Here is a 136,035-nt window from a genome sequence, read left to right as displayed (position 1 = left end):
CTCCATGGGAAAAAGCTGTTGACCATCGCCCAGGGAGGTTTGGAGTCGCCAGCCCTGGATGTGGCACTCAGTGCTCCGGGCTGGGGACAAGCTGGGGGTCACAGGGTGACCTCGGAGCTCTTTTCCAGCCTGGGGGATTCCATGATTCCATGATTCCATGATTCCATGATTCCATCCCGCAGTCCTGCCCTGCCAGGGGCAGACAGCCACACCCGGCGGTGACACCGCAGTGTCCCTGCCTTGTCCCCAGCTCTCGGCGCTGCCTTTGCAGCCAGCTCGGCCATTTCATCTCCACACCCAGCCTGCCTCTGAAACCAAACCGCTGCTCTCCTCCCGCTCCCAGGTACAAAGCAGCACGAGCGCTTTGTAATTTAGTTGAAAGAATGGAGGTATTTTCTTTTTAATCCCCTTAACAGCGCTTTTTTTTTTTTTCTCTCCCTTCTGCAAAGCGCCAAATCTCGCAGATTTTTTTTTTTTTAGATTTTTTTTTTTAATTTTAGAGGAGAAATTAATGCATGGAACAAACCACGGGCAGAGAACAAAGCCGAGGGGGTTTGTTTGTCCCCAGCAAAGGCTGAGGATGACAGACAGACACCCGGCCACCACCAGATTCGCACGGCTTTGTCTCCTGCCTTTGATGCCTCAAATTAAAATGTGCTGGAGGACGGTAATTAAAAAAAAAAAAAAAAAAATCCTGAGAACCACTTGGCTTTTTGCAGTCAGATCCCTCCTGCCTCAAGGTTTAACCCTGTGAAGGATCTCTCTGGGAATGGGTTTTCCCGAGGAGCTGTGCTGCCCCTGGATGCCTGGAGGTGTCCAAGGCCAGGTTGGAGCAGCCTGGGATGGTGGAAAGTGTCCCTGGATGGGATTTGAGGTTCTTCCCAAACCCAAACCATTCCAGGATTCCATGACCAGGGGATGCAGGCATGGACTGAATCCATTTCCAGCAGAATTCCCACTCCCCAGGTCACCCCAAGGGTCACTGAATCCCCTCTGGTTTGTGGGAACAGCAGCTCCAGGTCAGTCCTAAGAGGAAAATCAAATCCCATGACAAAAATGGGAATCAGAAACCAACCACAAAATCCAGGCAGCTCAGAACGAGCCAGGAGGGAGTTTGCCCATCAAAAACTGAGAGAAAAGGGGAATCAAGGCCCAAATCTGTCTTCTGATGCTCCAGCCCAGAGCCTGGGGTGGGAAAATGCCCCAAATCCATCCCGGGGGAGCAGCGAGAGGTTATTTATCAAAGCAAGGCGACCCGACTTGTTTGCATCCATTCCCTATGCCAGGATCAATTCCTAATCAGATCAAACCGTTCCAGCCTTGATCCCAATTCCCAATAAGATCAAACTGCTCCAACCTTGATCCCAATTCTTGATCAGAACAATCTGCTCCAGCCTTGATCCCAAATCCTGGTCAGATCAAACTGCTCCAGCCTTGATCCCAATTCCTGACCAGAACAAACCATTCCAGCCTTGATCCCAATTTCCCATCAGAACAAACTGCTCCAGCCTTGATCCCAATTCCTGACCAGAACAAACTGCTCCAGCCTTGATCCCAATTCCTGACCAGAACAAACTGCTCCAGCCTTGATCCCAATTCCCCATCAGATCAAACTGCTCCCAGGCAGCTCATTGGGATCACTGGGGATCAATAAGATCCAATCCACTCGGAAATCACAGATCCTGGACTCAGCGTGGAACAGAAATCAGATTTTCCCGAATTCCCTGGATTGATCCAGCAGGTCCGGCCGAGAGAAGGGGATGTGGCAGCATCTCCTGGCACCTGGTGGCAGCCCAGAAACAGCCTAATGATCTCCCCTGGGAAGGGTTGGAGTAAACACTCCAAAACTCACACGTTAATTTATGCCGGCTGCTGCCTTTGTGTTCCGGAACAAGCTGCGCCCTTTTCTGTTGGGTTTCTTTTTTGTTTTGTTTAATTGCTCGATGAAAAGTCCCATCAGCGCTGTCAGCAGGAATGATGTCACCAAACAACGGTGCCCACCTGGCACCCGAATGGCACGGCGGGAATCAGAGCCCAGAAAGGGGCAGGGGGAGGCTGGGGGACAAGAGGTGACCCCCAAAAACCTCTCCAGCACAAACCTTGCTTCCCAGCCAGGCTCTTGGCAAAAAAAAAAAGGCTGAAAAAAGATGTAAAGAGAAGAAAAATCTCCTAATAAAATCTCTTAATGAACCCCAAGAAGGACTCTGGGTTTGTTTCTTGCACCACCAGCAGGATGAGGATCCATTAATTCACTGTCTCTTGAGTGGATTCTTCCCCACTCCTGCGGCTGCCTTGCTGCAGGGGAATTTTGGTGCTTCTCGGAACAGGTGGATCCTCCTCACAGCAGCACCAAGAATTGATTTGTCATTACTGGGGAGATAATTAAACTCGGTATCAGGCCCTGATTGCAGCCTGGGATCAGTGCAGCCTGAGCAGATTAGCAGAGACTCTGCCGGGCCTGGATGCTCCCGGGCCAGGAGGGGCTGTGCTGGAGCCTCAGAACAAAAGGGGTTTGTGTGAAAAATTCGGGTGAAATGTCTCAAAATCAGCCCTGAGTGAGGCATGAGTCCCCAGCTGCTCCCTCCTCGTCCCCTGGGTGGGGTTGGGATGATTCCTCCTTGAGCTGAGGATCCACATTCTCCCCCAAAGCTCCAAATCCCGAAGGAGTGACCCAAACCTGGGTCTTGCCCAGCCCTGGCCATTCCATGGGCTCACTCCCAGAATCGTGCTGGTGCTCAGTGTCTGATCCTCCTCTCGTTTATCACAACCTCCCAGCACATCCGAGACCAACTTCCACCCCTCGGCCTCTCCCAAAATCCCTGCGCAGGGCAGGACGGGCTCTGGAGGCAGAAGGGGCTGCTCGGGACAGGCAGAGGGATCAGAGGGATGTGCAGCAATCGGCGCCCGATAGAAACCGCATCCTCCTCCTCCTCCTCCTCCTCCTCCTCCTCCTCTCCTCACCTGTCCCCCGCGGAGCGCCCCGGGCCGCCCGGCGCTAACAAAGATGTTGTTTAGCAGCTTGTCAGAGCTGTAAATTGGCCGAGCAGCGGAGCCGTTTGCATTCTCCACGGGGCCTGAACTGAGAATTAAACAGTGGCAGCAACTGCTGCTGCTGCCTGATGGAGCAAATCAATTCTCCCTCCCTCCTCCTCCTCCTCCCGGCCCGGATTCAGCGCCCGCCGAGGGCAGCGTTTGCCAGACAGTCCTTGAGGATCGGCGCAAAAAGGCAGCGAGAGATCAGGGCAATTAACCTGAAAGGCCCCTGGAGAGCCAGAGAGGAGGAGATCGGGGGGAAAATTCAGGATCCGAGCCCTCCATCTGTCCGCGCGCGGCTTTAATTGATCTGGGAGTCAATCAGAGCAGCGGCGGCTTTTATTCGGCTGCTCCGAGCGCCGTGCGAAGCGAGCAGCGAGAGGGCAGAGCGGCATGCTCCCTCCCGGCTGAGGGGTGACACGGTGACATCGGCCAGGGGACAGCCAGGGCCAGGCGTGCCCCATCCCTGGAAGTGCCCGAGGCCGCCTTGGGGCAACCTGGGCTGGTGGGAGGGGATGGGATGAGATGATCCTTGAGGTTCCTTCCAACCCCACCGTGCCAGGATTCTCCTTCACTCCCTCACCCTCACCGTGCTCAAACCCCACCGATCCCCGGCCAGCCTTTCCCCACCTCCCAGTCCTACTCTCCACCCGTTTTTGGGGCTGCAGCCGCCCCCCGACTCCCCTCAGAGCCCCCAGAAGCACAGTTGGTGTAGCCTGGTGGCCTTAGGCACGGCGACATCTGTTCTGCATGGGCGAGGCAGAGGAGGCGAGCAGTAAACATCATCTTTATTTGAAAAGGGAAGGAAAACATCCAAAGCCTCCGCGCCGCCCTTCCAGAGCCCTCTGGCTCTCTGACTTCCCTTCAGAAGACAATTCTGCTCGCTCAGCCCGCTCCGGGGAGCTGTTTTGTTCTCTGAGTGCTGCGCGCAGAAATCACGGCGCTCCTCAAGAGCTCTCCCCAGCCGGGGATGTTCTGGCAATGCCCAACCTCGGTCATTAACCCGGGCTGCGGCTTTTCCCTGCTCCGGGAGCTCCAGGCAGAGACATTTCCCCTCCTTTCCGGCTCTTCTCAACCCCGGTGTCAGGACCCTGCCCAGCCCAGCGGGATGGAGATGGGTTCGGAGGGATGGGACTGCATCCCCCATCCACAAAAATCCTGCGATAAAAACCCTGAGATAAAAATCCACCTTTATCTCCCCCTGGGCATGGATAAAAATGCAGCTGGACAATGAGTCTCCAGCAATATTTCCTAATTTCAGGGTCTTTCAGTGCATCCCTGGAGCTAGAGAGGGGTGAAAGCTCCTTGTCCACGTGGAGGAGTTGTGCTGCACTTCCCAGATGCAGAGGGGGAGATTTCCAGGGCCAAGGCCAGATGTTCCGGCAGGGAGCAGCTGGCTGCACGTCCTGCCCTGCCCAGATGTTGTGCAGTCCCCTCTGGCACGGTGCCAGACCGAGGGCAGCTGCATCCCCAAATCCCTGATCCGGCTGGGAATCTCCAGATCCACCTTGCACAGGGAGGACCTTTAGGGCTGGGAGTCACCAGGAGATAAAATTTGGTGTGAAATGAGTCATTCCAAGGCTGTTCCCTGTTTTGCCATCACCCACAGCAGCACACGGAGCTTCCAGGTTCACGAGGAAACAGCAGGATCAGAGTCTGTGGTGGGAACAATTCCTTTCCAGAGGAAAGGGAACCAACTCCCCCTCAGCAGTGAGGATAATCCCCAATCCGCAGTGTGATTCCTATCGGGTTAATCCCATCCCTCAGGCTTTTCCATGTGTTATCTCCATCCTCAGAGGGTTTCAAACCCTCCTGGCTTTGCTTCCCATCAGCACGCAGGAGGTTCGGGGGAGGCTGGAAGGGATGGCTGGGTCAGGTCAGGTGTTGGTTTAGCCCCTGGTACAAAATCTGGGATTTGGGAGGAGTTTGGAGCGATGGAAGTTGACGCTGCTTTGACTGGTGGATGTTTCTTGCTCTGGGAACTGGGAATGTCTTGTTTTATCATCCCCAGGGATCAGACAGCATCCAGAAGGGGCAGAGCAGGGCTCTGAGCCCGAACTGGGAGCACTGGGATATCCCCCCTGGCTCCTGGAGGAGAGGCAGGATCAGATCCCTGCGATCCCCGCGGTTGTGCCGAGATCAAAGGAGCAATCCCTGCCTGCTGCCATCCCGGCGGGATCTCAGCTCCCCGGAGCAGCTCGGTGGTGTTCGTTCTGCCCAAACCCCAGCCCAACCCGCTGCCATCCCTCTCCCTGCTTCCCCCATCCTCCAATCGCAGCCACTCCTCATCTCCATCCCAGCCGAGATTCCCAAGGCGGGGAGTCGGAGGCAGAATCGTTTCTTCTGTTGTTGCTACAACATTTGGCACCAATCTTCTCTGTCTTTCAGGTGTTCCAGGGATTGATTTTGCATCAGCTGCCTCTCTCCCGGCTCCGAGGCCCGATAATATCACACGCAGCACGGAGAGCTCCGGCAGCGGCGCTCGGGCTCCGGAGGGAGCTCCATTAGGGCTGGGATAAGTGACAGCTGCTGCCAGCAGCCCTAAAAGCCGAGCCTCAGCCGGATAGAAGTTCTAACAAGACTCAGAGCGATGCAAACATTTCCCTGCGCCGCTCTGAAATGGATGTTTGGCTGTGCGGGGATGGGAAGGGAAGGGAAGAGGCTGGAGATGCTTCAAACACGCTCAGCTCCTCCAGCTCCTGGCTTTCCTCCCGCCTGGATGGGGAGGATTGATTCCCTGAGCAAGGGGAGTTCTTGGATGGGGAGAATTGATTCCCTGAGCAAGGGAAGTTCTTGGAGTGGGAGGATTGATTCCCCAAGGAAGGGAAGCTCTTGGATGAAGAGGATTGATTCCCCACGGAAGGGAATTTCTTGGATGGGGAGGATTGATTCCCCAGGGAAGGGAATTTCTTGGATGGGGAGGATTGATTCCCTGAGCAAGGGAATCTTGCAGTGGGAAGGATTGATTCCCCAGGCGAGGGAATTCTTCGGGCAGCTGCAGTGACAACTCAGTGGAGGTCGGGCTGTGAATATCCGTGTTCTTCCAGCCCTCGGGAATGCCCGGGTGATGCTCCCCAGGGATTCCCAGCCACAGCTCTGGGCAAAAACATCTCCCGGAGAAATCCCAGACTCCCAGCCATGCCCAGCCCAGCCAGCAGCCCGAGCACGTCCCGATCCGAGCCAGGATTCACCGCGTGGATCCAACCCTGGCTGGTAAAGCCTCCCAAATCCCACCATCCTGCAGCAGGACGCGCCGGGATTGAGGGAAAGGCGGGATGCAGAGCCCTGAATCTGGCTGGAGGAGGGATTTTGGCCTCTAAAGCGCATCCTCGCAGCGAGCTGGCAGAATTCCACCCCGGAGCGGAGTGCAGGGGCGGACGGAGCTCATCCCTCCCTGTGCGCGACTGACTCCTGCCATCTAGCGCTGCTCCCGCCCGCCCATCCCGGCGTTCCGCACAGCCCCGAGTCCCAAAAAAACCAGCGACCCTCAGGCCAAGAGCCAGCTCTCCCCAGAGACCCCCGGAAAGGCTCTGCCCGGCGGGGCATGACCCGGGAGGAGCAAAATGCAGGGAAGGGCAGGCGGTAGGGCAGAGGGAGAGGAGATGGAGGTGGCCTGAGGGGTGGAGAACAAGGGCTCTGCTCTGGCCGGCATTGAGGCCACTGTGACCCCCAGAGCCCCTGGGTGACCCTCAGACCCCGCTGGGTGACCCCCAGAGCCCCCGGGTGACCCTCAGACCCCGCTGGGTGACCCTCAGACCCCGCTGGGTGACCCCCAGACCCCCCGGGTGACCCCCAGACCCCGCTGGGTGACCCTCAGACCCCGCTGGGTGACTCCAGACCCCCCGGGTGACCCCCGGCCGGCCTCTTTGATCCAAAGGTTGCCCACACGCCCAGGAAATGCAGGCGCCAGCAGCCTCAGGGAGGTTTTCCCGGGAATGAAAAACCCTCAGATGGGGTTGGGGACAGTGAGGCACAAATGTGGGGTGGGAAAAGCCCCCCCAGATGTTCCGGTGTCCCCCAGCCCCGCTCGGTGCCTTCCCAGGGTGGCAGTGACACACAGCCACAGCTTTGAATTCCTCATTCCCCCCAAAACCCCACAGCCCATCCCTGTGGATAAATCCATCCCTCATCCCTCTCCAAACGATTCCCCAGAACAACAGGGGTGCTGGGGAGCTGAACCCGCTGGGCTGGGGGGTCTCACCCCCCTGAGACCCCCGCGGGACATTCCCACCTCCCCATCCCAGCAGATCCCTTCCCAAGTGCTTTTCCATAAGTGGCACTATTAGGCAAATTTGTTATTGACTGCTCCACATTAGGAAGCTTTTTTTTCCGGACTTTCATATCAACGGGAATAATAAAAATGCACTTTATCTTGCCGGATTTAAGGGTTCATAAAGCTGCTTTTGTGCCCCCCTGGGAATGCGGGGATTAGAGGGGCATTAAACACCTCCAGTGAAAATTCCACTCAGGTGAAAAGGGGGCAATTCAAGGGCAAGGAGTGAGCAGAAGCAAAAATGTGGGTTTAGTTTGTTATCGAAGGAATAAAAGCCTCATTAAAAAAAAAAAAAAAACACCAAAAAACCCACAAAAACTTCTCTCCCGGCAGGAGGAATCCATAATCCCACTGCTTGTGGATTCTGCCCAGGAACTTGTGGAGATAACAGGCGTGAAGGAAAATCAGGATCCCAACGTGCAGGATGGAGAGGGGAGGGAGGAAAAGGCAGGGAAACACCAATCCCTCCTCCCTCCGCAGCAAAACTGCTGTTCACCCAAAGCAGGAGAGAATTCCAGCCAGGAAATATCCACATTTCCAGGCTGGGGACGCAGCTCGGTGCTGCTCCAGGAGGGGTGGCCTCGCCCTGCGGTGACAAACTGCCCCAGCTGTCACCGGCTGTCACCCACAGCCATGGTTTATTTCCCTCCGAAGCCTTGGCTGGCACCGAGATGGTTCTGTGGTTATAAATCACCCCAAAGGCTCGGGAATTGGGGGCAGAAATGTCAGGATGAGACCAAACCTCCGAGGCAGTTTTCCCCTAAGGAATTGCTTCCTGTGGGAAGTGATCAATAAATCCCCGTGGGAAATGATCAGTCAATCCTCGTGGGAAGTGATCAGTCAATCCCCGTGGGAAGTGATCAGTCAATCCCCGTGGGAACTGATCAATAAATCCCCGTGGGAAGTGATCAATCAATCCCTGTGATCAGCACAGAGCCGCTGCCGCTCTGCCGAAATCCCTGTCACTGCAGCTGCTGATCCAATCCCCAATGCCGAGGAGTTATTTGGGATTTAGGGAGCTGCAGGAGCAGAATCCCCAGCTCTGCCCACAAAGTGCTTTAGGATCCTCTGGCACCACCTGAGCCGAGCTGTTAAATTCTGCTTTTCCGTGAATTTCAGCTAAAGGAGTAAATTATTATTATTATTTTCCCCCCATCCAGCATTTCCAGGCCTGGATTTCCTCCCTCATTCCCCCTGCACACCCCCAGCAGGGATCTGCAGCACTTTAATGCTGTTTTTTCCCCTCTCCTTCAGCCAGGAGCCATCGGAGGAGTTTTCCCACAACAAACCCGCTCAGAAATGGGGAGAACATCCCCTAATTAATCCTCGGAGGGCATTAATGGCCTTGGCACGAGCTCGGGGCTCCCGAACAGCTTGAGTTATCCAAGGAGCAGCCAAGAAAGCTCCCCGGGGATGGGCAGAGCTGTTAAACATCCTGTAAATCTGCCGCGGCGACATTCCCTGCTCCTCCCGGGCCGGGCCAGCCTCCCTAGCAGGTGGTTTGTCCCCAAAATATGATGGTTTATTCCCAAAATCCCCATTCTGCTCCCGGCCAGGGGCTGGGGCGCTGTGCTTCTGGACAAGATTTCCCCAAATTTCTCCCAACCTAAAGCCAAGCCCCATTTTGGGAAGCATCCCTGCCTTTGGGTTCCCTGAGCTGGGAATGCTCTGGGATATTTTCCTGACCAAAGGCCTGAGCTCCTCCTTTCCACATCTGCAGCACAGCTGGGCGCTCAGAGCTCTCCAGAGGCTCCTTCCCTCCGAAGCTGTCCCAGCAGGGCTGTGATGTCCCCTGGGTGTGGGGACAGCTCCTCCCCGCCACCCCCGCGACACAAATCCGGAACAACACCCGGCTTAGGCGGTGTGACAATGCCCAGCTCGGGGCTGAGGAGCAGGGAAAGCAGGGACGTGAAAAGCAGCTGGAAAAGCTCCTGCCTGGCTGGCTCTGTGTCACCGCTGGTGGTGACAGCAGCCACGGGCAGAGGAACAATAGGAGCCATCAGGAAATATTCTTTTGCTCCTGCAGGGGCTGAGCGATCCCAGAGGGATTCAAGCAGTTTGGCAAGATTAAAAAGGACTGAATTGAAGGCAGAATTTGCAGGTTTTTCTGAGCCTCCCCTGGATGCAGCTCCCCCCAAACGCGGTCACAGCGGGGTCAGGGCACAGGAAATGGGGGGCAAGGCCCATTTACATCAAATATTCTTATTTTTGCGTCATTTTTTCATTCATCTGCTCCTCAACTGAGTCGTGCTCTGAGAGCTGAGAGCGTAAAGCAAAATCAATCTTCCTTCCTTCCTTCCTTCCTTCCTTCCTTCCTTCCTTCCTTCCTTCCTTCCTTCCTTCCTTCCTTCCTTCCTCCCTGAGGTTTGATCACGCAAAGGGACAGAACAGAAGCTCAGGGAGTCATTCCAGGGGCTTCCCATCCCAAACATCCTCAGCCACCCAAAATATCCACCAGAGAGTCCCCAGAGAGCCCTGGCAGAAGATCCAGAGCTCCTCTCCATCTCTCCTTCCCTCCCCTCTCGAGTCGAGAGCTCCCAGAGCATCGGCAGGGATGGGGAAGGAGCGGGGCAGGAGCACCTGGGCTGCAGCATTCCCATTTTAATAGGAAACCCGTCTCGCTGATAACTTTTTCTCATTATTTCCGCGTTATTGTAATTTCATGCCACCTTCTCCTCGCCGACACCGCTCCTGCCTGCCGCTACACTTGTTCCAGGCTGGGTTTGCCCCCCAGCAATGCTAATGGTGGCTCGGGGAGAGTTTTTATTCATTTTTCTGTCTCACTCGCAGGATTTCATGTGACTTATGTCTCCCCCCGAGCTGCTGCTCCTGCGAGAGCGGCGGGGTTTAGCATTCTGCCTGCACACACCTTCTCCTTCCCCTCTCCAAATGGAAGATCATTTGAACTTGGAATTGCATTAGCATGACATTTTTCTACTAAATTACCCTGGCTGCACTCAGGCTGAAAGGAATCAACCCCCTTTTAACCGGCTGGGGTTAGGGGTGTTCGAACGCCGCAGGGAGGGGGGAGTGAGGGATGCTCGGAGTCCTCATCCCAAATTCCGTCTGGGAGGCTCCAGATCCCAGCCCTGATCCCTGGGCAGGGTGGGTTTGCCTCTGCGGGGTCATCACAGCACCTCCAGCCGTCCTGGGCCACCGCTGATGTTGACATTCCGTTTGCAGTGCCCATCTCTGAGGTGGGACAATGTCCCTGCTCCCGGTTTGGGGTGCTGGATGAGGGATGCAGGATCCTGCTCAGATCCGAGGGGGATTTGGTGTTTTTGGTGTTGTTTTGTCCACAGAATCCCAGAATGGTTTGGGTTGGGAGGGATTTTAAAGCCCTTCCAGTGTCACCCCTGCCCTGGGCAGGGACACCTCCCAGCATCCCAGGTTATCCCAGCCTGGCCTTGGACACTCCAGGGATCCAGGAGCAGCCACAGCTCCTCTGGGAATTCCATCCCATCCCCTCCCCACCCTCTGCCTAAAGAATTCCTCCCCCTCATCCCCCCTAACCCCTCCTCTCCCAGCTCCTCATCCTTGCCGGGGTTTGGTGGCTTTGGCTTTATTTTCTGGAGGCTCCCAGGCAGTACCAACCCGTGCCAGGGATTTCAGGCCTGGAAAAACACCAGAGCCGTGCCAGCACTGCTCCCCCTCCTCATCCCCCCATTCCTGCTCTGACCCCACTGACTCAGCCACTTGCCCACCCCATTTCCCCTCTCAGCTCCAGCAGGATGAATCCCCTCTCAGCCGCGCTGCCATTCCCGGCGCTGCATTTCCATCTGAAGAGGAGCTGAGTCCCCATCAGGCCGGGAGAGCGCGGCCAGTAACTATAGCAATGCATCCATCTCGGCACGGTAATCACCGCCCGGCCCGCCCGGGCTCTACCTGCCCGAGAGCGGCAATCAGCAGCCAGCGGCAAATGGACAAATCCGGAACTCTTCAGCTCCCTGTGCCGCAGGATGCTGAGCCAGGGGTTGCCATGGTTACCCTGACCCGCAGGGGAAGGGAAATTTGGGGCTTTTTACCTGAGGGGAACTGGGGGGATCCAAAATCTCCTCCCTGCTGTGCCTGTGGGGGGTTTGGGGAGAGCTTTGGGTTTATCACCCAGCTAGTGGGGAAGCCAAAAACACCTCAGATTTGTGCTGTGGCCACCAAACCCCTCCAGCCCCGAGCCCTGGGGGGTCCCAGAACGGGGTGGGGGTGGCAGAGCCACAAAGTCCCCACTGACAGAGCAGAGGGACACTAAAGAGGTGTCCCCAGGCAGGAGCAGGAGAGGGAGAGCAGCAGCCGGGGGACACTGCCAGGTCACTGCTCTGGATTGTCCTAGAGAGGGATCAGGGGGTTCTGGAAAGGGGTAATGGAATCTTGGAAAGGGATCGGGCGACTCTGGAGAGGGATTGGGGGATCCTGGAAAGGGATCAGGGGGCTCTGGAAAGGGATAATGGAATTCTGGAAAGGGATCAGGGGGCTCTGGAGAGTGATTGGGGGATCCTGAAAAGGGTAATGGAATCCTGGAAAGGGATCAGAGGATCCTGCAGAAGGATCAGGGGTCCTGGAACAGGATCAGGGGGTTCTGGAAAGGACCTGGCTCTGGGTCCAGGTGACACAAGGAACCTGCAGCAGATCTCAGAGAGCTCCAAAAGCCAAACCTGCCCCAGGGTCAGGGATCTCCCATCCCAGCCAGGCTTCCCTTCCCAGGAGCTGCAGGATTATTTATTCCTGATAACCTCACCGTGTTCACATGCATAGGAATTTTTTTAAAAAATGGCATTTGCTGATTGCGAAATGGAAATCGAGTTACAAACCAGCTCTTAACACAATAATCCAATCACCTGTTCCCTGCTGGAATTTCCTGGGAAACCACGGGATTTTCCCTCTTTGGGGTGTCAGGGACTCCTGGCCCAGGTGACCCAAAATAAAAGTTGTTTTAAGGCCAAGGCAGGAGCATTCCAGGCTCCAGGGATTTCCCTCTCATTTATTTCAGCTTCCCCAGGAAAACCTCCCAACATCAGCGACCCTTTTCCCAAACCATCCCAGGATTATTCCCCACAACATTTCCCCTGGAAAACACCAATTCCTCCCACTCCTGGAGGGGAAACAACCTTCTCCTCTTGTTTCACCAGCCGGAGCCCCTCGGAGCAGAGGATGAGCAGAATTCGGGATGATTCCGCACGGCAGCAGCAGCCTCTGGTGGGCGAGGAGGATCCTGCAGAGCAGCGATGCTGCGGGGAGCCGGGAGAGGATCCGAGCTCATTCCAGCCGGGAAACTCCTGGGTGAGGAAGGGCAGAGCGGGCAGAGCCTCGGCTGCCCCTCCTGCCGGGTGGGCAAGGGAAAATGACATTTAGGAGTGAAAAAGGGCTTATGCAGAGTTAAAAAAAAATTAAAAACCCACTTTTTCGGATTAAAAAAGTGCTTATAGGGAGTAAAAACCACTTCTCCAGATTAAAAAGAAACAAAACAAAACAAAACCAAACACACTAATCAAGAATGAAAACCACTTATCACGAGTAAAAACAATAACAAAAAAACAAAACAAAAAAAACAAACCAACAAAAAAAAAAACCCACACACATTTTCAGATTAAAACAAAACACACACAAACCAAAAGAAAAAAAAAAAAACAAAACCAAAAAGCCACCACTTTTCCAGAGTAAAAAACTGCTTTTCCAGATTAAAAAAACCTTTTTCAGAGTACAAATGCACTTTTCCAAGGGTAGGACAGGAGCAGTCTCCCAGTGCTCCCCTCTGGCATTTTGCCTCAATAAACCCCTCAAGGCCAAACTCATCACCCCTGAGTGCATCAAACCTTTTTCGAGACCCGAATTGAACAGAAGTGACAAAAAGTGACATTTCCAAGTGGCTCCAGCAGGGAAGCCTCACCTGACAGCATCACCCTGCAGTGAGGGATTCAATCAACTCCCCAATCCCGCCCTGCCTGCCCCAAACCTGACAGCAGCTGCTCCCAAACCTGACAGCAGCTGCCCTTATCTCGTCCCCAAACCCTTATCTTGTCCCCAAATCCTTACCTTGTCCCCAAACCCTTATCTTGTCCCCAAACCCTTATCTTGTCCCCAAACCCTTATCTTGTCCCCAATCCCACTTGCTCCTCCCGGATCAGGAATTCCCTCTCAGTTCTCACGCAGATCCTGCCCAGCCTTGGCTCTGCTGCTCTGGGCATCCCCAAAAAGCAGCTCTGAGCCTCCTGAGACTCTGGGCTGGGATTTTGGGGGAAAATGGCTTTTCCTTCTGAGATTTTGGGTGTAAATGGCTTTTCCTTCCAAGATTTTAGCCAAAAATGGCATTTCCTTCTGAGATTTTGGGTGCAAGTGGTTTTTCCTTCTGAGATTTTGGACAAAAATGGCTTTTCCTTCCAATATTTTGGGCAAAAATGACTTTTCCTTCCGAGATTTAGGGCCTGGCTTTGTTTGATAAAGGTGCAGTTGGGACAGGAATTTTGGGAGCTTCCCTGCCTTCCCAGGGCTGGAAATGGGATCTCCTACCTCCCCCGGCCCAGGCTGGGCTTCAATCAACCCGAAACGAGTTTAAAGGGCTCTGGAGAATAAGCAGAGAGGAAAATCTGCTCGAGGTTCTGCTCTGATTTAGTGCGAGCGGCTCAAATCCGTGTTTATGCAGCCCCTGGCTCCATAAATCCCCGAATTACTGCTCCTATTTAGGAGTGATTTAACTTGCTTTAAGGGCTTCGAATTTGCAACAGTGCAGCCAAATGGGTTTTTCACAGCCGGGTGAAGTAAATAAACAAATCCTGGAGTTTCCCCCGAGCAGCTCTGCCCGCCTTGGCTCCCGGTTCTGCCACAGGAAATTCGGGATGCTCCCACTCCGAGCTCTGCTGCGACCCCAAATCATCCCCTTTTAACCCAAATTCCCAATAAAACCTCATTGCCAGAGCTCAGCTCAGCCGGAGCTCCAGGCTGCCTGGCTGAGCAGCGCGAGGATTTCATCCCGCATGGAAAAAATCCTGGAATGGGTTGGGAAAAGCCTGGAAACTCATCCAGTTCCAGCCCAGCGACACCACGCAGGGCCAGGACCCCCGAGGGGGTGGCGCTGGGGACAGCCCAGCTGCCGCTGTCACCGCAAATCCCCGCTTTTCTTGTGGAAATTGGCAGCCGAAAATCAAATTATCCCGGGCTGGCCGAGGCGCAGCTCCACCCTGGGGAGGAAGGATTTGGGAAAGAGGTTTTTATCGCAGGGCTGCAGGGAAGGGATGGGGAACGCGGGGAGATTTGGGGTTTTGTGGAGCCTGGGGAGAGGGAATTACAGCTCGGGAGAACAAAGAGGTCTGGGCAGCGCCAGGGAGCAGTCAGGGTGATTCTGGCCTTTTCTCGAGCTCTTTCACCCCAATTTGCTGCACTCGCAGCCCAGTGGGAACCTCCAGGTGCATTTCTGGCCTTTCCTGAGCCAGGGAGGGTCTGGGATGGGTTTGGGATTGAGGATACAGCTGGGGACAGCAGGGAGAGCCTCTGGCATTGTCCTGCTGATCCCACTGTTCCTCACCCCCAAAAACCTGACAGGGCATGGCGTCACCCCAGAGTGTCCCCACAAACCTGACAGGGCATGGCGTCACCCCAGAGTGTCCCCAGGTGTCCCCAAAAACCTGACAGGGCATGGCGTCACCCTCAAGGTGTCCCCACAAACCTGACAGGGCATGGTGTCACCCCAGAGTGTCCCCAGGTGTCCCTAACAACCTGACAGGGCATGGTGTCACCCCAGGGTGTCCCCAGGTGTCCCCTCAGCCCCATCCTGCCCTGCCCGAGGAGCTCAGCGCCTCCCCCTCCTCCCTCCCTGCACCGCAGGATCCCAAATATCCAAAGGGAAAAGGGGAGAATTGGGAATCTCCACTGTCCCCGAGCGATGCTGGCACTCCTGGGACACTTCCCACCCTCACACCCCTTTGCCCCTTCCCTGGGAATTCCTGGGGAAAATCCAACCAGACTTTTCCCTGATTGTCCCCATTTTGGGGAGCCACGGCAGGGAACCCTGAGGGACCCTCGGTGTGCTCCATCTCCCAACCCAGCACAGGATGATTCCCAGCAGGAGCATCCCGGCTGGATCCCAGGGAAGCTCTGCCCCGGCAGCAGAGCAGTGCAGGAGTCTCTGGCTCTGCTCGGGATGCTGATGGAACCTCATTTCCTCCTCCAGCTCCAGGATGAATTATTCACTCCCCGAGTGCAGCAGCTCTGCTGAATTATTGAGCAGGATTTGGATCCAGAGGCTGCTGAGGCAGAAGGGAAGGGAGCTGAGAGGAGCACTGAACATCCCAGGGGAAGCCAGGCCTTTTCCCCTCTGCCTTTTCCCCCGGAAAGCAGCGGGAGAGCAGCCTGGGGTGAATCCTGGGGTGAATCCTGGGGTGAATCCCGGGCAGGCAGAGTCAGCCGAGCTGCTCCTGCCAGCAGGAATGGTGTTTGCTGCCCGACTGGTTCAGGGCTGGGAGATCAGCATTGCGTGAGGGTGAGTAATGCCGAGGAGGAGCAGGAGGAGGAGGAGGAGGAGAAGGAAAAGGCTGCAGGAGAGAAAACTTCTGCTCCAGAGCCCCTGGATCGGGTCAGCACCGAGGCTGGGATATTTCACCCACGGATATTCCTGTTTCCCACCCAGATGTGACACACAGCTCCAGTTCCCTCCCACAGTTTGGGATCCCAACTCACCTTCCCACCTCCATCCGCCGAAATTCCACCCCTCAGCTCCCTCCCCAGACCCGGAGCAGGGTTTGGAGCACTTTACCTCACAGATAAAACACCCAGGCTCTGTGTTCACCTTCTGTCCCCAATGCCCCAAGGAGCCAAATTCTCCATCTCCTCTCTCAGGCCCTGAGGAGCAGAAACCTCGATTGCTGTCAGAGGAAACGACACCAGGATGGTTCTTCTGGAGGAATTCCTGGCTGGCTTCGATCAGAATCAGACAGGCAAAGCTCCCAGGGGGTGTCCAGATCCCAGAGCCATCCCAAGGACCACCCAGCTCATCCCTGCTCCCACTCCAGATGAAGCTGCTCTGTCAAACCACAGAGCCAGCGCTGCTCTGACGCTCTGGGGATGTGTTTGGGGCTTGTTTCTGTTTCAGCAGCAATCAAAGGAACAGGCAGAGGAGCTGCCCGGGATCTGAGACGTGCTCTCAGCATTAATTTTCATGGGAAAGGCACGGATGAGTCCCAGCAGTGGAAGAGGAAATATCAATCTGCCTTTGAGCTGGGATGGGATTGGATTTTCTCACGACCTTTTGAGGGTTTTTTTTTTTTTTTGCTGCTCAGACTGCTGGGATTGAAAGCAGAGCTGCTTCCCAGGGCTCCAGGAAAGGAGCAGAGTCTGCTCTGAGTGGAATTTGCTTCTCAAGCTGTGGTGGCCACTGGAACCCTGGAAGTGCCCAAGGCCAGACTGGAAGGGCTTGGAGCAACCTGGGATGGTGGAAAGTTTTCCAATTCCACCAGGGGGATGCAATTAGATGATATTTAAGGTCCCTTCCAGCCCAAACCGTTCTGGGGTTATTCTGGTTCAGATTTTACCCAAAATGACAGAGCGAGCACAGAGGAGCTGGCAGGGGTGATGTCCCCATGTCCCTAAACCCTGCCGAGAAGGAAAACTCAGAGCTCGGGGGATTATTGGAATGGATTCTCTCCTTCCTCCACCCTGACTGAAACAGGAATTATCCCAAATAGGAATTATCCCAAACAGGAATTACCCCAAAAACAGGAATTATCCGAAGCAGGAATTATTCCAAACAGGACTTATCCCAAACAGGAATTATCTGAAACAAACAGGAATTATCCCAAACAGGAATTATCCCAAACAGGAATTATCCCAAACAGGAATTATCCGCGGCCCCGGCTGGAAATCCCTTTGTGCAGCACAATGGGGACAACATCGCGGGACATCAGCTGGTGGCAGCGCCTGGCAGGGGCTGAGCTCGTGAATATTCAGCAGCCCTAAGCTGAGCCCATCTGACACCGGACAGCTCCCCAGCACTGCCCACAGACACAGCTCCTCACAGGCTGTGGGATCACAGAATCCAGGGATGGTTGGGTTGGAAGGACCTTCAATCCATCCGGTGCCACCCCTGCCATGGCAGTGACACCTCCACTGTCCCACGCTGCTCCAAGCCCTGTCCAGCCTGGCCTGGGACACTGCCAGGGATCCAGGAGCACCACAGCTGCTCTGGGCAGCCTCTCCCAGGTGTTCCCACAGCGTTTTCCAGCTGTTTTAACCCCAAATCCTCCCCGTGATCTCCCCCATGTCCTCCCAGCTCCAACACGAGTCACTCCAGCAGCTCCCCAGGTCCGTTTGTGACCTTCCTGCCCAGAGGCAATGATCCAACACCGAACATTCCTCCTGTCCTGCTGCACCCCAGCCTCAAATCCCAGCATCTGTTTAAAATTCCCATGGAAAAATAAAGGATAAATCCGTTATCCTGACACCCCCATCCTGCTCCTCCAGCTTCCATCGGAGTTCTCCAGCCCTGCAGAGCCTTTGGAGGGTTTGTTTCCTTTTCCAGCCTTGCCTCACTCCTCCAATCTTCCTTCATGGCTCTGTGGGGGAAAAAGTCATTAAATACACACCTACTTCTTGCTTTTATCGCTGATCTTATTATCTTGTAATTCCTCCCCGAGCAGTAAATGAGTGCGAACCGAGTTCTAACCAATTTCAATGGATTTGTAAATAATCTGGTAGTAGTAAAAAAAAAAGAAAAAAAAATAAAGGGGGGAAAATCCTGTCTTTGTAATTTCTTTATCCTTTATCCTAAAATATAAGGGAGAAGGGGGTTTTATTCCGTGTAGCCATGTAAATCCACTTATGGCTGCGTCCAGGGGGATTGGGGAAGGAGGGGATGAGGAGTGACTCACTGCCCACCACCTGAGCTGCTCCAGAGGTGCCAGATGTGAGCAGGGCCGGGAGCACTGCCCTGCCCCAATTCCCTCCAGGGGAACAAATCACCTCTGCCTCACCCCCTGTTTGCAGCCAAATGACAAAAAGTGGATTATGGGGAATTTTTTTTTTTCCGGTTGGGTTTTGTTGGAGGATTTTTCAAGCTCTGCTAAAAGGTGGGAGATGGGAGTGTTTGCAGGGGATTTTCACGACAGATCAGTCCCACCGTGGGGGAATTCGAGCTCTGTGGATGCTGGGAGGCATTTTTAGGGAAAAACAGAGCCTGGCCCTCACCCCACGCTCCTCAAGAGCCCAAACCTCCCCCAGGATCCTTTCCAAGTCCTCTCCGGGACTCCCTTGCCCTGGGAAAGCTGCCAGGTGAGTCGGGAGGTGAGGCAAGAGCGCCGAGTCAGAGCTGCGGGGGAGGAGAGGCAGACAGGGCGAGTGCTGACATGAGCGGGGTGGGAAAATGGGATGGGATAATGGGAAAATGGGATGGGATAATGGGATGGGAAAATGGGATGGGATAATGGGATGGGATGGGATGGGACGGGACGGGATGGGATGGGATGGGATGGGATGGGATGCGATGGAGCAGCTGGGGAGGGCGAGTTCCAGCCCCAGAGGAGCTTCTTTCTACTTCTCTTTCTCCCTCTCCCTCTTCTTCTCTTCCTCCTCCTTCTCTTCCTCTTCCTCCTTCTCCTTCTCCTTCTCCTTCTCCTTCTCCTTCTCCTTCTCCTTCTCCTTCTCCTTCTCCTTCTCCTCCTCCTCCTCCTCCTCCTCTCTCCCTCTCTTTCTCCTTCTCTTCCTCCTCTTCCTCCCATCACTTCGGAGCTCCCAAAATAGCAAATTCCAGCCGCCTGCTCTCACGGCCCCCGCGGGATTGTGGGAGCGCTGCTCAGCTCGGCACAGACCGCGGGAGCTGCCAGGAAACAACATTAAAAAAGGCAGGGGGTGGATCTCGTCTGCCGAGCGCCATAAATCACAGCCCCGCGCTTCGTGCCGAGCTCCAACCGCGCTGCTCCACCCCCGCAGGACCATTCTCGCTCCGTGTCCAACGCCCCGGCAGCGGGGGAGGAGGGCTGCGGCTCGGGTCACACCTCCTGCCCGTTCCTGGGCTGCTGGCGCTGCTCCCACTGGGGAACAGAGCAGAGAAAATCCGCGTGGCTGTGCCCGGCTGCGCTCCTGAGCCGTGCCGAGGGCTGGAGCTCCATCCGTGGGACACGATCCAACCCCATGGGACACGATCCAATGCCGTGGGACACGATCCCAGTGCCGTGGGACAGGATCCAATGCCGTGGGACAAAATCCAATGCCGTGGGACACGATCCCAGTGCCGTGGGACAAGATCCCAGTGCCGCGGGACACGATCCAGTGCTGCTGGACACGATCCCAACCCCATAGGACACGATCCCAACCCCACGGACACCCACCAGCCCAGTGTGACACTGGTGTCCCTTGTCCCCGAGGCCTGGAGTCCTCTCGTTCTGAGGGTCCTGCTGGACTCACCTCCCTCACTGTGTGCGCAGGGCTGGCTGCACCCAGGAGAGTTTCCCAGGCGGATTTTGGGAAGGGATTGGCTGTGCTCCCCTGCCAGGCACAAACCCCGCTGTGCCAGCTCTTCCCGGGGCTCCATCCCTCCCGATCCCATTCCCTCCCGATCCCATTCCCTCCCGATCCCATCCTTCCCGATCCCATTCCCTCCCGATCCCATTCCCTGCCGGCAGCAGCACACGCGGCGCTCAGGGATCCTCCCTGCCCGCATAGCTGACCCGGCCGCAGCCGCGCAGCTCCGTGCCCGGGACAAGCCCAGATGTGCCGCCAGCTGCCCGGAGAATTCCTGAGCGCTGCGTCAGCCCCGCGCCGCACCGGCAGGGAAACCTGGCGGAGGGAGAGACTGACGAGCAGGTGAGGGGGAAGGAGGCGAAGAGGATCCCCAGGGGCAGATGTGCAGGGAAGGAAGGGATTGGGAACACTACTGCACCTCCAGCTGGTTCCAGGCTGCTGGGGAGCAACGGGGACATCCCGGAGCCGGTGGGTGTCCACCGGGATCCCCCTGCCGCTGGAAAAATCACCTCTGCACGAGCAGGATGGGCCTGGCGTGTGGCTGAACACAACCTGCTCGGGCTGCAGAAATCGGGGCCCTGCCGGTGTTGGTTTAGCAGAGATATTCAGCGTTTTTCCTCAGAGCACCCCTCGCTCTGCTCTCATCCCAGGAGGGGTCAGTTCCCCCAGTCTGCCCCTTTGCCCAGCAGTTCCCAGCGCCACGAGCGCTCGGAGGCGCGGGGAATGTGTCCCGTTTGTGCCACCGGGCGCGGCGGCGGCAGGAGCTCAGCCCGGCCCGGGGACATCGCAGCCTCTGCTCCTCGCCCCGAATCAGGCAGAACAGGAACTTCAGCCCGGACCTTTCCCGGCCAGGCGAGCTCCCCGCTGCTCCCCCGGGCTCTCGGCTCTGTTCCCGCAGAGCTTCCCAGGGCGCCAGACCCAATCGCAGCGCCAGGAGAGTCCAAATCCTGCCGCGTCCCCTTCTCCCTTCTTCAGCATCTGCCCCAGAGCGAGCAGCAAATCTCGGCCTTGCCCGAGCCCGGGGTGCAGAGGAGGGGCCGGGGGGACAGAGGAGGGGCCGGGGGGACAGAGGAGGGGCCGGGGGGACAGAGGAGGGGCCGGGGGGCAGAGGAGGGGCCGGGGGCGCAGAGGAGGGGCCGGGGGCGCAGAGGAGGGGCCGGGGGGCAGAGGAGGGGCCGGGGGGCAGAGGAGGGGCCGGGGGCAGGCACACAAAGCCGGGGGCTGCGCCGGGGCGGGCCCGGTGCGCGGGCGCGGGGTCCAGGCTCCTCCTCCGCCGCCGCGCCGGGGATGCTGCGGCCGGGCCGGCTCCGGGAGCCCCGCGGAGCCCCGCGCCGCGCCGAGGAGCCAGCGGCCACCCGAGGTGGGCACGGACGGGACGCGGGGGACACCGGGGGGCAGTGCCCGGGGAGCTCAGGGCAGGGACACGGAGGGGACGCGCGGGGGAAGCGCTGGCGGCAGCGGGGGACGCTGCCCGGGGAGCTGCGGGGACACAGACGGGACACCGCGGGGACCGAGGGGACCGGCGGGGGCTGAGCTGCTCGGCCGGGGCTCCGCACAGAGCGATCGCTTTGGGGTGACCCCTCGGCCAGGCACAGAGACCCCGGGGATGCCCCGCGCCGCCCATCTGCCTGCCCGGCACCGCGGGGACAGGGCGCGGGGACAGGGGACAAAGGGCCAGGGTCGCCCCGGGCGAGAGGCTGAACTCGCCCCCGCTCCCGGCTCACATCCCCCTGCCCGCTCGGAGCCTCTCCCCCGCGGCTCAGCTCTGGCTTTTCGCTTCCCTCTGAAGTCTGGAAAACTTCTTTTCGCACGGCAGCGAGAAAATTCTGCCTGTTCAGCACCTCGGTGGGGCTGCTTCAGGTTACAGCGCCCGCGCTCCCCGGGAGAGGCAGGGAAGGGAAGCAGCGGATGCCTTTGGCTTGTTGTCATCAGCACGGAGCCATCCCGGGAAAGGGCTGCTGCTCCTGCAGGAATGGTTTGCCGCTGGAGCTGCGCGGGCAGCGGCGGGTGGGTGGAAGGGGAGGAAGGAGCGCGGAGGCTGCGCCTGGCGTGGGCATCCTCTGCGGGAAATGCCAACCGCGCCTGGAGGCGGCATCCCCCGGGCGCCTCTGGAAGGGGGTTGGCCTTTCCTGGGAGCACATCCGTGGCCAGGCGGGTCCGGCGGTGCTGCCCGCGGTCCGTGCCGGGCTCTGCAGCCGGGGGAAGGCGTGGGCGGGAGGGCAGAGCAGCTCCAGCTAGTGCCAGCGCAGCTCCTGGAAAGCCAGGGATTAATCTCGCCTGGGAAAGCAGCGCTGGAGAGCTGCCACGGCCGTGGCAGAAGTCAGCGCCGGGCTGTCACCGCTCGCCCCGGTGACACTCAGAGCTCGGGGACAGATCTGCAGAGCCCCGCGGCTCCGTGGGGGGACGTCCTGGCGCGCGACATTGCCGTCCTTGCTGAGCGCTGTTGGCACCGTGACATCTCCGAGGGGACAGGACACTTGCTGGCTCTGCAGAGAGCACCTCGCTGTTCTCCTGGCTCAGAACATGTGTCCCCTGGGGTGGCAGGAAGGTCCCACAACCAGCAGAGAGCCCGGGATCGTGCGGGACCCCCAGTGCCGATTCCCCCGATGTGCTCCCATGGGTGGCACCTCTGCATCCCTGCCGGGCATCCCTTCCTCCCGGGCAGTTGGCACTTTTTCCTGCTGTCCCTTCTGCCACCACCCCCGGCAGCTCCTTCCAGCCGTGCCGAGCCCTGGGCACCTCCTGGGCTGCTTTCTGTCTCTCTCCTTGCTCACAAGTGGGGTCTGTGACCTCCTGCTCCCTCCCCCGTGTGCCCCGGGGAGCCAGGAGGGACCAGCGCAGCTCCATTTTCCGGAGCAGCTTTGGAGCTCCCCTGGCTGTCCAAATCCCTCCCCAGAGCTCGTTTTCCGCACCAGAGGCTGCAGGAAAAACCTCCTCGTGAGTCTCCACTATCAACGGCGGCTCCAGACACTGATTAACCTCCCCTGGAAAGCTCTGCCAGCGATTCCTGCCTGGCCCAGCCTCCCACGCCAGTCCGGCCACGCTGTGTCACTTACTGTCCCCTCCGTGCGTCCAGCTCACCCCTGCGCCCACAGCCAGCCTTTTGCAGGGGCTGCCGAGCCGCTCCGCCCGGGCCATTAATCACCAGGGCCATTAATCAGCGGGACAAAGGGTTGGAAGTGCAAAATCCCCAACCCCGCAATCAGCGTCGGGGGCAATTAATGGCAGCTGCAAAAGCGCACTCGGGGACACAATCGCGGCTCGGGGGACGCTCGTGGCTGGCCCTCGGAGCCCCCAGCTGTGCCCGTGACCCCTCGCGTGGCAGGCAGGGCTGCTGAATGGGGCCGGAGCCGTTCTCTCCCACCCACCCGTTAGTCAGAGCTCCCTGGCAGGCAGCGCTGCCGGGCGGGGGGAGGCCGAGGGATGCGAGGCTCAGGCAGCAAAATGAGAGCTCCAGAAAAGCCCAGCGGCCCTGCAAAGCCACCGGAGCAGGCGTGGGGAGTTCCAGGGCAGGATTGCCGTGCCCAGGGCGTGCAGGGCAGAAGGGAACCCACGGTGGCAGTGGGAGATGCTCTGCTGCAGAGGCGAGCAGGACCTGTCCAGGGATCTGCCGCTCCTCCCGCACCCCTTGCTGTCTCCTCAGCCCCAAATCCCTCTTTCTCCCCTCCTGGAAAGGCTCTGTCTGCAGCGGGCAGGTCCAGTCATGCTCAGGTGAGGCATCCGCGGCACGCAGAGCAGGGCAGCCGCAGAGCAGCCACACAGCAGCAACAGGCAGCAGGGCAGGGATCTGATCCTTGTCACCCTCCCAAAAACCGCTGACAGGCACAGCCGAGCTACAGGGACCCTCCCCGGGACACCGAGTCACCCGCGGGCACCGGCAGAGCTGAGAGCTTGCGGAGCTGCGTGGCCAAGTGTGAAACCATAGTAGCACCGAGCTATTCCGGGAGCTGCTGCTAGAGCTGCTCCTGGAGCAGCCCAGCCTGCAGAGACAGCGCTGCAGCCCCACAGGGCTCCGTGACAGAGCTGTGGGACCTCAGCCCTGACAGGAAACTCGGAGGGTTTTTCTCCCTGTCCCCCTGACCACCGATTTACGTGTTTATAAACATTTCTGTCTCTTGGGAGGTCTGCAAACCCACCCCCTGCCTGACTGATTTGGTGCTCCTCGTTTGCCAGCTGCCCTCGAGGAGCTGGGGAGGCTGCAGAGGGACAGGGAGCAGCAGGGAAGGAGCGAGGCTGGGAATGGGCAGAGCTCCGTGCAGCGTTTCCATTCGGGATTAGTTAAAAATAGCAGGGAATGCACACAGATTCGGCACGTGGGTCACAAAGGCTTTCCCTGCGCTGCTCCTCTGCTGCTGCTGCGGTTCTGTGCTCGCTGCCTTCCCTGGGAGAAGCTCCCCGAGAGCAGGGAGGCACCAGCAATTCCCAGATTGTCCGTGGGAAGCCCTGAGTGTGGCCATTCCCTGGATTTGGGGAGCCAAATTCCCTGGATTTGGGGGAAGGAGCAGCACGAGCAGTGCTGGGATGTCTTCAGGAGCAAAGGCATGGCTCAGCCTGCAGCTCCTCTCCTTCCCAGCCAGCCTTTCCTCTTCCTCACAGCCAGAACTTTTCCTGCTGGGCCAAAATATTCCCATTTATCCACTCGTGGCAGCACCAGGCCTCAGTGGAAGGCAGCTCCCTCTGAAAGTGCATTTTAAATCATTTACAGGAAACCCTCTGACTTTGGGAGAAGGGAGAATCCTTCCCCAGGCCTGGGAGATGGAGAGGATGCAGCTAGAAGCTTCATTCCCTCCCCCTGGAAAGGAAAATCCTCCCAAGCATCCATGTTGCCATCCACGATGTTCCCCTGGAGTTATCCCAGCTTTCCTGGATGCAGAGCTGTGGGTTTGGCCCCTTGCCCAGGCCAGGATCACCCTGGCAGAGATTCCAGCTCAGGATCCAGGCTGGGAGGAACCTTTGGATCTTTACCTTCCCCTTTTTCCAGCAGCCAGAGCTGTCTGCACAGCCCTGCTCCTCCGAAATCCCAGCGCTTTAGTTTGTGGAACAATTAAGTGACATCTCCATGAGCCACTTAGGGAAGAGCTCCTTTAAAGGTTAATTGAATATTCCCTGCAACTTTGACGTACATTTCTCTGTCGGGAGAATCGCTCTATTTGGCAGCCAGGCATGAAAGGGGTGGATTTCACCACAGGCCAAGTCTGGGAAAGAGAGGAAGAGGAAAATAGGAAGTGAGAACTGAATTTGCCTTTTTTTCCTCCCCTTCTGCTGCTGGTTTGGAGCACTGAGGGAGACAGGCTGGGATGTGACACTCTGGGAAGCAGGAGGGAGCTGGGGTGAGGCGACAGCAGCAGCAGATGCTGCTCACAGTGAGGACTGAGCTTGGCTCCTCATGGCTGTGCACAAGTTGTCTTTTCTCGGCTCTGAGCAGCAGGCAGGGGACAAAAATCCCCAAATTCAGACAAAGCAGGGACTGACTGGTGTCACGGAGAGGGAGGGGCAGCACAGGAGTGAGCACAGCTCTGTGGAGCCAAGCCTGGATCTGACATGGGGTTTAGCTTGAGGAAGATCTTCAGGCTCTACCTGAGAGGTTCTCCCTCTGACAGTCACAGCTTTCCTCGGGCTGGGGACACAATTTTGGGGTTTCAGCTGCTGCCACGGCCTGTTATTCCCTCTCCCATTTCCTAGGCAGCCTCCAGCTTTAGGAAAAAGCCCCAAACCAGCCCCATTTCAGCCCTTGTCCCCCCATTCCCCCAGGGAGCAGAGCAGGGGACAGCAGAGGGTGGCTCTGTGCCCCTCTGTGCCCCTCTGTGCCACTCTGAACCCAACCAGGCTGAGCCAGAGCAGCCCAAATCTGCTTCCTGACCCCCAGACACAGCCAGGAGGTGACAAAAATGGCACTGAGAGGGGCTGAAGGCGCAGAGAGGGGACCCTGCTGGGCACCCAGGGGAGGTGGGCTGGGCGCTGTGGCCACCACCAGCAGGGTGACAATGCCAGGGGGGCAATGCCAGCCCTGCTGCTCCTGGCTGCTTTTCAGCCTCTCAGGAGAGGGGGAGAGACAATAAAAGGCACGGAGATTGCAAACACAGCTCTGTCTCCATGGCAGCCTCAGCGCCGCTTCTAAATTTTGCCTGTACAAGGAGAGGATGCTGCTCCCCTCCGCGCTCCTGGGGGAGTTGTGCAGCACAAAGAGCCTCGGCCCAGCATTTCCTGGTGAGCTGGGGAGGTCGGTGGCTTGTGGAAGGAGCCCTTGGCGCTGCCACCTGCTCCCACCCTGCGGGGAACGGGTTTGCTGTCCCTCGTTGCGGTTTGATCCGTAATTAAGGGGATGGAGACACGTGCGCAGCGGAGAGCTGGGAGGAGAAGTATTTAGGGCTCATCTCAAGTTACACCAAGTTCCTGCTATTTTTAGCTGGACAGACAAAGCCTTTCCATCAAGCAGACCCGGGGGACAGCGCGTGGGACATGTGCGGGACACCCAGGGGACAGCGCGGGGGACACGGGTGGGACATCCAGGGGACAGCACGGAGGACACGGGTGGGACAGCCAGCCCCGGCGGGGTTGGTGCTGCACGGGCAGGAATTCAGGCACAGCATCCCGGAGCTGCCCGAGGCAAAGCAGCCCCTCGGATCCAGGATTTTCAGCTCCCAGCCCGGCAGATTGTGCGGAGCAGGGTCGGGAATAGAAGTGTGACAAGGGGCCTGGCGGCTCCCGAGTGAAAGCCGCGCTCAGCTGTCACCACCCCGGCACCACCTGCCAGCCCCAGACGGCTCCCAAAATATCCCAGCCCGCCGGGGGGGAGGGCAGGAGGGACCTTCCTTCCACACCTGCGGGAATGGCACCTCCTGCAAGGTGTTCCCTTTGTTCCCACAGCATCCCTGGGAGGCCAAAACTGTCCCCAAAAGTGTCGCTTTAGTAGGGATGGTGTTGGTGGTGAGAGGCTGTGGCTGCTCCCCGGGGATCGAGGGTGGAAATTCCCCAGGGTGGAGGTTTTGCCGCTGCCACCCTTCCGGTGTCCCCAAACCTGCAAAAAGACCAAAGCAGGGACCAGCATTTCAGCGCTCCCAATTAGCAGGGCTTTAATTGCCGTCTCAGTCGCTCATTAGTGCGAAAAGCCAGATGCTGGGAGGAATTACAGGAGCTGAAAGGATCTTTCTCTCCGCCCCAGGAATATTTAACGGCGTCTCACACGCGTTCCTTTGTAGCGGGAGCATGACTGATGTGACTCGTGTGGGTGCTGCGTGAATCACTGATGAGCTCCCGAATGCCTGTGACAGCGGGGGGAATGGCACTGGGGAGCTCTGGGTGGCTCTGCCACGTGGGGCTGGGAGCTGGGGGAGTGCGGTGGAGTGCAGAAAAATTTTAGGGTTTAACCTAAAATGGAGGGGAAAGTGTTCAGGTTTTGGGGTCTGGGCATGGCACGGGCAGGGCTGAGGGTTATCGACAGGAATTTGGGTGTCGGGAGAAGGGGAAAGAGCTGGAGAGCAAGCTGAGGTGGTAGAGCAGGGAGGATCGATCAGGCTCTGGGGATTTTCCCACGCTGCTGCATCCAGGAGGAGCATCCGTGGTGAGGAGGCAGCTCTGCTGGGGACAGCCCTGCGGGGTCAGGCAGGGACACAGGATCATCCAGCCCGAGCCCTGGCCCTGCACAGACACCCCAAAATCCCACCCTGTGCGCCCCAAATGTCCAAACACTCCTGGAGCTCTGGCAGCCTCGGGGCTGTGTCGTTCCCTGTCCGGTGCCACCACCCTCTGGGGACAGAGCCTTTCCCGGTCCCATTCCCATCCCAGCCCTCTCCTCATCCCCAGCCTTTCCCCAGGGCTGTGACCCTGCAGGCTCCCCGCGGGACAAACAGCTGTGACCTTCCAGCCAGCAGCAGCAGGGTTTGTGTCACTGCCACGTCCTCTGGGGTGTGACACAGGGGATAATGACAGCTCGCTGCCCTAGCCCTGCTGCTGGGCCTGGCAGCGCTGGCAGGAGAGCAAACAGCAAGTTGTGCAGCTGCGGGAAGTCACGGGGCGCTGCTGACACCGATTTTCTGCGGGTTGAGCAATCGCTCCGGGCAGGGCCAGCAGCCTCTCCCCGGGAGGGAGCGGGGTGGGCTGGAGCGATACCCCAGAGCCTGTCCTGCCGATGTGATTCACTGCTGGCTGCAGAAATCCCTCTCGTTCCGGCGCTGGTTTCCCCGAGCGCAGCTCGGAGCTGTCGCCTCGCTGCCGCCCACGTCCTGCCGGCGGTGACTTCACCCTGCGCTCCCAGCGCGGCCACTTGTTGCCACATCCCGCGCCTCGATCGCTCCTCGGCTGGCCGCAGCCGCTCCAAATCCCCTCCCGAAGCTGAGGCTGAATTCAGCCCTGATTTTTGGCTTTTCCAGCAGGACGAGGGGTGACACAAATGACCCGAGCCACCCTCCCGCGGGAACCAGCGCTGCCCGTGCGGTGCGAATTGACGTTTTTTGGCCTTTTTACCCCATTGAGCAACCGCACCTTCACCTCCAGGCCTGCAGCGGGGTGCCAGCTGTCCGGGGACAGCGGCAGAGCCACGGGCTGTCACCGCCGCGCTGGCACCGAGCCCAGCCAGCCCCTGGCAGAGGCTCCTCTAACGAGCAGCGGGCGGAGGGTGTGAATTCTCTCAGTGTTCATTGACAGAACATGAAGTGTGATGGACTCCCGGGCCATTCGAGTGGCTGGAACGTGTAATTGAGGAGGTTCATTCTTCTCGAGGAGTGTCCCCCCCCGGCTAATGGCAAATCGGGGCGGAACACATGGTGAGCGCTTTGTGCTCGACTCACTGCCGGCCTGCCATCAAAACCACCCCGATGAATGTCCCTGAATGCGCGGGGACAATGGGTGGCAGTGAATGAAAGCCTTGTTGTGGGGCCCCGAGCCGCAATTGAGCACCGCGAGGCAGGCGCCTGGCCGGGCAGGGATGAATTGAGTCCCATTAGCGCCGCGAGAGGCGAGGGGACCTGGAGGGGACCTGGGGGGGAACAAGGTCGCTGTGCTGCTGGGGCTCTGCGAGCAGTGACTGCTGCCGCTGCTGTGGAGAGCGAAAAGAGCAGGGCTTGGAGAGCAAAAGGGGCAGGGTTTGGAGAGCAAAAAGGGCAGGGTTTGGAGAAAAAAGGAGCAGGGTTTGGAGAGGAAAAAGAGCAGGGTTTGGAGAGGAAAAAGAGCAGGGTTTGGAGAGGGAAAACAGCAGGGTTTGGAGAGGGAAAAGAGTAGGGTTTAGAGAGGAAAAGGAGCAGGGTTTGGAGACAAAAGGAGCAGGGTTTGGAGATCCCGGCCCCAGCCGGGCGCAGGGAGAGCAGCAGAGCAGGGCCGATGCTCACACAGCCCAGGGCAGCTCCATCTCCTCAGCCTGTGTCCATCAGCCTCTGGGGGTCCTGGAGGCTCAGCCCGGTTTGGGTTCTGTCCCCAAACCCAACTCGGTGGAATTGCTGCGCTCCAGGCTCTGGATTGAGCCATTCCCTTCCTTAGAGCACAACTCAGATGCTCCAGGTGGCACCTGCGTGGTTTTCACCATGGAAGTGCCCAGCTGTCCCCTCCAGGGCCACATTCCTGGTGTCCCCAAGCCCCACATCACCGACTGGCACAGGGGCACGGCGCTCGAGGGAAAGAGGAAGGAGGCTGAGCCGGGAGCCGAGCTCTTGGCAGCTGCTCTGTGTTATCTGTGCATCTCCCAACAAACACCCAAATGTGTGGGAGCATCTGCACGGAGAGGATGATGAATAATCCAGGAGGGAAAAGGAGTGGGCGAGAGCTCGCGGGGAAGAAGGAAGCTCTGGCGTTCCGAAGGGGGGAAGAACAGGATCAGCAGGGAGCAGAGCAGCACCGCCAGGCCTGGGAGGAAACGAGGGCTGCTGCGAGGGTGACCTGCCTGGGAAGGTGCAGGGAAAGCTGTGCCTAGGAGAGCTCGGCGGGGAAGAGGGAAAAGCTTCCAGGAGATAAGATGAAATTCCTGCAGCCCGCTGGGGAAGGAGGCGATGGGAGAGCAGCTCTCCCACGTGCAGGGTAGGCATGACTGGGATGACGAGATGCCATTCATTTTTTTCCCCGTTTTTCCGCACAAGCCCGAGTGGGTGAATCCACGTGTTTTCCCCTATCCCGCGGGTTCAGCCCACGCTGTTTATCGGGGTTTGTCCCGCAGGACCGCCACGCTGCAGCTGTGGGGTCACACTGGGGGAAATCCACAGGTGCCTCCCAGTGCCCGTTCTGATTCCCTGATCCAGACAGTGTCGCTCACAGACCCTGGAAGTGTCGCAGAGCACAGCCGTCGCTCGGGGAGGGGACACGGGGCTCGTGCTGCTGCCCCCCTGTCCCCTCCCCACCGCGGCGCCGACAAAAGACCCTTGAAAGGCTCATTTGCTGCAGGCGCCGGGCGGGAGGGAAAGGCTCGTGTCCTTTCTGGCTCTCTGTCCTCGCTAATTGCTGAGTGACAGCGCAAACCGCCGCTCGGGGTGATCACACTGAGCGCCCGGAGCCGGGCGGGCAGAGAGCGGGCTCAGCGTGTGGCTCTGGGGACAGCCGGGTGACATCGCGGGACCCACCGAGGGCACCGTGCAGCCCACAGCCCGGCACGGGTCAAACCCCACAGCCCAAATGCAGATCCAGGCTGCCAGAACCCCTCACTGCGGGGCGACTTTTAGGTCGTAGGTTGGACTCGATGATCCCAAAGGATCTTTATTTTCATTTCTGGGATTCTGTGACCCCGTTTGTGCCTCCAGCTGTGCTCCCCCTCTCCAGCTCTGCTCCCCCTCTCCAGCTCTGCTCCCCCTCTCCAGCTCTGCTCCCCCTCTCCAGCTGTGCTCCCCCTCTCCAGCTGTGCTCCCCCTCTCCAGCTGTGCTCCCCCTCTCCAGCTGTGCTCCCCACAGCTGCCCATCGGACACCCCGTTTTCACTCCCTGCACTCCCAGTATCACTTATATTTATTTTTTTGCCCCTTTTACACTTCACAAAATGCCTCCACCTCTTTCCAAGTGTTGATTTCTAAGAGGGAAGGAGAATAAAAACGCGCCCAACCCTCTCGGGGTGCGTGGGAGGGCTGGGGTTGGTGGAAACGCCTCCTGCCAAGAGGCTGGAAAGTCCCAGCTCTGCCTCCCCACATTCCCCCATCTCCTCCAGGCACCCCAAAATCCCAGGGCACATCCAGCCGAGGGGACAGCGAGGGTGACAAAACCAAAGCCGTTCATCAGCGGTGCCATATCAGCAGCATCCCGGCCGCCGCTCTTTCTTCCTCCTCCTAATCTCCCAAAAATGGATTTGGGGATTAACGCGGATCGCCTGCCGTGCCAGGAGTTTCCTTTGACACTCAATCAATCCTGGTCCTCGGGGCACGGAAAGGGAAACGAATAAAGCAGAGGGATGAGCGCGGGTGGTGCTGCCCTGGGTGGGAGCAGAGAGAGGGAGGCAGGAACGGGAAAAGAGGAGTGGGAAAAGAGAGGAGTGGGAAATGAGAGGAATGGGAAAAGGGAGGAATGGGAAAAATGGAATGGGAAAAGAAGAATGGGAAAAGAGAGGGATGGGAAAAGGGATGAATGGGAAAAAAGAGGAGTAGGGAAAGAGAGGAGTGGGAAAAGAAGAAAGGGAAAAGAGAGGAGTGACTCTGGGGTTGAGGATGGGGCAGCGAGGATGCTCTGGCACGGCGTTCCCACACTCTCTCCTCCACCCAACCCTCTCCCATCCCCACTTTTAACCCCAAATTCCAGCTTGGACCATGGAACTCGGCCTGGGGTAGCTCTGGAGAGGAGCTGGATCATCCAGCGCTGCCGCTGGGAGCTCCGAGCTGTTCCGTTCCCTCTCTCCTCATTCCGGGCAAACAGCATTCAGCTCATTTCGATGACGAGCCTTCCCCCTTCTCCCACCTCGCCGCTAATTACCGAGATGGATGTGCTTTTCCATTAGAGCCGAGTGTCACAGAGGCCACCAGGAGCTGGGGTTTTATTTTATTTATATTTTTTCCCCCACAACAAAGCGAAGGAGCCCCGAGCCCCACATGCCTCTGATCGCTAATCACAGCACTCAGGCACACGGGGCCTCTTGTCCTCTCGAGTGCTGCACAGCCATTAGCGGTAATTAAACCTCGCCGCGTCCCTTTCCAGGCAGCTCGAGAGGAGCGATGGGAATTGGAGAGGAAAAGGGATGCGGGAGAGGTTGTGGCTGCGGCTCCCAGTGGTGAGGAGCAGGGATCCATCCGGGAGCGGGGGCTCCTTGAGATCACACCTGTTAGACACTAAAAATTGCTACAAATCCCTTTTCCTCCTCTCGGCATTTTCAGAGGTTTCTGTAGAGAACCTTCCTGGCTTTATCCAGGATGTTCCCAGCCATTGGCTCCAGACCTGAGTGTTCAGTGCCCGACCACCCTCGGAGGGAAAAACCTTTCCTTGATATCCAACCTAATCCAACCTTTATATCCAACCTGACATCCAACCTAATCCAACCTGATATCCAACCTGATATCCAACCCACATCCATCCCTCCAGCCGTTCCCGGGCTCCTCTCCCTGTCACAGACCAGAGCTGTCCCTCGGGAGGAGCTGCAGCCCCCAGTAAGGTCCCCCTCAATGTCTCTTCTCAATGCCACCCTCACACCCCCAACCCCGCCTGTCCTCACGCCGTGTCCCCGTGTCCCCAGGCTCGCCGCTCCCGGCCGCGCCCAGGGCTCTGCTATGACCTGGCCCCGCCGTCCAGCCCCGAGTCGGCGCCGGGGGCAGCATGGGCAGCGTCAGCAGCCTCATCTCCGGCCACAGCTTCCACAGCAAGCACTGCCGCGCCTCCCAGTACAAGCTGCGCAAATCCTCGCACCTCAAGAAGCTCAACCGCTACTCGGACGGGCTGCTCCGCTTCGGCTTCTCGCAGGACTCCGGCCACAAGTCCGGCTCCAAGAGCAGCAAGAATGAGGACTTCTTTTACATCAAGGTCAGCCAGAAGGCGCACGGCTCTCACCGGCCGGACTACACCGCGCTGGCCGGCGGGGAGCTGGCCGTGCCGGCCGGGAGCAGCTCGCTGGATTTCGGGACCCCCACGCCGCAGAAGTTGATGCCTTTCCCCAGCCAGCTGGAAGTGGTGAGTAGGAGAAGTGGCCCCGGGCGTGGGGGGATGTCCCTGCTGTCCTCAAAGGGTCTGCAGGTCTCACCACGGGGCTGTCCTGGTCGTGGTCACGGGGAAGAGCAGGGAATGCAGTTTGTGCTGGGGAGGGGAGAACAGGGGCAGCTCTGGGCCAGCCTCTGCTTTTGGGAATTCGGGTCAGCAACATGACCCGAAGGATTTGGATCCTTCGATTTCCGAATCCAGCGGAGGCAGTTTAGCCCAGCAGCATCCTCCCGAGCCCTCGGGGCACACCCCAGCTGTCCCACCCCGGGGCTGGGAGGACACACGAGGACTTTGGGTCGCCGCTGATTGCTGTGCTCTTCCCTCCAGGGCGGGGAGAAGCCTCTCCCTCGTCCCACGGCCTTCAAGCCGGTGCTGCCGCGCTCCGGGGCCATCCTGCACCCATCCCCCGAGAGCGGGGCAGCCCTGCCGCAGCCGCTGCACCCCCCGGAGAAAGCCAAGGAGCAGGAGCTGCGGCCGCTGCCCTGCTCGGGGGGTCTGTCCGACTCCGGCCGCAACTCCATGTCCAGCCTGCCCACGCACAGCACCAGCAGCAGCTACCAGCTGGAGCCCCTGGTGACGCCCATGGGTCCCATCAGCCGCTTCGGGGGCTCTGCCCACAACATCCTGCAGTGTGCCATCATCCAGGACAGCAACATGATGAGCCTCAAGGCCATGTCCTTCTCCGACGGGGGCAACAAGATCCTGAACCCCGGCAAAGCCCCCCACCACCGCCCCGCCGCCGAGAAAGCCGCCTGCGTGCGCTCGCCCATCGCCACGGACGAGTCCACCATCCAGGAGCTGGAGCAGAAGCTGCTGGAGAGGGAGGGGGAGCTGCAGGAGCTGCAGTCGAGCTTCGAGGAGAAGGAGATCAGCTCCTGCCAGGCCTACGAGGAGAAGCAGCGGCGCTGCAAGGAGGAGCTGGAGGGGCTGAAGCAGAAATGCAACAGCAAACTCAAGCAGACCTCGCAGAAAACGCAGCGGACGCAGCAGGTGCTGCACCTGCAGGTGTTCCAGCTGCAGCAGGAGAAGCAGCAGCTCCGGGAGGAGCTGGAGAAACTCATGAAGGAGCAGAACCTGCTGGAGACCAAGCTGAGGTCCTACGAGAAGGAGAAGACCAGCTTTGCTCCGGCGCTGGAGGAAACACAGTGGGAGGTAAGGGGGAAAAGGGGCTCAGAGCAGAGGGACTGTGGAGGGTGGGAGCTCCAAACCCCACAGGCCTTCCTCATCTCCATTCCTGCATCCAGCAGGAGTGTCCTAGGCTGTAGGAAATGGATCTGAAGTCCCAGGAGAGCCCCAGGCTGTCCCACAAGCACTCTAATTGAGGTTCTCACTGCCCCTCTTAACCCTTCCCCTCATCCGAGGAAACAACCACTGCATAAAACCCCTCAGTCATTAAAATAACTCGGCTTTCCCAGCCTCCAGCACTGGCTTTTGCAGCTGCCTGCCCCACAGGAGCAGTAAAGCTGCCTTTCCACGAGGAAATAGGAACTACTTGGACTTGCCATGGCCGTTGGTTAGGGAGCAGTAAAACCTTCCACTCTCTGCTTAAGCTTAATTTACTCACTCCTTGGTACTGCTGAGCAAAGAGATGGTTTAAGTGTGGGAAATTCCAATGCTTAATAATAAATATTCCTAATATTAATTATAAATACCAATTAGAATTAAATAATTAATAAAAATAAATTAAATTCAGGGTCTCCACACTGAGTCCCAGGGTGCCCTGGGCTTTGTCCAAGGTCCAGCCCTAACTCAGGTGCTCTTCCCCCCCAAGGTGTGCCAGAAATCGGGGGAGATCTCCCTGCTGAAGCAGCAGCTGAAGGAGTCGCAGACAGAGCTCACCAGCAAGACCACGGAGATCCTGAGCCTGAAGGTGCAGCTGAAGGAGGTGAGGCTGAAGATGGAGGGGCTGGAGATGAAGGCGCAGGAGCTGGAGGTGTCGCTGCGCACCAAGGCCATGGAGCTGGAGGTGTGCGAGAACGAGCTGCAGCGCAAGAAGAACGAGTCGGAGCTGCTGCGGGAGAAGGTGAACCTGCTGGAGCAGGAGATCCTGGAGCTGCGCTCCGAGCTCTCCGTGCTGCGGGAGCAGCTCGGCCAGGCGCGGGAGGCTCCCCGGCCGGGAGGGGACGATGCCCAGGCGCTGCAGGGGCAGCTGGAGAGGCTGCGCGCCGAGCTGAAGGCAGAGCGCGACAACAACGAGCAGATGAGCTGCAGCTTCCAGCACGAGCGGCAGACGTGGAAGGAGGAGAAGGAGAAGGTGATCCACTACCAGAAGCAGCTGCAGCAGAGCTACCTGCACATGTACAAGAGGAACCAGAGCCTGGAGAAGATGCTGCAGCAGCTGGCGGCGGGAGAGGACGGCAAGGAGCCCATCGAGCTGGACATCCCCGGCGCCGACGTCCCCTACGAGGACATCATCGCCACCGAGATCTGAGCCGGCCCTGCTGGCCCCTCCTCGCAGCCCAGGGAGACCCTCAGCCCCCTGGACAGCCGAGCTGAGCCGTGTCCCCCCTGTCCCCTCCTCGCAGCCCAGGGAGACGCTCGGGCCCTGGGCAGCCGAGCTGAGCCGTGTCCCCCTGTCCCTCTGTCCCTGTCGTGTTCCAGAGGTGACCAATGGTGATGTGCCCGCAGCTCCCCCGCCCCGGCACCGCCCCGGCACTGCCCCCTCTGCCCCCGAGGAGCTGCCAGCGGGGCGGGCAGGGATCAGGACTCCAGGGAATTCTCTGCCGTGCCAGCGCCCAGGGGATGCTCTGCTCCAGGCTCACGGGAACCCGGCCTGGCACAGCTCCGGGGATGGCACAGCCCGGTCCTGCCCCGGGACAGCAATCAGCCCCAGATCCCGGCAGGAAGCTCCCACCCTCTTCACCCTTCCTCCCTCAGTGCCAATCCCGGTGGGAGCTCAGAGCCACCTCCTGCCACTGTCACACGCACCTCTCCCACCCCGAGGGGCTCAGGAAGGACCCCACGTGCCCCCCCGGGTTCAGCCCACCCCCAAATCACCTCTCACTCCCAGCACAGCCCCCTGCACTGCACTCACACCCCTCCCTCTGCCCGGGGCAGCCTGGCCCTCCCTGCTCCCAGGACAAGGACTCTGTCCCTTTTCCCAGAATTCACAGAATTCTGTGAGAACCCAAGAATTCACAGAAATGTCCCAGCCACAGTCTGACCAAGGAATGGGGTTTGTGTTCACCCCACAGCCCCTCACACTCGCTGGGACTGTCCCTCCCGGGACCCCCGGCTGCCTTATCTCCCCCTGTGCCCTTATCCCGTGGGATCCAGCCAAGGGAAGCTGGTTAGAAACCCCAAACCAACCACTTTCACCTTAATTCCTACCCCAGCTCTTAAAATTTCCTCCTGCCACCATCAAGTGGCTCCGTGGATAATGAGGTGGCACTGCTGGTGACCCTCGTGTCCCCATGGCCGGGGAGGGCACCAGCAGGGTCCAGTTTGTGGGGTGGGGGCTCCAGCCAGGACCCCCTGTGCCAGTGCAATGATGTTTTTGCTGCAATTGTTTACCCACCGCCCCGTTCCAGGGCTCTGGGGGATCTTGCACAATCCCAACGCCGCCAATTCGGCCAAGGGCTCCGAGCTGTGCAAAATTCCGCGTCCCTCGCGCCCTTCCAGCCTGGAAAGGTGACACACAGAAACCAGTCTGTGCCTTCTGCGCCCGGCCCTGAGCACCCCAAACCACTGCCCCAGTTCTCCCAGCCGGGGCTGGCACTTCCCAGCCAGTCCTGGCACTTCCCAGCCAGCCCTGGCACTTCCCAGCCAGTCCTGGCACTTCCCAGCCAGTCCCGGCGCCGGCACAGCCGATGCTCACCCCTGGCCCGCTGGAAAAAGCCAACCTCAGACTCCTGCGGTTCTAAGTCGGGGCCACCTCGGGTCAAGGCTTCGCCCAGACCTGCCGAAGGATGTTTTGGAAAACTGAAGGATCGGGCTGGCGAGGCCAGAAGGGATTCTGCGCATCCCCCAAGGCACAGCCCTGCACCGAGGGCTCTGCACCGGAGCCTTCCCGAGCCAACCCCGCTGCCGAGGGGAGCAGAGCCCTTCCCCACGCCCCAGCCCGGCAGTTCCCTGCTCCTGCTCCCGCTGGCCTCGGTGGCACCGTCCCTGTCCCCAGCCCTGTGTCCCCTCAGCCCCCCAGCTGTATGATGTGATCTCCAGAGGCCTCGCCGTGCTGCCTTTGCACAATGCGCTGTGTGTGCCGTCTGCATTCCAGGTGTGTCGCTCCAGGTGGCAGCTGTGGCCATCCCGGCCCCAGCCTGTACAGAGAATTATTTTTCTGCAGGTTATTTTTTTGTTTCGGTTTTTTTTTTTTTTGGATGTTCTTTCTGGTGACTGATGTAAACTACTGGTAATTTTATGTTTTTATTTATAAATAAATTTTTTAAAACTTCCCCAGCCTCTCTGGGTGCTTGGCAGTGTCCCCAGGGTTCTCCCTGCCCGAGCCACCCCCGTTTATCACAGCCCACCAGGGTCCCCTCTGGGGACACCCAGCCACCTGGCCCTGCTGGGAGCTCAGCGTTATCTGCGCTCTGCAGCTGGGATAACCCCAGCATGGAAAAGCAGCGCCTGGCGGATCAGGGAGAGAGGGATAATCCATCTGGCTTTGCTCCCAGGCTGAGCCCAGCAGCTTCACCCTCCTGCTCTGCAGGTGAGCCTGACTTCCACCCTGAGCCCTTCCCGCCAGCCCTGGGGAGATCCAGGGAAAACAACTCCCGAGGGAGAGATGCAGAGTGGCTGCTTGAACAAACCCAAGGTCGTATTTTGACTATTTCAGCCGTTTTGCTCCAAACCGAATCAATTCCAAAAAAACAGTGTGGGGGGAGGCAAAGGGGGAAGTTGGGGAGCAGAAAATGGGGAAAACACTCCAATGGCAGGAAGCACTGCTCATCCTGCCCCATCGGCTGCTCCTGCAGGCTCTCAGCCCCTCACAGCACCCCAAAGGGCACCTGCTGGTGCTTTCCAGGGAAATCCTGGCTCTGCTCCTGCTGCCCAGCGAGTGAGGGAAGTTTATTTTTAGAGCCTTTGGGACTGCTGAGGAGGAAAGGGACAGACGATCCCTGCCAGGGCTCTGTGTCCCGATCCTCCTGTGACAGTCCCCCAGCCCGGCTGGGGATCCCTGCCCTGCTCCAGCTGCCGCCTGGCGCAGGATTGTCGGACTAATCATCGCATGCAAATCAGCCCCAAGACGGAGCAAAGCTAATTTGCATCTCCTTTACACGCCGCGGTGCCACCCAGCAGTGTCTGGCTGTGTGTGGGGGCAGAGCCAGACCGAAAACCCAAATCCTCCTCCGCGGTGAGCGCGGCGCTGCCGGGGCAGAGCTGGGGAGGCTCGGAGGCTTTTGATGTGCAAATCAGGCTCGGCAGCTCTGCCCACCAGCCCGGCCTGGCTCTGCCTCGCATCTGCCAGCCCCGGGGCTCCGAGGGACACAGCGAGGGGACAGCTGGCGTGTGCCGGTGGCAGGGACCGGCTGCTGTCCCCGGCGAGGGGCTGAGCCCCCGGGCGGTGCTCGTTACTCATTATGGGATGAAAAAACTGAATTCAAACTGAACGCGGCATGGAAACGGCCGGCGGCGGCAGCTGGGAGAGCAGCTCGGCCCTTTGAGGTGGAACCTGCTGTCCCCACTGTCCCCGCGGCGGGACAGAGCCGGGCCAGGAGCTGGCACAGCACTGCCAGGGGACACGGGGACAGCCCCAAAGCCAGCCCTGAGCCCCCTTTGTTCATCCCACAGCACTGAACCTCCCGGGGGAAATGCCAGCCTGGCCGGGAGCTCTGCAGAGGGGAACCAAAGCTGGCTTTGTCACTGCTGGGTTTGTCATTCCTGTTCTCCAGGCTCTGTCCTCACCTGGGCACCCAGCTGGGGTGACAGCAACGGGGAAGGGTGTGGCTGCACCCCCCGACTGAACTCCCCAACCCAGTGCTGATCATACCCAAAATCCAAAGCAAACTGAGGCCCAAAGCTCATTTTCGAGGAGTTTAAGGTTTCTGTCCCTGCAGAGGGAGGTGGGGACTGAGGTATCACATTCCCTGCACATTCCTGCAAAGCCTTTCCCCATGACTGCCCCTCAGGCTGGGGCTGAAGGTCACTCCCTCCTCCTCCTCCTCCTCCTCAGCCACCAGCTCTGGGGACAATGTGGGGGTGGCTCCAGTGACCCTCAGTGTCCCAGGAACATCCCAGCCCCTGCTGAACACCCAAAGTGATTTTCAGCCCCAAAATCACCAAAGCTCCCATTTGTTCAACACCTTCCATATTTAATTTATTTAGAGATTCTCTACATTAAAGTATTTTCATGCCAACGCTTCCGCCCTCCCATCCCAACCTCAGGAAAAAGAGTTTTGACACAGCTGCGGGTGGAATGCACTGGAATAGAGTTGCTGCTGCAGCCACAGAGAACACAGAGAACAAACCAGAGAACTGCACATGGGAGACGTCAGGAAAGCTGGAATTAGCACATTCCAGTCATGTTAGCACCTTCCCAGACGGGCACTGAAGGCGTGCAGGGAGGTGCAACATGCTCTGGTGAGCCAGAGCGGAGCTCAGACTACAGGAAAGCCTGGAAAAAGCATGGAATTCTGCCAGCAGCAGGGCCTGGAGCCTCGGCTGAACCCGCTGGAAAAGGAACAGCACAGAATTGCCCAGCCGAGATTGCAGTGTTTGGGAATGCTGAGCTCAGGGCGAAGGCAAACCTGTGCCTGGAGTGCAAACCACAACAGCTCCAGCCAGGGCACAGGCCCAGCACACCTCGAGCAGGTTCAAAATATCCTCTCTCATGTTCAAAGCTGCTTTTTTTCCTCTTTTTAGCTCCTGTTTAAAAGCTGAGCTCCCAGCAGCACACCTGGGCCAGGGTTGAGGTTGGTTTTCACCTCTCAGGAGCAGCACAAAGCCCTGAAGTGCCAACAGCCAAGGGGACACTTCTGAACTCAGACTGAGCTGCAGGTTCTGTCTGGCGTTTCCAGGATTCAAACAAAAAAAGGGTGAAGGAGGGAATTTACTCTGCAAACTTCAATTAAAAACCTGTAATTCAGTGATTAAACTTTATCCTGCTGCTTTGAGGTAGCACCTCACTGGCCTTGTCCTCTGAAAGGACAGGGACTTTTCCCCCTTTGCTGGTGGGAAAAACCCCAGTGTCACCTCCCTGTCCCTCAGCTCACACAAAGCTTTCAGAATCTGAAGCCCTGGTTAAAAACCTGTGTTTTTCACAAAGGAATGTTGTCCTGCAAGTCACACTTGCTCCTTCATGTTTTCTAACCCACGGTTTGAACGTGAAGATTTGCAATTTCTGGTCATGCTCAGCCATCCCCTTGAAATATCTCCAAAAGGCTCACTTCCAACCCCAAACCTCGTGGTGGCTATTGCACATTTTTAAGCGCTGGCCTAAACATCCTCCTGAAGATCCAGGCTTTGGGAGAAGGGATATTTTCCACACTGCTCTCAGTGGCCACGGGAACACTGGCACAAGTGTCACCTACTGCTGGTTGGAGCTGGAAGGGCGACAGGGAAACACCAACACATGGAAAAGGAAACCAAACCAGCAGCTCACGGAGCAGGGGCAGAGGGAGCTGTGCTAGTGCTTTGCATCCCGAGGGTAGAACTCGGCCAGGGTGCTCTGGGGGATTCTCTTGAGCATCTCCTTGGGGAAGATCCTGAGCAGCTGCCAGCCGATGTCCAGGGTCTCGAACACGGTGCGGTTCTCGTAGGGCCCTGAAGGGACAAACAGAGGGGACATGGGGCAGGAATGTGACAGACAGCCCTGGGAACGAGCCCTGCCCTGCTGGGAGGTGCTGGCATGCTTACCCTGAGCAATGAAGTTCTTCTCAAACTTCTGCAGGAACTCCAGGTACAGGAGATCGTCCGAGGTCAGAGCTTCCTCGCCCACCACGGCCTTCATGGCCTGCACGTCCTTGCCGATGGCATAGCAGGCATACTGCGGGGGGGACAGAGCTCTTGTCCAGCCCAGGGGTCAGGGATGGCCTTGAACATCACCCAACCCCACCCTGCCATGGGCACAGACACCTCCTGCTGGCCCAGGTTATCCCAGCCTGGCTTGGACACTGCCAGGGATCCAGGGGCAGCACAGCTCCTCTGGGAATTCCATCCCAGCCAGGAATTCCTTCCCAAATCCCATCCACCCCTGCCCTGTGGCAGTGTGTCCCCATTCCCTGTGTCCTGTCCCTCCATGCCTTGTCCCCAGTCTCTCTCCAGCTCTCCTGGAGCTCCTTTAGGTCTCCATGGAGTTTCTCTTCTCCAGTGAACACCCCCAGCTCAGCTCCACAGCAAAGCTGTTCCATCCTCTGATCATCCACAATTCCTGTTCAAACTCTAGAGGTCTCACTGAACACTCAGTCAAGGCTCTAAAGCAGCCTCAGGAATGTTCTGGATCCTGGCTGATCCAGGCTGGAAACCAACAGGGTGTTGGAAACAATCCCCCATTTCCAGAGGAGTTTTTTACCCACCAGCTGGTTGGACACATCTGCGTGGTCCTTCCTGGTCATCCCCTCGCCGATGGCCGACTTCATCAGCCGGGACAGGGAGGGCAGCACGTTGATGGGGGGATAGATCTGGGAAAAACACCCAGGAGTTAACATCAATCCTGAAAAATTACAGCAACCCTGAGCACGTGGGGAGCAGTGTGGCACACACCTGCCTGTTGTGCAGCTGCCTGTCCACGTAGATCTGTCCCTCGGTGATGTATCCAGTCAAGTCAGGGATAGGATGAGTAATGTCTGTGGGAAAAAATGGTTTTCAGCCCTTTTATATCCATTCTAGCACTGAGCTGCAGCTTTTCGTTACCAGGTAACTTCGTCACTTCTTCCCTCTACAGATCTCAAGTGCTCTTGGATCAGAGCTATGAGCACCAAGCCTGAAGCCCCAAAGGGCAAAGCATTTTGATTTGCAGAGCAGCCAGGGAAGGCTGCCAAAACCTGCAGAATGCAGGAAACTCAAAGGCCACAGACCCTGCTGTGTGCCCCAGAGCAGGCAGGGTGCTCAGTGGAGCCTCTCCAAGTGCTCCTGATGACAGGGAAGGCAAACTGACCATCGTTGGGCATGGTGAGGATGGGGATCTGGGTGATGGAGCCATTCCTGCCCTCCACTCGCCCTGCACGCTCGTAGATGGTGGCCAGGTCAGTGTACATGTAGCCAGGGAAGCCACGGCGGCCAGGCACCTCCTCCCGAGCTGCTGACACCTGGGAGAGCCAGAAAACATTCCAAACGAGTCAGATCCCTCCCAGGGAGCTGCTGTCTCCCCAGGTTTTGTGCACCTGAAGCACCTCTTCCTGCAAAGTGCAGCCACACAAACCCCTCTCAGATATTTGTCAGCACAGCCATGTGTGACAGGACAGGAGAAATCCAGAGTTATGCTATCAAACTGCTGATTCTTGGAATTGTGGAGTGGTTTGGTTGGAAGAGAAATTAAATACCATGCAGTGCCACCCCTGCCATGGCAGGGACACCTTCCATTATCCCAGGTTGCTCCAAACCCTGTCCAACCTGGCCTGGGACACTTCCAGGGGTGGAACTGCCACCAGTCACATCAATCCCAGCCAAGCAAGGATGAACTCAAACCCTCACTGGCTGTTTCCAAACATTCCACTGAATATTTATGACAACAGCTTGAGCAGAAGCTTCGCTTCTCACTTTACACCACCACCCCTCCCTGCCAACACTCAGCCTGTTAATAAACAAAATAATTAACACGTTAATGGCCACACACCTCTCGGAGAGCCTCAGCATAGGAGCTCATGTCTGTCAGGATGACCAGCACGTGTTTCTCACACTGGTAAGCCAGGAACTCTGCCGTGGTCAGGGCCAGGCGGGGCGTGATGATGCGCTCGATGCTGCAACACAGCCCTGCTGTCAGGAGAGCTGCCAGGGACACTTGGGAGCCACAGCGAGCTTCCAGCGTGCCACAGGCACCCCCTGCAGCCCCAGCACTGCCCCTGCAATGCAATTGTTCCTCCCAGCCTTTTCCCCTCACTCACGTGGGATCGTTGGCCAGGTTGAGGAAGAGGCACACGTTGTCCATGGAGCCATTCTCCTCAAAGTCTGACTTGAAGAAGCGAGCAGTTTCCATGTTCACCTACAGCACAGCACCGAGGAGTCAGTTCCAGGTTGAACTTGGCACATTTTGCATCCTCTGAAGGGTTGATCACCTCATTAATAACCCACAGCAAAGCTCTCCAGCTGGAAGGCTCCTCTGCATTCCCAGAGTGAGCAACTTCTAGAATTCCAGGCTGGAGATCAACTTTAAGATTCTTTATCCTTGCCAGACACACTTTGTTAGAACCATGAGATGGCTTGGGTGGAAAGGGACATTAAAGCCCATCCAGTGCCACCCCTGCCATGGGCAGGGACACCTCCACTGTCCCAGGGTGCTCCAAGCTCTGTCCAACCCTGGATACTCCCAGGGATGTGGCAGCTACAGCTTCTCTGGGCAACCTGTGCCAACAGGTTCCAGCAGTTCTGGCCTTTGGGATTTTCAGCCACTCTTTAATTCCATGCACAGAAAACCTGCTCAGACTTCAGCCACTCTCCTCCAGCCCCTTTCCCCCCAGCCCTCTGGACTCACCCCCATAGCAGCAAAGACGATGGCAAAGTTCTCCTCACTGTAATCCATCACATCTTTGGATTTCTTCACCAAGCCAGCTTGGCGACAGATCTGGGCTGCAATCTGGGGAAGGAATGTTTGTACAGAGTTTGTGTTTGATGCTGCTCCTCAGCCCAGAGACCCCAGAGAAACACGAGGCTTGGGGCAGCTCTGAGGCCTCACCTCGTTGTGGGGCAGCCCAGCAGCTGAGAAGATGGGGATTTTCTGGCCCCTGGCAATGCTGTTCATGCCATCTATGGCTGAAATCCCAGTCTGGATCATCTCCTCGGGATAGATCCGACACTGGGGGTTGATTGGCTGGCCTGTGGGATTTTTTGAGAGAACACAATGTTATTCCATCATTGAAGCCAAACATACACTTAAAACTAAGATGAAGCTCCTCCTAAGTCAGATCTTGTGCTCCAAACCAAATGTATGAATTCAGAAATCAGAACACACCAGGGTTGACTTTACTCCCCACAGAAGTGGATTAAGAACAAACCCATAATGTCCAGGAAATCTTCAGCCAAGACAATGGGGCCTCTGTCGATGGGTTTTCCTGATCCATTGAACACTCTGCCTATAGGAAACAACAATAAAAATGTGAATTACCATGAAGATCAGCTAACTTGGGATAAATCTGCTCATTCCTCCCATCCACACGTGAATCCTTACCAAGCATATCCTCCGAGACTGGAGTTCGCAGGATGTCCCCAGTGAACTCACAGGAGGTTTTCTTGGCATCAATCCCTGAAGTGCCTTCAAATACCTGCAAATAGACAGAAAAAAATAAACAAGGGAATCCATCAAGAATCCCCTGCAAAGGAACCCATGGGGATGCAAATAAAAATGTCACTGTGCACTGCTAGAAATCCTCTCAAATTACTGATCCCACTTGCACTTGGAATAAGGAGGAGATTAATTGTTTTCATTTAAAAAGAACAGATCTCCAGACAGGTTTGATTTGGCTCAGAGCACATCCTGATTAATAAAAGATGGAAAAAAAGAGACTCCTGCTCATACCTGAACCACAGCCTTGGAGCCACTGACTTCCAGCACCTGCCCACTCCTCCTGGTGCCATCGGGCAGCGTCAGGTGAACGATCTCAGCGTACCTGGGGAACTGCAGCCAGCAAAGAAACAACTCAGTTCTAGGAATAATTTTATTATCAGAACAAAACTCATTCCAAAGATATTAAGTTTCTCAGGCTGTAGCCATTTTTACAGGAATAGACAATATCTGCAGGGTTGGAGCTGCAGAAGGAGCTGTCAGAATCACTTCCAAACACTCCAGAAGTCCCAAATAGTGACAGAAAGCCCCAGTGCAGCATCTGACAAGAAGAAAAACCTGCAGCAGTTGTTTGGCCTCAAGAGCAGCTTGAAAAGAAGCCAGAAGTGTCCACAGCTTCCTTTTCCAGAGCACTGATTTGGAAAGGTCAGGAACAAAGCGAACAGGTAAATTCCAGCTTGGAATTTGAACAAGATTCCAGTCTGATAAAACTCACAAACATTGTTTCCTTTCTTTTCCCAGCAGCCTCAAGAATTCTCTCTTTCCTCCAGGACGTGGCCAGCCCTCCCCAGCCTCAGAGCAATTCCCACATTCCCATTCATCCCAGCAGTTAGAAATGCTTTAAAATTGCTCTGAATTTCCCAACAGTCTGGATTTTACATTTTCCCACCTTTTCCTGTAAACTCTCCCTCAAAAAGCGTCACTAATAGCTGGTAATGAATTAAATGATAAATTAACATTTACCTTAACTTGATCCAGGATAACCAGGGGACCATTCACACCCGACACAGTTTTGTAAGCTGCAAAAAACCACAAGGCACAAGTCAGGCACTTCCTCAGGAAAACCCTACATCCAGTTTTTCCATTTCATTCCTATCACCAGGCTCAGGTGTGTGGATCTGGGTCTCTGTTTCTGTTTATTATCAACTCCCCAAGAAGGATTAGGGGCAGAATTGGGTGTCCAGAGTTCTTATTCCAGCAGGGAATCATCAGAGCCACCCCAGCCTGGCAGCTCCCCAGCTGTTGTCTACACTGTCAACAGCTCTGTGTTTTCACTGCAATAAAACAGTTTCAGTTGTTGCAATGTAACATCTTAATGGGCAATAATCAAACTGCATCAGCCCTGGGATCAGGGGAGCTGGGATTAAACTCGAAATTCTCAGTTTTACTCCTAAAATCCTGGTAAACCCCCTGAGACAGAGCACTGTCCCTTGATTACTCCTAATCAGAAGATCAGCTGGGCTGTTCCTGCACCCTGAGCAGGGAGAATCACCCAGGAATTATCAGGAGGAGGACTCTGCTCAGACCCCGAGGGCTCACAGCCCACAAGCCACGGAAAACATGACCCTGAGTGAAGCATTTCATCCCATGACTGCCTCATGAGCTCTTCTTCCTCAATCAGCCTCTCACTCCCAGCTCTGTCCACGAGAAAACACCTCCTTGGCACCAATCAGCTCCAATTCCCCAGGAGAGCAGCTCAGCAGCCACTCAGAATTCCCCTTTCCACAAAGATCAACCAGTTCCATGACAAACCAAACACAACTGGAACATTTTCCATGCCCAGCTCGATGCCAGCTCAGGCAAAAGCAGAATCTAGATGGAAAAACCTGGGTTGAGGATGGAGTCACCTTGGCTGCAGCCCTGGCAGAAGCCTGTGCTCCAGAGGAGAGATTTAAGGCTGGAATTGCAATGATCCATTTGGCTTCCAAACCTGACTGGTATTTCCAAAGGATCCATCGCCCAGCAGCTCCTGGGCAGCACCATGCAGCTCCTGGTGCTATTTACGGCACAGGTAAAGCTATTTTATGTAACTGCTGCCACAGAAAACCCCTTCACACAACCCCCATTTCTCCCCCTGCGCTGCAATAAAGGGATTTTCACCAAGCTCTCGCATTTCCCCTTTTCCACCCGATTTCTCAATTCCTGTTACAGGCACAGCCTCCATCCCACCCCCACCAGCTGCAGCTCCTGCACAAACAGCAGGCTCGCAGGAGGGACAGCGCTGTGCCGAGTCACACGGGCAGGCTGGGGGTTAATGAAGGTGGTTAATGAACAGCCCGGCCCGGCCCGGCCCCTCACTGCTCTGAGGGGTGACCGAGCCCGGGGCTGCCGCGCCTGCCCCGACCCGGCCTGTGCGCGGCCCCCGGGCCGGACCCAGCCCTCCCGCAGCCCCCCGCGCCCCCCGCACTCACTGAGGCGCGGCTGGGACAGGAAGTCGCGGGTCAGAGCCGCCGCCTGCTCGCGCGGCCCGCCGGGCCCGGCGCCGTTCATCGCCCCGCGCAGCGCCCGCACCGCCGCCATGTTGGACCGGCTGGGAGCGCGCCCGCTGCGCATGCGCCGTTATAGCGGAGGGGAGGGACACGCCCACTGAGCACTGACCACGCCCACAACACGGAGACCACGCCCGCCGCAGGGAGGGGCGGGGCTGGAGCTGTCCGTGGTGCTGGGAGAGGGAGGGGAATGGGAATGGGAAATAATGGGAAATAATGGGAAATAATGGGAAATAATGGGAAATAATGGGAAATAATGGGGAATGGGAATGGGAATGGGAAATAATGGGGAATGGGAAATAATGGGAAATGGGAATGGGAAATAATGGGAAATGGGAATGGGAAATGGGAAATAATGGGAAATAATGGGGAATAATGGGAAATAATGGGAAATAATGGGGAATGGGAAATAATGGGAAATAATGGGGAATGGGAAATGGGAAATAATGGGAAATAATGGGAAATAATGGGAAATAATGGGAAATAATGGGAAATAATGGGAAATAATGGGAAATAATGGGAAAGGGGAAATGGGGAATGGGAATGGGAAATAATGGAAAATGGGAAATAATGGGAAATAATGGGGAATGGGAAATGGGAAATAATGGGAAATAATGGGAAATAATGGGGAATGGGAATGGGAAATAATGGGAAATAATGGGAAATAATGGGGAATGAGAAATGGGAAATGGGGAATGGGAAATAATGGGAAATAATGGGGAATGGGAAATAATGGGAAATAATGGGGAATGGGAAATAATGGGAAATAATGGGGAATGGGAAATAATGGGAAATAATGGGGAATGGGAAATAATGGGAAATAATGGGGAATGGGAAAGGGATATGGGAAATAATGGGAAATAATGTGGAATGGGAAAGGGATATGGGAAATAATGGGAAATAATGGGAAATAATGGGAAAGGGATATGGGAAATAATGGGAAAGGGATATGGGAAATGGGAAATGGGAAATGGAAATGGGAACTGGGAAATGGAAAGGGGAAAGGGGATAGGAGAAAGGGGAAAGGGGAAAGGGGAAAGGGGAAAAGGGAATGGGAAAAGGGAAGGGGAAAGGGGAAGAGGGAGAGGGAGATGAAGATGAAGACAAAGGAAAAGAGGTTAATGGCAAAGGAAGAAAAAGAAGCAAAAGGGAGAAGAGGGAAAAGGAAAAGGGAAAAGGGAAAGGGAAAAGGGAAAAGGGAAAAGGGAAGGGGAAGAGGGAGATGAAGATGAAGGAAAAAGGGTTAATGGCAAAGAATAAGAAAAATGACAAGTCAAAAGAGGGAGAGTATGAGGGAAGAGGGAAAGGGAAAAGGGAAAGATGAAAGAGGAAGGGGAAAATAAGGGAAAGGAAAGGAGAAAAAGAAAAGTATAGAGAAAAAGGCATGAATAAAAATAATAAGAGACAGAAAAATAAAATAAAAAACAAAAGGAAGAAAAAAGGGGGGGAAAGGGAAAAACAGAGAGAAAGAAGCAGCAGTGAGACAGAATGGATTGAGACCAGGAACCAATATCCTCTCTCCTGCTGGGTCAAAACTGGAAATATTTGGGGAAACTGTGTGCAAAGAGATCTGGGGGATTCTGTGCTCATTTGGGGGAGCAACCAAGCAGAGGTGCTGAGGAAAACACACCTCCCAAGGAGGGAACCAACAGAATAAACCGTTCCAGAGAGAGGATTAAATCAAGAAAAAGAAGGAAAATTTAAAAAGTGAAAATAAAAAGGCAAGAGAGGAAGGTCTCCACAAGCCCCTCGTCAGCTGGAGGAGAATCTGGATCCAGCAGGTGGTGGTGCTGCACTGCTCATCCTCTGCCTCCTCTGCACACACTGCGGGAGCAATTTCCAGGCCTGGCCATTCCATTCTCCACTCATGAAATACATTTAAAGGCTTCAGCTGCTGCTCTAATGCTCACCCGGGGAATTCCCGGGCAGGATGTTCTCATCTGCCGTTATTGGCAGTAGTTTTGGGGGCAGGCAGGAGGCAGACAAATGGCCCCAGCGGCAGATTGATGTGCCAGTGGAGAAAAGGTGAATATGTTGAGGATTTATTCCCTCTCCCTGCAGTAAATCTCTGTGTCCCGAATGAATGATGGTATCGGTTTGGGGTTTAAAAAAGAAATCGTGGAGCCAAGTGTCAAAAGTTTAAGAAAACAGAAATGATGGAAGAAAAGAGATCCTGCTGCAAAGGGCCTTTGCAGAACCTGCAGTGCATGGGGAGAATTCTGCCTGTGAGGAGCCAGCCTGGCTGCTCCAAGGAGTATCTCCTTGTCCCTGGAGGAGGACAGGCAGGAGAGCAGCACTGGAAAGCCATGGGGAGAATCCCGAGGGGAGGAGGCAGCACTGAGGTGGGGAGGAACCACAGCCTGCTGGTACCAACAGCCCCAGAGCTCCCAGAAATGGCCAGGTGCCCAAATCCAGGTGGGAATTCAGGTGCTCAGGGAGGGATCAGCCCTGCTGGAAGCTGAGGATAAACACTCCTGCCCCTCTGCCAGCCCTCAGCCCAGCCCTGCTGACGCACAGAGAGCTCCAGGACACTCGTGTGAGGTTCCAATGAAATCTGCAGGGACGAGGGACACTCCTATCCTCCCCTGATAACAGGGAACCATAAATCCCGGGGAGCAGAGCTCAGCGAGGCAGCAGCAGCAGCTCCACGCTCCCAGATGGGTGCCAGGGTAAGGGAACATCTTCCTCTGCTCCACACACCTCAGAAAGGGGACAGGGAGAGCTTAAAATACATCTTTATTGCCTCTGCTTTCTCTCTCTTAAATTGATTTCTATCGATACTCTTCTCTTGCATTAATTCTGGTATTTGGGTGTTTACTTGGAGGTGGAGGGAGAAACCAGCCCTGTTTTCCAGCTCACAGACTCGTGTGGCACTTGTCTGTGATGACAAAGCGTTTGGAGTGTTTGCTTTTTATAATTAAAACCTGACAACTCTCCTTGCTGGGGATTTCAGGAAACCCCAGGATTATTGGGAGGAGGCAGAGCTTGGACTCAGCTCCGTTAATTTTGCCACGCAGTCTCTGCTGTGCCCAAGAGCTGGGGGAACATTCGTGGCCAATTGGTTGGTTTAATGCTAATTTTGAGGGATATTTCTGGAGTGATGTTTCCTTGGAAGCCTCGATCTCCATCAGATCCGCGAGGCTTTGAAGTGCTGTGCCTCGCCCTGACATTTCAATTTGGGCGAATCAAAAGACACGGAAGGTAAATGAATTTCCTTTGAGGCCCAATTGAATCTCCAAAGAACAAACACGGAATAAAAGATGTCGAGATTACCTCGGATAAGCCGAGGTTGATCTGTGCTCACAGTCTCTGGGAGGACACTTAAACGATGCCTTGAAGCAGGTACAAGATGTCTCAGGGGAGTGGGAACGGTTTGACAACACTCCAGCTGCGAATTTCAAAGCAGGATTGCTGAAAACACGGGATTTGATCGTGGAGTTGGTGCTCCCAGCTCCTGGGGAAAGCTCCCAGCTCCTGGGGAAAGCTCCCAGCTCCTGGGGAAAGCTCCCAGCTCCTGGGGACCTCCTAAGTGACTCCAGAAGTTGCTTTCCCAAGGGAGAAGCCATGACCTGTGGGAGGTTATAACCTGGAATGTTCTCTTGCCAGGTGTTTGGAGACCTTGCCCCCTGAGCCCAGGAGCCTGCAGGACCCCAGTGGTGTCCCCAGTGTGTCCCCAGCGTGTCCCCAGCGTGTCCCCAGCCATGGCCCAGCACTGGCTGGCCACAGGCAGGTCGTCCCCCAGGCTGGTGCTGGTGGTGGTGTTTGTGGCATTGCTGCTGGACAACATCCTGCTCACTGTCGTGGGTATGGAGCTCTTGGGGCTCTGGGGGTACAGTGTGGGGGTTTTGGGGATGCTCAGGGGTACAATGTGGGGTTTTTTTGGGGATGCTCAGGGGTGCAGTGTAGGGCTGGGTTTTCAGGGCTGGATTTTTGGGGCTGCCTTGGGTGCTCAGCTCCTCCAGGGCTCACACCCCTGGCCAGCACCGCTCAGCTCAGCCGAGTGCCGAGCCAGAAAATGGAGGAAAATCCCTCACTAATCCCTGCCCTGGTTTTTCTGCAGTGCCCATCGTCCCCACCTTCCTCTACACCACCGAGTACGAAGGAGCCAACAGCTCAGCCCAGCCCCAGGCAGCTCCTGCAGCCCTGAGATCTCCTCCTTTCTCCTCCGTGCTCTCCTATTTTGACAACACCACCGTGCCAGTCTGGGGCTTCACCAGCGCCGAGGGGCTGCTGAATGGGACGGGGAGCCCCCCAGGACAGCCCCCCAGCACCTCCCCAAACCCACCCAGGGGCTGCCTGCAGGGTGGGGAGTTCCTGGCCCAGGAAAACGTCCGGGTTGGGCTGCTCTTTGCCTCCAAGGCTCTCGTCCAGCTGCTGATCAACCCCTGGGTGGGTCTGCTGACCAACAGGTAGGTCAGATGTTGGGCTTCCTGCAATTCCAGGCCATTCCTCAGCTCCTGCCTGCTGCTGAAATCACCAGAAGCTGAGGGATTGCATGGAATCACAGGAATTGCAGGGGGGAATAACAAGAGGGAGAATATATCCATCAAAACGGCACGAATTTTACCTTTTCCGAAAGGCTGCACATGGTTTGTGAGTTTATATCCCAGCATAAACCTCACTAATGCTCTCCTCAGGTGCTGGCAGATGCTGTTTAATACCAGCAACAAGGAATAAACAAACACAGCTTCCCAGCCCGTTACGGATAGAATGTGATTTTCAGGTTTCCTTTGTCTCCTGCAGACACTGTGGGCTGTGCTGGGCTGGGCTGGGGAGCAGAGCTGTGCTCCTGGGTGGCTTTGCAGTGTTTTTGGGGGGCACTGGGTGCTCCCAGCCCACCGGCACTTCCCAAGGGGGAGTGAGGAACCCTCCTTGAGATGGTGCTTCATTTTTCCCGTTCCAGGATAGGATACCACATCCCCATGTTCCTGGGCTTCACCATCATGTTCCTCTCCACAGTCAGTGAGTATTGCCCTCCCCTCTGCCCTCCCCACCCTGCACAGCAGAGAGTCCTTTGCTCGCACCATGGAGAGAAAGGACACAGCAGAGCACCCGGGCTCAGGAGAGGGTGACAAGGACGAGCATCTCTCTGCCCCCTCACCCCTCCAGCACCCAAGCTGGTGCCAGCTGGGGCAGGGTTTGACCCCAGCTCTCCCCTCCCTGGGCAGTGTTTGCTTTCTCAGGCACCTACACCCTGCTGTTCATCGCCAGAGCCCTCCAGGGCGTTGGCTCCTCCTTCTCCTCGGTGGCAGGTAAAGGTTTGAGCTACACCTTTACGAGGTTTGATAACCCCTTGTCTTGGTTATCATCCTCCTCCTCCTCCTCGCTGCACCCACGCCCAGCCAGGGAGCAGCCAAACCCCCAAATCCCAGCTGCTTCCAGCCAGGAGCCCCTCCTGGGCCCAGGCTCAGGTGGGCTCTGTCTGTCCCCCAGGCCTGGGCCTGCTGGCCAGCGTGTATCCCAACGACTCGGAGAGGGGCAGTGCCATGGGCATTGCCCTGGGCGGCCTGGCCTTGGGAGTGCTGAGTAAGGATTCCTCATTCCTGATGGGATAAAACCCCAGCAGCTCATTCCTGCAGCTCCCACCTGCCTGGCTGGATGCTCTCCTCCCTCCACCCCTCTGCCCTCTCTGCCTGTGGGACCAACACCTTCCCCAAACTCCCAGCAGGGACGTGGGGACAGCAGCTGCCAGGCTCTGGGGACAGTGGCACTGCCAGGGTGTGACACAGCCCTTCCCTTGCAGTCGGGGCACCCTTTGGGAGCATCATGTATGAATTCGTGGGGAAAGCGTCGCCCTTCCTGGTGCTGGCCTGCCTCGCCCTCTTGGATGGAGGTGAGAAACCAAATTTAATTGTACAAATAAACAAAATGTGGAAAGACTGAAACGTGGGTGTTTCAGGAAGAGTCTGAGAAGGAAGAGGCACATCAGCACTGGTTATTCTGTCAGGGCTAAATCACATGTTTTCTATCTCCAGATGACTGACACAGCAACAGAGCAGGAATTAATCCCTCATTACTTAATAAACTCCCTGATTGCTTTAATGGCTCCAACAGCACATTCAGTAAAGCTCTTTGAACTGTGAATTCTTTGGCAAGACACCCCTGTCTGCAGCCTCCCCGTGCCATGCAGGAATCAGGCTTTCCCAGCAGAAACGGTGCCTTGTTCTCTGTCCCTTTGCTGTGTCACACATGAAGGCCACGGGAGCCTCCTGAGTGCCACAGCAAAGTTCCAGCCAGCAGGAGCTGCGTTTTCAGTGGGAAGCATGGAGCTAATTAAATTACATTCCCAGTTACCATCCTTGTCTGGATGTAAAGCAAGATATCTGTAATGAAGCGTGTAAGAGCTGCTGGAAAATGAAACGTGGGCCTCGTGCATATCAAACTTTCTGGGTTAATCCTTTTCTTTCCCACATCCCATTTCTGTCACACTCCAGCGGCAGCTCCCCAGCTGGCAGCCTGATGGGAGCATTTGCACTTTTGACTGCTCCAGGGGCTGAAAAAACCCTCTCAACACGCTCCAGGCAGTTTTGCTGCTCCCTCCAACCACAGCTCCTGCATGCTGGGGTTGTGCTGCAGGGATGGGGCAGGCTGAGGGCCAGGAGAGGTGGATGGCAGGGATGCTGGGTGTGGAAATGAGCCATCAGCAGTGTTCTGTCCCCAGCTCTGCAGCTGTGCATCCTGCAGCCCTCCAGGATCTCCCCAGAGGTGAGCACAGCCTAGGGTGAGGGAGGTGGGCACTGCCCGGGGCTGGGGGCTGTACCACACCGGCTGAAGGCACACCCAGCCCCCAGCCCACGTCACCCCTTCACAGAGCACCAAAGCCACCCCGGTGTCCACCCTGCTGCGAGACCCCTACATCCTGGTGGCTGCAGGTAAAGGTGGACATTTGTCCATTTGCAGGTAAAAATTCCCTCGTGCCTGCTTGAAACAGCAGCCAAAAGGGCTAAAACGGAGCTTTTCTCCCTTTTCTCCCCACCAGGAGCTCTCTGCTTCTCCAACATGGGGGTGGCCATGCTGGAGCCCACCCTGCCCATCTGGATGCTGCAGACCATGTGCTCCCCGCAGTGGCAGCTCGGTAGGTCCTGTGCTTTGCAGCCTCTTCCCCCGAGCTTCAGGGGGTTTAGAATCCCAGAATCACTCAGAAAAATCCTCCCAGACCATCCTGAGTCCAACCTGTGACCATCCCAACCTTGTCACCAGCCCCGGGCACTGAGTGCCACGTCTGGCATTCCTTGGACACTTCCAGGGACTGAGGAATGGCCCTGCTTGGGCACAGCAGGAGGGATTGAATCATCTTTTATATCATTCCGAAACAAAAAAAGGAAACATCTGCCCTCATGCCCATGGAGTGAGCGATCCCAGGGCTCCAATTCCAGCCGGAAATGGCCTCAGTGGTGGCTGCACCATGTGCTATTGAAAAAATTGCATGGAATCAGGCTCCCCAGCCGAGCAATAACGGGGCAGGGAGGCTGTGGGGTGCCCTGGGAGCCCATCTTCTGCAGGGCACATAATGGGCTCGTGCTGGGCTGCAATTGTGGAGGCCAGATGGGCTCTGCAGAGGCAGCTCCGAGGGAAACAAGGCCATTTCCAGCATCCCAGGCAGGGCAGGATGGGCTGTGCTGATTGCCAGCTGCCCGGGAAATGGGATGTGGAGATAACAGCGCCTGAGCTCACTGCAGAAATAACAAGTAATGGTTATCAAAGCCAATTGGCACAGGAATGACCCAGGGGGTGCCCCAGGCTGCACTTAGATCCCAAATTGGATTGCAGGCTGGGAGCAGGGGGGCTGGAATTGCTCCTGATCGAGTTATCCTCTGGGCAGCAGCAGCAGCCAGCCGCTAAAAGCTTTGGATGCTTCTCTGGAGCAAGGGTGGGTGAGGGGAAAGCTGCAGCCAGGGGGTCTGGTGAGGGACAAGGGACAGAACCCAGGGGAAAAGCACTCTGGGCTGCCCTGCCAGCACTGAACCCCATAAGTTTTGGGGTGACTCGACAGAAGAAAATACCGAATATATTCCCTAAGATGTTCCCTGAGAGATTTCAGAGCTGCTTGGATTCAGAGTTCCACTCCAACCCACGCATCTCACAAGCTGTTCTGGACTCAAGAGGCTCCTCTTTTTGTCTCCTTCTCCCATAATTCTGGGCAAAACAACCCAGAAGAGCTTAGCTAAACCTGCAGGATTAACCATGTTCTGTAGCTGTTAGAGAGAGGAGAGGAAATTAAACACAAATCAGTGTGTTCTGTTCCAGTAAGGAAGCTTTCCCAGGGAAATGGAGCTGATCACTTTTATTTATTGTCAGCAGGAGAGGATATGAAAAATAAACAACCAGTAAAGCAGCAGGGAGAGCAAATATTTAATTGTGAGCTACGTAATGATCCCCCAGCTTTTTACTTAAGCAGTTGTTTTATTCCTCTTTATTGAGTAAGGGAAAAGCAGAAGGCAGAGGTGGGAAGGGGGAAGAGGGAGAAACTGTGGCAGGAGGATGTTCACGTGAATTGTGGTTCGTGTATTCTCCAAAGGAGGCAGTTAGGGAATGAAAATTGGTGCAAATCTCCTGTGGTTTCTCAGGCACGAGACATTTTTTAATCCCTTCTCTCTCCCAGGGATGGCATTCCTGCCTGCCAGCATATCCTACCTCATTGGCACCAACCTCTTTGGGATTCTGGCTAACAGGATGGGGAGGTAAGTGGGATATTAAAGATATTAAAGATTAATTCTGGCCCAGCCCAGCCCGAATTCCAGCACGTTCTGCTCGAGGCTGAGAACTCCTGCCCTGTGCTCCCACTGCAGGTGGCTGTGCTCCATGATTGGAATGGCTGTGGTGGGAATCAGCCTCCTGTGTGTGAGTAGCACAGGGGAATGTGAGGTGTCTCTGCAGGAGAATCCACAGGGATTTCCATGGCCCTGGCACAGCAGATGCTCAGGGGTTGCACATCTGGATGGGTTTTGCAGAACTGGGAAAGGTCTCTGGATCTTTGGGGTTGTTCAGCCTGGAAAAGGCTGCGGAGTGACTGAATTGTTGCTGTCCAGGACCTCAAGGGAGCCTGCAGGGAAGAAATTCCTGCCTGGGAGGGTGGGGAGGGACTGGGATGGAATTCCCAGAGCAGCTGTGGCTGCCCCATGACCCCTGGAAGTGTCCAAGGCCAGCTGGATGGGGCTTGGAGCAGCCTGGGATGGTGAAAGGTGTCCCTGCCACGGCAGGGCGGGTTGGAACAACCTTAACAACCTTCCAACCCAACCATGTCTCACCTTCCCACCTCCCACAGCCCTCCTGGCCTCACATCTCCTCTCCCTCCCCTCCCAGGTCCCTCTGGCCACCACCATCTCCGGGCTGATCGGCCCCAACGCCGGGCTGGGCTTTGCCATAGGTAAGCTGGGCTGCTCCCGGGCAGCTCCCCTGGCCAGCAGGGCCTGAGGATCCCTCCTTGCCCCGGGCAGGAATGGTGGATTCCTCCATGATGCCCATCATGGCTTACCTGGTGGACCTGCGCCACACCTCCGCCTACGGCACCGTGTACGCCATCGCCGACGTGGCCTTCTGCATGGGCTTTGCCATCGGTAGGACAGCTCTGCTCACGGGCTAGCTGCTCGGGGTGTATCTCATTGTGCTCCCTGGTGTAGCTGCTCAGGGTGGATCTCACCCTGCTCCCGGGTGTATCTCACCCTGCTCCCTGGTGTAGCTGCTCAGGGTGTATCTCACCCTGCTCCCTGGTGTATATCTCACCCTGTTCCCTGGTGTTCTGTCCCTTTTTCCCGCTGGGATTTGCAGGTCCCTCCACGGGCGGGGCGATTGTTCGAGCTCTGGGGTTCCCCACGCTGATGGTGATCGTTGGGGTGCTGAACGTCGCTTACTCCCCGCTCTGCTGGCTCCTGCGCAGCCCCCCGGCCGCCGAGGAGAAGATGGTCAGTCAGGGGTGCTCTCCTGGAGTTTCATATCCCGGGGATTTGGGGGAATTAAGAGTGAATTCGCCAGGGATTCCATCTTCCTTGTTGGGGTTTATTCTGCCCTCTGAAAGGGACAGAAAACTCAGATAAAAGCAAAGTTTAGAGGGTCATTCTCTGAGCTCACAGCTTGTATTCCCTGGGGAAAGGTCCGCTTTGGCTTTTTCCAAAGTGATAATTCTCCTGTTAGCCACTCAAATTACTCATTATTTTTACTAAAGCTGATTCCTGCTCTCCTCCCCAGGCCATCCTGAGGCAGGAGTGCTCCATGCAGCCCAACAGCTCCAGCCCAAGGGGAGCGCTGCGGGAATTCCCTCTCACCCGGGAGAGAGGGGAGGCAGAAAACACGGAATAGGCAGGGCAGGGAGTGTGTGCCCTGCTCTGGAGCTGTCATTCTGGTTATGGAACACAAATGTGTGAGCAGCCACAGCCAACGCAGCCGGCCCAGACTTGTGGGCATAGCTGGAATCTCCAAACTCTTCTCCTGACGGTTCTTCTTTCTCCAACCATCAGGATTTGGAGGCACCATCCCTTCAGTGAGGCCACTCCCTTGCTGTGGGGTTTAGCAAAGGAACCAGCTGGCAATAAAGATGTCACTGTAATGTCACTGTCACTGTAATGTCACTGCAATGTCTCTGAGGACACTAAAACCAGTTTGTTTCTGTCTTGGTGTGGTTTGATGTGCTGTGCTATTTCTGTGCTGCTCGTGTGTCCTTCCCCACATACATTAAATTAGTTTATTCGTCTGAAGAACTCTGAGAAACTGAGGTGGGACTAAGGTTTAGCCTCAGCCGACAAAGCCAACCAGGCCACAGTGATTTCTGTATTTCAGGGGAGCAGCCGGGGGCTGGGAAGCTCTGAGGGAACAGTTTGGCAGAGAGTGCGCAGTTTCTCCAGAGTGCGGGGTTAACCCGGCCGTCCTTAACACACAGCTCAGAGCCCCTCAGTGCCTCTTTGCGGGTTTGTTTAATCCCGGGGTTTGTTTAATCCGGTGGTTTGCCTCCCCGCCGCCCTGAGGGACACAGCACAGCCGCCATGACAGCCCGTCCGCCTCCCGCCGCTCTCGCGAGACTCCGCTCGCCCCGCCCTTTCCGGCAATGGCGGCGCCCTGACCCGCGCGGCCGGCAGCACCGTCAGTCACCGCTGTCACTGTCCCTGTCCCCGCTGCTGTCCCCGTCACCGCCACCGCTGTCCCCGCCGTCACCGCCACCATGCACTCCGACGATGTGAGTCCGACCGTTCTCTCGGCCCCGTGTCAAGAGCTCGCCCCGCCGCTGGGCCCGGCCGTGTCCGTCCCACGTGGCCGAGAGTCCCCTGTCCCGTGTCCCCTGTCCCCTGTCCCCAGCCCGGGGGCGCAGATGGACCGGGGGGTGTAAATGGGGATTTGGCAGCAGCAGACGCGCTGTGGCTGCGCTTCCTGGGGCACGGCGCTCTCCCTGCCCGGGAACCCCCAGGAGACCCCAGTGTTCGTGGGGTGATCCCGGTGGAGCCGCCCCGGGGGCTGCAGGGCCGTGCGAGGGAATGTCACTGTGTGTCACCCGCTCTTTGTCCTGCAGGTGGTGTGGAGCATGCTGGGGAACAAGCAGTTCTGCTCCTACAAGATGACGTGAGTTTTGGGGGGACAGGCTGGGCTGAGCCGGGGGGATCCAGCGGGGACAGGAACGGGAGGGACACACTGGGTCCCCTGAACCCCACAGCGTCCCCTGTGCCACCGTGCCACACGGGGGTCTCAGAGGATGGAGGGGGCTCTGGGCTCTCCCTGCCTGCCCCTCATTGATTCCCTTCCCCTCTTTTCCAGCACCAAAACGCAGAACTTCTGCCGCAACGAGTACAACCTGACGGGGCTGTGCAACCGCTCCTCCTGCCCGCTGGCCAACAGCCAGTACGCCACTGTCCGCGAGGAGAAAGGTGTGAGCAGGGAGGAATTCCTCCTTGGAAAGGGTGGTCAGGCTGCCCAGGGAGGTTTGGGGTCCCCATCCCTGGGAAGGGTGGGTGTGGCACTCAGAGGGAGTTGTTCCCTGTTCCAGGTCGCTGCTATCTGTACATGAAGACCATCGAGCGGGCAGCGTTCCCCCGGCGCCTCTGGGAGCGGGTGAGCTCGGGACACTGCTGGGACAGTGGCTCTGGTGTCCTCAGGACAGGAGCACACAGCCTCAGGCTGTGCCAGGGGAGGGGCAGGCTGGACATCAGGAGGAGTTTCTCCATGGAAAGGGTGGTCAGGCATTGGAACTGCCCAGGGAGGTTTGCAGTCCCCATCCCTGGAGGTGTCCGAGGAAGGACTGGAGGTGACACTCAGTGCTCTGGGCTGGGGACAAGGTGGGGATCAGGCACAGGGGTTTGTTTTGCCTGCACCCCCTTGGAGGGCTTTTCCTGCATGATTTGTGACTCTGGGAGTGATGCAGCCCCTCCCAAAGGTCCCTGCTTTGTGTCACCCAGCCGTTCCCCTGTCCCCCCAGGTGCTGCTGAGCAAGAACTACGAGAAGGCTCTGGAGGAGATCGATGAGAACCTCATCTACTGGCCTCGCTTCATCCGGCACAAGTGCAAGCAGAGGTTCACCAAGATCACGCAGTACCTGATCCGCATCCGCAAGCTCACCCTCAAGAGACAGTAAGGGACACGGCAGTGACCATGGCACTGACCACTGGGGGCTTGAGGAGCCACTGCCCATCTGCTGAGCTGCTGGGCCATGGAGCTGGGCATTCCTGAGGGGTTAGAGGTGGATCTGGGTGCAGTGGATGAGCTGCAGGGAGCCTGAGTGTAGAAATGCACTTAGGGAATGTCCTGAGCTGGGAGGGACCCACCAGGATCATGGATCCCAACCCTGGCCCTGCACAGACACCCCAAAACCCACCCTGGGCATCCCTGGCAGCATTGTCCAAACACTGCCAGAGCTCTGTGGGTGTGCCCATTCCCTGGGGAGCCTCTGGGGGAAGAATCTTTCCCTAAAACCCATCCCAACCGCCCAGCACAGCTCCAGCCATTCCCTGGATCCTGTCCCTGTCACAGGGAGCAGAGATTGGAGCTGCCCTTGGGGAGGAGCTGCTCCAAGTGCCCTCAGCTGCCCCTCCAGACCCTTCCATATCCTCGGGATGCTCTCTAAGAGCTTCAGATCTTCTCCTGAGGCACCCAAAGTGCCCCCAGGACACAGCACATGGGATGCTGAGGCTGTGCAGCTCCCCAGTGCCTGTTGCTCCCTGCAGGAGGAAGCTCGTTCCGCTGCGCAGGAAGATCGAGAGGCGCGAGAACAGGCGCGAGGTAAGGCTGTCCCTCCGTGTCACCTCCTGCCCCTGCTCCTGTCCCTGCTGCCCTCAGCCTCACCCAGCTGCTCTCTGCCCCCTAGGAGAAAGCCCTGATCGCTGCCCAGCTGGACAATGCCATCGAGAAGGAGTTGCTGGAGAGGCTGAAGCAGGACACGGTGAGGAGCACGCCGAGCTCCCAGGGAGCCCCAGAACACGAGGGCTGCCCTGATCTGGGCAGGAGTGTGGGGTCACAACTGGGGAAGGACTGATCCACACCTTCACCTCGGTCTGGTGCTGCCCCATGCAGCCTCTCAGTGTCCCCCAAAGTCCATCTCCCACCTGTGGCTCATGGAAATCCCAATTTTCCTTGCAGTATGGAGACATTTACAACTTCCCCATCCACGCCTTTGACAAGGCTCTCCAGCAACAAGACGCAGAGAGCGAGAGCGAGTCGGATGCAGAGAGGGAAGAAGAGGATGATGAGGTAAAGCTTTCAGCTATAGCTCCATCAGCCCTGCCCTGGTGCTGGGTGAGAACTCAGGGGAGCTCAGAAAAAGCTTCTGTGTGCAAGTGGAGGGCTTGGTGGCTCTTGCAGCACAAGCCATGGCCCTGCTGTGCTCAGTCCCTGCCTCTGTTCCTTGCAGGATGTGGACAAAAGGGAGTTTGTGGAAGCAGAGGACAGCGAGCTCAGCGACTTTGAGGTAGGTGAAGCACTCAGGTGAGGCTGAGCTGTTGGACAGGCAGGTCCACCCTTGGCTGTCTGAAATCAGTCATGGGAGAGAGCAGTGCACTCAGACTGCAGTGTCTCCCCTGCAGCCCAGCTCCTGGGATCCACAGTCCAGGATTGTGGAATGGGATCACACATGAGGTGATTTGGGGGAAAGAGGAGGTTTAGTTACACAGCAAGCTCTGACATCACTCTGGTTACTCAATTCTTCCTCAGGACATGGATAAGTTGGAGACAAGCAGTGAAGAGGAGCAGGAAGAGGAGGAAGAAGTAGAGAAGAAAGCCTCCCACTCCAAATCCAAAGGGAAAACCCCCCTGAAGGGCCCAGCCAGGAGAAAACGTCCCTACATCGAAATCGAGTACGAAGAGGAAACAGAGCCAAGCACCAAAACAAAAGCAGCCTGAACCTTCCCTGATCCCATTTTGTAGTGACTGACAGAACTCCAGACCTGTCACCAGGATCTGACTCCAGAATCTCTCATCCACCTCTGTCCAGGACCCTCAGGAACTCCTGGTTTTACACTCTACACATTTTCTCCAAGAGCAGCAGGGTTTCTGTGGGACCCCAGGATTTTGCAGTGTGTTTGTACCACTGCAGGAAGCACAGCTCCCAGGAAGATCTCCCACCTTCTCTACAACCACAGAAAGCTCAGCCCAGACTCTGCTCCAGCAGCCTGGGGAGCTCTGCTGCTTCCTGCCAAGGCTGGAGAAGCCCCACAGGGCCCAGGGAGCACTTGGATGTGTCTGGGGGAGGTGTGGGGCTCGCAGGTGGGACAAGAACAACAGAACTTCAAATAAATGTAACAACTTTACTGTACAAAAGGAGGTGAGCAGTGTCAGGCACCTCAGGTGCTCTCCTGCACCTTCCTGAGGCATTCCCGCACCCGATTCTCCTCACAGCTGCTCTGCACCCCTTCCAGCAGCACCTGGAGGGAGAAAAGCAGCATTCCCAGAGCCTGGGCACTCGGGGTCTGGTGTTACCCACCTGCCCCAGCTCTGTGGTGGAGCAAAGCACAGACTGATACCCATCAGTAGGTATCGAGTCACTTATCAATTATTGATGCTGGGGAGGGGAAATGGAAAATCCTGCTGGGCTGAGAAGGGAGAGGGAACTGTCACCCACCCCGAGTCCCTGGCTCACCTTCACCTGGCCCTGGGAGCAGTGATCCAGCAGGATGAGGCACTGGGTGGCCCTGTGCAGCAGGGCAGCTCTGACGGGCTCTGGCGTTGGGCTCTGGTCAGTGTGCACATCCCAGAGCAGCCTCAGCAGGGCCTTGAGGAGCACGGGGAGCCTGCAGGGCATCCTGCAAGGGAAACATCCCAAACCCAGATCAAAGTGAGCACCCAGCTTAATTTTGGGGGCAGGTTTTCAGCCAAGCAGTAATGGCAGGGATTGTTCCCTGGGACAGATTGTCCCTAGGACTTGAGGGTCTTTTCCTCCAGAAACAGCAACTTTGGGACTTAAACTGAACACACTCAGGATAGGAATGAAACATCCATTTCAGGACAGCTTTCCTGTGTGCAGCTCCCCCAGAGAGGTACCTGGGCCAGGCATGCTCTATGGTGCACTGCAGTGTCTCCAGGATTCCCAGTCTGGCTTCTTCCTTGGGGCCATCAGATACTTCCAGGTAGCCCAGGATGACTCTCTCCAGCCTCTTCAGGTGCCTCACGATGAGGATGCCGAGACTGGGGGGACAAACACACCCTGAGGAGGGAGGATACCCTCGGATACCAAGGCCACCTCTGTCCCCACAAACACCTCTCTGCTCCCACCTGCTCAGGAGGGTGGGCAGGGTCCCCAGGTACAGCTGTCACCTGCTCAGGAGGGTGGGCAGGGTCCCCATGTCCCCCTGTCCCCTCTCTCTCACCTGCTGACGAAGGCAGGCAGAGTCCCTGCGTAGACCCTGCGCAGAGCCAGCCGATGTTCAGCCTCCATGTGGGTCAGCACCAGCTGCAGCACCTGGTCCCAGGGGGATGTGGCTCTGCCGTGGCCCTGGTGGCGCTGGCATCGCTCCAGGATGGGCAGCAGGTCCAGCAGGCACAGCAGCACGGCCTGGTTTGGGGACAGATGGAAATCTGGGCAGTCCTGCTCGTGTTCTCAACAAAACCCAGGAAATCCCAGCTCTGTGACAGCCCAGGCTGCTGCTGCTCACCCCAGAGTTACTGAGTCACTCTGTCTCAGGCAGGGGCTGGGGACAGCCTGACTGCACTGACAACAGGCTCTGACAACACCCCAAAGCAGAGTTAAACCCAAGCCCAGCCATCCTACCTGGATGAGAGTGGCCTCCCGTGAGTAGAGGTGGTTGTAGAGGGCGTGGAACACCACCTGGGCCCTGTTGAACTGGCACAGATCTGCGCCTGGCTGCAACAACAGACAGCAGGGCGTTACTGCTGGGAGCACATTCACTGAAACCTAGGGAAAACACATCCTGCCCAGAACTTGTGACACCCCCAGCATGAGGAGCTGCTGCAAATGCAGGTTGAACCCTGCCATGCAGGAAGAGAAGTTAGGAATCCTAACAGGAGTCTGACCCAGCTGAGGAATGGCTGGAGCTGTGTCAGGGCAGGGTTGGGCTGGAGATGAGGAAAAGGTTCTCCCACAAGAGGGTGGTGGGCACTGAACAGGGAATGAGCACAGTGCCGAGGCTGCCAGAGCTCCAGGAGGGTTTGGGCAACACTCAGGGATGCCCAGGGTGGGATTGCTGGGCTGTCTGTGCAGGGCCAGGGCCTGGACTGTGATCCTTGAGGGTCCCTTCCCACTCGGACACTGTGACTGACCCTTCCTTCACACAACCCACGCCGAGCCCTGCCCTCCCTCACCACGTTGAGCACGATGTGGTGCAGGCAGCGCACGCCCAGCACTTTGTTCTCCTCCTGGAAGTCATCGGAGAGGAGCAGCGCGGGCGGCAGGACTCGCTCCAGGTGGGGACACAGCCAGGGCCGGCTGACGCGGAACAGAGTCCAGGAGAACACGTGCTTGGAGGCAGGGTTACACTTCCAGGTGTCTCTGCAGCGACAAACACAGCTCAGGGAGCGCTGCGACTGAGAGTCCTCCGTTCCTGTGCACTTGAGACTCTCAGCTGGCAGCAAACTCTGCCAGTCATCCCCCAACACCTTCCACTGCTGGGCATTTGTACAGCTCCTGGCCCCACATTGATCATCCCTTGAGCCTGAGCTCTGTTTCCCAGAGGTTTCCAGTATTTCCTACACAGAGACCCTCCAAACACACCCGGCTGCCCTTCCCACTCACTTGGTTAATTCCTGCTTCAGCAGCGCCAGCACTGCTCCAAACCTTCCTTCCTCATCCCCCTCCTTTCCCCGCAGGAACTCCTCCACGGAGCCGCAGTTTGCCGCCTGCACCAGCCGCTCCAGCAGCTCCTGAGCCACCGCCCGAGTCCTCGCCGTGCTCCAGGGCCTCTGCTCCGCGTGTGTGACAGCCACGATGTACCCGTGTGCCACCACCCTCCGCAGCGCGGCCTCCACCGCCGCCTTCCCCAGCGAGTCCTGCCCCTTGGCCGCTTCCAGCTTCTCGAGCAGCAGCAGGAACGTGCTGCCGACCTGCTCCGCTCGCTCCGCCGCGGCGTTCAGCGCTGTGTGCTGCCCGGGGGGCTCTGCCCCGTCCTGCTCCCGGCGCGGCGGAGCCGCCAAGCCGCCCAGGGCCGCAGCCAGCGCTGCCAGCGCCGCGGGGCTGGCCGAGCCCAGCAGCCAGCGCGGATCCGCCGCCCGCAGCAGCGCGCCCAGCTCCCGCAGCGCTCCGGGCCGCTCGGCCAGCGCCAGCCGCGCCTGCAGCAGCGCCTGCTCGGCCGAGGGGGCGGCGGGCGGCTCGGGCTGCGCGGGACTGCGCTCCGGGCTGCGGGCAGCCATGGTGACACAGCCGGGGGGAACTAAACCGCGCTAGAGACACATGGCTGGCGGCAGCAGCGCCGGGCGGGCAGCGGGGACAGCCGGGACAGCCCCGGGACCCCGAGAGAGCCCCGAGCAGCCCTGAGACCCCCGACAGACCCCGAGAGAGCCCCGAGCAGCGCCGGGATCCCTGACAGACCCCCGAACAGCCCCGCTCCTGTCCCCGCACCGCCGCCTCCCGCACCACGCGCGCCAACTGTCGCAAACCACCGCTGTGCCGTAAAGCTGATGGAAAAGGGGCGTGGCGCTGTGTGAATAAATTACCATAGCTAATTAAAGACCGTTTTGAGGGAAAGAGCGACCGTGCGGGGCGGAGAGAGCGAAACCCGGGGTGGGAGAGCGCAGAGCACTGGTGCGGAGCGGGCTGGAACGGGAGCAGGACAGCTGGATGGGGACGGTGGTGTCGCCGTGACCTCAGAGCAGTGACAGTGCCACCGGTGCCGGCGCGGCGGTGAACTGCCCGATCCTTCCGGTTCATGGAAATGATGATTGGGAGTGGCACGCGGCTGCGTGACGTGTGCGCCCTGCGTTACGACATGGCACAGTCCCGTCTGACCGCCGGGGGGTCCTGACGTCACAACGACGTCATTTTCTTCTATATGTACAAGAATAGCGGAAATTAGTATATAGGACAAAGCGTGGGGTCTGTGTGGTGGCGAGTGAGGTCATCCCCATGGCTACTGCGGTGCCTGGTGGTCGCTCCAGTAATGTCACTGCCACGTCACCTCTCTTCTGTGTCGACAATCAGTGCAAAGGGGCAAATTTGGGGTGTGTGCGCAGCTCCTGCGCTGTGTGTGACAGTGATGTCACTGCTGGTGTGGCAGTGATGTCACTGCTGATGTCGCGTTCTCTCGGAGGTGTCGACAATCAGGGGAAATGGTCAAGCTGGTGGTGTCCACCCTGCCGTGGGCACAGCTTGGGGGGTCCTGGCCCTGCAGGGGGGTCAGTTTGGGGTTATTTTGGGCAGTTCGGGTGATTTGTCACCACATTAAAGGGTCACGGGCAGCACTGTCCCCTCCTCGGGCACCTGGGGGTCTCAGCATCCCCCTGGCCTTTCTCGGGACCCCCTGACCCACCCCCGCCACAGCCACAGCTCACTCGGGCTAAGAAATCATCCGTTTAATCAATTTTTTACACAAAACTGTACAACCCCTCTGCCCCATGGGGATCCGGAGGGGCTCAGGTACAAAAATAACTCTGTGCAGCGAAGGGGGACAGAAGGGCAGAACCCCAACCCGCGCCCGGGGCTCAGCGTCCCGCGGGAACCCCAAACCCCAAAGCAGCCACGGCCTGCGGGGAGAAATCCCAACCGGGACACCCCGAGTCCTTCCAGAGGGACCCCGGGCTGCGGGGTGGGCGCTGCCGGGCGGGCGGAGCGGCGGTCCCGCGGCGGATCCCGGCGGATCCCGGTGGATCCCGCAGGACGAGGAGCGCGGCTGCCTCACACCAGCTCATCCAGCAGGGTCCCGATGCCGGCGCGGGGCTGTCCCGGCCCCGCCATGGCTTTGTTGCACATGGGGCACACGCAGCGCACCTCCAGCCACTTCACCAGGCACCTGCGGGAATGCGGGAATGCGGGAATGCGGGAATGCCGATCCCCGCCGGGAACTCGCCGCTCCCGCCCCGCTCCGCCAGCCCCACTCACTTTCTGTGGAAGGCGTGCTGGCACGGCAGCACCCCCAGCTCCTCCTTCACCCGAAAATCCTCCAGGCAGACGGCGCAGGTCTGCTGTGGGAGGTGACACGGCGGCTGAGGGCGGGTGTGAACGTGTGGCACCCGCCGGGAATGGCACGGCTCGGGAAATCCCGGGGATTTCCAGCCGGGAGTTCAGCCCAGCTCCCGAACCACCCGAGGAGGGCTTTCAGTCCCCAAACCACCCGAGGAGGGGTTTCAGTCCCCAAACCACCCCCAGGAGGAGTTTCTCTCCCCATCCACCGCCGTGCGGTGCCCACACATCCCCACATCGCGTCCCCAGCCTGTCGTGGCTCCTCTCCCGAGCACGGCGGATGTGTCCCGAGGGTTATCCCGGTTAATCCCAGCTCCATCCCGAGCCAGAGCTCACCCCGTGCACGTTCAGCCGCCGGGCATCGCCCTTCAGAACCACCTGAGGACAGAAGGAGGGGAGGATTGAACTCCGGGAAGGATTACGCCCCGAGAGGAGCTGAAGGGAGGCAGGGGTGGGCTGAGCCCGGGGGGTTCCGGGCAGGGTGTCCTGTCCGAGCGCTCTGGAATGAGCAGCCCCGCTGTCCCCGCCGTGTCCCCACCTCCTGCTCGTCCCAAACCAGCCAGGCTCGTGCAGAACAACCCCCGGCTTTACCTCCTTGTACCCGAAGCGCTCGCTCTGCGCCTGGTGCCGCAGCTTGCTGGGGACAGGGAGAGAAAGGCACCGTCAGTTTGGCACCCAAAACTACCCGGGAGGCACCTGAAACCCCTCCCGCCCGGGATTTGGGATCAGCGGCTCCGTGTGTGCAGCCGGGAATGGGCAGCGGGGACGGCGAGGGGTGGCAGCGGCGATTGTTTGCTTTAGGAAGTCGTTCGCCGGGCAGGAAGAGCTGCATTTCCAGCGCTCGGCTCCCGGCCCCGCCGTGACCTTGGCCGGGGAAAAGCGGCCTGCACTGACCCCCGGGCATGGCGAGGAGGGAACGGAGCTTCTCCTCCAAGCCCGACCCCAAAATGCGCTCCCGCCGCCCCAAAAATGTCTGAGGGGCGCAGGGGACATCGGCGGGGCCGGGACATCGCGCAGGAGCAGCAGCTGCTGCTATTTTTGGGGTTAAAAATAGCGCTCCGGGGCATGGAAAGGCACATCCTCCCTCTCCCCACCGCGCTGCTCCTTCCCTGCCCGACACAATGCGGCCTCGCGTGTTCCCTGGAAAACAGGAGCCCCTTCCTGCGCTTCCTGCCCTGCTCCGGGGAGTTCTGTCCCCGTTTTCTGCGACAAAACAACGGGAAGCTGGGAGCGCCCAGGGACGCCGAGCCGCCGCCGCAGCCCCCGGCTCACCTGATGAAGTAGCAGCAGAAGAGGAGGCTGAGCACGAAGATGAAGATGCCGGTGCCGAAAATGACCATGTAGATGTTGAGGGGCAGGTCCTGCAAGGTGATGGGCGGCATCGTGCAGGGCTTACTGGGGTAACTCAGCCCCAGGCTGCAGGAGCACCCTGGGGAGAGAGAAACTCAGTGGGAAAAGGGGAAAAAGAGGTGAAGGAGAGCGCGGTGAGAGCAGAGAGAGGCAGCGCTGCCTCTGTCCCCTCCGGAGTTTGCCGAGCGGGCACAAAGCAGCGCTAAGACATTGTCCTGTGTCCGGTGAGTGGAGAAGTCCCCGGGAAGAGCAGCAGCCCCTCCGAGCAGCTCAGTGTGGCACCGGCAGCTGCATCTCCGCAGGCAGCAGCCCAGCGGCACAGACACCCGGCAGCTCCGGGGGAACAGGAGGCCTCGTGCTCTCATCCCCAGGGGGACACTTGGAGGCTGCGAGGGGATTTAGGGAAGGACAGAGCTGAACACCAGCTCGGAAAACAGGAACAGTTGGCGTCTGTCATTGTCCCGGGAGGAGCAAGTGGTGCTTTGTCGGGAGAAGCGCTGGGATTGCTCGGCACCAGCTGGCCCAGTCCCTTGTCCCAGCAAAGCCACGCGTGCCACCCTAGGGCCACCACGGGGGAAACGTGGGTGTTACACGGGGCTGGTGACAGCACAGCCACCCCGGGAGGGTCCCACACAGCCCCAGCCCCCGGACACTGCTCAGAGCTGCTGCAAAGTCAGGCTCTGGCAAGGAATAAACCCCATTTTGTGTCTGGGAGCGACTCTGACCCCCCTGGAGCTGGGGCTTTGATTTCTGCTCAGCCCTCACTTGAAAGGAGAGGAGCCCCCAGCCCCGTCTGTGCCCCACGGAGCAGCTCCCCAGCCCCTTCCTGCCGCCCAGCACCCTGCTCCTCATCAAACAGCTCCTCCAGGAGCACTGCTGGCTTTAATTACAGCCTGTGCTGCTGGAGAGGCTGCAGTTTGCTCTGCACCACGGAGAGCAGGGACAGGGCAGCAGAGCCCCTGCACCACTGGAGAGCCAGGGCTGGTCTGTGTGGTGTGACAGGGGACAGGGGACAGCTGTCCAGCCAGGACGGACGGTGGCACCTCTGGGTGGGACACCTAATTGCAGCCATTCCCAGGGATCTGCTCTGCTGGCCAGGCTGAATTCACAGCTCCCACCAGTGCCACGGCCAAGCCACCGTGGCCAGGAGCCACCTGGCCCTGGGGACAGCGGTTTGGTGCTGTGCAGATGCACCAGGGGAGAGCCTGGGCTGCAGGAAATGGGGTTTTCCTGCCCCACTTGCTCCGTGGCTCTTGTAATCTCCGGAGACAATCTGTCATCCACCTCAGGCACAGTGGGAAAGGGAGGATTTGTTTGTCAGGTCCTCCTGCTCCTGAGACCACCAGGTGCAGGAAAAGACAATAGGAAAGGTTCATTATTTTTTGCCATTTCCTGGCTGGAAATGATTGAGAAATGCTCCAAAAAAAAAACCACCAAACCAAAACAAAACATGTACAGCTCTGAAAAAAAACCTACTGAGCAAGGCATGAGGTAATGCTGGAGCACCTGGTGGTGAGACACAGGCTGGAGAGCCTCAGAATATCCCTCTGTGCTCGTCTAAGGGGATCAAAAACCCCAAAAAACACCCCCAAAAAACACCCCAGTCATCCCTTCTCCCCTCTCCTCCCACAGCCTCCCCGCTCTGTCCCATCCCGTGGGACACAAATCCTGTCCCTGACCCCATTTGGGACTCACCGGCTCAGCCAGGGGCATTCCTGCTCAATGGCCCTTCAGGGGCTCCGGGCTGGGAGGTGCAGCTCCAGGGAAATTCCCTTTGCAGCTCCGGGAGAGGCCATGGGATGTGAGGAGGACCTGGAGCAGGACCTGCCCAGCTCAGCCCCCTGGCCCTCCCAGCCCTCCCTGGGCTGCTTTTGATTAACCCCCCTGCCTGACAGAGGCTTTTGTATTTTTAGTTCAAGGGGAACGGATCCAATCCGGGCTGAACCGACGTGAAATGAGGACCTGATGGGCACCAAAGCGAAACGAGCCCTTCCAGCAGCTCCAGCCTCCCAGTTTTGCAGCACAACCAGAACCCCCGAAGGCTGGAGGGATTGTTTAACTGGAAAATGAGGAAAGAGGGATCTGTGGGCATCTGGGAAAGTGCCCAGAGCCACACGGTGCCTCCCGGGACTCCTGCATGAGGGATGCTCAGAGGAAGCTGCTTCCTTTTGCCAGCAAAGCGTTTTTCATGCAAACTCCCAAAGCTCCTCTTTAAGGAGAAGAAGCCCAGGTTCAACCAGGATTCTTCCTCCTTCTCCTCCTCCTCCTCCTGCTCCTCCCCACAGGGATTTAACCAAAATCCCCCTGTGAGCTGTGGGAGGACACAGAGCACTGAGCTGCCCTGCAGGGTGACCCCAGCCCTGTCCCCACACCAAACCCCACAGCCAACCCCTCCTCAAACCCCTCGTGCCCCAGCAAAGCCCTTCAGCCCCACATTCTGATGGATTTCATGGTATTTCCAGTCAGGGCAAACCAAATTTTCCATCCCCACCGTGCAGGGTTTTTGCTGAGCAGAGCTTCTCCCTCACCCCAATTCTTGTTCAATAAAACAAATGGAAAACTCAGCAGGTCATTAAATAAAACCATTCTTTCTCCTCCCACACAAAAGCTGTGGCTTTGCACCAGAAATCCGAATGCAGCTCCCATATCAGCTTTGCTGGGATGCTGGAAAGGATTCCTTACAAAAAGCCAAGTCCTGCACGGGGATGAGGAGATGACCTCCAAATAAAGTCCCCTGGTGTCTGCAGAGTCCTGAGCTCCAGGTGAGCAACAGGAGGGAAAGCCAGGCTGTGAAGGAGGAGCTGGAATGCCAAGGCAGCAGCTCAGCCTCTGTCACGATATTCTGAATAAACCCATTTAGGCTAAAAAGGGATTTTTCCACCAGCAGCCCCAGCCCTGTAAAAGCCCTTAGCAGCACCGGGCTCTGCTGATTGATCAAATATTTGTGAGCCTGGGGCTCGAAGCCAAGGTGCACAGGTCGGGTGCCCAGGGCTGGTCCCCTCAGCCCACACCTCGGCCTGGGAACAAGGCTGGGCTCTGTCCTGCTGTCCCCAAAGCCTCGGCAGGCTGGCGAGAGCTGGGGCTGCTTGGGAAGCAAAAGTCTCTCTTATTCAGGAGGTTTGCTGAGCGCAGCCAAGCCTGGAGCTGCTGTGGAGCATTTCCCTGCCACATGTGTGGGACAACTGCCTGGTGGCTCCGTGTCCCCCACGTCGCCCCGAGCACACGAGGGATGTGTTACAGCAGAGGAAGCCGCTGCTTGCATTATATTTAGCTTCAAAGGCTGTAACCCTCTCGTAAATTAAACCAGCCCAGCCTTTGTTGCTGGGGCAGGGCTTTGATGGTGGAATTCCCAGCGCAGCTTCTCAACTCCTCAGTCACAAAAATAACCCACTTCTCATCTGAACCGAGCCCCCCGCACATGTGCGAGCTCAGCTCCACGTTCCTCAGAGCTCCTCACGGCGAGCACGGGCCTGAGGACAGGGGCCTCGGCGGGGGGCTCCGAAAAACGGGTTTGTTCCACTTTGGCGGCACATGAAACAGGGTGCGAGTTTGGCTTTTTTTGGTGCGAGCAGCCAAAGCGTGGCCAATGCATTTCGGCGGGCGCTTTATCCCCGAGAGCCGAGCAGGACGCGCCGCTCCGGGGGCAGAACGGGGGAACCGGCGGTACCTGGAGCCCGGGAGCGGCGCTGGGAGCGCAGGGAGCGCGGGGGCACCGAGCGCACGGAGCGGCCGGGGATGCTCGGGAGATGCTCGGGGGATTCTCGGGGGATGCCCCGCTCCCCCCGCTGTCCCCCCCAGGTCAATCCCCCCTTCCCGGGAAGCAGAGAGGGGACACCCCGTCCCCACGCACCCGCCCGCTCGCCGCGCTCACCGTGGCACCACTGGAACGGGGGCATCGGGCGGCTCCGCGGGGCCGCGGCTGCTCCGCCGGGCCATGGCCGTGCCCGCAAACCCCGCCCCGGCCCCGCAGCCCCCCCGGACCGCCCCCGGACCGTCCCCGCCCCGCCGGGGCTGGGACAGGGCGAGGTGGCCCCGGCGGCCGCAATTCCGGCAGTCCCTGCCCCGCGCATCCCGCCGTGTGTCGCAGTCCGAGGAGGCTGTGCTGCCCCTGGATCCCTGGAAGTGTCCAGAGCCAGGCTGGACAGGGCTTGGAGCAACCTGGGACAGTGAGAGGTGTCCCTGCCATGGCAGGGGTGGCACTGGATGGGCTTTAAGGTCCCTCCAACCCAAACAGGATTGTGGTTCCCAGGGCAGGCGGATGGTGCTGTGGCACGGCTGTGCCCCACGGAGCTGTCCCTGCCCCACGGAGCGGTCCCTGCCCCACGGAGCTGTCCCTGCCCCACGGAGCTGTCCCTGCCCCACGGAGCTGTCTCTGCCCAGCCCCAGGCTCCTCTCCCCCCGTTTCCACGATCCCAGCACAGCTGCAGCCCAGCGCCGCTCGGGGCCTCCGGAAGCGCAGGAAGAATGGAGCTATAATGGGAACGGGAGGACAATGAGGGCTGGCAGTCTGTGGGGCTGGGGCCACCCGGGCCACCAGGACACCCTGCCCGGCCTTGGCCACTCTCTGGGCTCAGCCCACCCAGCCCTACTGCTCCTGGGGGTGTTGGTCACACCCTGGGTGGTCACTCGGCATTTTGGGACACTGACACGGCCGCCTGGTGCTGGACAGTGACCCTGAGACTGCCAGACCAGCTCTGCTTCCCAGCAGGAGTTCCACTTTGTCCCCACGGCTGGGAAGAAGAGTGGGGAATCCCAGCACAGGCACCGGGTGGGCTCAGGTTTGACCCCAGGACTGAGAACTTGAGGGGACTCAGCTCCATCTTGACCCCGAGCACTCGGGTGACACTCTGTCCCCAGCTGCTGTGACAGATCCCAGCCGGAGCTGTCCCAAAGCACACGAGGAGTGTCCAGGCTGTTCCTTAGCGCTGCCTTTATTTTCACAGGGTGACACGAGGCACGGAGAACACCCAAACACTAGGACAGGATTTGCCTGAGCCCACACACCAGACCTGACTGACATCACCAGAAACACAGGGACACACGACAAGGGACACACAGAGCTGCAGTGTCCTGGCAGGGAGGGACACGACTGGCAGGACAAATGCCAGCTGGGAGGACAAAGCCTTGGGCCGAGTCCCTCTGGAGGCGTGTTGGAGCGAGCAGGCTGGGAAGGAGGCCATGGCCAGGCCTCCCTGGGCGGCAGAACTGCAGGTGGAGGGCCTGGGCTGGACCACGGGAATGGCTCGGAGCTCTGGGGACCCCCTGAGCCGCGGGGGCTGCGGGTGACCCATGGGCACAGCCCGAGCTGGGCGGGCACGGGGCAGGGAGGGCAGAGCTCGCCCAGCCCTCAGGAGCTCCTCTTGAGCCGCAGGGCGTTGTCCAGAGCCACCAGCTGGCGCAGGAAGCCGCGGTTGGGGATGATCCCGCGGTGGTCCTTGACCGTCTTTATGGCTTCGACCAGGGGCATGTGGTGGCGGATCATGAGGTAGGCGAGGACCAAGGTGGCCGACCTGCTCACCCCGACGGCACAGTGCACGAGGATCCTCCCTGCAGGACACAGCGGCTGGGTCACGGCAGAGCCAAAAAAACCCCAATTCCAGATGTGCTGAGCTCCTGGCTGGGCTGTGGAGCACCGGGAGGGGGTACGCAGGTGGGCAGCTCCTGGCGGGGCTGTGAGGCACCGAGGTCACCCTCATGGCAAAGGGGGTCAGAGTGTTGAGATATCCCAGAAACAGCTCAGGACACAAAGTGGGGCTGTGACCTCAGGGAACAGGGCTCTCATCCAGCCTGTTCCCTCTGGGGAGGAGGTCATACCATGCAGGGGACACCATTGGGGTGATCTCATCCAGGGGACAGCATCGGGGTGATCCCATGAGGAGATACCATTGAGGTGATCCCATGAGGAGATACCACCGCGGTGATGCCATGCAGGGAACACCATCCCAGGCTAGAAACACCTTTGCTCCCCAGGATCCTTCACAACAGAACACCTTTGCTCCCCACCTTCCCAGGGCAGTTCCCCCCACCCTCTCTCCCTCTCCCCTCCCACAACCCTTCCCTGGACACCTTCATTGAGGGCCTGGTGGATGAAGTCTGCGGCGGGGTAGAAGTAGGGGCTCATGTCGAAGGAGGGGGAGTCGTGGGCCTCGATGCCCAGGTAGCGGATGCCAGTGCCCTCGTAGTACTCGGCGCCGCCGCGCCAGCGGCAGTGCGAGGCGTTCAGCACGTGGGTGATGCGCAGCTGCAGCAGCTCGCGCCGGTTGGACGCGATGTCTCTGCGGGGACAAGAGGGGACGCCTCAGAGCAGGAAAAGTGTCCCAGGGCAGTGGAAATGGTGTCCTGGGGCAATGTTTCTGGCTGAGCGAGCTGGCTGCAAAAATCCGACAGGTTCTTGGGATTCTTGGATTTTACGGCAATCTCACAGCCCTGACTCCGTGCACACCTCACCCCTGCCCAGCAGAGCTCTGACCTCCCTGCACAGCCCTGCTCACCTCCTTCCTCCTCCATCCCAGTGCTCCACACCCAGCACATCCTGCTCTCCCTCCCCATGTCCCCAGAATCAGTCCCTGTCCCCGTGGCACACTTACTGGTCGCCCAGGTAGAGGCCTGGCCACACCTCGTCGGCGTGGTTGCAGGCAGTCTTGCCCGTGTACAGGAGCCTCTCCAGCTCGAAGACGCTGAGGATGGGGTGGCTGCCGCGCTCGTCCCGCGGGGCGCGGCTCGGGGACCTGCTGCTGTTCCTGTAGAACCTGGACAGGAACGCCATGGGAGCTGCCCAGACCCACAAGGCATACCTGTGAGGGCGTGGAGGCCGGACAGGGGCCTGGGGGTCACTTCTGCTGCTGCTGCCACCCACGGTCCTGTCGGGAAGCAGGGGACAGGCTGTTAGGAGCAATGGCCCTAGCGGGGCACTGAGGGGCTGGGGTGTGCAGGGAAGGGAATGGAGCTGGGAAGGGGCTGGAGAGCTCCTGAGGGAGCTGGGAAAGGAGCTCAGCCTGGAGAAAAGGAGATCAGGGGGAGATTGTGGCTCTGCAGAGCTCCTGACAGGAGGGGACAGCTGGGGGATCAGGCTGTGCTCCAGGGAACAGGGACAGGAGGAGAGGGAACAGCCTCAGGCTGGGCCAGGGGAGGCTCAGGGTGGACAGCAGCAGGAATTTCCTCATGGAAAGGGTGGTCAGGGATTGGAACTGCCCAGGGAGGTTTGGAGTCACCATCCCTGGAGGTGTCCAAGGATTCCTGGACATGGCACTGAGTGCTCTGGGCTGGGGACAAGGTGGGGATCAGTCACAGCTTGCACTCGATGACCTTGGAGGGCTTTTCCAGCCTCAGGGATTCAGTGAGGATCTCTCACTCCATCCCTGCTGTAGGAACAGCAGCCCAGAGCAGCCAGGCCTCACCTCACTGATGTCAGGTCAGCTTCCTGCTGCTTCCCAGCTGAGCTGAGCATTCCCTACATCCCTTCCAAGACAGAAAACTGCTGTGGAGAAGTTCCTGCTGCCAGGGCTGGGGAGGCAGCCAGGACCCCGAGTCTCCACAGGCTGAGCTTTCGCTCCAGCCCCACGACTTTGGGCTGAGGCCACCTTGGCAGGAGCTGCTGTGCACAGGACCACCTCCCGCGGCTCTGCTGCCAGGGGACGGTGCCAGCTCGGGGCTGGCGCTGCCAACCTGCACTGGCAGGCGAGGAACGGCGGCCAGGTCTGGGCAAGGCACCAGGACTGGGGAGGAAAAAACCCCAAACAGGTGGAGGATTCCATATGGCACCAGGCAGCCTGGCCAGGGCCCAGCCTCCTCCAAAACCCTGCCGGGAGGGAGGGGCAGCATTAACCCCTCGGTGGGCACAGTCCTGCAGCTGCACGGAGCAGCCAGGGCTGCTTCGGGCTGGGAAGGGTTAACCGCAGGGCATGAGAAAGCTCGTTTTGCTCAGCAGCTCTGCTCCCAAACCCGCCGATCATTCGCTGCTTGTCGCACGTCTGCGAGGAGCCTCCCGCGGGCAGCCTGACCCAGCGGTTCCAGATGTTGCCAGAGAGGCCTTTTCGCGCTGCTTTGCTGCTGCCCCTCCCTCGGGAGGAGAAATTCTCTTTCTCCCCTCGCTGCTGCTGCCCCGGAGGTGCCCTGGAGCTTCCTCTGCCCTGCCAGCCGTGCCCGGGTGGGGCTGGGGGAGGCACACCCCTCGGGCTGTCCCTCCGCAGGGACATTTCCCGGAGGGACAGCCAGCGGAGCAGAAGGAAGGAGCCTCCAGCCATTTCTTGGCAGCGCAGAGGAAAACATGGCAGGGAGAGAGCCAGGGCTGTGCCTCGGACAGCCCAGAGCCTGCCTGGCACCCCGGGCTGCCGCACCGGCCAGCCCAGCCCTGTCCGGAGTGTCACCCCTGGCCCCAGCACAGCTCCAGGTCCCACCGCGGCTCATCCTCCCTGCTCCGATCCCATCTGGGCTCCTCCAGGCTGGGAACTGGGGCTTGGCAAAGCCCCGCCGGGCACGGCCGAGGGCTGTGGCCCTGAAACCTTGTGTGCCCTTGGCCGCAGCGCAGCCACACCGCCCAGCCCGGGCAGCGCAGCAGCAGCACGGCTGGGAAGCGGCTGGATCGCGGCTGGGAGCAGAGCAATTCCAGCTCCTCATTGCCACAGCTGGCTGGAAAAACAACATCCCCACCCAGGCCCAGAGCATCCCACCCCCAGCGCAGCCCCCGGGGGCTCGGAGAGAGGCTCTGCCCCACAGCCAGAGCTGGGAACAGCCCCGGAGGGACCCCGGGGAGCTCTTGGGGAGCCGAGCTGGGGAATCGCTGGGTGCTCCCCCTGCCCTGTGCCCTGCTGGGAGGGAGGGAGGGAGTGAGGGAGGGGATGTTCTGTGGGGCGCGGGGAGCATCCTGAGGGGTGCGGGGAGCGGTGAGGGATGCAGGAACGACCCCGTGGGGTGCGGGAATGGCCCTGAGGGGTGCCGGAGGGAGCCGAGCGGACGCTCCGTGGCTCAGAGCCCCCGGGCAGGGTTCGCCCACCCCCGAGCGTACCTTGGCGAGGGCCGGGAATCGGCGCCGGGAGCGGGGCAGGAGCGGAGCACGATCAGCTCCAGTCGGCCATGTCTCGCTGCTGCCGCCGCCGCTGGAGAGAGGCTGATGTAGGAACATCTATTTTAAGGCATGACATGTCCAGAGGCAGGGTTGTTTGTGCCCGGCTGTGCGCGGCGGGGCGCGGGAGGACCGAGGGACACGGGGGTGGCACGCACGGACACACAGCGCGGCGACGGCGACAGCAGCAGCATCCCCAAATCTGCCAGCCCAGCTCGCCTCCTCCTCCTCCCTCCCGGAGCCACAGGCGCGCAGGGAGAGAAGGAAAACTGCCAAAGTGGTGCTGAGGACATGATGATTCCTTCATTCCTTCCCCTCAGCCGGCTCCAGGCGATGTTTCTTTGTATTTTTTTTTATTTTTTTACGGCTGACCTCGTCCCCCTCTCCCTTGCCAGAGGCCCTTTGCAGATCCGGGGATTGATGAGATTCTCTTCATGTGCAAAGAAATTAAACCCCGGATTTGTGTGGGGGATATCAAATCAGAGAATGGCTTGGCGTGGAAAGGACTTTAAAGATCATCTCGTTCCATGGGCAGGGAAATAATCATGACAAAGTGTTTACAAATTCCTGTCGAAGTCAGGGAATATTTTTTTTTCCCAGGGGAAAAAAAAATTAAAAAAAAAGAGAGGGAACTCACGATGGAAGCTTTTTTGTTTTGACAGCTTCTAAACGCCACCATTCATTTCACAAGTGCTGCAATGTTTCAGTTAAACATTTTCCAGGCAGAATATGCTCCCTTTCCCTTTGAAGTGTTGGATTCCCGGCGAAAAGTTTGACTCAGATCAGAAAGTGGGAGTGTGGTGGGAAAAACAACCTGAGGAAGAATGGAAACGAGCTGTTCCAGGCTGAATGACACATCCCAGGATTTATGGCGTGCCCTCCCCTCTCCTGTGCCATCAAATCCCAGGGAATTCTCCTGGTTTGGTGGCAGCCGAACCTGTGTTTATCCCGGGATACAATCCCAGGATTGTCCCAGAAGGATTGAACAGGGATGTCATGGTTTGGAGCTGCTTCTCCATCCTCACTAACCCATCGGGATTTCATGGCTCTGGGATGCTCTAGCTTGGAAAAAGCCTGTCCTGCACCCTGGAAAACAGGGTGGATTTCACTTATCTTGAGCAAAACTGAGCTTTTTACTTCTGCCTGGCCGCACTCCTCCAGCAAACAAGCACTGAAGGGAAATTTTGGGCTTTTTGAGCTCTGTCAGACACTTTTTATGTGGACAGCAGCAGCCCTGTCCCTCCCCTGTGCCAGGGAATTACATTCCCAGGGGTGTGGAAAATGTGCTTCTGAACAGAAGTGCCTACAAGCCCCAGCACAAAAGGTTAAATCTGAATTTTAAAAAAACGACACGAAATAGAATTAGGTGGATAAATGCTTTGGCAGAGCGTTGCCTGCAGGGAACTCGCTGGTCATTTAAACAGAGGATTAGCAGTTGTTGTGTTTTTGTTCCAATAATAATGCTGGAACTGCTCTGAAAAGCAGCCAGAAGTCCCCAGCAAAGCCAGGGAGTGCTCCTTAGATAATGAAATTTCTGGTGCTCCGAGATGCATCGAGGAAAAGTGTCACCGATTTATCTGCTCGCAGGGGACATTCCTCAGACACAACCCGGACCTCTGTCGCTGTTTTCCACGGACAGCAGAGCTGAGCTGCTCCCTGCGGGATTTATCGGCTCGGAGAAGCTCCTGGAGCTGCTGCCCTTGGAGTCACGAGGCTGCTGAGAGCCTGGAGCTGCGCCAGGCTGGGGGACAGACACCCTGGGCTGTCACTGTCACTGTCACCGTCACTGTCACCGCGCCCCGGTCCCCACTCACCCTGAAGGGCCTGGGGAGCAAAATCCACGCTGAGAATGAATCCCCGAGGCACAGGGGGAGGATTGGAAAGGAAACCCCAAATCTGCCTGCTCCTGGCAGCGTTTCCTTCTGAGCTGTTCCCTCTGGGAATCCTCCAGCTGCGGGACAGGACATGGAGAGCTCCTGCCACCTCCTGTCCCTGCCACCTCCTGCCCCTGCCACCTCCTGCCCCTGCCACCCCCTGTCCCTGCCAGCTGTGTCCCCGCCGGTCCCCGAGCCCGCTGAAGGAGACCATCAGCTCCTTGGCACATCTGGATGATTTGGGAGCAGCAGGATTTGCCTTCCCCCGGCCGGGCTGGATGGTTTGGGACAGCCGAGAATTCCCAAATCCCTGCCTGCCCGCTGCCCGCGCTGGTGTCACCGCAGCGGTGGGATGGTGGCACTGGCGGCGGTGACATCCCCGAGCTCAGCCGCTGTCCCCAAGTGCTGTCACAGCTCGGAGCAGCTGCTGTCAGCTCAATTTGCCATGGAATCGCTGGCGGCAGGAGGAGAAGGAATTCTGCTGCTCCCGGCTGGGCTGGCAGAGGGGAGGGAGCGAGGCTGGGGCTGCAGGAGCCCTGGGATTATGGGATAATGGGATATTGGGATGGGATGGGATGGGATAATGGGATGGGATTATGGGATGGGATGGGATAATGGGATGGGATAATGGGATATTGGGATGGGATGGGATGGGATGGGATGGGATGGGATAGGATGGGATGGAAATTCTGCTGGAAAGTTCACGGATCCAACCACTGGAGGCTGCTCTGGTTATACATAAATCACCTCTGCGCTCCGTCAGACTGCAAAACTCAGCACAAGGAAGGGCAGGGCAGGGCAGGGCAGGGGCTGGAGAGCTCCAGAGCTGCCGTTTCCAGGCTTTAAACTCCCCGGGAATGCAAATTCTGAGCTTCAGAGTTCAAAAATCCAACACTTCCCGCAGTAAATACTCGGAAAGGCATCCCCTCCTGGAAGGGGAGAGTCAGGTTGGATATTGGGGAAAATTTATTCAGAGAAAGAGCTGTCAGGCCTTGGAACAGACTGTCCAGGGCAGTGGTGGAATTGCCATCCCTGGAGGTGTCCAAGATGTGTGGATGTGGCACTTGGGGACAGTTCAGTGGTGACGGTTGTTGATTGGACTTGATGACCTTGAAGATCTCTTCCCACTTGAACAGTTCTCTAGATTTTCAATCCTCTCCCAAAAATTATCAGCCTCCCTGTAAGGAAAGTGGCCAAAGGCTGCAAATCCTGGGCGAGGAGGATGTGGAGAAACCCAAACACTCTGTGCTCCTCCAGCAGCTCCAGCCAGGGAGGGAAAACTCGGCTGATAAACAAACCAGAGGGAGAAAAGCAGCTGCTATCAGGGTGGTGAAATGTGCAGTGAGAGGCTGATGGTTGCTGTCGAGCTGTGCTGAGCTCAGCCTGTCACATCTCGTTAGAGCAGAGCTGGTGGCAGCTGGGGCATCACCTGGACTCACCGTGTGTCAGAGCAGAAAACATGGAATTGTGGAATTCCCTGGGCTGGGAGGAACCCACAGGGATCAGTGCTGGCTCTGCAGACACCCCAACAGTGCCACCCCGGAGCCCTGGCAGCTCTGCCCTGTCCCCAAAGCCAGGGTGTCCCAGAGCTGAGCCCTCGTGGCACCTCTGGCTGCAGGAGCTCAGCTTTGATTGCTGCAAATCCAAACCCTCAGGGAAATCTGCTTGGGAGGAGGGAGGATTTCCAGCTATGTCAGGGTGGAAACTGGGGCCAAGGCTCTGGTAGATCCCCACTGATCTCCCTGGGAATGATTTCCTGGGATGATTTCCTGGGATAATTTCCTGGGAATTATTTCCTGGGATGATCTCCCTGGGAATGATTTCCTGGGATGATTTCCCTGGGATGATTTCCTGGGATGATTTCCTGGGAATGATTTCCTGGGATGATCTCCCTGGGAATGATTTCCTGGGATGATTTCCTGGGATTATTTCCCTGGGGATGATTTCCTGGGAATGATTTCTTGGTATGATTTCCTGGGATGATTTCCCTGGGATGATTTCCCCGAGAATGATTTCCTGGGAATGATTTCCTGGGATGATTTCCTGGGAATGATTTCCTGGGATGATTTCTCTGGGATGATTTCCTGGAATGATTTCCTGGGATGATTTCCCCCCTCAGCAGGGCTCTGCCCAGAGCCTGGGGCTGCTCTTCCCCCCTCTCCACCCCCAGTCTGTGGCACTCAGAGCCCTGACAGCTCAGCTCTCATTTCCAGCGCAGCACAAACAGCTTAGGAGCTCAAACACGAAGCCAGACAGAGTTGGGTGCCTAATTCCATTCCATCTCCTCTCTAATTCCCAGCCTGAGGGCTCTGAGGCAGCGCCTGGTTCGATTCGATGGAGGAATTAGCTTCCACTAGCAGCTCTGATGTTCAAGAGGTTCCTCTCAGGCCGTGCTGGCCCTTGATGGGAACAGGACTTGTACTTCCAGCCTGGATTTCCATCTGCTGCCAGCACTGGAACAGCCAACGTGGAAATATTCCTGTGCCAAGGGGAGGAAAAGGAGGAAAACACAGCAGAGCTGATGGTGGAGCTGGGAAAGGGCAGCCCTCATCCTCCTGGAAGGAATAACCTTTCCCCAGCAGGAATGGTCGGAGCAGCAGGAAGAGAGGCTGATTTTCACTTCTGTTTTTCTGCACCAGTGTTAATTTTAGCCAAAAAAAAGGGAAAGGTCACGGAGGACAAAAGACTGGGAGGTGGTAAAAACCAAACCTTCTCCTCCCTCCCTGCAGCCCTGACAGCCTGAGCTGCTTTGCTTAATGGAAACAGGCAGCAAGGAGCAGTTTGGCTTTAATAATTCTAATTATTCCACGGTATTGTGAAATAAATTAGAAATCCAAATGAAATCAGCATCCCATGGCATGGGGAAATGTTCAGTCACAGAGTGCAGGTACCGAAATCCATCCTGAGCTCTGTCTTGCATAGACCAGACAGAAAATAATAGAAATTATGCTCAGAAACAGGAGAGAAAATTAAAGCACCCAGTGAGTGCTGCAAAGTCATGCTGGGAGCTGAAGCAAAGCCAATCCTCGAGCTCAGCCTCCTGCCATGGACTCCTTTTCCCAACTTTTCTGTAACCCAGCAGGATGTTTCCCTATTTCCCATTCTGCTCTTCTCCCCAGGGATCTGCAGCTGGGATCCCCAGAGCTGGAATTTCCTTGGGAATGGGAATTTCCTTTGGGAGCTGGGAAATCCCCAGGGATTGGGCACTCCATAGGCTGGGAAATCCACTTTGCTGAGCAGGGATGGAGCAGGATGGAGCAGGATGGAGCAGGGATGGAGCTGGGATGGAGCAGGATGGAGCAGGATGGAGCAGGATGGAGCAGATCCAGCTCCTCTCCCAGGCAGGGCTGAGCTCCTTGTTCTTTTCCCTCCGTTCTTTCCCCTCAGCTCCCGCCGGCTCTGCCGCTGTCTCCCTGAGCTTCCCAAAAGTGACAGCAGCAATCCATCCCGTGCTCAGGGGGCCTTGGGGATCTCCTGCAGACATCATCCCTGCCATTATCCCCTCTCCAGGAGCCCTGGCTCCTCGCTCCCCCCTTGCCAGGAGCAGGAGGGATGCTGGGCATCGCCCATTAATCATTCGTACGCCCAGAGCTGCAGCTCCCGCCTGCATCCCGATCACTGCTCACCTCCAGCACCATTTGTCAGGGCGGCTCTTACAGGGATTGCTTAATGCTGCTGCTTCCAGGTGCCTTAATGCCCAAGCCTTCCGTGGCCAGGTTTAAATTGAACATTCCAGGGGGAATCCATCCCAGCTCTGCATCTCCTTCCTGGCTGTTTTCCCTCAGGGAAGGGACAGTGAGGGGGAAGCATGGCAGGAGGGGTTTGGTTTGGGGATTGGAGTGGTTGTGGAGGTGAACTGGGAGTTCCAGACAAGGAATCTGTGTGGGAAGGGAGGGATGGGGCCAGAATGTGATGATTTTCTGGTCCATGAGGTGCAGCTCGGGGCTGGCACTGCTGTCCTTCCCGGGGACACACCATGGGCACAGCATTTCCCCTCCAGGGCTGGGTGACAAACCCTGCAGGGTCACACCAGGCTGGGATAAACTCGGCTCTGCTCAGGCTTTGATTTCCAAGCCTCCCTGGGCATTGCCAGCTCCTCAAACTGCCCTTCCCAGCCCCAGAGGGGATTGCTAACAGTGACAAACCTCCAACCCTGGGCCCTGAGCCCTGCAGGGAGGCAGCAGGACCCAGCAGTGTCCTCCCAGAGATGGAGGGAATGTGCAGAATCCAAAAATAACCCTCAGACTGGACCTTGAGCCAGTCCCTTCCTCTGCTGGACTCCTCCCAGCTCCTCCTGATGCTAATTCCATGCTGGCTCTCTGCAGGGAGCCACAGAGTCCAGCCTGGCATCTGGGATCGATGGCCCTTCCTTCTTGTCCTCTTCTGGCACCTCCAGCCACGTGGAATTAATCTCCAGTGTCATCCTGGCTCCTCACACGGGGTCAGGCCTGCTGCTGCTCCCTGGGCAGAGCTGAGCACTCCCTGCCTTGTCATTCCCACCCTGTGCCACCTTATTTCAGCCCAGAAATCAGCAGCCATGGCAGCAGGAGATGGGGACAGACCTTCTGGGCCACCGAGCTCAGCCCTTGAGGCACAACTGCATTCATGGCCTACCAAGTTTTCTCCTCAAACCATTCCTCTCCCACTGCCCTCATGCCAGGAGCATTTCTAACTCCCTAACTCCCCAAGTTTGCTCACCCTGAGGTTGCTCCTGTGCTGACATCGTCCTTTATTCCACCCCAGTTCCACCATTAGCATTGGTAATTGTTAATTAGCAGCCTGGAGAGGCCCCAGAACTGCAGTGGGGAGGCAAAACCCGAGAGCTCTGCTCCGTGGGGTCAGGGTGGGCAAAGGGAAACACGAGGAGGGAAGAAAAGAAACTTCATTCCCTGGTGGGGAGCAGTTCCCAGGCAGCTGCTGGGTGCCCTGGGAGCAGGGAGGGGGACAGGGGACAGGGAGTGACATCCTCTCTGCCTTTCAGGCTGGACCTACATCAAACTCCCTGCTGTCAATGGGAGGGGAATTGAAGCGAGTTTGGTGTAACCCTAATGAATCCTTTACCAGTTACAGTAAATTTATTCTTTTGATTTCCCTTTCTCCTCCAGCCTTGTTTCATGTGGGCTGGGTTGATTTTTTTGGTTTTTTTTTTTTTTTCCCCCCTCTTTTATTCAATGTTCTGGCAGCTTCTCCTTTCTTATTCCTCTCCAATTGGAAAAGCAGTTAAAAAGCTGTGGTTGATTCCAATTAAAGGCTCCCTTTGGGATTACTCAAACACACACCCTCACAAGGACCCCCTTTGATTGTCACCATGGCAACACATTTAAATATCTCGTTCAGGGTGGCCGAGTGAGGAGCTGAAGGGTTTGGAGGAACTCTTTCTTCTGCTGTTTCCTCTCCTCTCAAGCCCCTGGAGCTGCTGGGGTGGAGGAACTGCTCTGGCCAGGCTTTGGCTGAGGCACAGGAAGCATCAGGAATACCTCTGGGTGCTCCTGGAATTCCAGAGGAGGAGGATCAGGCCAAGAATATATGGATTACAATAAGACAGAGTGATGGGAATCACTTAGGGACTGTGGGGAAATGTCGTGGATGAGCCAGGTGGCACTGGGGGACAGAGGGGACAATGGGGACAGGGCGTGGTCACTGGGAACAGCTCATTTTCTCTGAAAAAGGAGAGTGGGAATGAAAAAAAAGCTTAAAAAAATGGCTTTAAATTTTGTTTTCATTCTTCTTTTTGGTTGGGTTTCTTCTCCTTCTCCTTCTTCTCCATAAAAACATGAAGCCAGAGCAACTTGCAGGAGCAAAAGGTGAAGCTGACCTTGTATTCCATCCTTGCTAAATCTGTGACTTCTTAAAAGGAGATCAAGATATTTCTGGATGCTGCTCATAGTTCCTTGGTGGAGACCGTGGGGACTCGAGAAAGATCTCCCATTTGTAAATATTCCATGGCAGTGACTCAGCTGGGATCCAAGCACACACTGCCCCACGGCCTGAGGCAGGCAGTGAATCAGAAACGGCTGTGCTGGAAATGACCAGAAAATAACCCAAATACCTGAGGGCAGGATTGGAGTGTGAGGAGGAGGATGTTGGTGGGGCAGAGGAGGAACAGTGGTGCTTCATCCCAGACCTGCTCAGGGACTCTGCAGAACTCATTTCCATTTCCCTGCTCTGTTCCATGTCATTTCAGCAGCATCGTTAGCAAACCAACCCCCTCCAACCATCAATAGCAATTATAGGGATTTATCACCAATGCCAATCAAGGTGTGCAGGAAAGGCTCATCCTCCTGCTTTAAATGAGCTTTCCCTGCACAACACAAATTAATTGCCTTCAGGAAACCAGCTGCAGGAAAATCAAAGCTTTCCTGGGGCTCTGTGACCTCGGCAGACACCTTGGGGCTGGACTGCCCTTCCCAGATGTTGGGTGGCTCACACAGCTGTCTGCTGCAGGAGGAGACTCTGCCCCTGAGCTGAGAGCCTGAAATGATAATTTCTGGGGTTTGAATGCAGGGAGAGCATCAAACCCAACACTAAGGGATGTAAGAACACCCTGGCCATGCTCAGCCTTTCCCCAAACCTTCCTGGGTGGGAATTCTACCTTTGGAGATGTAAACACTGAGGGTTTTCCTAATTCTGGCCCAAAAGCAGCTGCTGGAGCCTCAGGAGGAGTTTTCAGCTCCTGTTTCACCTTCCCATGCTCTGCCCCTGACTTGGACATCTCCCCACAGTGAATTTCCCAGGTCCTCCCCAGCTAATGGGAGGTATTTATTTCCATTCCTTTGGTGCTTCAGTTTTAAGTACAGCAATAATTCAACGTATCTCATTTTGGGGGAATGAAAGATTGCCCTTATTTTCAGCTCATTTTTGGGTGAGTTTTATTTCCCTCTCTCTCTCTCTTTTATTGAGCTCTGAACATTAATAATCAACCCTCATTAATTCAGTTAATTCTTCAAATCCTCATATTCTTCATGCCCAGCGCTATAAAACCGAGGAGGAGACTAATGAAAGCTGAAGAGATGGTTAGAGTTATTAAAAATCAATTTTTTTATTTGGGAACCTGGAGGGTGTTAATATTCTCCTCTCACATCCTCCTGGTGTCATCCCTCCCTGGGGAACTCTGAGCTCTGCAGGGAGCAGAGGGACACCCCTGGCTCTGCCTGGCCTTTGGGGTGGTGGTGATGGGAAATGTAGGATATTTGGGATGGTGATGATGGGAAATGGAGGATATTTGGGGTGCTGATGATGGGAAATGGAGGATATTTTCCTGGTGCAAGGGCTGGAGAGTGGAGCTGGGCCAGAGAGCAGTCCCAGAGCTGAGTTCCTTCCTGCTTCACAAGCAAGAGAGACGATTTTCAGGTTTTACAACACTTCCCTCCTGCCTTGCTTTCCATCCGGCTTCACTCCCTTTCCTCTGGCAGCTTTTCCAACTCCTGGGTTGGTTTTTTCCACCTTTGCCCATGACAGAACCTTCCTGTTCCCTTCCCGGGGTGAATCCAAGAGTCCCCAGCAAATCCTGGTGGTAAAACACAACCCAAGGGTGAGAGAAGGAGAGGAACCCAGCAGAGCTCAGAGAGTCCCCGTTCTGTCTGTAGGGTGAGGCAGGGGAGGGCTGGACAGTGGGAGGGGAAAGGAGCTGGGAGAGGTGGCTGGGGATGGAGGTGTGGAGTCTGTGGGGTCTGTGGGGTCTGTGGGGTCTGTGGGGTCTGTGGGGTCTGTGGGGTGTGGGGTTTGCTGGGTATCTCAGCCCTGCTGCTCTCCTGCTCCCGGCTGGAGCTCCATGGCAACCAAAGCACTGCCATTCCCTCATTTCGGATGATGCTCCTTCAGTTCCGAGGGGTTTTTTTGTCAAATCCTTCACCAAAGGCACAGGTAAAGCCTTGTCCAGCCCCTTCCTTCCCCTGACTGTGAATAAACCTGGAAAGCCCCTCCTGGAGGGCAGATCCATCATTTCCAGCCCCACTCCTGCGGGATTTCTGGCAGTGACCTTCAGCCCTGTCCCTCCCTGTCCCCTCCTGTCCCTCCCTGTCCCCTCCAGGGGGATTCCCATTGTCATGCCGGCCAGGTTCCTGCAGGATTCACCCTGAAATCTCCTCTTCAAACAGATAATTAAAACGTAATGGTGTTTACATTGCAGATGGAGCCGAGAGAAAAATAATAATAGTAGTAATAATCATAATAAACACGACTTCGCTGCTCAGGGGAGTTTGTCAAATGGCTCCTGGAGAGGCTGGGCACACTTTAATGAGTTTAAGGAAGAGGATTTACACTCAGCAAACTTGTTCAATTGTTCACAGGTGACTGCTGAGGTGAAGCTGCTTTCAGGGGCAGCCAGAGCAGCGACTGCAGCAGGACAAAATAAAAATAAAATAAAATAAAATAAAAAATAAAGAAAGGGCATTAAAATCCCATAACTTTTACAGCAGAGGATCTGCAGGATGGAACTGCAGCGCTGCAGAGTCCAGAAGCGATTCTGAATTAATGGTTTGGCTTCTCCAGGCCGTTCAAGCACACTCATTTCACACAAGATAAATTACAGAGCTCTGCCACCCTGAGCACCTGAGAGAGCTTTGGATAACTGCAGTAGGGTTTGGGGACACAGCTGGGGCACAGAGCCCTGCAGGAGTGGCTGCAGCCACCCCAGCTGGGACAAGGAGTTCCTGTCCCAGCAGAAAGAGGGAAAGGACCAAAGGCAAACCCCTAAAGCAGCCCCATGGGGATGAAGGCTTGTGCTGCACAAATATTCTAAAATGGGGTGTCTGCCGGGCTTTGTGGGACAAAAGGAGCTTCATTCAGCTGGAGGGTCGGGCAGAGGGGAGGTGGCTTCAGGTGTGATCTCAACCCAAAGAAAGAGGCAAATCCATCCTAACACAGCTGAGAAATCCAATAGTTATAACCCTGAATCCTGATTTTCTCCTGCTAGAATTGGCTCAATCCACCCAAACAGCCCATCCTTGGAGCTCAGGGCCTGCCTGCCAGCTGTCCTTTCCTTGGAAAGGCTCAGGAGGCAATGTGCAACATGCAGGACTTTGTTCCCCTCCCCTGCTGTGCTTTTGTCACCCACTTGGGCCACTTCATTACCCTCTTTTCTTTTGGAAACAGCTGACGTGGAATTATTGCCATGATTAGCGCTCTTGTGCAGCTAATTGTAATTACACCTTCTCAGCCCAGTTGTGAGCCTCAATTATTCATCTCTGCCTCATCCCAGTGTTTTCCTTTCTCTGAGTCTCTGGAAGTTGTCTGGGCTGGATGAACACGCTCAGCATCCCAAACTCCTCCGGTTTCTCCACAGGGATTAATTTGAGGCCATAATAATGAATAAAGGCCACATCATGGCGTGGCGTAAATCAGAGCAGCGTCCCTCTTGTCACCACAGCCACGGTGATTTACAGCAGGGGAGCTGTCAGATATTTCACTGAGAAGCTGGTGACATCCCAGGAAATATCTCTGCCTCGGTGAGGGAGTTTCCATGCATCCAGAAATGCATAAATTTCCTTTTTATACCCCCGTCCTCTGATATATTTTTGGAGAAACGAGGCAAATCAGCAGTGCTGTGGCCGTGTTAGGCTGTGGGTTGTGCAGCAGCTCGGGATGGATTTGGAGCCACACAGGGGAGGTTTCTCCTGGCACTGTTCCTGGAAAGGAGCAGCCCCAGCTTTACACCCCAGTGAGTGCAAACAGCACCAGGCTCTGCCTGGACACATCGCTTGGACAGGGAGGATGTTGGAATAAATCCTAATCCAAGCCACAGAGACGAAGCTCAAGAGCCAAAGCCACAAACGGAATGATTTCCAGGGCAAGGTGGTTTTCAGCTCAAAAGCCTGGCAGGGTTTTGCTGGGCTTGCTCCAAACCAGGTGACAACAGATTTATTAATCGCCTTGTGTCCCCCAGGGGCTGGAGAGGAGATTTAATGGAGCTGAGCTGCTCCTGGTGCTGGGGGAATGCAAAATGGCACCGTGGGGGAGCCTGATGGAGAACTGTCAGCCTGGATTCCTCACTCCATCCTTCTCTGGGCTTGCATTCTGGGCCTTCCCAGCCAGAGTGTGTGCAGCTTCCAAAATCCACCCCATTCCCCAAAACTGCAGGAGTGAATGAATGAGTGAATGAATGAATACATGAATGAAGGAAGGGAAAGCTGAACTCCCAGCCTGGAGATCGCTGGTGCATTAATAAAGCCACTCTGAAGGGATTGTCTGAGCTGCTGGAGCCAGCAGGATTGTTAAAGCACCCTGATTTAATTAGGGTGCTGAAAACTCGTGCTGAGGGCAGAAGTGCAGCTCTGAGCTGGAGCAGGAGCTGTGTGCAGAGGGGTCACTGCAGAGGGCATTTCATGGTGATTGAATCCATGCTGGGCTGGCAGGGCAGAGCTGCTGTCCCTGGGCACAGCTCTGGGCACTGCCCGAGGCGTTTCTGCCTGCCCAGCAACTCCTGGAGAGCAGCCTCGGCTTTGGATTGGAAACCTGCTCCTGCACGGAGCTGACAGTGCTGGGCCAGGGGACAGGGACAGCCTGGTGCCACACAGGGACAGGGACAGGGGACAGGGGACAGCCTGGTGCCAGCCCTGCCAGGGACAGGGGACAGGAGCAGGGACAGCCTGGTGCCACCGAAGGACAGGGGACAGGGAGCAGTGCCTGTGTGGCTCCTGTCACAGCTCTGAGCCCCAGCAGCAGCCGGTGGCACCCCAGCCTGTCCCCAGTGCCACCCGCTGTCCCCAGCCTGACGGCAGCACTGCCACCTGAAGCGATTCCTCACGACTGCCCGAGCATCCCACAGGGTTTATCCTCCAGCCCTCAGTGTGGATTTGAGCTGTGACTGCAGGCAAAAACCACCACTGCCCGTGACTGCAGCTGAGAGCTGATGGGAAGCTTTTTTCTTTTTGAAGAAAATCAATTTTCAGACTTCAAAGGCTCCACACCTCAGCTGCTTTCTCCCGGCCCAAAACTCTGCTGCATGTTTTTCCTCAGCTGACTGAAACGATCAGCATGACTGGGACTTACTGCAGCATCTGAAGTGTCATAAATCATCCTCCTGCCCTTTTTCCCAGCGCTGGTACCCAACCTGCATCCTCGGAGATCACAGCAGAAACTCCCTTCGACAATGGCAGCGCTGAAAAGGAAGTGAAAGCAAATTAAATGGAAAGTTAAATGATTCCATTGTTGTCTGGGTGGCTTCCAAATGAACCCATCAAAGTTGGGAGAATTATTTGAATTGATAGCTCCAGATCAACAATGAGATAAATGGGGAGATTAGAAAACTGTTGTTACACTCAGCTGGGGCTGCAGGAAGTTTCCAGCCCTGGCTAATTGCTCCATTTTGCAGTTTTAATTAAGTGCAGCCTCCTGAACGAGCTGTTCCAGACAGAGCCTGTGCTCAGCACATCTCCCAGAGCTCCCTGGATGTGCCTCGAACTCCCCGGAACAGCTCCTGCCCCAGGGATGGACAGTCCGGGTGAATCCATCCCGGCAGAGAACAGGGAAATGATGGATTGGGAGGAATATCCGCAGGGCTGGAGAAGGGAACGGTGTCAGGACCATTCCCAGCCCCTCGGGAGGGGTTTCCAGGCTGGTTCCCACCCTGGTTCTGCTCCCTGCACGGAGTTCCCCGTTTTGTTCTCACCAATTGCACAGAGATCTAAAAACAGATCCCTCCTGCCAGGTGTGCCCTGCCCTGCGGAGCTTGGTGTCATCCCAGTTAAATCTGATTTAAAGCAGGGTGAGAACGGGCTGAGCAGCCCTGCAGGGGCTCTGATGGCGCTGCTCCTGCTCTCACTGACAAATTCCTGGTTTGTCCTGGGATTTGGGAGAGTTTGCCCCACTGTGCCACTGACTTGGTGAATGAAATCTTTAATTTCTGCCCCTCTGTGAATCCCCACCTGACGGCTGAACTGCTGCACCAGCTCCTCCTCACTCCAGGCTGCTCCCTGAGAATTCCTCACCTCAGGATTCTATCTCCCATCCGTGAGAGGAGCTTTGAACCCAGACATTTCAGAGTGATGGACACGTCCCCTCCCCGCAGTTATCTCCCTGTTCCCGTGCAGCTCCGAGGGCGATGGTCAGGCAGAGGACACGGCTGCAGTTAAGGGAGGATGGAATACAGGAACTTCCCGGGAAAAGCTCCAGGGAACGCCGGGAGCAGGGAAGAGGGGCTGAGATGGATGGTCATGGCTGGCACAGCGAGGGAGAAACGCCGCTTGGGGCTGACAGGGAGGGACAAATGGGGACAGCAGAGGGGACAGCGGATCTGGGTGAGTGCAGCTGAGTTTGCCATTCCCTGCACGGCCTGGGCAAACCTCTGGCTCTCGGGGTGAGTGAGGATGGGCAGGGATGAGTCCTGCAGGCAGCTGGCACAGAGGGCATCCTGCTCACTGCTGGGCTCCAGGGAGCCTGAAATTGCACTTGATCCGGGAAAACACAGCAATTCACACATCCTGGAGCTCCAGGTCACCCTGACAGAGTCCCTCTGGGACTGGGCTGATGGGTTATTGTCCCTGCCACTGGATTTTATTGTCCCTGGCGCTCCTTGTCTGCAGGGTGGCACAAGTCCTGCATCACCACCATAACTCAGGACACCTCAGCAAAGTTTTTAACTCTGAATGGCAAATGAAATTAACCCAGAGCAATCAACAGGAGTCCTCTGTGTGTTTATTCATATGGTCACAGATCTTTTTTATGGACATTGTTCACAGCACTGACACACACCCAATAAAATGCCTGAAAACCCCCCAGAGACCAAACCACGACACATCTGCATTTCCTGCCTGTTCCTGCTGCTGGTTTGGGGATGCACTGGGATGCAGGTGGAGCACAGCCCAGCTGAGCTCCTGCTCTGCTCCTGCCCTCCCTCTGCCCCAGCGGTGCTGCTCTGATCCACCCAAATCAGCAGCATCTCCCAAAAATTCAGGTTGCGTTCAGAGCCTTATCCTTAATCCCTCAATTCGAGTGTATTGATAAGGAAATACCAATTAAGATTCCTATTCCCCTGCTGGAGCAGCAGTCAGAGACTAAGGAGATTATGTGATCACTCTCATTTCCCACTCAGGAATGCTAAATAGTTACAACTTTATCTCCTTCCAGCAGCAACGCCGCCGGAGCTCCAGGGGCCTCCTGGCCTATTTGTTGGGATGTCTCCTGACCTTCAGTGCCACCAGCCTGGGTGGCTTTTCTGTGCCTTCAGGAGGGAGATTTCAGTGAGGGGAGCTGGGAGAGCTGAGCAGCAGCCTGGCTGTGCCAGTCCCACAGTGACAGTGGCATGGAGACAGCAGATCCTGCAAAGCCTGGTCATTCCCCTTGGAAAACCTGGTGGGATTTGGAAATCCCGAAGCTCAGGAGCTCCCAGCAGGGCTGGGCAGGGGAAGGGGAGAGCACTGGTTGGTCAGAGCCTCTCCAGCAGCCCAGAAACGCTGGATGAGAACACAGCTCCTGTCCCAACGCCATCTGTCCCTCTGCTGGGACATTTCCCACCTCCTCCATTATCCCACATCCCTGGAGCCCCCGGGGGCTGCAGCAGCTCTGCAGAGCTCCCTTCCCGCCAGGAGCTGCCGCTGCAGCCACAGAGGCACCCGGCGCGTTCCCTGGCACTGCCGGGATGTGACATCCACGGGAAAGGACAGCTCCGGGCTCTGCAGGGTGGGAAAGCTCCAGCTGCAGCTGCTGGAAGGGTTTATCGCAGAGGAAATAACGAGCAGAACAGCTCTGCCTGCAGCACCTCCCAGCCCGGACAGTTCCACCCTGAGCTTCCCCTCGGTCTTGAAGGGGATGGATTAACCTTTTCCAGTTAATTTCTCCAAACTCCAAACTAATTATCTTTTCATTCTTCTCCCATCCCTTCACTGCCGAGGGACAGAAATCAGGACAGGACTCCTGGGCTTTCTAAATCCTGCAATATTTATCACCTGGAGCCTTGTTCCCAGCAGGAACACTCAGCACTGGAGCTTTTGCTCTTGATTAAACCAGTCAGGGACACTGGGACAGCACTGGGAGCATCATCCTGCGGCCAGCCCTGAAGGGAAAAGACCATTCCGTTCAGGAAAAGCCAAACCACTCAGTGAATGTCAGATTTTTTTGTTGTTGCTGTGCTCTTTTCTGAGTAAGGACAACGAGGAGGGAGAAAGCAGCAGGAGGAAGGTGGAAGAAAAGAAGAAGAAACAAGAAAAAGCTTGAATAAACAAGAGTAAGGGAAAGATTTTTAGAAACAAAGGCTGCACAGAGGGATTGGGATTCGGGCCAGCTCCGTCTGCAGCCTTCCAAACCATATGATATATCCAAGGAAAAGGCAGACAGCACATCTGAGCAGAAATTACAGGTGGCTGAATTAATTAGCTCCAAATCCCAACACCCCCAAACATCAGGCGCTGGGATTAAGGACCCTGAGCTAGTTTGCTGCTGAATCCCAAACCGCAGAGATTATTTGGATTCAAATTGGAAGTGTTGCAGATGGGTTTGTTCAGGGAAGGGAAGAGCTGTCTCTTCCTATTCTGCCTTCAGCTACAGTAGAAAGGCATTTTCCCTTTTCCTTTTCCCTTTTCCCTTTTCCCTTTTCCCTTCCCTTTCCTTCTTACAGGACATGAAAATCTCAGCCTTCCCTGCCCTCTCTGATCCCATCCAGAGTTTCCCAGGAGTTTGCTCCCACCTTTGTGTCCCTCCAGCTCACAGGTGGCTCCGCAGGTTGCAGCAGATTTTCCCTGTTTTCGTGAGCCTGGAGCACGGAGCTGTGCCAGGGAATGCTGTGCCAGGGACTGCTGTGCCAGGGAATGCTGTGCCAGGGCCACAGGGATGGTTTGTTTGGGATGGAGCTGCAGCACCACAGTGATGGCACAAACTGCTGGTCACTCACATCCCTGGCAGTCCATGGGAGCTGCTGTTCCCTCCTGGTGACAACCCCGGCAGGACAAACACAGGGCAGTGCCACCCGGAGCTCACCAAATGCCACCCAAGAAATGTCCCCGAGGCAGGAGAAGGTTCCTGGCTCCTCTGGGAAACTTTGCCGAAGAAAAGGAGCCAGAGGAAGAGCTTGGGAAGGAATAAATTCAGAGCGTGGAGCAGGCAGAAAACAGTCCTTTGTTAGTTATCAGCTATTCAAAAATCTCCCCGACTCTGCACTTCCTGCACTTCCCCAGGTGATCAAAGACCTCATTCCACACCAACACGCTCCTATTCTTCCCCTGCCGTGTCCAGGGGAGCAAATCCAATCTGTGCAGCTTTTGTCCACCTCTGCTGCTCTGACTCCCCCTCTCCTCCCTTTGTGCAGCCCGCGGCGTCGCTGCCAGGGCGATCAAATGCATCCTGTTTACGGGCAAAGAAAATCCCACCTCAGCACTCCTGCCGGGCCGGGAGAATGGGGAGGAAAAAGGGACATTTCAAAGCATTTGAGATTGCGAGCTCCGCAGATGAGAAAAGGCGCCGTTCCTCCCCGGACAGAATGGAGGCAATTACCCCGTGAAAGGAAGTGCCATTTCCATCCCTGTCGCCTCTGGAGCCTTTGGGATCCATCAGGGGAGGTCTGGGGGGACCAGAGCCCCCTGTGACAGTTTGGGGTCGCTCTGAGAGAGGGGAACGAGGAAATTGCTTTGCTTTGGATTCATTTCCACGCTGGTTAAATAAGAGACTTTGCCAGCCTCGGGGACTGAGTTTCATCGTCTCCAAAAAAGCCTCCAAACTCTCCTGAGTTCTGAGGATCTGAGTGTCCAGGGCTTGCCAGGTGCACCATTCTCAGTCTGTGCCCACATGGTGACAAGATGGGACAAGATGTCCCCAGAGCCAGGGTCAGGCTGGGGAGATCTAAAGGGTCTTGAGCTCCAGGCACAGTGGGGCTGGAAAGGGACAGATATATCCTAATATTCCGTGGATTTTTCCTCATTTTATATTCTCTCTCTATGAATACACTCAGAGAAGGACCAGCAGCAAAATATTAAAATATTCTGTGGAAAAGCCTTGAGGAGCAAGGAGAGAACAGAGGCTCTTGGCTGGTGATGAGGTGGGGATTGTGGCCCCCATCCTGTCCCAGTTTTCCTGTGCAACCCTGAGGTACTTGGGAAAGTTGATCCTAATTAACTGATCATGGGAATTTATTTAAAACACATTTATCCTCATGGGGGAACAATTTTAATTCCATCTGGAGAAAATGGATTCTTTTGAGAGCAAACAAGTGACCAGGAATTACAAACTTGGTTCCTACCAGACAGGACCTGCCCGTGGGGACTCTCAGCCCATCCTGGCTGTGCAGAAAAATGTCCTTTTTTGGGGGATTTTGCCCTATAACTGGGCCTGACTGTGGGTTTGATGTGTGAGTGTGCAAAACGCCTGTTTTTAATTCCAACAGGTGATCCCTTCACACCAATAATGACCCACAGGAGCCTTGCAGAGGGGCTGGCAGGAGAGCTGTGCTCCTGTCAAGTTTTCACATCACTTTTGCATTCAGGAATTGACTCAGATAATCGTGGGAGATTTGATGAGCTCCTCTGAAGCCTCTTTTGCTGGGGCTCCATTGTTCAGTGTATTTATCACACGCACACCAACACAGCAGTGGAATTCACGGCAGCTTTGTGCTCCAATTTCAGCGTTTTCTGGGTGAGATTCACCTCGCAGGGGGAACAAATTCAAGGTCAATGTCTCACTTAGCTCCGAAGCCACGCTTCTTAAATCCCAAATCAGGCTCTTTGATTCGGGGATCTTGAAAAGGAAAGAATAAAAAGCCAAGCCTGGCTCCCCATGGCTGCTCCCCAGTTTGCTGCTCCCTCAGGGGAGGCAGAGGAACTCTCCAGATGTTCCCAGCCCCAGAAATCATCATCACTGCCTTTAAACACAGCAATGGGAGCATCGCAGAGGCTTTGCTGTGGCTGTGATTTCCTCAGCTCCTCACAACAGATAAACACTGAATTTCCAGCATTATGGATATCAGAGGGAGCTCTGCTCTGCCTGGGCACAGAATGGATCCATCATTGCAGTGCAAACGCCCTGTGGATGGAGCAGAGGGCAGGGATCAGTTGTTCCAGCTAAATGAAACATCTTTCTCCTTAATGGCCTCGGAGTTGTCCCCATCCCTCCCTCCTTGTCCTCCCTGGCTGTGGCATCATCACCGAGGCCTTTGCTTTGGACCTTCAGCTCTGCTTTTGGACACACAGACAATAATCGCCCCTGAAAACAATTTCCCCGTGATTAAAGATCCGCTGCTGCTAAAAATATTGAAAGCAGGAATCAGCCCGAATAATAGACTTGGCAACGTGCAGCAGAGCTGACAGAAACTGCTGGCACTGCGCAGAAAACAAACAGCAGAAGACAAAATAGCATCAGACACTGTGAAGCACAGTGGCTTTTTTTTTTCTTTTCACCCTTTTGCTCATGCCATCTTGCCAAGGTTGTTTGTGCATCCCGGTGTAATTCCAGCTAATTCTTTGATTCAAGGTATTCTCTGCAACCTCCCTGGGATGGCTGCTGCCCTTGTGTCCCCTCGGTGTGCTCTGAGCCACCCTCCTGGTCCTGCATGGGAACCACATCCCGCAGCAGAGCTGTCACGGGTGTCCTGAAGCTTTTATTCCACTTCATTTGCTTCCTCCTTTCCCCAAAATACTCAAAGAAAGCAGTTTCTCCCTCCCTCCCTCCCTCCTGTCCCCCATGGGAGCTCTCTCGAGGTGTGTCCTGCCAGCTCCTCCCGTGTCACTGCTGTCACCTCCTGTGATGACCCAGCCAAGAGTTGTCTCCAGGGCTGAGATTTGAAGGCTCATGGAGAGCCTGACCCAGAGCAGCACCTGGACACCTCCCGAGGGCAGGACATGGAATTCCCCAGGGAATCTGGGGTGCCTGGCAGGATCAGGTTGTGTCCATGCAGGTTTCCCACAGGGATTCATTCATCCCTCACCTGGGCAGTGCTCTGAACCTGCCGCGAGCTTTGCTCTCACCTGTGCAGAGCTGCACCTTCCCCCAGCCCTTCCCACTGCTCCAGGGTCACCTGCCCGGGGCTCAGCCCCTCTGAAGGGCTCTGGCAGCACGTGGGAGAGGCCAGAGCAGAGATCAGGCAGGTTTTTGTGGAATCAGCTCCGTGCTCAGCGTTCCGCTGTCAGAATCAGCAGCTGAAGCGACACAAACGTGGCTCTGTCCTTTCCGCCCCAGGGAGCTGAGCCTGGGCAGGGCAGAGCCTCGGGGCTCCATCACTGTCTCAGAGCCGGGGGAGGGAGCAGAAGGACGAGCAGGAGGTGGAACAGACCCAATCCCACCTCACCAATTCCATCCCTCTGTTCTGGGCATGAGGAAAACACCCCCAGCTGCCCCAGAGGCCACTCGGTGCCACAGCTCAGGAGGCTTTAGCAGAGCTGGGAGCTGCCCAGAGGAGCAGAAGCTGAGGAAACCCTCAGGGGGCTGAGGAGCAGTGATGGAATCGTGTCAGAGCCGGTCGGGGGAGAAGGAATGACAGAGGCCAGGAGAGGTGAGGCAGTGACTCTGCTCAGAGCTCAGGGCGCTGGATGATGGTGGTGCTGAAGGACTGGAATGTTCTGAACGTCAAGGGAACAATTCCCAGGGCTGGATGTGACCCTGACATGCACAGAGGGGTTTGGGGGCTGCAGATCTCTGCAGGTCCTGTGACTCCAAGCACAGAGGATGTTTGGAGTGTGCAAACTCTGGTGTTTGAACCCAAACACAAACACCACAGGAGCAGAGGATTTAGCCAGGTCTGGAGCCAAAAAAAACCCCACAGACACATGAAAACCACGCAGAGAGTCCATCCAGCCCTGTCAGCTGCTCCTCACACCCAGCACACCAAATCAGGGCTGAGAGCTGGGCAGCAGCGCCCTTGGATGGCAGGGAGGGTTTTTTCCAGGGTCAGAGGATAACGACCCCGAAAGTTGAAAGGCTTTGAGCGCAGCGGTGCAGCAGCCCTGCCAAACCTTGCTGTCAGTCTGAAGGCTTGTTAGCAGCACTGCTCTGCTCCATCTCGGTGTGATTAGCGAGCTTCCAGCCTCCCCGACCACGTGAAGGAGCAAGGGCTAACAAGGTTTAGATTCCACCTTCCGCAAATAAAAGCAGCAGCGTTTTCCCTTCATTTTCGTGGCTGTTGGAGGCTTTTTGTTGTGTTTCCTAGGGGGAAAAAATTGGTGTGGTGGGGAATCTCCCTTCCTGAATGCGCTGACAGTAATAAATGAATCCCATTATTTCCACTGGAATTTTTAACATTCACTGGTGTTTGTGCAAACGCTCCCACCTACACGAGGAGTTGGGTCGGGATTAGATCCTTAGCCAAGCGTGAGAAGTGTCTGTGCAGGCAGAGAGAGCAGCTGCAGATAAATCCACAGAAACACAAACCATCACTGCAAACAGAGGAACACAACCAGCCCGGGATGAGCCACGGGGATGTGAGTTCATCCAGCCCCTGGTGCAGAAATCCTGGACACGTGCAGGAGCTCAGGGCGAGAGCTCAGCAGCTCCCATCAGCACAACCCTCACGTCTCCTGGATTTGCACCCCTCTGATGCAGGCACAGCCACGGGGAAAGGTTCAAACCCTTCCCTCCATATCAGCCTGCCGTGCACAGAGCTCGTTTCGCTAATTAAAATGCTCCCGGTCAAACGCATAGCATCAGCATGAATTATTGCCCACGTGCAAAACGAGGGACTGGAGGTGGGAAAATCCACTGGAGCCTGGCTGGGGGTGCTGGCGCTGCCTCCAAAGGCTGAGCCCCGCCAGCTGTGGGGCAGCCAGGGCCGGGGGACTGTGCCAGGACCCTGCAGCGCTGCGGCGGCTCCTCCCCTGCCCAGTTTTCCCATTCCCGTTCCATCATTAACAATCTCCATCCACCAGCGCCGCGCGGCCCGGCAGCGCTCCGCCTGCGCCTCCCGCCATGGCCCCAAGGGGGCGCTGCGCAGTCACCGCAAACTCCGCAAAATCGGGTTTTTGTTGAAGAAAACCTAAAATCAAATCACCCGCAGATAAACTCGGGCCTTGGTTAACTCCAGCAGCCGCAGTTCAGTCTGACACCTGCGTGTGCCATAGCGGTCCTGCTGCTGAGCTGGGGCTGGAGCACTGGGGGCTGCTGGGTGACATTCCCGGGGCTTTGATGTGACATTCCTGGGGCTTTGATGTGACATTCCCGGGGCTGGGGGGTGACATTCCCGGGGCTGGGGGGTGACATTCCCGGCTCCCCGCTTCGGCCGGGTGTGATCACAAATCCCCCGGGAAGGACAGACCCTCCAGAGCCTCCCGAGGTCACAGAAGAACCCCCAGCTCACAAATCCCTTTGCTGTCACTCCACGGAGGGGATTGTCCCAAAATCCCTGAGTGCCCCAAATCCACCCCAAACACCTCCAGCACCCAGCAGCAAAGCACCCGATTCTCCAGCTGGATGAGCATTTAATGCCTCTCCGACCTCCCCAGCTCCTGGGTTGGACTAAATGTCACTCGAGGCGCAGAGCATCAGCAACCAGCGCAGAGCCTCAAATATCAGCAGAGGTCGGGACTGTCAGCGGGATAATGCCAAGCAGGTTTCGGGAGCACAGGTTGCATTTAGCGAATGTTAATGGCTCGTTTCTGCTCCGGAGGTGAAGCCAGGGGCAAAGGTTGAGCTCCTGCTGCCTGCATCCCGCCGGGAGATCGCTCTTGTTCCCAGCCAGGAGGAAAGTCAGGAATTAAAGAGGTCAAAGCTGTGATGTCTGGGTAAAAAAAGTTGAAAAGGACTTGGGAAAACATGAAAAGTGAACCCCCAACACACACTGTGTCTCCTCCTCCAAAAGCAAAAGCTGTTACAGTTTTTAACTCACCAGCTCGTGCTGTGACGCCCACAAGAACTCGCTGACTGCGCCTTTTGCACTCATTTATTTCAGGAGTTTGGCTGCTGAATGAATGAATGGCTGGGTTTGGGGAGGGGAGGAGGGACAAGGACACGGAAGGAGGAGCAGGGAAGTGTCACAGGATAAAAGGGGACTCTACAGTGGAGGGAGAAGAATGGGGGATTTGATGTGTTCAGTGTATTAAAAGAAAAATACAATAAAGCAGAATTGCATTTGAAGGCACTGCAGCTTTGCTTCTGAGGGGATTCATCAGCATTCCCTGACTTTCCCATTGCCAGTGAAAATTCCAGCCTCTCGCACTTGGCCAACAATTTGCAATTGCAGACTTCGAGTAAATCCTACCCCAAAATTAGGGAAACACCTGCAACGGGAAGGCTTTCCATGTACATGAATTTACCCAGTAAGAGCTGCAGATTATTCAGGTTTTCCCCAGAGAAATTCATGGATCTTTTTGCTGAAATAGTCCCAGATGATCCCAACAGGAATTTGTTTTTAATTTGTAAGAACTGACCCATCACAGGGAGCATGGCTGGTCAAAGATGGAAACAGAGATGGAATCTGCTTCCAGGTTTGTTTGCTTTAATTATAGGTGCAGAAAAGGACTATAAAATGGCAGGGAAGCTGATCAGCAGACGGGTTAGCCTAATTATGGATCATTCCCGTATTATTTTCCCACGTTTATTGTCAATCCCATGGGAACAGCTTCCACAAGGCAGAGGTTCCAGCAGGAAAGGTGGAAATTGTTCTTCCCTTTCAGCACCCTGAGCACTGCCCTGATCCCCTGGTGAGGAGCAGAATGGCAAAGCCCTGCTGACCTTTCCATCCCCTCGGTATCAACATTTAATGATTCTCCCATCCCACCTTAACCACCTTTCAGAGCTGCTCATCCCTCCCAGCCCCAAACAGCCCCCCGAGTGCCTGGGGAGGCAAATCCTGCCTCAGCATCCCATAATGAACGTGGAGAGCTCTCTCCAGCCCGGCGCTGGGGGAGATTGATAAAGATTCTGTTCGCTGTTTTCCCCTTATAAGAACTTAATGAGCCCAAATTGGTGGCTCGTAATCAGGATTGGCCTTTTCATCTCCCCAGGTTTTGTTTACAAAAGCTTATTAGAGCAGAGCTCGGTGATGTGCGGGAGAGCTCCGGGATTGCTTAACGACCCGAGCAGGCTGCACAGGGCTGGGAAAACCAACCAGAAACGGTGATTACAGAAACGTTTCTGGATGTAAACAGAGGCTGCTCCTCCCCACTGCTCCCTGAGCCCCTGAGGCTGCTCCTGGATCTGCGAGGAACCTGCTGGGATGGATCCAGGATCTGCTGGGATGGATCCAGGATCTGCTGGGATCCAGGGATCTGCTGGGATGGATCGAGGGATCCACTGGGATCCAGGATCTGCTGGAATCGATTCAGGGTTGCACTGGGATCCAGGGTTCATGGAATTTCAGTGTGGTTTGGGTGGGAAGGGAAGGAAATCATCCCGTGCCACCCCTAGGGACACCTTCCACTGTCCCAGGCTGCTCCAACCTGGCCTTGGACGCTTCCAGGGATGGGGCAGCCACAGCTTGGAGCGAGTGGTGGGGCTGGGAATCACCTCCCTTTACAATGTATTAATTAGGATGATTAATTTGATTAACTCTTTAATCTGCCCCAGGGCGGAGCTGGCTCCAGCTCGCCGTTCATCCCGAGTGTTTGCTGCTCTCAGATCCCTTCCCTGCAGTCAATCAGCACAAGAGCTGCTCCTCCAAAGCGGGAACTCCCCTTTCAGCTGGATGTGAGCTCCGCACAGCTGGAGCCTGCAGGAACATCTGGAGACAGCTCGGAGCACTCTGCCTGGGAGCCGAGCGGGCTGGCGAGCCTCGCCCATCACTCACCCGGACACTCACCTCGCTCCTTGCTCAGGGATTTATTCCCAAACAGCTCCCAGGACTGAATGTTTGTCTCCAGCCTGAATCCCCTCCTCCTGCAGGGAATCGCTGCAGGAACTTCCACTTTCTTCTCAAACTGAGTTTACCTTGCTGAAAACCGACCCTTCCTTGGTTTTATTTATAGGAATGTCCTCGGGAGCTGCAGGTTGGGCTGAGCCTGGTGAGATAAGGAGCTGGGAAAGATGGAGCAGGTTTGGTCTGCTGTGCTGGAGACCAACAGCTCCTGGAGCTGAAAGGGAACAGGGAGAGCGGCTGGGAGTCCTTTAATACCCAGGAGTGCTCGTTCTGTGTGCACTGGGATTGCTGTCCATGCCAGAGGAATCTGTGGGGCTCTGTTCCTCAGGGTGAGGCTGGAGCAGCAATCCCAGCAGGAGCAGCAATGTTGTTCTGCTTGTGACCAAAACTGGCCGAGCAGGGAAAGCAGCAGGAGCCATCCCTGCAAGTGTTCAAGGGCTTGGAGCAACCTGGGATAGCGGGAGGGGTCCTGGATGGGCTTTTCCCAACTCAAACCAGTCTGGGATCATAAATTCTTCCAGTTCAGGCTGCCTTTCAATATTTATGCACCATATTTTATACTTTGCCCTCAGCCAGGGTTCCTGGGCACTGTCCCCATGGCCCCAAAGTGGAGCTGTGCTGCTCCAGTCCCTGGCGTTTTCTGCTGAAAAATCAATGCAATTATTAATGAAACTACAAAATGGCTTCACCCAGTGTTTTTAACCAGTTTTGACTCGAGACTTGTCAAACTTGGCCAAAACAGAGGTGAGAAATGTAAGTCCAGAGGCCTCATGGTTTGTCCTACTTTTGGCCTGAACACGCCCAGGTGAATTGTGAATTGTGGATTTTGTTCCCCTAATCCGCCAGAAATGAGCATTTCCATGGAGTTGTGCTCAGAGTTCCTCCCTTAATTAGGAGCTATCCCCTGTCTAGACAATAAGTAATGAATGTTCTGTTCCTGCTGAAGTTCCCTGCTGGTGCTGAAATGATTCCTTTCATCTCGCAGGTATGAAAGGCTGCAGGGCGACGCTCAGAGCCAGGGCTGGCTTTGAAGCTGCTCTGACTAAAAACCTGAATTCAGGTGGTGCTGGTGGCCACAGCCTGTGCCACTGCTCTGCACATCCTCCTCGGGTTGTTATCCCACTAAACCCACTGAATGCATTTAGAAACCAGCTCTCAATGGGAAATGCCATTTCCAAACAAATGGCGGGTCGGAAATGACATTAGACAGCAATAGTTTAATGTGATAAATGGATTTCAGGAAGGATCCCACTGGATTCCTTGAGAATCCACGGATCAGCACGGACTGGAGATCACTCACCTGTCCCCAAGGTCAAAGTGTCACCAGGATTTTGAGGAACTCAACTGAACCGTGCTTGTTCTTTATGGTTATTAAAGCAAATTGTAAAGAAAAATAAAATTTTCCATGTGACACCTTTCTGTTTTAATTACTGACTTGGAATTGGCAAATCAACCTCTTTTTCCATGACCTCACAGTCAGTGGTCAAGGAGAACTCCAGGACATCCCTTCCTGTGCTCCTGGCTCGTGGAGGAGGTGCCAACCCAAGGCCATTCAGCCACTGGTAGAGGACGCAGAGGCAAGCAAAAAAAAATTATATAGGCAGTCTTGCTAAATTAGTTTACCTAAAATTGTATGTGTGAGTGATTTTAATCAAAATCTAATTTCCCCTCTTTTTAGAGTAACTGAAATGAGATTTTTCTAATTTACTTTTCGCGGTTCAAGTTTCTCATAATTCTTCTGTGGTCGTGACAGCCCCGCGAAAAGCGTCTGCTGCTACAAAGCATTAAAAAAAATTAGATTTTCAAATTGATGTGCTAAATTAAAAATGTTTAATGTTTCTCATCAAAGGCACAGGAGTGTGCACAGGGCCTTTGGTACAGTTAGAGGCACCAGACTTTTTTCATCTGTTTCTTTAATTCACGTTGCAAGGCAACTCTGCTGTGAAAATTAACAAGCTACAAGCAAAAAGTGTTGTAAAATAGTGTCTTCAGAGAAAGTACCTTTTAATTTCTCCCCCTCCCCGTTGCTGCTCTGACCTTAAGGATGTCACAATAAAAACAGATGCTGTGTTCTGTTTCTCACCAGCTTCAGATGGAATTACACCACATTCCTGCAGAGCCTCTGGGCACTTTTAATTCTCTGGGCTTTGCTTGCTAATTCCCGCGGTTTAGGAGATCACGTTATTTCTGTAAATTGACTTAAAATTATTAATGCAGTTAAATCTGGGCTCCTGATTGCAGCAGCTCTCTGGGATGTGGCTCTGAGCTGGGCTGGAGCCTCTGGGGCTGCTGCTGGCTTGGGGCTGTTGTAGGAGTTCCACTTTCTTCTCAAACTGAGTTTACCTTGCTGAAAATCGAACCTTTTTTGGTTTAATTTATAGGAAGATCCTCGGGAGCTGCAGGTTGGGCTGAGCCTGGTGAAATAAGGAGTTGGGAAAGATGGAGCAGGTTTGGTGATGGGTTTGGGTTTGCAGTGGGGTTTGCTGGGCTCAGAGGGGAAAAGGGAGAAGATCCTCGAGGAAATGGAGAAGATCCTTGAGGAAATGGAAAATATAATTGAGGAAATGGAGAAGATCATTGAGTAAATGAAGAAGATCCTCAAGGAAATGGAGAAGGTCCTTGAGGAAATTGAGAAGATAATTCAGGAAATGGAGAATATTGAGTAAATGGAGAAGATCCTCGAGGAAATGGAAAAGGTCCTTGAGGAAATGAGTTTCAGGACTTTCCCCCATAAATCCAGAGCTCCTCTGTTCTCCAGAGCTGTTTCCAGGGAAGTTGACCCAGCCCAAGCAGGGACAGCAGGAAAATGTGCCAGGAAGAGAGGAAGAGGAGGAGGAAGAGAGCAAGCCCAGGATCAATGCCCTCTGTCAAACAAAAACCATGGGGGTCACGTTCAGTGCTGGCAGTTTCAGAATAAGCAATGCTGACATTCAAAACTGCACCTGAAGATAATTTGAAAGGTGTAGAGGCAGAAAATGAATCCCTGTAAAATACTGTCTGGCAAATTAAAAGACATAATTGATTCTATTAGCTAATTTTCAAAAATTAAGTGTTGCTAATTGCCCGAGATGGTGTTTATTTGATGCAGCCACTGTGCCTAACCTGCTGAGCTAAGTTTGCATTGTTGACAGACAAAGTTCTCAATGTTTTCCATTCTCTCTGGCCAGGGTTTGTGTCCAGGAGACAGAAGAGGCACCAGGACATCCCTGGGCTTCCCAATGCAATTCCTGTGTGCAGCTGGATTTGTCTGTGTGCAGAGATGGCAACAGCTTCACACAGCCTGAAACTTCTGGAGAATCCCAAAAGGGGATTAATCTGAGCCAGAGCTGCGTGGTGACACCACAGACATCACAGGTACCCCAAACAAACACCACAGACACCACAGGTACCCCAAACAAACACCACAGACACCACAGACATCACAGATACCCCAAACAAACACCACAGACACCACAAACACCACAAACACCCCAAACAAACACCACAAACACCACAAACACCACAGACACCACAAACAAACACCATAAACAAACACCACAAACATCACAAACACCCCAAACACCACAAACACCCCAAACAAACACCACAAACATCACAAACACCACAGACACCACAGACACCACAAATATCACAAACACCACAAACAAACACCACAGACACCACAAATGCCACAAACAAACACCACAAACATCACAAACACCACAAACACCACAAACACAGCCTGCTCCTGCAGCTCTGAACCTCTCTCTCCAAACCCAGCTCAGGAGCTGCTCTCCAAAGACACTTCACAAACAAAGCTGGGATCAGAGCATTTCAACATTCCATGATTTTCTGTCTTCTGTGCATTGGGAAGAACCAAATTCAGTTTTGCTTTGCACCACCCTGACGTGTTGGTCACATTTCCAATGCCAGGCTCGGAAATACAAAACCCACAAATGGTCTGAGCTTCACCTGGAGCAGGAGGTTTCACTCACCCCAAAACCATAAGGAATTTCTCCACCCATTTTGCTTTATTCCAGCACAGATAATGCTTTCCAAGCTGGATTCATTAATTAATAATACCTCGAGCTGGTTTCATTGAGTGTGAGAGGTAAAGGAAGAAAGGGAAACAAATTCCTGGAGGCTCCACATGGAACTGGATCTGCTCCCGTGGAGAACTTCCCAGGGAAAAGGATTTCCTGCCTGCCTTGGCCACCCAGGAGCTCCCAGAGCCCAGAAACCAATCGCTGACATGTGAGAAGAAGTATGGATTAAGTTTAGAACAGTGTTTAGAGCACCAGGGGATGAATTATCCTAATTGGTGTATTAGTCTCAGTTACACAGAGTAATCACCACAGGCTGCCTCTGTTTTCATTAGAAATTTAATTAAGTTTATCAATGTTTAGCTCCTTTGGCCTTGTTTTCCACCACCTTCCCCAGGCTTTTCCTTGTTTAATCAATATTTTTAGTGAGATGGGAGGGCAATGTTTTTCCAGTGCACCCTGGTTTTCATTTTCCATTTTTTTTCCCTCTTGACACAAATGTGTATGAAGCAGAGGAAGTGAGGAATTCACTCCCACCCCCTGCCACTTCCCTGAGAGAGAACATGGAGGTTTCAAGAGGGAAATCAACACCAGGAATGGGCAATCTGTGGCCCTGGAATGAATTCACCAGGAATGAATTTGTGGCCCTGCTTTGTCTTTGATTTGTCTTTTCATTTGTCTTTTCATTTGTCTTTTTATTTGTCTTTCACACCTCTCCCTGCCCTCAGCTGCTTTAATCTCTGGTTTCATGTGACCTGCTGACGTTAATAACGATGGGGAAGATAATGAAGATCATTTGCTTGGAATGGGATTAAAAACTGCTCAGTTTGATTAAAAGACAGCAAGAGAAGCTCTGTTATCAAACAGGCAGATGGTTCCAAATTACAGCTGCACTGTCGAGGTTAACTTGTACATTCTCAGGAACAATTTGACATCAGGAGCTCAGAGCAGCATTGGGGGATTTTCCATTCCACAACCCCAAAAACAAGTCTAAAGCTGATACAATGCAGGTAAAGCCCCTCTGCCCTCAGACATTCCTTATCTGCACTGCTGGACTCAAATGAAGTTTTCTTTCTCCATTAACACCTGCAGAAGTCACCAAACCCTTCTGCACCACACTCTGGACATTTCTGATCATATTTGTTCAACTTCAAGGCCCTGGAGCCCCCCAAAAAAACATTAAACCCAAGAATCAGAAATTTATGGGCAGTTTGATGCCCCCAAATAAACCATGAAACCCAAAAATCAGAAATTTATGGGCAGTTTGATGCCAGGCAATGATTCCTGGGGTGCTCAGGAGCCAAGCAGCTCCCCCTGAGTGCCAAACCCCAATGTCCAGCCCCTGCTTGGGGTCACTCTGCCACCCCAACACCACAGCTCTTTCTGTCCTTTCCCAATGTTGTGGCAATTTAGCAATCTATTGACTTCAGGATGTTTTCTTTCATAAACACACAGCCTGCTGGATGCATAATTCACCCTCACACATAAACTGGGAGCTGTTTGCTTCAGCAACAGCTATAATTTAAGCCTAACCTCAGCACAAAGCCTTTCTGTGCCATCTCCCTGCAAAGTGTCATTTAGGCTGGGGAGGCAATTCTCCCTCCCTGCCATCCTAATAGAGCAGCTTGTTTGCTAAATCATCACCCCAGAGCTCTGCTTTGTGCAGATCTGGGGGGGTTTCGTCCTCCCCCCGTGTTCTCCTCCTCCCTGCCACACATTAAAGTTGCCAGGCTAAATGAGCACTCTTTGGGAAGCTATTACTGCCATGTAGTTCTCATTTGGAAATGTCACAATAAAGCAATGTTCTTTGATGCCGAGCAGCACAACAGGTTACAGCACGAGGGAAACAGCAAGTGAGATAAAATGATACATTAGAGGGGTCTAGAGGGCAAGAAAATTACACTTTTTACAGCCTGAGGGATTTTTTTTTTTTTTTTTTCCCCTGGCCTGTTTTCTGTGCCCTCTTGGCTCTGGAGGGAAAGCAGAGCACAAAAAGGGAGCCAATGGTGGGAAGTTTTGCTCCTTGCCCAGGTGTGCTGAGCCTTGCTGAGGAGCAGCTGAGGGCAATTAAAAATCAGAGCAGAACAGAGCAGAGCAGCCCCGGTTGGGCACTGAGGGTCACCCCTTGGGCTCTGCCTAAAAACCCTCCCTGAACCCCAAATTTTGGAGATTTGACCCCAGGGAGTGAAGGTGGAGGTGAGGAGGAGCAGGGAGCACCACCAGGATCATCCCAACACAGCCAGGGGGCTGGAGAAGAGCAGCAGAAGGTAGGAGCCTCTTGGAGGAGATTTTGTAACACTGTCCTGGTCAGCAGAGAGTCATGAAGGAGATTTTGGGTGGGGAGAAGGAGTCAGAGGGGTTGGGTGATGGTCATGAAGGAGATTTTGGGTGGGGAGAAGGAGTCAGAGGGGTTGGGTGATGGTCATGAAGGAGATTTGGGTGGGCAGAAGGAGTCAGAGAGGTTGGGTGATGGTCTCTGCTGGTAAAAGAAGTAAGTTGTGACAGAAATAATGGTTTAAAAGCTGGGTCCTGCTTGGGAGCTCCAATGTGTGAGTGTTTGATGGAAATGAGGAATGTTCTCCATGTGGTTTTGGGGTTGGTTTGGCCCTGGAGCTCTTGGGGTGCTCCATGAGCCCAAGAGGCTCTCAGGGATGGCTCTGACTCCAAACCTTTGTTCTCCTCCTGGGGAGGGAAGGAACAATCCCTCCCTGCTCCCCTTCCAGAAGGTTCTGCTGCCTCAGTTTCCATCCCTGAGCAGCTCCCAGCAGCACAGCCTTGCAGGAGGAGTGAGAGGCAGTGAACCCCCAGGAGCAGCCCTGGCAGTCTGCTGTCAACACAAAGGTTGTGCCTCTCAAAGGCTGCAGCTCGGGGCTCTGAGCTCCTCCTCTGCCTGAGCTGACTGCAAGCTTGTTGTGCCAAACACGGCAGGAAGATGCTGCTTTCCCCTGTCCTGGGAATAGCGAGGATTGTAAGAGCTCATTTCTCTATCTGGTATTTCCTGACCTTTCTAGCCTCCTCTGTATGAACAGCAAAGATCAAGCTAGAGCCGTGGAGGAGCTCTCAGACGAGCAGGTTTTTTAGTCGAAAAATCCTGTCACATCTGAGCTTTATCTCCTGCTTTAATGTGGTTCCAACCTCGGCTGTGTCACTTTGATTTTTACCTGTCTCTTTTTGTTTGTTTTGCTCGTCCTAATTGACCCGGAGCCTGTAGCAGCTCTTTAAAGGAGGAAAAAAGGGTTGGAGAATTTCTGAGTTTTGCCACTTCAGCCTGTGAAGAGGTGATTTGGAACAACAAAAGCTGCAGCAGAGTTTACTGGGGAAGGACTTTCCTGGCTGTGGAAATCTGCTGTTCTGATGGGAAGGGAACTCTGCAGTGAGAACCCAAAAGCCCTGAAAGGGAGGGAAGGCCTGAGTGTAGTTTCATGTTATTAACTGATATTTATGGGTTTTATCTGCATGGTTTCCTTTCTGCTGGAAAACCTTCTAAATCCCCGTGGGGCACAGGGAAGAGCCCAGAATGGCTCTGCCAAGGTGTGAGAGCAACAGGAGCTGAGGAATTTCGGAATTTCATTTCTGAGGGTGAGGTTTGCACACCTGGAGTGTGTCTGGTGCTGAAATCAGAGATTAACTTCTCCCTGGATGGCTGACTTTGAGCTGACAGAGTCTGGAGATTGGTTTTAGTTGTTTTTGGGTGTCAGAGGTGCAGCCAGGGGATGTGAAGGCAGCGTTTCCCAAAGCCCAGTGCTAATTACAGCCCAGTGCTAATTGCAGCCCCCCGGGGTTGCTAGGAAACCTTCCCTCTGATGAGTGCCCAGCAGGCAGGCTGGGTGCTGATATCAGAGATGTGCTGAGGGATTTGCTCTGTCCTGCCCATCCTCTCCTGCCTGTGGTTTGTTGGTCTCCATGAAGCTTTGGAGACAATCCTTGCTCTCCTGAGTGTCCTGCAGGTGCCACAAGGCTGGGCAGGACTGTCTTTTGCCACATCTGTTTTGTGAAAAAGGAGGTTGTGCTGACAACTCGCCAATTAAATTGCATCAGTAAATAATTATTGATCCTGCCTGAAACCTGTGGGGGTTTGAACAACCTGTATTTCTTCTGGGGAGCCATAAGGAAAGGGGATTTTTTATTCCCAACAGCAGTGGAGTGTGGCTTGCCTTGCTGGGAGCCAACCAGCTCTGATTGCCCTTGCAGGGTGGGAGGGTGAGGAGCCTTGGCTGTGCTGATCCCGAGCTCCTGGGCAGGAGGGGACAGCATGGGGACAGCTCAGGGACATCTCAGACACTCCTGAGCAGCAGCTGGGTTATTGATGAGCTGACCCTGCTGCCCTGCCTCACAGCACTGCCCTGCCTGCGCTGGGGACAGGGCAGGAATCACATCAATTCCGTGTTCAGCTGGCGCAGTTATCTCCTTGGCTTTGTTTTCGTGTCACTTTGTTAATTACCCGAAGAGCTTTGCTGATGGTTGTCATTACAGGCAATTTTATGCTTTCAGGCGCTGCAGACAAGAACTCTGTAAACAAAAGCTGAAGAGGCTGGGGCTGTTTGTCCCTAGCCTGGTGTGGCACCAGGGCTGTGTCCCTGGGCAGTGAGTCCCCTCGGGGAGGAGGGGACACTGGGACATTGCCAGCAGGTGGCAGAGGGATGGAGATGCTCCAGGAGGTGTTGGAAGCTGATCTGAATCCTGCAGTTCCCTTCTGTGCCTGGAGAACTCTCACTCTGCAGTGACTCAGCCCAGTGCTCAGCACAGCTCTCTGTGTAGCAATAAACACCTCCTGGGTCCTGTTTGCCTCTCCCCTCTGGAAACCATGGCTTTTCTGAGCAACTGACCACAGGAACTCCTTGTTCTGAATCTGTCCTGGGGCATCAAAACTCCCTGCTGGTGCTGTGGGTGAAGCTGCCAGGGGAAATGCAGTTTGGGATTTGCCCTGGGAGGTGCTGGATGTGGATCCCTTCTGTCCCCACAGGGAAATCCTGCCGAGCTCTGCAGCACCCAGGGGGGTTAGCAGCAAATAAAGGGAATTTCTACTCAAACAAACTCGGCAGGATCCATCCCTGGCTCTGAACAGCCCAGGGATGATGAACATGGAAGGCAGGAGAACCCCTAGGCTGGGATCTTTGGGGAAGGGCTGTGCCTGGGCTTTGGGAGCCACAGTCCCACACTCTGTTTTTGTGGAAATCCCCACTGGAATTCTGATTCTCCCCTTGGTTACACCCCACTGCATCAGTCTGAGGGGAAAAATTATTTACAGTCAATTTAAGAGGTTTTCTTAATGCATCCAGAGAGGTGCAAAATAACTTTGGACTAACTAGAAATCAATTCCTGCCTGTCAGGAGATCAAAACTCCACCTGTGCTCTCTGCCTGGCACCACTCAGTGTGTGTGGGGTTTGGGACCTGCTGGTTAGTGACAGTTAGGGGGAATTGGAGGGATTTGGACTGGGATGCTGAGGGGTTTGTGTGATGTCATTGCTCACACAAGGAGGTGACAGGGAGTGTTCTGGGGACAGCAGAGCTCTGAGCACCATGGCAGGGCTCTGCTCTGCCCCAGCCACACAGGTTGTTCACTCCTGGTTTGTTCTCCAAGGAGCTTTGGGGATGAAAAAGGCTCAGCTGCCCAGTCCTGAAACTCAGATCCTGATCACTCCTAAAAGCTCAGATGGATCTGAAATGCTCTGACTTCAATGCTGGAGTGAATTTTGTAATGGTAATTCCTTTTTATTTTAAAAGCCTTTTGTGTGTTAAAGTGGAATAAAACCACTTAAAGTTTCCTTTTTGTTTTTTTCCCTTTTCAAACCCATGCCAATGAGCTTTCTGATGGAAGAGGCTCAGTGCTGTGAACAGAGCATCCCACCAGGTCCACATGGGGGATCTGACATCCTTTCAGCCCCTGACCCAGCTGGAACCACCGAGAGCCTCTTTATTCTGCCTCTAAACAGCTCTCACAGACTCCTTTAGATTGCCACTGAATCACTGCCCTTCAGTGTAGCCCTGATTTGTTCCCAGCTCCCCAAAGGAAAAGCTTCTGGAAGCCCCCTAATTGCCCTGCCAGGCCGGGCCTGAATTCCATTCTTGTTTCATTTGCATTTTGGGTTTTTCTGGGAAACCCAGGCAGGGTTGCTCTGCTGGAGCTGCTGGAACTCCTCTGCCCTCTCCTCCAATCACTCGTGGCACAATGGAAGTGAAATCTCAACTTCATTTTCCTGAAATTGCCCATCACGGTGCAGGACGTGGCCTCTTCACTTTTGTATTTCCTGAGATCACTGAAAAATCTTTTCAGCCACAATTACAGAGAGGAGAAGGTTTTATTTAGCTGGAAATTTAAAGTATTTCATTAAGATTTTAGTTTTGTCTTTATCTCTGCCCAGCATCAAGCACTAATTGCTGACTGTTGGTCATTATGAGTGATTTATCAATGATGATTTTCTCTAAATTTTTTGGGTTTTTTCAGCAGAGTTGGGGTTTTGTTCAGGAGAAGGGAAAAGCCTCACTGAGGAGTTTTGTTTAGCTACACAAAAATATTGTGGATTTCTGTAGCTGGGAGCTGAACTGACATGTTGCCTTGTTCTCCCTGGCCTTGGAAAGGATCCTGCTGGAATCCCAACTCACTGGTGATTGACACTAATTGTTCCCAGGGAATTCCATGGAGAATTCTCGGAGGAGATGGAAGGTGCAGCCAGGAGCAGCCAATCCTGCAGCAGCCACTGCTGGGCCTTTCTCACAAAAGGTCACAGTCATTTCTGGTGACTTTTGATTTTTAATGGTGTTTACTGTTGATAAAAGCATCCCCCAGATGAATTTAATAAAGATGAGTCAATCCTCTGGGGGTTGCTGAGGTGGAAGGATGAGTGTTCCAGGCTGGAGGGGTCTGGCTGATTTCCTCATGCCTTTAAAATCCTTTTTGTGCTCCTCAGCTCCTGCTGGGCCTTGGCAGCTCCAGTGTTGTCCTTGCTTTGGTGGAAACATCTCCTTGTGCCCCTGGAGACCCAAATTCTCTCCTTTTTCTAACAAAATTCTCCTAATGAACTCCTTTTCCTCCAATTTCTAACAATTTCCATTCCCAATTTCAGAGCTGCAGCTCTGCCTGAGGAAGGAGCAGTGGGAAAATTTCCTTTGGCATTATTAAGACCCCACTGACACATAAATTCCCCCATTTTGACCTCTTTTAAGGCTGTTTTCCACCCTGAGGCTGTGTCTCGTGCCCAGCTGAATGGTTCCAATGGCTGATCAATAATTCCAGAGGTGTGAGTGTGCACAGACATCCAGGGAATGGGGGAAAACCTGGATTCCCAGTCCCAGCACTGAAATCAGCCAAACCACCATGATTTACCCAGCCCTGTGTGCAGCCAGACAGACTGAGAGTCATTTGGATAAAAGGAGAAGCACAGTTCGGGCTGAGGTTGGGGAATTCAGATAAATCCAGGGCAGGCTGACCACTGTGCTGGGGCAGAGCAAACCCAGCAATACCAGCAGCTGCCATGATAAATCTGCTGCTCGTTGCTTACAGCTCCAGGCTGACTGAAAATCAACTCCTATTAGCTCCAGATTAGGGCATTGCTGCTCCTGGATTTGATTACTGGGATGGATCTGTTGGAAATCTGCATTTCCACATAGACTGAGCTCTTCTCACAGCCTTCCTGAGCAGGCAGAGGAGCTCAGGGTGGCTGTTTGGCAAGGAAAAGCTGCAGCACAGGCCTGTGATTCTGTGAATTGGGAGGGGAAATGGTTTGGAATGAACCTGCCAGGTGTTGATTTGCAACTGCAGAGTCTTGCTTGGGTTGGATTAACGATTGGCTTTTTAATGGGAAATGAGGCTTGTTAGCTCAGCCCCAGCTCTGGGTGAGTGAGGGGATGTGTGGGACAATTCTGCTGCAGAGGAGGAGAAACTGAGGCACAAATGTGGGTTTTTTAGCCTTTTTTTTAGCCTCTCCAATCTCCCTGTAAGTTTCCATAGCTGGGGATTCCCAAGTTCTGCTCCCTCTCTGGTTCACCTCCCGGGAGATCAGGGATGTCCCAGGGGCAGATGGAGTTTTCCTGCAGCTCTGGCATCAGGCTGGAGGATGTAAAATCCCTCTGTAGGCACGGGGAGGAAAAGCAATTTAATCTGCAGTCCAACAGGCTGCATAATAAAGAGCTACAGGTGCATAACCTGCTCACCCTGAGCGCTGCCTGCTCCCCAGGCTGCACAGCAACAGGGCCTGGCTCTGCTCCCTTGAATTATTGCTGCTCTGACAGACTGCAGGCAATAAACAGGCTCAGGTATATCACATTACATCCACCTCTTGCTACACAGAGTGGGAAATGTTATTTCCCCTCCTGCTATTCCTGGCTCACGCTGGGCTGCTGCAAAATGGCTTTGATTTGATGCTGTTGTCAGCTTGGCCCAGGTCAGGGGAGACTGAAAGTGCTTCCCTTGTGCCAGTTGTTCTGTGATTGATGGGGAGGGTTTGGGGCTGATCTGTGACAGGGAGGGTTTGGGGGCTGATCTGTGACAGGGAGGGTTTGGGGGCTGATCTGTGACAGGGAGGGTTTGGGGGCTGATCTGTGACAGGGAGGGTTTGGGGGCTGATCTGTGACGGGAAGGGTTTGGGGCTGATCTGTAATGGGGAGGGTTTGGGGGCTGATCTCTGATGGGAAGGGTTTGGGGCTGATCTGTGACGGGAAGGGTTTGGGGCTGATCTGTAATGGGGAGGGTTTGGGGCTGATCTCTGATGGGGAGGGTTTGGGGGCTGATCTCTGATGGGGAGGGTTTGGGGGCTGATCTCTGATGGGGAGGGTTTGGGGGCTGATCTCTGGTGGGGAGGGTTTGGGGGCTGATCTCTGGTGGGAAGGGTTTGGGGGCTGATTTTTGGGAAGGGTGTCCATGCTGTCAGAAGCAGCAGTGGGACAGAAATTTGGTGTTCTGCACACTCTCTCTCCCAGCTGGGTCAGTGATGTCAGGAGGGGTTCTGGGGCACAGATTTGGTGCCACTCTGTGTTGTCACAGCTCTGCTCAGCGTTCTGCTGCTTCCGTGGAAACTGAATTCCAAAAAAGTTCCAAAATCAAAGCTCCTGCACTTGGTTTTCCCTTGGGCTGGAGCAGACTCGTGCAATCTCCACATTTCCTGGAGTTTCCCCTCCTCTCCCACCTCTGGAAGGAGCTGTGCTCAGGGCTGGACACAGAGAGCTCTGAGCAGGGCCAATGTCAGTAATTATCCAGCCTGATTCCCCTGGTAATTAGCTGATTTGTGAGCTCAGCCTCAAGTGTGAAGATGCAGCAATGTTTGCCCTGACAGCTTTCCAGGCCACAGAAACCTGTAAGGGCATCCTGCTCACCCTCCTGGCTTGGCCTTTATCACACAGAATGGCTCTGGACAAGGAGGGATATTTATTAGGGCAATTCAGACTGGGTCAGGGAGCAGCTGAATCCTTCTGCCAGGGGACTGGGAGAGAGGAATTGTCACTGCTGGCTGATGAACCCCAAACTGGAGCTCACTGGGGTTTCCTTCCTGGCTCTCCCCTGGTGCAAATGTCATCTTTTTGGCACAGCATCTCTTCTCTCTGGCTGTTTTTCTCCTCAGTTCCAGCACCCTTCACTGCAGGCTCAGCCCCAGGCTGGCTCAGTGTTTTTTATTCAGCTCTGGGCTCAAATGTTCCATCTCCCCTGTGCTTTGAGCCAGGGCTGGAGGTGTCACTGGAATATTTCCTCTGCGGGGCTCAGAGCTGACTGAGGGTTGATTTCTTTGTGCTGCTGGAGCAGCTTTAGCTGCACTCAGGGAGGGTTCCTGGCAGAAACTGGACAGGCGTTTTAGGGGATGAAATGGATGCTGCTGGTTTATTGCAGCTGCATCCCCACAGGCCTGGCTGGGAGGGAAAAGCAGCTCAGACACAGCTCAGGGTTCACTGATGGCTCTGAGCACTTCCCTCCTCCTTTAACCTTCTCCAAGTGCTTGATGGAGAGGAAAAATGTTAAGCCCAGGAGGAAAAAAACCTCCCTGTGCACTCCAAGAGTGTCCACAGCCAGAAGTGGTGATGGCAGGAATTCATCAAGCTGAGGTGGTAATTAAAACTTCCTCCTTGGCAATTGAGCGGCAGCTGTTGAAATTGAAATTATTGCCTCCTGGGGAGAGGGAGCTGGCAGGGTTTGCAGACCAAAGCAATCCTTCTGGGATTCTGAGACAAACCTGCTCCTCCTGAAGGATCCATTGCAGTTCTTCCCTTGCAGCATCTCTAGGACAGCAAACTCCAACTCTCCTCCCAGCTGCTCTCCTGCACTTAATGTTCCAGGAGCAAAAGACACTGAATTTCCAAACTATCATACAGGACTGCATGGAAAATCAGGGGGGTCACACTAAAAAAAATTAGCTGAGTTTCATTTTTTTTTTTCCTGAGAACTTCAAACTCCTGCAGAACTCAAGCTGCTCCATGGTGGGTTGGTGCAGAGCAGGATGAAGTCACTGCAGCCCAGAGCTGTTGCTGCTGCTTCCCACCAGGGCTGCTCAGCTCCCCCTTCCTCTGCCCAGGAATGTTTTCCTGATCCCATTTTCCCTGTAAGAAACACTAATTGAAATTCATGCTCGCATGTCTTATGAACTATGAGTCAGAGGAATAAAAGCACTTAATCACTTAATAAAATTATTGCCTCTCCAAGCATGAAAGGAGGGTGGGGGAAGGGGGAGCTGGAGCTGTTTCATGGCAATTGCTGCAAAAACAACTCTGTCAGCTTCTTGGTGGGATGAGCAGCTCAGGGTCCTGGTTTGTCCTGGTTTGTCCAGGGGGACTGAATGTCCCCAGAGCCACCAGGGTCCCCTTCCTGAGAGGGAAGAGAGCTCTGCTCCCTTGGTCACTTCACCTGCCCCAGGTGACAGCAGGACACACCTGGGTGCTTTCAGCCACTCAGTGGTGGCATCTCCTGAAAATAAACCCCAAATAAACCCCAAATTCCAGCCCAGTTCCTGTTCTGGGTCCTGCAGCCCCTCTGCTCTGAGCCTTTCCCTGTCTGTGTGATGAACACTCCCTGAATTGATTCCTGTCAATTAGAGAGGCTCTGAAGAGCCTCGAGACTCCTCCAGATGAAAAGCCATGGAAAGAAAAAAAAAACACCACAAAACATTAATTATTTATCTCTGGTGTCATTATTGTATTGGGTTTAAATTACTACTTCAAAATCATTTCTCATTACAGTGTGCTGTCATCTCTGCAGACACAAAGAACTTTCCTTCTCTAATATCTGCTGTACATCAGCTACTCGGGATTTATTAGGGAAGAGGCTCCTCTCCCCTCCTCCCATCCCTCCCAGTAGCCAACTGGATTAGTTTGGACTAAATTAAATAGTCTCCAAAAAAAAGCTAAAAAGAAAAGAAGCGAATCGATACAGAATAAGAAATTAAAAATCACTTCATTGAATTTATTTTAATCTGCAAAGTTGTAAAGTGCTTAAACTGCAGATCCCACACTCTGAAGCAATCCAGGGGGATTCCCAGTATGAATTTGGAGTGCAGAGTTTTGTTCTGCACAGGAAATGGAGTTTATTTTGTTCCAGACTGGTTGGGAATGGAGGGGGATTTACACCAGGAGTGTTTGTCCTGTTATTATTTATTATTTCTGGTTTTATTATTATTATTCCTGTTATTTATTTATTATTTCTCCTTTTTCTTAGCTATTTCAGTGTGAACTCTTTAGGATCCCCCAGGTGCTCAGAGGGCCAAACCCCTTTTCAAGGCACAGGAGCATCAATGGTTTTAATTCCTGACCCTTTGGAGATCATTTAGGGGAAGGTTTTGGTTTCACCTGCTGCTCTGTGGGGTCTCTGGGGACACCAGGTGATCTCCAGGCACAGACCTGTGCTTTGGGCCAATCTAGATCTGGGTAATTTGAATTTATCTTTGAAGTGTTGTGATTCCTCAAACCTGTGCTTTGCCTCCAATCTGATTTAACACTCAGGTTTAGTTCAGATAATTCTCAATTCCTCTTCCCAAGCCAGCCTGGACCTGCTGAGGTTCTGCAGGACTCTGAGCTAGGTGTCTGGTACTGAATGAAAAATGTGTCAAGTTTGCTTTGGAAATAATTCCCTAAAACTGGAATTTGTCCTGTGTGTTCTTTGCCCTGCCCTGGCATCCCTAAATCCCCAATTTGTGCTGTTTTTACAGGAAAAACGCCTTAGACCCCAACCTGAGGTTTCTTTCCCCAAACTGCAGCTGGGGAGCCTGAGCTATTTGCATCCTAGTTAAGATGTTTATGGATTTGTGCATAATTTAGAACCAGTTATTTTATATTCAGGGCAATCTTTTTCAACCGTTGAGAATGAATTGCAAAATTTAAAAAAAAAAAGAAAAGAAAACGAAGTAACTTACAAGGGGAAAATAAGTCTGGGTTTGAGTGGGAAAGCAGAAAGTAAATAATGAGGATTATGCCAGAGCCTGGGGATAGAAATGTAATAAAATGCTGAATTGAGACACAAACAAACTGTAGACATAAGTTGGATTGGAGCTCAGATTTGGCCACTTAATATTTATGTGAGAGCAGGCCGATCAAAGCAGCAGAGATGGCTGTTTAGATGTTGCATCTCCGGGTGTCTGGGAAGACAGATATTAGAAAAGTGCCTGTGGAGATGTCTGTCCTTATCAGATGACCTGGGCACAGAAGGAATTTCAAAGCTCTGCAGACAAAGAAACTGTTCTTGCAGCACAGTTGTGGTCTCAGGGTGATTTTGTGGATTCCTCTCAGTGCAGAGAAGGGCAGCAGTGGGGCAGCCCAAAATAATCCCAAGGATTTTGGAGTTTGGTGTCACATTCCAGCTTCTGGTGTCCCCAGGCTGGGGGTTTGATCCTTGGGGACCAAATCCCTCTGCTGCTGTGGGAATTGTCCTTTCCCTGCAGAATGCTTCAGCTGTGGGGTCAAACAGCCCAGGCTGGAGTGGCTTTGGATGTGGCAGATGTGGGACATGGCTGGTCCCTGTCACCCCAGGGTGTACAAACAACCCTGGAGCTGCAGGGCAGGAGAGATGTGACAGAGCTGGGTGATGGCAGTGCTCTGTGCTCACACTGCTGCTGGGGCTTTGGCTTTGTCCCTCCCTGGATGCTCCAGTGCCACCCCTCGGTGCCACCCCTCAGTGCCACCCCTCAGCTGTGCCAAACGTCCCTCTGATTCAGCATCACCTGCTCTGACACAGTCAGAACCCAAAAATCTGTGTTTCCTCTTCTCTCCTCATCACTTGCCTGAGGATGAGGAGTCAGGCTGGAGCCTGGAAAATAAAAAACCTGGTGGAGATTTCAAGGCTGAAGAAAGCAAATGAAATGGGTTTTTTCCTGGGTTTTATGGGCTCTGTTAAATTATGAGAGCGTATTGGAAGCACTGAGTTATTTCACCTCACTGGAAATTCCCTGTGCTCTGGACTTCCTGCATTTAAATGTACATCTGGATAAAATGTGGTCACTGGAAAAGCTGCTCTTCTCCTGTACCTTTGCAGCAGTGTCAGTTTGGCATTGCAAGTCTTTTGCCCTTCACAAGGTTTATTCCCTGCAATGGACAGTGGCAGAGGAGGGAAAATATTTTTATTTTCCCACCAAGCTTCCAAATTTAGGTGCTTTTTTTTGGGTGAAAACTGCAAGCAATTAAATTCCCAGCTTAGCCGTTTCCCAGAAGATCTTGACATGTGTTCCTTAACCATGGGCTTTGAGCCATAAGTAGAACAAATGTGAGGCTAATCCCAATTAACGTGTGCAAACAGAAGCCTTAAAACACCTTAAAAACTCTGCTTAAAATGCCCTTTTCTCCCTCCTCGTGTGCTGCAGCAAAACCAGCCCTGCCTGCTGCTCTGGCTGGCGCTGGGAGCTGTGGAGTTTCACAGAATAAAACCAGCACAAGGCAAGTGGTCAGACACAATTTCTGAGCCGAGGAGAGGCAGCCTGTCAAATTAACAGCAGTGGGACAGGAGACTGGAAAATCAATCAATCCTCCCCAGCCAGCCAGAGATTGCTGGAAGAAACACAGATTTGTGTAAATACATTTTGAGGGGGGTCAGAATTTTTTTTTTTTGCTTCTTCCATGTGTCTGTCTGGTCTCAAGCTGTTCTCCACTCTGAAGAAACATTGATTTTTCCGTTCCGGCTGATTTTTAGCTGAAAGGCCCAGCTTTGCTGGACTTGGCCTCGTGCAAAATTTTCTGCCACAAGCTGTGAGTTTGGGCTGTGAGCAGAGCTTTAATTACCACCAATCCCACGCAGTCTGTAGGTTTGACAGGAATATCTCAGGAGCTGTTTTCCAGGCCATTGCTGCTGATGGTCTCTGCAGCCTGGAATCTCAGCGTTGATAAATAAACAGAGTATTTTAAACCAAAGATTGCTTTCCCCCCCCCAAAATAGTGTTGATTTATCAGTTCTGGAGCTGGGATTGTGCACTGGGAGCTCCAAAACCGCCAGGCTGTGGCTCCCTGGATGGGCTGTCTGGGAGATGAACGAGTGTTGGAGGGAATTTTCTGCGATGGGAGAAGCAAATGCAGGGCTAAAAATAGGTCGTTGTGAAGGCTGAGGGGACAAGGAGTGACAAGAGGCTGCCAGGGAGGTGAATTCTGATGGAGCAGCAACAGCTGAGTGACAAAAGTGCCTGGGGAGTGCTTTGCACAGTCCTGCCCAGCCTGCTGAGTGCTAAACACCAGCAGTGATTGGGCTGAATTGGTCCCTGGAGAGGCTCTAATGAGAGGCAATGGGGACTGGATTTTGGAAGCAATTAGCCTGAAAAGTCTCCAGTTTCTTTTCCTGAGCTCAGCAGTGAGGGAGAGGAGTTCAGCTGGTAATGGGCTGGGTGATGCTGCTGCTGCCAGGGGATCGCTGGGATCTCAAATGGCCTTTTGAAAGCCTCACATTCAAATCAGGTTTTAAAAGCCTGAGATTCAAGGGTGGAAGGGGAGAGGAAAGGTTTCTCAGCTTGTGGTACATTGGAATAAGGGAGTTTTGGGGGAAAGGAGGTGCCCTGGGTGCTCATCCCAAAGTGTTTTTTGGTAAAAGAGAGTTTGAGGTCCCTTCTCACAAAAATTATTATAACCCAGCTGCTGGAGAGTTGTCCTTTGAGATCAGACCTTCCAAATTAGCAAGAAAAGCTGAGCAGTGTTTGGGAATTTTGGACAGACTCATTCAGAAAAACTGCAGAAACTTTTTGGGAAATGTCTCGTTTCAGCAAAGCTCCAGCTTTTTGCTGTTCATGGTTTGGAAGGTGAATTTCCATCAGGCTTGCAGCAGCCTGGACCCCAAGCTGCTGGAGCAGAGCTGTGTGCAGGGATTTGAGCAGCTGAACATGAGATAATTCAGACTTCCCTTGCTGGCTGTCCTTCCATTGCTTTTAGCAGAACAACTCACTTTTTACTTGTAGGGAAAATCTTGAAAACGTGAATTAATTGTGCCTTTAAACCGAAATGAGGAGGAAGATTGACAAAAAGCACTGGTGGAGTTTTGCCTGTTGTCACAGAGCTGTTTCTCCTCGTGGCCTGTCCTGGTCTCAGCTTTCCCATCTGTTCAGTGGTGCCTATAATTAGCCTGTCTTTCACAACTTTTCAGAGTTTGGCACTCCTCAGCCTTGCCTTGCTGTATTTCCATTCCTGGGGAATAAATGTGAGAACAAAACAAATTACCAGCCATCCGAATTCCTGAGCCTTTCCTCCTCCTGAGCTTTTTCCTTTTCCTCTCTCCCACCTTTCAAGCTGGGGGGTCTCAGCAGTGACATTGCAGTGACATTGGGTGGCCCAGGGACATTTCAGTGCAGGATCTCCTGCTCAGAGCTGTGTTTGCCATGGTTACACCTGGCAAACACACGAGTAATTCTCAGAGGGAGCTGAGGGAGGATTTCTGGCCTCAGCTCTGGTTCTGCAGTGCTTTGGGGCTCAGGAGCCAATGTGGAATGAGTTGTTCCTTCCTGGGGTCAGATGGAGAGGGACTGAGAGTCTTGGAAGGACCTTGTGTGAGGAGTTTGTTGGGATCAGCAGCAGAAATGCATCCTAGAAAATTGCAATTAGCTGCTCTGCTGCCAGCAGCTCAACCAGCAGGGCTGGAAGTGCAGATGGAGATGATCCCAAACCCCCCTGACCCTGCATGGCCAGGCCTGGGACTGATTTTAGCATTTCTCCATCCCTTTTCTATTATTGCAGTAGGAGAACTGCTTGCTCACCCTCTGAAGGTGCTTTCAGAACCTTTTGTGTTCGTTTGTGCCTTTGCAAAGTGGGAATCAGCTCCACAAATTGGATTTATTTTTTGGCAGCTGCACAGCCCTGCACTGCTGTGGGATTTTGTACAACTCAGAGATAAACTCTCACTTAGATCCATGTACAATGGAACCAGATACGAATCGATTTCCTTTTGCTATTTCTGTGTTCAGAGGAGAATCTGTGGAGATGCAGCATTAATTCACCGTGCAGAAAGTGGCATAAATAGTGTGGCATTGGGAACATCCATTTAATTACCCAGCTCTCATCTGCAGGGTGGGAAGGGCTGCGTCCTGTCCTGATTACTGGAACCACTCTGAATTATAGGAAATAATAAAGCCAAAAAAAAAAAAAAAAATCCAACTGTGGCAAGGCTTATCTTTGGAGGCAGAATAAATGCTTGGGCAGGAGATCTGCAGGCAGTGCTGTTGCAGGGTTTGAGGAGTTCCAGCCTCCCCCAGTCGTGGCTGGGGCTCAGAGCAGCTCTGGTTTCCCAGCCTGGTGTTGCAGACACCCTGGGGAAAGCACAGCTCAGCCTGGTTTTGGGGTTTGCCTTGCTCAGTTCTTCCCCAAATCCTTTGCTCTGGAGGTGACAGAGCCACCAGTCCCCAGAGGATGTGTCCTGGATAACCCCAGCCATCCCCACCCCACAAACCCAGCAGCTGCCCTGCTCTGAGGAGACTCCTAAAAACCAGGGAAAATCAGAGATTCCCCTTGCTGTTGCTCCCCTGCCCTGCAGAGCTCATTGCTCAGCTGCCCCGAGGTCGGCAGTGGTAAATCAGCACCTCAGACACCTCACAGAGTCTCTCTTTACCTGCAGAGATTCATCTCCCCCAGGCTGCTCTCCAGTGATGCAGGGAGTGTCAGCCTGGCTGGAGCCACAGCCTGGCCAGCACTGACCCTGTCGTCTGCAGGGACAATCTACAGCCTGCTGCAGGGACAGGCTCGGGGCTGTGAAACCCTGCTGAAGGTGGAATTACAGAGCTGAGCTCCCTCCCAGCCCCAGAGCTGCATTTCCCAGCTATTCCTGCAAATGAGGGGAAGTATTCAGTGTGCTGCTGGTGTTTCTGTCCTTTAGAATTGTTTTATTTATTTTTGTTTTCAGGTGAAGCCTCAGGTCTCAAAATGAAACCACATGTGGAGTCAGGGGGGATGGAAGAATTCCTTCATCTGGCAAAGCAATAAGGGCAAAAATTAATAGAATAAGCTCAAGAGATGCAAATTAGGTGTGATGGGGTGGTTGGTTGCCAGTGGAATGACACTTGAAACACCTCCCAGGTGCTGTGCCATATCCTTTGGGAGCTTCTGAATGATCCCAGAGCTCTTCCCACCAGGCATTTTCACAATTCCCTGGCAGGGGAGAGCAGTGGAGAATTCCCTTTGGAGATGTGAAATCCCAAAAAGCCTGGACATCACCTTGGCCAGGAGGCCCTGTTTGTGCTGGGGTGGGACAAGGTGACCTCAGCCCTTCGAGCTGCAGGTCCAGCTCCCCAGGGAGCACTGGATAATCCCAAAATCCAGCACGGGTTTGGGCCAGCAGTGCCCTCCTTCCCCCAAACCCTGGGCCAGGCCAGCTGCTGTCACCTGCGTGTGACACCGAGCAGCAGCACAGAGCTGGTGGCTGCAGCTGTGCAGCCTGTGAGGTGTCAGTCAGTCGGCTTAAAAAGAGTAAAAGAGTCCTCAGAGAGACTCTTTTTATCCCAAACTTATCTGATCTGACAGTCGCACACTCCAAAATTGAATTAATAAATCATTCCCAGCTCTGGTTGGAATAGTTAATCCGTGTTTTGTGCCCCAGCAGAGAGGAAAATGGCCCTGCTTCCCTGCCTTTATGACATATTGGGCCTAAATAGAATTAATGATGAGCCTTTCTAACTGTATTTGCTGTGGGGAAGAGCTGTTTCTAAGGCGATGGGAAGGGAGGAGGGCAGGAGGAGCTCTGAATGGATTATTCCAAATATTGGGTTCCAGTGCTGTGCAGCTGTTGCACCTCTGGCTGGGGCAGTGCCATGGGACAGGAGCGAGAGCATGGCACAAAATTCAGTGGAAAATCCATGTGAATTCCTGGTGGGTTCACACTCCAGCTTGCTTGCACAAAACACAGACTTTGGCTGCATAAAATGCTGGGAAAATCTGAAAAGAAATGATGCCTTTAGAGGGATCAGAGTTCTGCTGGGGGGAGAGCTGTGCAGAAATTCCAGATCCCACTGGTCAGGGGAGATTCAGAGCTCTGTTCACATCCTGCCTTGCTGCTCCCAGATCAGCCTGGCCCTGGAATCATCAGGAGATTCTGCTCTGGAAAACAGGGAGAAATGTGAGGGAAATTACTCTGTCCCTGCCCTGGCTCTCCCAAAGATAAGGATTTGTTCCTGTAATTGTCTGGGTGGTTTTGGCCATGCAGAGATGGCAGAGCAGAGGACAGTGGGGATAATTAAACAGCTGAAGATGGAAGTAAACAGATAAATCAGATTTTCCTCACGTTGCTGTAGAAGTTAATTATTGGAACATTAAGTGTGTTAGGCAGAATTAAACCAAATGGTGAATTAAGCTTCTGCCATGGAATGGTGGAAAATCCGCTCTTTTAGTTGACACCAAGATATTTCCTTTGGCTTCCAAATTTGGGGGGAAAAGGGATTTTTTGGCACTGGGATGTTGGAAGCAGAGATGAGCTCTGAGGCAGGCAGGGAGCACAGCAGGGCAGGAAGGGCTGCAGTTGTGGGATGAGGAATTTTGGCCAAACTGGAGCTGGAACAGTGTGCCAGGAGAGGGAGGATTGCTCTGTCAGGTGTGAGGCACAGCGTGCTGAGAACACTCCAGCCTCTCCCTAATTGTGCCTTTCAGTCCGCGGTGTCTCTGCAAATACAAATTGCAGGCAGGCAGCCTGATGGATCTGAACCTTTTGTGGTGTTTGGATTCATTAGTGTCTCTAATTACTGGAAATAAAGCAGGTTTCACATTTTCAGGACGCTGCTCTCTCCGAGCTGCAGCGAGGGAAGGCAGAGAGCTGAAGATAAGTTGGTGCATAAAGAGATCCTGACTCCTCATTAACCTTTCTGCTGCTTTGCATGAAAGCCAAATAAATCCTGATTTCGGGGAAAACAGCCCCGTTCACCTGAGAGGGAAACCTGCCCTGCAAATGCTGCTGCATTCCCACAGAAGTTTGGCAGTGAAATGCACTTTAAAGAGCAGAAATCAGCCCTTGGCTGCATCCCCCAGGGTTTGGCCCCTTCCATTTGCAGCCCTGCGTGAGGAGGGATGGAGCACAGAGCTCTGAATGGCCCCAGTGGGTCCCCGAGCTGAAATGGCCTCAAATTGGTCCCAGGAATTCTCTCTGCAATTTGGTTCTTAACAGGGTAAAAGCATAAATGGGTAGAAAGGCTGGAAAAGGGGTTTTTATGTAGATAAAAATAACGATTTTTGAAGCAAGCTGTCTGTTTCATTGTGGTCCACATTTTTTAGGTAGGATTAATGAAATCTTCAACCAGTGCTCCTCTCCTTATGAACTCATCCTTCAGTGATTCATTCAGCCTTTATTAGACCTGAAAGAAAGTTATTGTCAAATTAATTCATCCCTTAGATGTTATTTGGAATCAATTTATGCTCTCCAGAAGTCAGACCCTGAGAAACTGCAGAGTTCCTCAGGATTTGTGTCTCAACATCTGCCAGCAGCTGTGGAAGGGCAGAGCTGTTTATTTAGGGCCAAAGAAATCCACCAGGAGTGAACTGGGTTGGATGTTTTGCTGTGTCCCAATGGATTAATTGAGGTTTTTCCCTCCTCAGCAGTGGTGAGCTCGATGGGTAACTCTGCCTTTTCCAGCTCCCCAAACCAGAGCAGCTGAATTGGGAGTGAATTCTGGAGCTCACCTGGGTGTGATCTGTAAATGGAGGAAAAACCAGAAATGGTTTTGCCCCAAATTACACTGAGATCTGCAAGCTGCAGCTCTCATCTGCCCAGGAGCCCAGCCTGAGAAAAGATTCCATTTTACACGAGTTTGTCTTTCTCTTCCCCCATCCTTGCCTGACATTTTGTTGTCTGAATTCTTCTCTTCTTTCTCTAGGAAATCATTCTCCCCATCTGCCTCTGTCACTGCAGACAACAGGAGCTGAGAAATGTCAGATTTGGATTTTGCTTACATGGAGGCAAATTCATTAATTCCTTTTTTCTTCCTCCAAGAGTGAGGAGAAATCCCACATTTCCCTTTTGCTGGGATTTCCTGCTCCTGGGGGTGTTCGAGATGGTTTTTGGTGCAGAGTGAGGAGCTCAGAGGGCTTGGGAGGAATTCTGGGGACTCAGAAATTCCATGTCTGCAGCTCTGTGAAGTCACCAAGTCCCCGTGGCTGCAGCTCCTCTGTAAATCTTCCCAGGCTCCAATGAGGTCACTCTGAAATTTGAATCACTCCTCAATTGAATCATCACCTTTTAAATAAAACTGCCTCCTGAATGATTTCAGGGAGTATTTAAACCTGCACTGATAAAAGCTTTACTGTCACGGAGCCAGCTCTTCCAACTTTTATTTCTAGTAGAAAAACTGCTTGTTGGTGATGCAAAGGAAAAGGAATCCTGAAAAGGGAGAGTTTTAGATGAATTTGAGTTCTGAATTCTGCTGTGCTGGGGCAGCAGGCAGCAGCAGCCAAGGGGGAATTTGAGGTGTGAATTCCCAGAATTCAGATTCTCAGTGAGTTGGAATCACTCTGTTTAGGGTGTTTGATTCAGGGTGTTGTGCCAAGAACTTCATAACCAAAATGCACAATTCCTGTCCATGGAGGATTCTGATCCTGAACCTCTGTGTTGTTTTCCCTTGGGAATTCAGATCTCTTCAGGACATCCAGGCACTTAGATACTTTAATCCTGAAATATTTAACTCTATGGGAGAGGTAAGGTTCATTATTCCTAATAAATTGATATTTTCCTCTAGCTGACTTCCTTTAATATGCTAATTAGCAAGGACAATAGGCTCTGAATTAACATTTCTATCAACAGTTATTTTAAGCATGGGGGAAAAACAATCAGCTGGTTTGTCTGGCTTTGATGGCAGACTAATGAAAAGAGTAATCCATTTGGACAAAGCCACCCTGGGACTGTGAGGAATGCAAAACTGCTTTATGACATGCAGGGAAAATATTCTCTATTGATTTATCCCACTTGTTTCAGCATCTCTGCCCAGAAAGGTGTTACATCTGCTTCAAGATAAATCAATACCTCAAGTGATAAATACTTTTGGACTGCAAATGAATTAAGCATCTCTGAAAAGAGCCTCTTAGTCTAGAGGTAATGAAATAATAACAGTACTTGGCCATGGTGGTTTGGTTTCTGCTTGCTTTGGAGGTGTTGGAATGCTGGATCTCTTTTCCAAAGGGTTTTTCAGCCTTGTGCCCTTTAGGGTGTCAGGTTTCTGTCCATTGGCACCTGGGTACTAATCCTAGTCTGATTTGTGTTCATTATTGGATATTTTAAGGGATTTTTGGACATCTTATATCAGCGACTGCAAAGAGAAGTTTTATTTCCCCCAAAGTCCTGCCCTGCCTGAGCTCTGTGATGGGTGAGGGTTCTGTGTTGGACACTCAGGGCTCTGTGTTGGACACTCAGGGCTTTGTGTTGGTGCTTTCCTGCTTTCCCAGGTTCTCTGTTGGTCACTCAGGGCTTTCCCAGGTTCTCTGTGGGACACTCAAGGCTTTCCCATCACCCTGCAATCAGTGCCCACTCCCCTTTGCTGTCTGTCTGTGTTCAATGCCCACAAGCACTAATTGCAGGGGCTAATTGCATCTCCTAATTGTGTTCCCAGCAGCCTCTGGGCAGGGCAGAGCAGTGTCACTGCTGTCCCCATCCTGTTCTCGCTGCTCCTCTGCTCAGATCAGCCCTGCTCTGCTCCTCCCCGAGTCCCTCCCAGTCCCTCTCTGCTCGCAGCCAGGTGAATGCCATTATCTCTGTCAATTTGGATGCATAATTAACAACCTTGTCGAGCAAAGCCTGCGCTCAGCAGCGACAGCATCACTTTGATTTGAACACAAACGGCTCTGCCAGCAGCAGCCGCTGTGTTTAATGGGTTTCACCAAATAATAACAAACCTCTCTCGCTCTGGGCAGGCCACAGTGTCACTGCCACCGCCAGGGAGTGGTGCTTGACCTACTTCCATCTTTATCTGCACCCTGCCGTGGCCGTGGCGCTGCTGTGCCTCTCCATTTGCAGCCCTGCCTGTCACAGGGCTCACCCTGCCTGTCACAGGGCTCACCCTGCCCTCTGTCACCCGTCACTCAGGGATTGCTGCTCCTCAGCTCTCAGCTCTGCCCTCCGACAGTCCCGAGGGGCTGCAGGTTGCCCTGGTGGTGTTTGTCCCTGCTCTGTCACCCCAGGGCACACACGAGCCCCTGAGCAGGGTTTGGGGAGCTCCTGCCAGCCCCACGTCACCCTGTTTGTCACCAGGTGTTCATCACCTGCCCTGGAGGGGTTGTTGTCAGTTCTGCTCTCCACGGACAGCTGGCTGGGTTTGGAGAGCAGAGCTCAGGCCAGGCTGGACCTGCTGAGCTGCTCGGGGGAGATTTCTGCTGCAGGGATTCACCTGCAGCCAAAGGAGCTCCAGATGGAGATGTCAAACATCTCCAAAAGTGAGGTGAGACCTTGGAGTGTCTGAATTGACCTCAGGGGTTTGGAAATTCTGTGGGGTTGGAGGTTCTGCTGTGGTCACATTGTCCCAGGTGTGCTTCAGCTCCTGCAGGTTAACCTGGGAAAGGGAAAATTCCCTCCTACCCTGCCCTGATAAAACTCTGCTCCTGGACTTTGAACTGCTGTGGAGTTTGGGGAAACATCTATTCTGCTCTAGGAGCTTCTCTCCTCGCCCTGGAATGAGAAGTTATTTCTGTACCTGTGTTGTGGACCTGATGGGAATCTTAACAGCACTTCAGCTCCCCTCTCAGAGCTGCATGAACTCTGGGCTGTCTGTGCTGCTGGCAAAAAGCAGCTTTGGAGAAGCAGCCACAGTGTTGAGTTCCTCACTGCATCAAATTACCCCTCAGGAAAGGCTGCAGAGACTTCAGATAGCTGGAAAAGGTGCCTGGGACTTGAGACAGGTGTGTTTCAGGTGTGTTTCAGGTGTGTTTCTGGCGTGTTTCAGGCGTGTTTCTGTGCTCCATGTGGGGTTGGTGATGCTGCCTCCCCTGCCAGGCTGCTCTGCACTCAGTGCATTAATCCCGAGTGTGGAGATGAGGGGAAGGGCTGATAAATCAAGATATGAGCAGTGTAAGTGCATGGCTAATGAACACACATTGTGCAGAATAATGGCAGCGTCGGCCAGGCCGGGAGATAATTTAATTACAAAGACAAAGGAGGAAGGGAAGAGGCAGGAAGCTCTCTGTTCTGGAGGTTCATTATCTGCAGTGTCACCGAGGGAGCTCAGCTGGGCTCAGGAGTGCAGCAGTTGCCACCTCTCAGCACAAACCTCCTTTCTCTCCTCTCGCTGCCTTTGTCTTTGCTGCTTCCCAGTGCCAAGGGTTGAACACTTCAGTGAGGATCTCAAGCTGCTGGGAGTTGTTTTCTCTCCTGAACTTGGCCTGAAATTCCTCTCCCTTTTCTCATCCCTGTTTGCCAAAGTGCCCCAAGACCTCATTGGGGAATTAAAAGAGATGTCAGTAATTGTTTTGTTCCTGTTCCTGAGTGTTCTGAATTGAGAGGAGGAATGAGCACAGGATCTGTTGGATTTGGGGTTTCTGAGCTCTCCTCCAAGCAATTTGATAAAAACTGAAGCGTTTTGGTAAATCTGAGCCAGGAATGTTAAGATTTGTGTAACAGACAGGGAAATAAAAGGGTTTGAGATCATGATTATAAAGGATGGAAGACAAAATTTCCATTTCCCCAAACTGGGGGAGCTTTGGGCAGCCCAAGGCTGTAATTCCAACTGGAATTGATCCTTTGTGTCCCAATGACAGGAACATTCCAGTGACAATTCCCAGGTACTGGTGATGGACCTGAGGGAATGTCCATCCACCCCACTGACAGTCCTGCTGATCAGATTGGACATCCTGAACCAAACCCTCTCTGGTTCTGCTGCCCAGGGAGAGCATTTCTGCAATTAGCAAAACCACATCAAATGCTGATCAAGGAAGCTAATGAGGATTTATGCACCATCCACGAAAGGGCTGCAATCAGCTCATTAAAGGTGTGCAGCAGCTCTGGGAAGAGAATCAGTGACAATAAACGAGAAACAGGAAGGGGAGCTGATAGTGAAACAGTGAGGAATTTCCTTCAATCAGCCCAGTAAAGGAGCTTTTCACACTGATGGGAATAACTGGAAATACTGGTTAACATGCTCAGAGCTCATTTCTGGTTAAATTGTCATGTAACTTTGGGTTTTTTCATTATTACTCCTCCACCAGCAGTTTATTTTACACATTCCCATCACTGGCCAAAGCCAAATTTTGGAAGAACATTTCCCTTCAGGTTGTTCCCAGGCAGGTGAGGCTCTGCTTTAGTGCTGAGTTGGGTTGGATCACACTTTGAGGGGTTTGAAAATGGTCTCATTAACATTTTAATCAGCTGGAAGTTGGTTTGAACCAGGCACAGCAGGCTTCACTAGCTCAGTGTGAGGAGGGGACAGACAGTGCTGGGTGGCAGGGTGAGCAGGGTTTATTCCAAGGTGTCCCATTTCCCTGCTATTCCACTCTTTAAACACCTCACAGGCTGGAAATGGAGAGTCTAATAATACCAGCAGTAAAACTGAGGGATTTCAAAGCTGATTTACTGGGATTTGTAATTAATCTGGGGTTCTGTGGCTGCTGCTGGACAGAGCAGGTCAGACCCACCTGCTCTGAGCAGGAACAGCTCCACTGCAGTGAATAATCCTGTTTTCCCACACCCAGGGCTGGTTTGGCCAGGAAGGTGGCAGGATGGGTTTGGGATGGGTTTGGGATGGCTTTGGGATGGCTTTGGGATGGCAGCAGGGCTGGCAGGGGATCTGGGCTGAGGCAGTGCTGGGCAGCAGAGGCAGCTGGAGTCCAGAAAATGGGGCATTTTGGTTGGGATTTGGGATTTGGGGTCACAAACTGATCCTGCTCACAGCTCTTGCTGCTGATGGCAGATTGAAGGACCTTGCAGATGCTGCTGGGCCCTGGCTGGGTGTGCAGAGATGAGATTTCCAGCCCAGGCAGATTTTGGAAATCATCCCCAAGCTGCTCTGCCCCACAGAGGGACTGGGGAGCTCTCTGTGCACAGCCTGGGCTTTGCTGGGACTCCTGCAAGGTGAAATCTGAATTTGTTTGAGGAGACATTTTGCACCCTGAGCCTTTAGAGAAATTCTCTCACAATAGGATGTTCTTCAGTCCTGTGGGGCTTCTCAGGGAAGAGAATCCATGGGATCATTTCCTAAATCCTCTCACCAGTTTTGGGTCCCTCAGCCTGTGGGTTCCTCACAGCAGTCCCACAACAGTCCCACCCAGCTCCCCCTGCTTGAGAGATGAATTTTCTTTGGTTTGTAAAAATCCTGATTTTCCAGAGCTTTCTGTGAACCTTTCCATCCCCTTGTTGTCCCACATTCCCTCATGGGAATTCCCTCAGCTTTCCCATCCCCCTGGCTGCCCAGGGCTGGGATTGATCCAAAAAATCTGTTCATGGAGAGGAGATGTGTAAAGCTATTTTCCACCCTGGCCCTGCAGTGATAGCAAATCATTCACCCATTTACCCATTGAGATACAGATCCATTAAAAATCGCAGGGAGGTTCTGCAACCTTTAAATCCTTTCACAGCACTTTGTGTTCCTGCTGTTAAGCTTTTTGCTCCACTCATGTCATCCAGGGTTGGGGATATTTACAGCACCTAAATCAATGTTGAGGACATGCAGAATATTGAGGGATCAACTCTACTTATTTCAAATGCACTTTAATATTTTGACTGCCTGACCGGAGTTGGGGAAATCACTGTGCTGGAATGATAATGAGAAGTTTAACAGTTTTATGATGGTTGGAGAGAACTTTATGGAAGTTGATAAATCTCATCTTGTAGGTTTCAATTTCTCATTCCCTACAGAGAGATGGGCAGAATACATTGATACTGCATTTCAAATTGGCCAGATCAGGAGCAACAGCAGCTAAAATCCATTACAACCCAATTACATCCATCAGCTGAAGCTGTGTGCATTCACTCGTGAACATCAGCATTTAATCCATAAAGAGGAACTAATGAGAAATTTGAAAATGGAATCCATGCATCAGTGGCTTTGGAGAGATTTCGCTGGGATTAATGAACTGCCAGAACATTGTCAACACACTGCAAGCCCATTCTCTCCAGGTTTGTTTACTGACCAGAGAAAGATTGCATCGCTTTGTTCTCCCCATCCCTCAGCCCTGCCTTTGTCCTGGGGCTTGTTGCTTTTCCTTGCTGCAAGAAGAGCCATTTTATCCACTCCAAGGATCAGACATTTGTTCCTTTTCCATCTTCCTCTCGTGGACATCTGGCAGCTTGGCTGGCTGAACACGCCCAGCATCTCTGCAGGAATCTCTCCCAGAGCCCTGCAAGCCAAGGCCATGTGGCTAAAGCCACACTGCAGCAGAGCAGGAAGTCAGGATGCACAAATACTCTGTTAATAGTGCAGAGCTGCGGGAAGCTGGGTGGGAAATTGCAGGTGCTGGTTGGTGAGTTCCTCCCTGCTCTGCCTAATGGATCTTTGATTCTCTGGAGCCACCAGGACGTGTTTGTCCAGAGAGAGCCACGGGAAGGTTAATGACCCTGATGGCAGCTGGAATGGGAGGAAATTGCAGAGCTGTGGCAGGGAGTGAGCAGGGAGTGGCACTGCTGGGGTCTGTGGGGTCTGTGGGGTCAGGGGCAGCAGCAGTGAGGGGATCCAGCTGTGATCCAGCTGTGATCTCCATTTCTGAATGCCCCAAAGCTCTAATTCTGTCTGCATTGTGGCTAAAATAATAATAATTAATAATAATGTCCACCTGCCTTTTACCTGGCCCTGCCTTCAGAACGTGTTGGTATTTCAGCTCCAAGCCCTGAAAATTCCTCTGGGCTTTTCTGCTTCTATCTGTTAAAAAATAAATCTCCTTTTTATTCTGAGCCTTGTTCTCCCCTGCTACCAGGAGTGGTCTAGCAAGGTTTGATGGCTTAATACTCATTTCTTCTTTATTTTGAAAGCTCTCTGTCATATTCAGCAGCTGGATAGAGTTGCTCTGCTCAACAGCACTGGAGCAGCATTTCCTCGCAGGAATCCTCTTGCCCACGTCCAGCAGCAGGGCTGATCTGCAGCAGATGTGTCTGACAGGCTGCTCTGCTGAGATCTCTGCAATTGCTCTGCTGATGTGGACATGACAGGCTGGGCAGGGAGGGCAGAGCTCAGTGAATCAGCAGTGAGAGGGAAGGGAGACAGGAGAGGAGAGCTTGGGTCAGAGCAGCTGGGGCTGCAGAGGAGAGCAGCAGGGAGGGAACTGGGAGAGTCACTCAAACAGGAGGAGTTTGGGGTCTCAACAACAGCAAAAATCCCGTTTCATCCTCTCTGACTTGAGCAATCATTTCCACCCCTTGGTCTGCAGAGACTCTCTTTTTTCATTTCCTTTTTTTTTTTTACCAAGTGTAGCCGACCTCTGGTTCAGAACGAACAGATCCCTAAATTGTCTGGAAATCTCTCAAATGTTGCACAAAAGAGTGATTTCAAATCAGTAAATTGGGCCCACTTGGTGGAGCACAAATAACCACAACCCCTGCCAAGGGCTGCGCTGGGACAAAGCTGGAGGAGCAGGGATGGGAATGAGGGGAAATACTTCCACAACTGCCTTGGACAATTGCAGCAAACCATTTCCCCAAATCCCCTGGGGTTTTGAGCACAGAGGCTTCTTCCTTTCATTCATTTATCCTCTTTTAATGCTTAACGAAACACGAACCAGGAAAATCTCCCAAACCTTCCCCTCGTGTTCTGCTGAGCTCTCAGCTGGCAGCAGTTTGCAGTTTTGCAGCCCCAGGCTCTTCATTGCTTCTCCCCCTGCTCTGCACCTCTGCCAGGTGACAATGCCACCCCAGGGCTCTGGGCAGGGAGAGCCAGGGCTGCAGGAAATGTTCAAATGAAAGCTCCATCCATCCATCCAGGAGCACCTGGATGTCTTTGGCCAGGTTGTGGCAGTTCTGTGGTTAGGAAAGAACTTTGCAAAGGAAACAAACCCCCTGTGAGAGCAGATTTTGTCCTTGAGGGGTTTCATCAATGCCCCCCTCCTGCTCCTGGCACAGATCACCCTCGGAGCTGTCAGTCCTTCCTGTGCAGCACCAGGAAAAGGCTGCTGGGGATAGCTGGGGTTGGGATCTCCCATGATGTCCTTTATCTTTAAGAGATCCAATATTCTTCTCATCCCTTATTGACTTTAACCACCTTTGCAAAACAAAAGGACAAAATCTTGAAGCGAAAATCAATCTGCTCGGCCCTTGTTTCAGATCTCTGACTGTGTGCTGGTTTTGCCTCAAACCCGCTCTTCTGTCAGAAAACACCTCCATAAATCATATTCCAACAGCAGGTCTTAACTACCTCCTGTTTTCTTTTCAAATTCCTCTTGTTAATCATCCTGACAGCTCTGACACGCCGAGTATCGCTGGAGTTCTGAGTGCCACGTGCTGCAGGCTGAGAGCTGCATGTGGAAGGGAAACAGCCCAGAAATACCCATTAAATCAGTGTACAGGTGAACCCGGGGCTGGGTGGGCAGTGAGCACAGTTCACACACAGATTGCTCCGAGTTGAGTCTATAAATGCCCATGAGTGACAGTTTTGCTCACATCAACAGCCAGCCTTGCACCGTTGTAAAGGCTGGAGAAGGGAAGTTGCACCACCTCGATGTGTTCACTTTTTCAGCAAATGCAGCATTGCTGTGGGTTTTCTGAGTGCTGGGGGGATGTGAAGGTGCTGTCAGACCAGGGTCTGAGCTAAACCATCCCGCAGGGATTTCCTTCCCGAAATCAGAGCTGTCCTGGGCTGGGCAGGGCTGGGAACATCTCCCCTGGAGGGCACAGCCCTGCCAGCTCAGCTGCCAGGGAAAGCACAGATGGCTCAGGGAGAATCTGATTCTCTCCATGAACAGCCAACCCCAGGGGCATTTCTCACCCTTCCCATGGCAATGGGCACTGTGTGCAGTTTGACAGCTGCACAGCCAATTAGAGGCAAACCTGAGGTTTCCAAATCCTGCTGGATCTGCAGCTCCTTCACATCCTGCTCTTCCTTCCTGTGGAAATATTTATTTATCCCCGTGCCTCCCCTTGGAAATTCAGAGAGAATTTCCAGCTCCTGCCCCTCCTGCAGTCCATCACTTTGGGTCAATATTTGCTTTCTGAGTTCAAACCCAGGCCAGGAGCGACCCTGGCAGGAGTCTGTGAGATAAATCCTCTGCTCAGCTCTCCAAACACCAGGGCTTTATTTGTGCCTCTGCAAATAAGTTACTAAAAATAAATGAGTTATGAAGTCTGTGCCTGGGACCTGGGTGATACTTAAAGGAGCATTTGTTGGATTGATTTGATGACACAGCTCTGGCCAGGGCTCTTTTGGCAGCACAGCCAGATTGCTCTGAAATCTCTCATCCCTCCTAAAGGACAATTTGCCAGCAATCCTCCTTGTTCTGGGACTCTGTAGGTTTTTTTTTTCTTGTCCTTTATTGCAGAACCCCCATATAAACTGCCACCAGCCCCACAAAGCCAGCCACATTTTCATTTCCCCACTCTTGTTTAACTCTCTCTCAAATTCTATGGCCTGAGACAAATTGAGTTTGCAGCCCCAGCCTCATTGCCCTGGCAGGGCTGGCAGCAAAATGCCATCAACAACTCCTAACGAGCAGCTCCTGGTTGTTTCCCCTGTGCTGGTTTTGTTCTCTCTCCCTGCCATCCCTGAGTCCTCTCTGAGATTTGGGGAGTGTGTGGTGCCAGGTGATTGTGCTTCCTACCGACCAAACTTCCCTGTTTGCCAGAATATCCTTGGATTTTCTGGATGAAAAATTCACTCAGAAACAATGGGGAAAAGCTTTTCCTTCTGCTCCCTCTTAACCCCCCAGAGGGAAGAGCCTTTGTCACCAAATTGCTCTGTAGCCCTGGAAACTTGAATTCCTGGTGGGTTAGGGAGGATGGTGCAGGAAAAGGCTGGAAAAGGTGAGGTCAAGGCTGAGAAATGGGAGAGAATTCAGGAAATCTGGGTTTGATTCACCCAGCTTCCCCCTGTGGCTGGGAAATGTGCAGATGTTCTGGGTTTAAACTTCTGTCAACACCTGAAAAAAAACATTTATAAAGCACCACAGGGGAATGGTCCCCAGGATCCATCAGATCCCTGAGTTTGGAAAAGTTCTGTGTGGGAGTGAAGGACGTGAGCAGCTCAGGGAGGTGGTGAGGAGATCTTGAACTGCAGAGCCACAGGAAACTCCATGGAGATGGAAATTTCCCATTTTCAGGACGAATGTAGTGAATGCAGTGGAACAGCAACATGGCTCTGCACAGAGGACGTGGGATGTGATGTCAATTGATCTGAAAATCACTGCTGGTTACGCTGAGCTCTCACTGAGTGATTCACACTAATTCCAGGAAAAATGACCTTTTCCTGGGAACAGCCTGGAGCAGAGGGAAGGGGAGGTGCCCAGCTGGGAGAAGGCAAAAGAGCCCTGGAAATGCAGAGTTTTTGGGGCTTTAACT

At 54.8% G+C, this 136,035-nt stretch overlaps 7 protein-coding genes and 1 non-coding gene across 11 annotated transcripts; 4 read left to right on the top strand and 4 right to left on the bottom strand.

Moving 5' to 3' along the window:
• Positions 1–19,950: 19,950 nt before the first annotated feature.
• On the top strand, positions 19,951–37,220 carry LZTS1 (leucine zipper tumor suppressor 1). 2 transcript variants are annotated; one of them, XM_085080407.1, is made up of 4 exons: positions 19,951–20,086; positions 32,369–32,799; positions 33,154–33,978; positions 34,598–37,220. In XM_085080407.1, the coding sequence occupies exons 2-4, from the start codon at positions 32,449–32,451 to the stop codon at positions 35,255–35,257; spliced, it is 1,836 nt and encodes a 611-aa protein (XP_084936533.1). In that variant the 5' UTR covers positions 19,951–20,086; positions 32,369–32,448; the 3' UTR covers positions 35,258–37,220. The 2 variants fall into 2 exon arrangements, with proteins under 2 accessions (XP_084936533.1, XP_084936532.1); XM_085080406.1 differs by lacking the exon at positions 19,951–20,086 and adding an exon at positions 20,962–21,104.
• Positions 37,221–39,059: 1,839 nt separating this feature from the next.
• On the bottom strand, positions 39,060–46,773 carry ATP6V1B2 (ATPase H+ transporting V1 subunit B2). Its single transcript, XM_085080474.1, has 14 exons — positions 46,615–46,773; positions 45,167–45,222; positions 44,438–44,536; positions 44,090–44,183; positions 43,917–43,994; positions 43,598–43,737; positions 43,397–43,498; positions 42,810–42,907; positions 42,542–42,665; positions 41,864–42,014; positions 41,470–41,552; positions 41,283–41,387; positions 40,624–40,753; positions 39,060–40,530 (listed from the first exon to the last, which is right to left on the bottom strand). Exons 1-14 carry the CDS (start codon positions 46,754–46,756, stop codon positions 40,394–40,396), a joined length of 1,539 nt encoding a protein of 512 aa, XP_084936600.1. The 5' UTR covers positions 46,757–46,773; the 3' UTR covers positions 39,060–40,393.
• A 1,262-nt stretch (positions 46,774–48,035) lies between these two features.
• SLC18A1 (solute carrier family 18 member A1) lies at positions 48,036–57,297 on the top strand. The gene is made up of 16 exons (XM_085080605.1): positions 48,036–49,361; positions 50,299–50,496; positions 50,753–51,101; positions 51,596–51,654; positions 51,861–51,944; positions 52,126–52,218; positions 52,436–52,525; positions 53,354–53,397; positions 53,504–53,564; positions 53,672–53,767; positions 55,295–55,373; positions 55,482–55,533; positions 55,996–56,059; positions 56,130–56,249; positions 56,461–56,594; positions 56,878–57,297. Exons 2-16 carry the CDS (start codon positions 50,394–50,396, stop codon positions 56,986–56,988), a joined length of 1,539 nt encoding a protein of 512 aa, XP_084936731.1. The 5' UTR covers positions 48,036–49,361; positions 50,299–50,393; the 3' UTR covers positions 56,989–57,297.
• A 411-nt stretch (positions 57,298–57,708) lies between these two features.
• Positions 57,709–61,422, top strand: MAK16 (MAK16 homolog). Its single transcript, XM_085080529.1, has 10 exons — positions 57,709–57,859; positions 58,190–58,239; positions 58,432–58,541; positions 58,661–58,725; positions 59,090–59,241; positions 59,835–59,889; positions 59,975–60,049; positions 60,247–60,357; positions 60,518–60,574; positions 60,817–61,422. The coding sequence occupies exons 1-10, from the start codon at positions 57,845–57,847 to the stop codon at positions 61,003–61,005; spliced, it is 879 nt and encodes a 292-aa protein (XP_084936655.1). The 5' UTR covers positions 57,709–57,844; the 3' UTR covers positions 61,006–61,422.
• TTI2 (TELO2 interacting protein 2) lies at positions 61,390–64,622 on the bottom strand. The gene is made up of 7 exons (XM_085080528.1): positions 63,851–64,622; positions 63,421–63,607; positions 62,870–62,962; positions 62,469–62,653; positions 62,143–62,286; positions 61,742–61,904; positions 61,390–61,526 (listed from the first exon to the last, which is right to left on the bottom strand). Exons 1-7 carry the CDS (start codon positions 64,462–64,464, stop codon positions 61,446–61,448), a joined length of 1,467 nt encoding a protein of 488 aa, XP_084936654.1. The 5' UTR covers positions 64,465–64,622; the 3' UTR covers positions 61,390–61,445.
• Positions 64,623–64,966: 344 nt separating this feature from the next.
• On the top strand, positions 64,967–65,060 carry LOC146427977 (small nucleolar RNA U13). Its single transcript, XR_014856250.1, has one exon. It is a non-coding gene; the product is annotated as a small nucleolar RNA U13 (small nucleolar RNA).
• A 547-nt stretch (positions 65,061–65,607) lies between these two features.
• On the bottom strand, positions 65,608–71,531 carry RNF122 (ring finger protein 122). 3 transcript variants are annotated; one of them, XM_085080601.1, is made up of 7 exons: positions 71,451–71,531; positions 67,502–67,658; positions 66,786–66,866; positions 66,652–66,685; positions 66,566–66,607; positions 66,149–66,231; positions 65,608–66,059 (listed from the first exon to the last, which is right to left on the bottom strand). In XM_085080601.1, exons 1-7 carry the CDS (start codon positions 71,473–71,475, stop codon positions 65,945–65,947), a joined length of 537 nt encoding a protein of 178 aa, XP_084936727.1. In that variant the 5' UTR covers positions 71,476–71,531; the 3' UTR covers positions 65,608–65,944. The 3 variants fall into 3 exon arrangements, with proteins under 3 accessions (XP_084936727.1, XP_084936725.1, XP_084936726.1); XM_085080599.1 differs by lacking the exon at positions 66,652–66,685 and having other exon boundaries at positions 66,821–66,866; XM_085080600.1 differs by lacking the exon at positions 66,652–66,685 and having other exon boundaries at positions 66,149–66,228; positions 66,821–66,866.
• A 966-nt stretch (positions 71,532–72,497) lies between these two features.
• DUSP26 (dual specificity phosphatase 26) lies at positions 72,498–76,820 on the bottom strand. Its single transcript, XM_085080592.1, has 4 exons — positions 76,584–76,820; positions 74,167–74,439; positions 73,646–73,854; positions 72,498–73,126 (listed from the first exon to the last, which is right to left on the bottom strand). The coding sequence occupies exons 2-4, from the start codon at positions 74,343–74,345 to the stop codon at positions 72,927–72,929; spliced, it is 588 nt and encodes a 195-aa protein (XP_084936718.1). The 5' UTR covers positions 74,346–74,439; positions 76,584–76,820; the 3' UTR covers positions 72,498–72,926.
• Between the last annotated feature and the right edge of the window lie 59,215 nt (positions 76,821–136,035).

Source organism: Lichenostomus cassidix, chromosome 22, assembly GCF_008360975.1.
Source record: "Lichenostomus cassidix isolate B80296 chromosome 22, HeHo_3.0, whole genome shotgun sequence".
Lineage (NCBI taxonomy): Eukaryota > Metazoa > Chordata > Aves > Passeriformes > Meliphagidae > Lichenostomus > Lichenostomus cassidix.
The sequence above is the reverse complement of the archived record's forward strand: the minus strand, read 5'-3'. Positions and strand labels throughout refer to the sequence as shown.

Bases quoted from the DNA above. Each gene is read 5' to 3' on its own strand.
- LZTS1 (XM_085080407.1), top strand. From the start codon at position 32,449: ATGGGCAGCGTCAGCAGCCTCATCTCCGGCCACAGCTTCCACAGCAAG. The intron at 32,800-33,153 runs GTGAGTAGGAGA...TCTTCCCTCCAG, and splicing joins TCCCCAGCCAGCTGGAAGTG to GGCGGGGAGAAGCCTCTCCC. The intron at 33,979-34,597 runs GTAAGGGGGAAA...TTCCCCCCCAAG, and splicing joins TGGAGGAAACACAGTGGGAG to GTGTGCCAGAAATCGGGGGA.
- ATP6V1B2 (XM_085080474.1), bottom strand. From the start codon at position 46,756: ATGCGCAGCGGGCGCGCTCCCAGCCGGTCCAACATGGCGGCGGTGCGG. The intron at 42,015-42,541 runs GTGTGTGGCCAT...TGGCTCTCCCAG, and splicing joins ATGCTGAGGCTCTCCGAGAG to GTGTCAGCAGCTCGGGAGGA. The intron at 40,531-40,623 runs GTAAGCATGCCA...TTGTCCCTTCAG, and splicing joins GAAGAACTTCATTGCTCAGG to GGCCCTACGAGAACCGCACC.
- SLC18A1 (XM_085080605.1), top strand. From the start codon at position 50,394: ATGGCCCAGCACTGGCTGGCCACAGGCAGGTCGTCCCCCAGGCTGGTG. The intron at 51,655-51,860 runs GTGAGTATTGCC...CTCCCTGGGCAG, and splicing joins CATGTTCCTCTCCACAGTCA to TGTTTGCTTTCTCAGGCACC. The intron at 53,565-53,671 runs GTAAAGGTGGAC...TCTCCCCACCAG, and splicing joins CTACATCCTGGTGGCTGCAG to GAGCTCTCTGCTTCTCCAAC.
- MAK16 (XM_085080529.1), top strand. The intron at 59,242-59,834 runs GTAAGGGACACG...TGCTCCCTGCAG, and splicing joins AAGCTCACCCTCAAGAGACA to GAGGAAGCTCGTTCCGCTGC. The intron at 60,050-60,246 runs GTGAGGAGCACG...TTTTCCTTGCAG, and splicing joins AGAGGCTGAAGCAGGACACG to TATGGAGACATTTACAACTT.
- TTI2 (XM_085080528.1), bottom strand. From the start codon at position 64,464: ATGGCTGCCCGCAGCCCGGAGCGCAGTCCCGCGCAGCCCGAGCCGCCC. The intron at 62,963-63,420 runs GTGAGGGAGGGC...CTGTTGTTGCAG, and splicing joins ACCACATCGTGCTCAACGTG to CCAGGCGCAGATCTGTGCCA. The intron at 61,527-61,741 runs GTGAGCCAGGGA...TTCTCCCTCCAG, and splicing joins GCTCCCAGGGCCAGGTGAAG to GTGCTGCTGGAAGGGGTGCA.
- RNF122 (XM_085080601.1), bottom strand. From the start codon at position 71,475: ATGCCCCCGTTCCAGTGGTGCCACG. The intron at 66,867-67,501 runs GTGAGCCGGGGG...CCCTGTCCCCAG, and splicing joins TTCTGCTGCTACTTCATCAG to CAAGCTGCGGCACCAGGCGC. The intron at 66,608-66,651 runs GTAATCCTTCCC...TTCTGTCCTCAG, and splicing joins CCTTCAGCTCCTCTCGGGGC to GTGGTTCTGAAGGGCGATGC.
- DUSP26 (XM_085080592.1), bottom strand. From the start codon at position 74,345: ATGGCGTTCCTGTCCAGGTTCTACAGGAACAGCAGCAGGTCCCCGAGC. The intron at 73,855-74,166 runs GTAAGTGTGCCA...TTGTCCCCGCAG, and splicing joins GGCCTCTACCTGGGCGACCA to AGACATCGCGTCCAACCGGC. The intron at 73,127-73,645 runs GTGTCCAGGGAA...TGTGTCCTGCAG, and splicing joins CCACCAGGCCCTCAATGAAG to GGAGGATCCTCGTGCACTGT.